The 140,303-nt window shown below is 56.3% G+C and overlaps 3 protein-coding genes and 1 long non-coding RNA gene across 4 annotated transcripts; 1 reads left to right on the top strand and 3 right to left on the bottom strand.

Annotated features, from left to right (window-relative positions):
* Window positions 1–10,432: 10,432 nt before the first annotated feature.
* Window positions 10,433–15,623, top strand: PCK1 (phosphoenolpyruvate carboxykinase 1). The gene is made up of 10 exons (XM_032878911.1): window positions 10,433–10,451; window positions 10,615–10,879; window positions 11,405–11,586; window positions 11,980–12,183; window positions 12,314–12,501; window positions 12,864–13,026; window positions 13,477–13,701; window positions 13,795–13,926; window positions 14,303–14,398; window positions 14,601–15,623. The coding sequence occupies exons 2-10, from the start codon at window positions 10,656–10,658 to the stop codon at window positions 15,053–15,055; spliced, it is 1,869 nt and encodes a 622-aa protein (XP_032734802.1). The 5' UTR covers window positions 10,433–10,451; window positions 10,615–10,655; the 3' UTR covers window positions 15,056–15,623.
* A 34,018-nt stretch (window positions 15,624–49,641) lies between these two features.
* Window positions 49,642–60,939, bottom strand: ZBP1 (Z-DNA binding protein 1). The gene is made up of 9 exons (XM_032878909.1): window positions 60,672–60,939; window positions 59,781–59,877; window positions 57,907–58,128; window positions 57,295–57,360; window positions 56,750–56,923; window positions 55,343–55,507; window positions 53,963–54,169; window positions 52,778–53,011; window positions 49,642–49,875 (listed from the first exon to the last, which is right to left on the bottom strand). The coding sequence occupies exons 1-9, from the start codon at window positions 60,678–60,680 to the stop codon at window positions 49,643–49,645; spliced, it is 1,407 nt and encodes a 468-aa protein (XP_032734800.1). The 5' UTR covers window positions 60,681–60,939; the 3' UTR covers window position 49,642.
* Window positions 60,940–71,630: 10,691 nt separating this feature from the next.
* On the bottom strand, window positions 71,631–122,296 carry PMEPA1 (prostate transmembrane protein, androgen induced 1). The gene is given in 5 exon segments (XM_032878908.1): window positions 71,631–72,063; window positions 72,065–72,364; window positions 72,828–72,881; window positions 77,853–78,007; window positions 121,700–122,296. Coding segments are annotated over 5 exon segments (867 nt in total). The 5' UTR covers window positions 121,809–122,296; the 3' UTR covers window positions 71,631–71,814.
* LOC116880100 lies at window positions 92,315–93,169 on the bottom strand. The gene is made up of 3 exons (XR_004385161.1): window positions 93,119–93,169; window positions 92,652–92,751; window positions 92,315–92,390 (listed from the first exon to the last, which is right to left on the bottom strand). It is a non-coding gene; the product is annotated as an uncharacterized LOC116880100 (long non-coding RNA).
* Window positions 122,297–140,303: the final 18,007 nt, after the last annotated feature.

Raw genomic sequence — 140,303 nt, 5'->3', positions numbered from 1 at the left:
TGAAGGGATTACCCTTGGAGCTTCCAAGGACTGATACGGACCCTGGGATTAGCCACTGGAACAGGCCGCTGGGACAATGGACTGAGATAGTCAGGATTCTTCTGGTTGTTCTACTGCCTTCCCACGCCCCTCTCTCCCCTCAAATCAGTTAGCACGGCGGCTGGCCTCGCGGATTGCACTCAGATACGTAGCGATAAGCGTCCCAGGCAGGCCAGAGCTACAACGGGAACGGTGGTAGGCAAGCCCGCCCCAAGTAAGTGGGCTTTTTGTGAAAATGCCTGCTGCTAGAGGTCATGACGTCTCTGTGCTCTCAGGAAGGACGTCCAGGCCTCCCTCGCCCCGGTAGGTTTCACCTCTGGCCTTGGACTTTCTTTTTTGGAGGAACAACATATGTCACAGGCAACTTTTTTTTTTGACATGACAATACCTGGAATAATGAGATATGTAAAGAACAATGAGGAGCGAAGCGTTTCTAAGTTTATTTTGAGCAGCCGTTACCTTCCACCAGTGCCTTTCAAATGTCACTTAATGAGTGTTCTCCTGTTTGTAGCGAAGCACAAAACTTCTTGGCTGTTCTTCAAAGTATCTGAGAATCTTTTAACTGTGCTGAACTATGTGGCAAGTCGCTCCACAATTAAAGCACTCAAAACCTTTATTTTGAAAAGCCTACGGGGTGCCCATCAAAGCAGAGAGCCCCTTCCCTTTTCGGTATGTACTGAACTCGCTCCTCTGGAAATGTCAGCCGTGTCCTCATTTAAATAATGTGACAGCTCGCGAGAAGACATCTGATGGGCGTCTCAGTCAATTGTTAAAAGTACATCAAAGAAAGTCCAAGAAGTTTCTTTTCTTCCCCCCCAAAGAATTTATCATTAATAATTCACATGAGCTACCTCATAGGTGGTTGCCTACTGAATGCAACGACCTCATTGCTGTCTTCCCGCAAATGGGAACTGGGAAGACTCATTTGAACATGAAGGACATCTGGGATTTTTCACCTGAAAGAAAAAAACAAAGCCTCAGGACTGCTCGAATAGGTTTCACACATTCCAAAACGTATGCAGGAATGTCTAAACGCAGAAGGACTTGATATAAATCACCAAACACGCATATTTTAAAAATGCATTTTGACCGAAAGCGCCTGAATTTTTCATTTACAACCACGGGGCAGCTCACTGAAAATCTAATCTCGTTGGCGCCTGGCACATCACAGTTTTTTTCTGAAAAATGCTCAATGCTCCGAATGCTTCTGGAGCTCTTGGAACTTTTATCCTGAGGTTGTAGTTCGTTGCATAGAAATAAACATCGTTGTAGAAAAGACGTTAGGGTTCGAAGCCGACGGCCAAGAAAGAATTCTTGAGATGTCTTTGGTGCAAAAAGGTGGTTTTGTGCGGGGTGTTTTAAAGTGCGGGGACAGGACCTGTGGGCCGAAAGAGCTGCACCAGGGTCGTGAGGAGGGGCCCATTACATACTTACGAGTGGGGAGGGGGGTTAGGGATAGTGTAAGCCTCCCAGGTATTTTGGAAACAAGGTTTCCAGCATCCTGAAGGGGCTGGCTATTGTTAGGAAAGGTCATTTATTATTGTTTGGTAAAAACTCAGTCCTGAGACCCTTCAGATGTCTATCTGTGGGCCACATGCTGGGGGGTGGTGATTGCCAGTGTGATCGCCAGCTTAGGGGGATAGAGATCAAGGAAGTTTCCAAAGGAATTTTTATATGTTAAAGTAGACTTACAGGATCCTGGTGGTTGGGTTAAGATTGCCTTTTGCCCTTAGCGAAGTGTCCACAGAGAGGCAGTTGAGTCCCTGGGGAAGGTCACTGCCTCTTTCAAGGACTTGTCAATGGGCTGTAGATAGTAAAGAAAGGGAATCTTTTTCTTCCGCCTTTGTTGCCCACATCAAACAGAATCCTCTACGGGGCTGCTGCGGAGGCTCTTGTTCCCACGATGCTACGGTCTGGGGAGACAAAACCTTGGCTTTCCAGTGGGCTGTGTTCAGGTTGGGTGGGAGAAGCGGGTTTCTGGGCAGGGTACCCGGGGACACGTGGGACAGAAGAGCGTGCTGGGGGTCCTGGAGGGTAGCCTTTCCTGCATCCCCAGCTTCTGTTCCTCGGCTCTCTACCCTTGGGCCAGAATGTAGAGGCCAAGTCGCAAAAGGCCCACCTCCCTTTCCGTCAAGTGAATTCCTGAGACCCCGCACCCGAGCCCCGCCCATAGACCCCACCCCCGCCCCGCCCCCGCCCAACCCCCACCTTCTTGGCAACTAGTCCCCAGGGGCTTCCGCCTCAGCCGGGCTTCTAGGGGCGGGGTTGGGATCTGGAGAAACCGGTATTAGCAGGTTGATTAAGGTTCAGCCTTAATTAAGCAGTTTCTCCGCACCGGCGGAGGCCGCGGCTCTCGGAAGGAGACAGTGTCCTCTGTGGGCGGAAGTCAGGGCGGCCCGCCTGAGTCACCGCGCGCGCTGGCGGCCGCGGCCGGGGCGGCACCATCCGCCGGGGAGGGGCCCCGTAATGAGCTGCCATGCTTCCTCTCGCCAGGCTTAAATTAATTTCTTCAAATGTTCCCAGTAGTTAACAGTGATTGATAGAGCGAAGATATTATTAATAAAAATGAGGTACCCAGCTCGGGAATGGACTTTTGTTCGTGCCTCGGCACTCAGCAAAGGGCGATGAGAAAGGGTATTTTCAGCAGCTTGCGGGCGGGGCAGTCGGGCGGGCGGAAACGATGCCCGCGGGTCGCCGAGGCCGTCAGGCCCGTCTCCCGCCCCGAGTGCTTACGGCGCTTCACCGCGAGCTCCCGCGCTCCGCTAACCGGAGCCCGTGGGGCCTCACTCAGGACTCCTGCCCCGCGCAGGCCCGGCCGGTGCACCTGTCTCGGGGGAGGCGCGCCCGGCCCGAGGCTCCGGGCCGCAATTACGAGAAAGCGCCGGGGGGTGGGGGGGACTTCGGAAAAGTCAACAACGAGGCTCAGAAAACCACCTGCTGGGGGGACCTCGGATGAGTCCGAGCCCTGTGCGCTGCGGGAAGCTGATGGGGGTGGGGGAGCGGCAGCCTCAGGAGTGAAAAATGGGCCGGCGCTTCCGCACACAGAGTGACATAAATCTGATTCAGGGAAACGAGAGAGAAGACGAGCAGACAGCACAGCGTATGGAAAAAGTTAAATAGCGACCCAAGGAGAAACTGCCGGACTCCGTGGTTAGGGACTTATCAGGGAGCGGGTACACTCTTGGGGTGCATTTCCTGCCGGCACGGTGCACTGGGGACTTCGTCATCCGGGCCTCCCAGGAGTGCAGAATGTGTCCCCCCACGGGGACTGGGGGAGTTATCTAGCAGACGTTAGCTGAGCACCTACTACATGCGGGGCGTGGCTCGAGGTGTGGAGGGTGCTCAAAGAAAGGAGAACCCAGACTCCTAGGAGTCGGGGACTCTGCCTTTGTTTTTCTGTCCCCTCCCTCCCACACCCGGCACCACACAGGATTCAATTGTTAAGCAAATAAGAGAATTTGCGCCCATAAAATATGGCGCTTTGTTCCTTCCAGCATTTATGAGCCTTGGCTTAATGGTGCCAACCCCGTGGTTGAGTTACCAGATCCGATCCTCGTAATTACCCTAGGAAGCGAGTCCGGTGTTGTTCTCGGCTAACAAGAGAGGGACCAGCGGAAGCAGACAGGGTACAAGTTAACTAGGGTCACGTGGTCAAGAAACGAATTCAAGTATTTGCCATAGCGCTCCATTTCACTACCTCCTGCAGGACACCGGGACCCTATCTGCAGATCCAAGTGTAGAGCCGGTCCCATTTTCTGGTGACCTTAATGGCCAGGTCACCAGAAACCGAGTATCAATTGCTCGGTGAGGTTGATCCTCATCTGTCTGGAAGTGGCTGTCTGGAAGCCCCGCCCTGCCACCCCTCTCCAGCCCCGGACAGTGGGCCGTGTTGCCTGCAGAGTGAGCCCAGGGGGCTGGGCAGCTGAGGCCAGGCCCCACACATGACCAGGCCCTAGACCCTGCCAGTCCTGGCCCACGCCAGCTCCAGACGAGGCAGAGAAGGGTTCTGAAAGAGGCTCTTACCTCACAGCTTCCTTGCTCAAGCCAGGGAAAGAAAATGGGCATAATCTTGCCCAATTTCAGCAGAACTGTGGGAAAGAAGTCAACCTGATTGGAAATGAAAGAATCAGAGTCTACTGGGTACGGAGGGTCCCCTACCCACAGCTTCCCAGGCTCCTGCCTCAGACACCGACTTCCTAATGGGATGAATTGTCCCCACCCCTGTGGGCTCGTGACTCCACGTACCCCTCTCAGATTTCTCATCCCTCCAACAATTACACTTTTTCTTTAAATATCCAAAACACAAAAACGAATGTTGCTTTTCCCCCTTTAGCACGTAGTTTACTTGGCTATCTCTTCAAAGCAATGCAGGCCAGTTTGGGGAAGGGGGCTGGGACAGGCGTCTTTTCCCACCAGACTCTGGTCCTTGTTCAGACAAACATGGAGTTTTCCGCACGTGAGATGGGCTTTGCTTCTGTACCAGGATATGAGGACAACAGTCCTGAGGGGCCTCAATTTCTATATAATTCAATTTGGAAAGATTTTAAGGTTCCACATCTAAGTTAGGAGACCCCCCCCAGCCCCTGACGAGACGGGTCGGTTGGACCCCCCCCACCCTGGGGACTGTGTCATCGAGTCTCCGTGGTATGAATCCTCCCCCCTTGGGAGCTGAGACTGTGTTAAGATTTACCGAGTTTCAGGAATTATTCCCAGCACGGACCAGAAAAGGCATTTTCGTCCTGAGCCGCCACGTTCCAGGCAAGTGGAAGAATTTGCATGGTTATCAGCGAGCACCAGGGGAGGGTGGCGTTCAGTCCCAGAGGGACTATCATTATTTCCAATAGAGTTAACTGCCACGCACAGTGGTATCCGTTTTCTTGCGGCAAAATAAGTGCGTTGGATCGTTTTTGTGGTAACTGTGCAATTAGTTCTTCTCGCCCCCACGCTTTGCCGGGCGCCGCTCTCTTTCCTCGGTGAGTGTGCAGGGAGCCGTATGTCACCGCGAACCTGTTCTCAGTCTGCGTGCTGCGGACTCGGGACAGGGGCTGGCTTCCTCCGTACTGCCCCAAATCCGGGGCCCTGGGAGGCAGAAGGGCCATCTCCATTTAGAAATGGGGAAATGGAGATCATCAAGGAGAAGCGACCCATCCAGGGACATCTGTCCCTTTGGTCATCTAGAATGAGCTCTTACGTGGGTCATTCTGGAGAATGGACTAGAGTACACAGACCCACGGGGGCCCTGCCACACGGCTGGGATCCTCCACCCTAAAAGTCCTACGCAAACAAAACTCTGGAACAAAGGGGATGGTGGGACGTTGGTGGTTTGGACCAAAACCTGGGTCTGCGCTGTCTACTGCGTACAGCCTGATGGGGAGAGCTAAGGCAGGGCTGTAGACACTTAGGGCCAATGTGAATTTTTAATTTTGTTTTGTCTTATCCAGATTAGCTGTGTTTTCCCACCCAATGTAGCTGGGTACCTATACCACCTGGCCTCTGACCGTCGACTTCCCATTTTAGCGAAACAAAGACTCTGACAAGAAGAGAGGCTTAGGAAACCCAGGGTGACCAGTCCTCCCAAAGTAGGTGAGAGGGAAATAAGGCGAGACCAAAGCCACCATGGGCCTCAGAATCCGTGGCGGCCAGTGTGAGCGGTGACAACCCGACAGGACTTCATGGCCAGAAATGGCCTTGGTGCGTGTCTTACCCACCTGCATGCTGGGCAGGCGAGGAGAGTGGCCCGATTCTGGGGGAGCCGGCATTGGAGTCCACCCAGGGCTCCCGAGTCTGGGTTTTGGGCTGCTCGGGAGTGGGATCCTTGTCTCACTGAGGACATGCTGGGCTACAAACTGCAGGACACCCGACCCCAATGACATAGGCAAAATGGTGTCTTTGTCTCATATGACCCTGGGTAGAAGCAAAGGGAGGCATGGCACACGGGTAGTTCTAGAATCTGTCTGTCCTGACTTTGAGGGGGACTCTCCTGTCATGGTGTGGTGCCGCAGCCTCCGTCCCAGCTGTCAGGGTCCCGCAGAGGTGACGCAGCTCTCTGAAGGGCAAAATCATTCATGGGATGGATGTGTCCTCTCACGCTGGAGTCCACCCCGTGCCTCCTTTCTGCATGGCCGGAGCGCCTTTATGCCTCTCCATAAACCCGACAGAGACAGCTCCAAATAAAATAAACAAGATTTTATGGAGTCACTATTTCCATGGGTCACTAATGATTGAAGCAGGAGATAACCAGCCCTCTAAAAGGGTTCTAACACCTGGTTATTAACATTCATTGAACACATCTTTGCCGCAAAAATCATGCTTTATTAACATGCACCCAGCACTGTGGTTTACCTCTAGATTCATTTTTATCTCCTCGCCGTGGAAAGAATATGCAAACAACACCGTGACCCTCCCGAGGGAAGATTCCTGGATGATATAAATTGTCATCTCTGCTGGGTGAGGGCGCACGCATCCCACAATCAAGGTGTTAAGACATGGCGAGGCCATTGGGAGAAGGGGAAAGGATTAGGTCAAGGAACGATGGCTGGGTGGAGGGTGTTGGATACCTGCCTGCCTCCTTGAGAGGGCTTCTGATGAGCCTCCCCCGACACCTGCTCCCTACACCTGTTCGTTGTTCCCACATCTTCAAAATAGAAAAGATGGGGCTACAGAATCTTCTTTGTTTCTTAATTGAGGTAAAATGCACACAACAGAAACCCAACCATCTTAAAGTGTACAACTCGGTGGTATTTTGGACACTTACCGTCTGCCACCTCTGTCTAGTTCCAAAACACTCTCATCACCCCCAGAAAAGACCCCCTAACCATGACGCTGGATTAACATGACATTTTAAGGACCCTTTCAGTTACATGATTCTGTGGCTCCAAACTAGAAACTCAACTCATTCAACTGTAAAAACACCCTTCAGACTGCAAAGACATTAGGATTACCCCATAGGTGGAGAACGTGTAAATATTTGTCCCTAACAAACACACCTGGGATTGCCCTGGCAAACGGTTCCGTGGCAGATCGTTGCACAGCTGAACATGTTTTCTTGCTTTTTGGAAACTCCCACGGCTGGGCCATTCCATGCCCATGGAGTAGCATCCTGGCATCGGAGACCAGCATTGACTTGCGCATGTAACTTTGGCTCTAGCGCAAGACACGTGAGTGACACTGCTAGTTTATCACCTTCTGGAAAACTGTCCCTTTCCCTCTTTACCAAGAAAGGGTCATGCTTTCCTGTGAGTTCAGATTCCTGAACCGAGGGGCATTTCTGTGGTGTGCATGGAGACCGGAGGCCATGGTCTTGCAGTTCAGAGCCTCAGCTTGGGAAAATGCTCTGTTTGCATCATCTGGGTCTCAGCTGTCTCACTTCCCCATGGAAGGAATGGGTTGTGATTGGTGGATTCCCAGTGTGTTTTGGCTGTGGAATTCCTTGTTCAAAGAAAGATTCAATATGGAAGCCTGATGCACACCACAGATGATGTCAGGAATGCTGTGCGTGAGAAGACTCTGACCATGTCTCACGGGGCCTCCCACACCGTGCTCTGGGGTGGCTCAGTGGAATCCCCCCAGATCTCTCAGTGCACACTGTGGAAGCCATCTCTTAGCTCTGCAGGCCGTCCACACACGGTGTTGATGGTCTTGAGTATTTCTGGGTTTTTTGTTGTTGTTGTTGTTGCCTTTTATTTTTGGCTCTCAGTTAATGAAAAAACCACCAATCTGTGTCTCAGTCAAACTGTCATCAGCATCCTTTGTGAGATCCCACCTGAGTTCATGGCTTCCTTTCCACAGTTTACCTGGAAGGCAGCCGTTCCCCACCCCCACCTTCACCTGCTTACACCATGAGTCTTGGCAGCTGTCCTGGCCGCCCCACTCTGCACAGGCTTTCCAGAGTCCTGTTCGCTCTCTCCTGGGACCCTGAGGGCAGCCAGCCTGCAGCTTCAGCAGTGACAAGGGTGTGCGGAACCTCACAAGCAGAAGTGAAGACGTTAACTCTGGGGTTTGAAACTCTTTTTTTTTTTTTTTTTTCCAGTGTCTACTGCTTCCTTCTCCTTCTTCCAACAAAAGCAGTTGTGTCTGGGTTCCACTTTTTGCACGTTGCTCAAAAGAGGAGCAGTCTTGCACTTTCAGCCACTGTTGAAAAAATGAGGGGGTCCCCATGGCATTTGCTCCAGAAATGACAAATGCAGCTCACAGCCGGAGACCATCACAATTTGCATCGTTCCCTCTGGGGCCGGGACCCTTCCCTGCAGCCCCATCAACAGAGGACTGAGTGAACTTTGTCCAGGCTTCTGCCCTGTGTCCCCAACGCCCTCCGCTCTGTCTGCATCACTCTTGTCTAACAAATTCCGTACGGTTCGGTGGAATCTGCAACCCAGTGTTTGCCTTTTCACATTATGTTGATGAGGGACAGTTGCAAGGGAATCCTGCCAGCCTTCCCCGAGGTCAGGGTGGTAATTAAGCAACTGGCCGAGGGGCGGTGGTGGTCTACTTCTCCTACATTTTAACGGAGCTGGCTGGTTCTCTGCAGGAAGACGCCGAACATGAACACCTAAAATTTATGGGTAGCATTTAGAACGGCAAATAAGTTCGGGTTCCTCATTTTTGTTTTCAATCTATGTGCTCTTCGAGGGAACGAAACCTATCACAGTTTTATCAGCAAAATAGGAATCTCTACCCATTTGGTGAGATGGACGGCGCCGGCATAAATGCGTGTGTTGCATGTTTATGGCCGTGCATTTGAATGGCTAATTTCACTGGTGTCAGACGCCGAGAACGTATCCCTCGGCGACGGGGCATTACGTCGTGGTTGAATTTAGACATGACACAAATTTATATGGTTGACAGCACCACTAAGAATGAATTCCAGTGACCTAAATGGGAAATAATTTTAAACTAAATGAAAACCTCTCATATGCTGTTTACACTGAGAGATTCGTTTGGTTGAATGAGAATCTGAGTAAATGAGACATGGCAATGGGTTGATAATTCTGGTGGGAAATGGGGACATGTGTACAGACACTGTTGCAGTGGGAGCCAAGGCTTACTAGGTAGTCCCTTAGATACTCCTGGTCTGAGATTGCCATTCCCAGAAGCTTGTATTTCTACAGCTCCTTAAAACAGTCACAGAATTATCTCTGCAGCCCCATGGTGGAGGCAGGCAAGTCCTTCCCCACCCCCTCCAAGGGATAGGGTGCCCACTGACTGCACTGTTGGGTTGCCTGCAGAGACTGGGGGCTTGGCCCTGTGCTCCTGACTTCTTACAGTGCTCTCAAAATGCCAGCGAGCAGCTCCAGAGTTCATTAAATTGGACTGGAGTTCTTATGGCTTGCAATGAGAATTCTTTACAGCCGGCATAAAGGTCTCATTGCTCAAGTGTAATTCCTCGGAACCACCAAGCCCCCTTCGCTCCCCAGACAGTCAGACTTGCAGAGGCAATGAGAAGTCATCTCAGTGGGTACCTGCATCCAGCCCAGAAACTGCTTAGAGGATATGTAGAAAATTCCAGAAAAGGAAATGGTACCTCACAAGGAGCAGTATGGTAGGGTGATCCAGAGCCCCTCGGGCTTATGTTCCAGTCTTCCTTCTGTTGCCCTACGACCAGGAGCTGGGAGTAGCCACTTGGCCTTTCTGTGCCTCAGTTTCCTTGTCTGTTCATAGGTTCCGGCTCAGAACGATGCTTGGCATTGACTCATTCTATGCCTACTCTATGCTGGGAACTGTACATACAAGAATTACAAAATAGGCAGAGATTCCTGTCCTCACAGAGTTTATTTTGGGGGTGGGGGGCCCACGGGGGACACTCAGTAAGGTTATTAGCCCCCAGCGAAGTCTGGCTTTTGCCAATGAGCCATGTAGTCACCTACACTTGGGGACTTCCTTTCCATACGGTTTGCATGGTGACACCTCGCCACAGTGGTGTTCTGCCACCCAGCAGCCAGCGGGACACAAAATGTGCTGCCAACAGCCCCTGGAGTCCAGGAGGGGCACCCGCCAGCCTTGTGGGATCCAGCCCGCCTGTCAGTGGGAGGACGGAGCGCTTTACATCAGCAGTGAACTGGGTCAAAGTTTAGTCAATTGCAAGTTGTGTAAGAACTTGCTGTGGCTGGTCTGGGGACAAAGGCCTCCCAGCACTCATTAACAACTATCTGTTCAATGATTATCTCCCTGGGGCTTATTGTGGTGAGATGGTCCAGAAGCTTGACCCACTGTGGCCTGGATCCAAAGTCCGGCCCCTGACGTCAGAGACGAGCCTCCCTGGGTGTAGCCGAGGGGTGGGGCCTTTCTCCTCGAGGGGATATAAGGCCAGGAGCTTCTACCCCCAACCAGCAAACGCGGCCTTCCCCTTTTCACTAGCGGGAAGAACCTCGAAAGACCTTCCGATCTCTGATCGGGATCATCCGAGAAGAAAAAAGGTAGGTCGAGACTTTTAATTGCCGTTTCTAGAGATAACGTAGACTCATTTTCTTCCGTCCTCAGAGCTCTGGCTGGCTGGTGAGATGCCGCCCAAAGAACTACGTTGAATTTCCTTGAGGGTATGTGTTCTTTTGGTCATGAAGTCTGTGTTTTCTCTCTCAGGGAAACTTGGTGCCCGTGGCCCTTACCACAACCCTGCGGAGATGCCTCCTCAGCTCCAAAACGGCCTCAACTTCTCAGCCAAAGTCATCCAGGGCACCCTTGACAGCCTGCCCCAGGCGGTGAGAGCTTTCGTGGAGAGCAGCGTCAGGCTGTGTCAGCCTGACCACATCCACATCTGCGATGGCTCCGAGGGGGAGAACCAGCAGCTGCTGGACCAGATGGAAGGAGAGGGCATGATCCGGAAGCTGCGGAAACTCAGCAACTGGTAAGCTGGCCCCCAGCCCCCAGCCCCCAGCCCCCAGCCCCCACTCCACACCCTGCGTGCTGTTGCGGGTCTGCACTTGCCAGAGGTGGGCCCACACCCAGCAGGGGGTGGGTGGGGTGGGTTGTCAACTTTTGAAAAACTTAATGAAGGGTGGAACCATACAGCCTTTGATACAGCCTTTGATGGCAAGACAGGCGTCAAGTGGCTCAAGTCTGCAGTGAGATAGTACAGACACACAGTCCTTGCAAACGGAATCCCTGATAGAAGTGACAGACCTGCTTTGTCCTAGAAGACAAGCACCTAGTCCAGTAAATGTCTCCTTGACGGCGCCCCAGCTGGTGCGGTTGTCCACTGTTATGGGACATTGTCAGTGTGCCCGGCCTCTGCTACGTGTGGGAAGAGCTCAGTAAGGAAGGGGACTGGCCCATTCCAACAGGATGCTTGGCTGAATCCTGGGCACAGATCCAATGCAAGATGGCGGCACTTCCTCTCCATTCCTAACCTGTGTGTGTTTTCTATCTGCAGCTGGTTGGCTCTCACTGACCCCAGGGATGTGGCCAGAATTGAAAGCAAGACAGTCATCATTACTCAAGAGCAAAGAGATACCGTGCCCATCCCCAAAACTGGCCTCAGCCAACTAGGTCGCTGGATGTCAGAGGAGGACTTTGAGAAAGCTTTCAAAGCCCGATTTCCAGGGTGCATGAAAGGTGAGTGAGATGTTTGTTTGACTGGGAAAAATCCAGTAAAAGCAAAGGCAAACCTCTTATTATGTCTTCCTCATGATAATTAGGACAGCCCTGAACACTCCTGTGGCCTCAGATAGCTTTAAATTCATGTATGAAACTTGCAGCGTATTGAAAATATCTGGCTCCTTTCTGGGATTCAGGAGAGCTTGGCAGAACCCGGTTGCATGTTTATGAAAATGCTTTCATTTTGGCATTCCGTTCGATTTCCAGTGGAGTTTTCAAAATCAGTGGGGTGGGGGGGCGGGTTGCTGGTAGCAAGAGTGTGATGCGACAGTGGGGACCCTGAGACTAGGCTCCCCTGCTGGGTGGCTGCGGGATCATTTCTCACTGGTTGCCACGGACCGGCCCCCACAGGTCGCACCATGTACGTCATCCCATTCAGCATGGGGCCTCTGGGCTCACCGCTGTCGAAGATCGGCGTCGAGCTGACAGATTCACCCTATGTGGTGACCAGCATGCGTATCATGACACGGATGGGCACGGCCGTCCTGGAAGCACTGGGGGACGGCGAATTCGTCAAGTGCCTCCATTCGGTGGGATGCCCTTTGCCTTTAAAAAGTAAGCGTATTATTTCAGAATCAGAAGTGCAAACAACAAATAAGCTGAGCCTTCAACCCTGGGCCTTTGCCCTGGGGGATCCCTGGGTGGGGGCGTGATGCGCTCACCTGGGATGTGTCCTCCTGTGCAGAGCCGTTGGTGAACAACTGGCCGTGTAACCCAGAGCTGACACTCATCGCGCACCTGCCTGACCGCAGGGAAATCATCTCCTTCGGGAGCGGGTACGGCGGGAACTCGCTCCTTGGGAAGAAGTGCTTTGCCCTCAGGATGGCTAGCCGGCTGGCGAAGGAAGAGGGTTGGCTGGCGGAGCACATGCTGGTAAGACGTAGCAAGTTTTGCAGGTGCACGGTGGGGTCTTGGGCATGGGGTTGGGGGGGTGGCACGGAGGCCCGAGTGTATACAGAAGTGCATCTCCCACGGGCGAGACCTGACCCGCGCCAAGGAGGACAGCCTTAAAAATTCCACCGATGATGGGTCATGCCTCTCGAAGACTTCCACTGCAGTGGGACCAGTAGCACTCCTTTAGGCTTTGTTATGTAAAGTGTTCATTTTGATACCTGAAGACATAGATCTTGGGAATCTCTTTTTTGGGGGGCTTCAGAGCACTCTCCTAGACTGAGCCACTGACTACCAGGGGGGACACGAAGGAACAGATTAAGGAGGAATCTTGTCGCCAACAGATCCTGGGCATCACCAACCCCAAGGGCCAGAAGAAGTACTTTGCAGCAGCCTTTCCCAGTGCCTGCGGGAAGACCAACCTGGCCATGATGAACCCCAGCCTCCCCGGGTGGAAAATAGAGTGTGTGGGTGATGACATCGCCTGGATGAAATTTGACCAACAAGGTGACTCTTTCAGGCCCAACGGCTGACAGTAATCATTGGAGCTAAGTGAACTTTCGGCTTTTAAAGCATGCCAGATCCTCCCAAATCGTGTTTGGATCTTTTAAGTTATTTCTACGTCTTGCAAAGCCTTAGGAATATGTATTCTGTAAGCATTCTTTAATTTAATACAGAATCTGGATTGAAATCGAACCATATGTTGTTGCTTGTTGACACAATAAATTTGTTAAAATAGTATTGGTGGAAAAGGGACGAGGAAGAAAGGGTTGTAAAAGTTTCAAAGTGGAAAATAATGCTTAGAAGAGAAAAGAGAAATCTCTTCCAGGAATGAGGCAGGGGAAAGAAGCAAAGACTTGAGAATTTGGTGCAAAAATGAGCCTGGCCAGAGCTGAGAATGTATGCTGGGCTTTCTTTGGCACGCACTTCCTACTTCTCTGGTTTAAAACTTTGCAGGTAACTTAAGGGCTATCAACCCAGAAAACGGCTTTTTTGGTGTGGCTCCCGGAACCTCTGTGAAGACCAACCCCAATGCCATCAAGACCATCCAGAAGAACACCATCTTCACCAATGTGGCTGAGACCAGCGATGGGGACATTTACTGGGAAGGTATCGACCAGCCGCTGGCCCCAGGCATCAAGGTCACTTCGTGGAAAAACAAGGAGTGGACCCCCCAGGATGGTGAGCCCTGCCTTGAGGCCCTGGGGCTCTAGCCTACAAACACCATTTGTTTGGACCAGTTGCTAAGGGGTCTCTCCTCTCTTGCTGTTGTAGGAGAACCTTGTGCCCATCCCAACTCGCGCTTCTGCACCCCAGCCAGCCAGTGCCCCATCATCGACCCTGCCTGGGAGTCTCCAGAAGGGGTGCCCATCGAGGGCATCATCTTTGGGGGCCGCCGACCTGCCGGTGAGGCTCTCCTTCATTCAGCCTGGGAATGTGGGTGTGTTGGCTCCCAGGGGACATCCGTGGAATCTCTCCTTTCTCATGACCTTGTCAGAGGGTGCCAGAGATCTCCAGCTTCCAAAAAGCCAGGATAATTGGCAAGGCACCGAGAGCCTTTCTGGATCCTTGCACTAAGGGAGCTCCATCCAGTTTAACTTTCTGTTGCGTGGCCTCAGTGGCGTGAGGCTGACGGCGGTTTTGCACCCTTTCACTTTGAGGGGGCCAAAGTTAGCTCAGTTAGACATCATTCGGCCCTGTCTTTCCATTCGGAGAGATGCCACCGCCAGCCAAAGGGTCTGTGTCAGAGCCTTTAAGGGACATTTATTTTCTTCCGCTGCAGGTGTCCCCCTGGTGTATGAAGCTGTCAGCTGGCAACACGGAGTTTTCGTGGGGGCGGCCATGCGATCAGAGGCCACAGCGGCTGCGGAACACCAAGGTAAAGCAGAGGGGAAATCACAACCACAGAGAGTGACCGGTGGGCTCTGTCTCTTGTCTCTGCCTGTCTGTAGCTTAGTGTGAGACAGAACCGCACGAGCTTACGTCAACAATAATGTCAACAATATTATGTCACCGGTAAATGGTGCGGACATTGTCCTGTGAGAACGTTGACCAGCATCACCCCCGCTTTCTGTTAATAGGCAAGGTCATTATGCACGACCCCTTTGCCATGCGGCCCTTCTTCGGCTACAACTTCGGCAGATACCTGGCCCACTGGCTCAGCATGGCCCAGCACCCGGGAGCCAAGCTGCCCAAGATCTTCCACGTCAACTGGTTCCGGAAAGACAAGGACGGCAGATTCCTCTGGCCGGGCTTTGGAGAGAACTCCAGGGTGCTGGAGTGGATGTTCAACCGCATCAGCGGGGAAGCCGGCGCCAAGCTCACGCCCATCGGCCTCATCCCTGAGGAGGGGGCCCTGAACCTGACAGGCCTGGGGGACATCGACACGGAGGAGCTCTTCCACATCTCCAAGGAGTTCTGGGAGAAGGAGGCGGAAGACATCCAGCAGTACCTCGAGGAGCAGGTTAATGCCGACCTCCCTGCTGGGATCGAGAGAGAGGTCCTTGCCCTGAAGCAGAGGGTCAGCCAGATGTAATCAGACCCAAGGGCTTCACCTGTGAAATCACCCCCTTTCCAGCCCATGAGGAGGTTTCGGGAGCAAGAACAAGCGGGGTGTCCCAAACCCACACCACCTGCCCTACTGTAATGAGCAGATTCGTTTTCCAGTAAGACTAGAGTACGGGCTAGTAACTGTGAGATCAGGGAGGGAAATCTTAGCAGGTCTCTAAATCCACTCTCCAATGCATGTTTCTTCAATCCTGAGGATGCTAGGCAGTTAGGCTTTGCTGTTTTTACCACTGCAGCTCTCAGTTAGCTGGAATGCACCGGGAACGTACTTGAGTTGTATATACGGGTGTGTGAGTGTGTGTGTGTCTGTGTCCGTGTGTGTCTGTATTTCTTGTTATCTGAGATGTATATAATACCTTTGGAAAAATCTTGGGCAAGATTCTCTACTAGTTGTTGCTAGAAGGAAAGGTTGCTTTATTACTGATACGTATGTTTAAATTATTTTTATATACCCCTGTTACTTACCTTGATATGATTCCAATGTTTCCCCCTAACTCTTCTTGGAAAAATTAAAAAAATAAATTTTGTAGAAAAGATGGATTTGTTTGCTTGGTTTTTCTTACCTGAGCCACCAAGAAACAAGGAACGCTGATGAAACATTGTGTGGTTGGAACCCTGTCCAGAGGAGGTGGAGACACCAGGATCACCCCCAAGAAGGGAGTGGGGGGTGGGGATGGAGGAACAGAAAGGAGCCCGATGGGAAGTGGGAGCAGAGAGAATGTCACCAGGGGGTACCATGGCACCACAGTTGGGTTTTCTGAATTAACCACAGGTTAGAGTCTAGAAACCACTAGGTAGTGTCATTAAATGGTAGGTCTTGCATCACTGAGTGGGAGACTTTAAAATGTGCTTTTGGACAAAAGTGTGGGCCTGGGGGGCTCTGCACCCCACATGGAGGAAATGGAGGCCAATTTCATGGGCTTTTGTCCATAAACTCTTTTCGACCAATGCTTTTCTCAACTGTCATCCACAAGGGAGGAGAAGAGAGAAAGACAAGTGGAGTTCCAGGTTACAAGCATTCATTGAGTGCCGTCTGTATACCCAGCAGCATGCCAACAGTGGGCTACCCTGAGAGGAGCAGGTGGCGTGGTTTGGCCTCAAGCCCTCACCTGGTCCCTGGGCTCACAGTGTTTATTGGGTGATCAGTGCAAACGAGCCCGAAGCTGGTTTGGCACATTCTGCAGATAAACGCAGTGTCCTCCACTTGCTGTCTCCCCGTCTGGGCACGGGCGGTGAGAGCCGCATGACCCCCCATGCCTGCAGCGAGCTCCGTGTTCTCCCCTTCATTGCCACGCCCCAGCATCTCGGCTTTCCTCGCTTCCACCGCCTGCAAACTTGCTCATTCCCCTGGGCTCCTTGGTGCCTTGCTCTGCGTGGAAGGTGAAGCCGAGGTCACATCAATCTTAGAGATGGGGAAACTGAGGCCTGGAGCATTCGTTGGAGCTGGGAAACAGCAATCAGAGCTTTCTTTCCCTTTAAAGGGCTGAGCGCTGATCCAGCTCTCCCAAGAAAGCCTCATGTTCTGATGCTAAAACCACTGATGGGGAAAACCCATTTAATGGAATTAAACATTATCTGCTGTATTAATTTAAATTGAGGGCTTTCAAACCTGTTTTTTTCTTTCCCCACAGAACACCTGCTTGGCGTGTGCTCTGACTCAGAAACTGAACGTCTGGGGTGGGGGGTGGGCAAAGCAGGGGAACATCCACCCCAGGCTGGGGAGGGCTGGCACCCCGGGCACTGGGCTTCTGTTTCTCTGCCCCTGCTGGCCTCCGAGGCAGTTTCCAGGACCCCCCTTAGAGGTTTCCCGGTAGAGTTTGGGCTCCATGCTTAAGATGTCTGTCCGAGGCCCCTGAGTCCTGTTCTAGGCCTTCAGCAGGCTTCTCATCCCCGTAGCAAAGCTGGCCATTCGGGAAGCTGTCCCTCTCCTGTGCAGTGTCACCCACCTGCCCAGCGCCCTGGCCCGTGACCCTGTTGCCACCAGGCCCTGGGAGTCTGGGAAGCAGCCCAGAGGAAGTGCCTTACACAGAACAGAAGTGTCCAGGGGGCCACAAGGGCTCCATCCCTGCCTTTGGCTCCTGACTCACTTTCCCAAACGGTGCCAACTGTGTTCCATCCACCGGCAGCTCCCGGTTTCTGTGCTGGGACCTCGGACTGCAATAATCATGACGTGATGACCCTGTTTGCCCATGTCTCTGTGTTGTGCCCCAGACCCTGTGAGGCAGAAAGGTAGACAAGGCCAAGTTGGTTTTGGGGCTGTGGGTGCCCAGTCTGCCCGCCCCCAGCACGCACAAGCCCAGACCAACTGGGGCTGATAGCTTCTGCTGGAACCCAGTGTGGGTGCCGCCCCCCAGGCCCCATGGGTTCCCGGAGCTGGAGTCCGGGTTAAAGCCCAGAACACAGCAGGAACACAGCAAATACTGAACAACTCCCCTCGAAGCTCACTAGGGGCCGAGGGGCAGATGAGCGGGGCTGGGCCAGCCAGGGGCATCTTCGGGGCTTACGGGTTCATACTCTTCATGCGCTCTCTCCTCAGCCCACCCTCATCCAGAGTCCCCGGCTGCCCACGTGCCCCTCTGAGTGCCTTCCAGAGCTTTAAGACCACCAGGCATGGGCCCTGGGGGCTCCCTTGACCGGCTCCCCTGCAGAGGACACCCAATCGTGACCTTTGCTGTCACGATTAACAATCACAGTAAATAGACACCGGGTTCCGTCATCTATGGGAAAGGGCCTGCCTCCCCCGACCTGCCCCCGCCCTCCTGCCTTTCCTGGGGGGCAGTAAACACCGGTGACCTTGGACACATCCCAGCTCAACCTCTGGCCAGCAGTGTCACCCAAAGTGACACTTACCTGTGTCATAGGGCACTAACATCCCTGTTGGGGTCTGATGAGGATAAAACAAAACAGCCCAGCTCAGCATGGACTCTGGGGTCCAGAGGGTCTGGGCGTGACTCACCACCCTTCCCCGTCCTAGCTGCATACTCAGTGACTGCACGAAACCCCAAGCCTCATTTTCCCAACTGTAAAATGGGCACCGTAACCGTGGGGTCATGTGAGCAAGGGGCCTGGCACTCTGCTCTTGGTTTTTACTGTGGGCTGAGCTCATGCAACACCGGGAACGGGGGGCTCGCGGTCCCTCACAGCCCCTCGTGGCCCACTGCTGACCCGCCCTGGGCTCCTGGATGGCTCTGGAGGGCTGTCCCCAGGAGGAACACAGGGTATCTAGGGGCAGGCTGGGGGTGGGGCACACATGCACCCAAGCAGCAGCCACCCAGGCCAAAGTGGGCACAGGGCTGACATTCAACTTGGTTGTGCTGGAGGGGAGAAGCTGAAATCACCCCAAAGTCTCCCTAGCTGCCCCCTGCTCATCTATCCTGGGATGATGGGACCCCCCAGAATTTCTCAAATAGCTGAGGGGCTCCCAAACCTGGATCTGGATTATCTCTGGCAGTCATGGTCCTCACCTGTGGCATCTGTCCTCTCCCAGCGCCGACCCCTTCACACTGCACGAGCTCCCACCCAGACCTTTGCCTCAGACCGGGGAGCTGGGCAGGGGGAGGGTCCCCCCAAGCCGAGAAGACCTTGAGTCAGTTGATATCACCCCAGTGAACTATAATGAAGTTTCCTACTTGGGGGCAAATGGCAGTTCGAGATGGAGAAAAGTCCAGAGTGAGTAAAATAAAGTGACATTTTTTTTGCTTTTTTGAAGTTTCACCTTAAGTTTTCCTGCCCCCGCTTGGACAGGAAACTGAATGGGGCAGGGGGTGCCCTTGGGAGAGGTTCCGCACACGGGTTCTTGTCAAGGACCACCTCCCGGGACCACGGCGCGATGGATGTGTTTCTGATTTTTACAGAGCTGTTCCACGCACGATGTTTTCTCTGCTCTCTGCACCCCTGCACCCCCCAGCAGTGGGACAGAGCCCAGAGGTTTCTCTGATGTCGCAGAGCTGGGATTTAGGGCTACCGCAGAGGAACAATGGACGTCATTGGTCCACTGTAGCACCGTGGCGGGGCCAAGAACACATTCGCTTTGCTGACACCTGTCACCGTTTCAGCACTGACGCTTGCTCCGGGGGCTTGCCTGTCTACCACCTGCTCGGCGCCGTGCGGCCCCCTGGGTAATGGGCTCTGTAAATGTGTGAATGCGCGCCAGCCGTGCCAGCCCGCTCGGCAGAACCTTTCTCCAGGCGAAGCAATTTGCAGCAAAATATGCTGTAAATATTTGTTCAGCCCAGGAAAATGACTTTAATTGCATAATTAAACTCGTTGTAGATGCTGCTTCTGGACAAAACGACTAGAGAGAAGCTGAGACCACAGCTGTCCCTCTGAGTTTGTTGAATAGACGGGACTAAACATTTGTTTGCAAAGACTTTGCTCTGCAACATCCCCCCCCCACCCTGCCCCAACTTCCTTCGTGCAGTGGGGGTTTTGAGAACAGTCAGGGAGAATGGAGGAAGGGGCTTGGGGGCTCTGGGAGAGGGGAGGGGGAGAAAAAATTCCCCAAATCAGAGAACCAATAGCCAAAGTACCCCCCAGGCCCTTGGACAGGATCTGAGAGTTCTAGTGAACAGCCCACCTCCCACGGATAACTGATGTCTTGAGCAAACGATCCATTCCCTTAATCGGAAAAAAAATGAGTAGATTGAAAGAAGTTTGTTTTAGAAGAAACCATTGCATCCCAGCCATTAATAAAAAAACAGGCATTCCTTCCTAAAGTAACCACATCAACATGACAGCAAGGGAAAGAAACATGCCACGAAAGACAGGTCCACTCTGTAATTCCCTTCGTAGTAAATGTCCAGAATGGGCAAATCCACAGGGACAGAAATCAGATTTGTAGTTTCCAGGGGTCGGGTGGGGAGAAGCATTGAGGAGGGAGGAGTGCTAGCTAACGGGGACAGGGTTTCATTTTGGGGTGCTGAAAAGCATTCTCAAATTAGATTGGGGTGAAGCTTGCACAATCCTGTGAATATATTAAAAACCATTGAATGGCATTTTAAGCAGATGAATTTTATGGTACATGGATTATATAGCTCATAACGTGGCTTGAAAAGAGAATAAATTCAACAAAAACAAAAGCATGTCTTTTTTTTTTTTTTCCCCAAAAGTGTGTCTTAAGTGGCATTCGAAACCTGTTGTCTGCCAAAGGCTCTAATCGGAGGCCTGCTCTTACCTGGACAGAAAGGCAATGGGAACGGGAAGAGGGAGGTGGTGGGGCAGGTGCAGCCCACGGAGGTTCATGCCGAGGGATGACCAGAAGGATTCACAGACAATGGGAAAAGGACAGACTTTCTTATTGCGGAGTTCAATGTCATCTAATGCCAGGCCTGTGAACCTCTCCCAGTTATTATGAACACCGTGAAAATCATCTCACCGACTTCTAGAAGAAACAGGGCCGGAGAGGGCAGAGACCTGCAAAAGTCATGAGCCCAGCAGCGGCAGCACTGGGCCTGCCAGGAGCCTGGGATTCCAGGCTGGCTTGCACTGGCATTAAACACAATTTTATAATCCCAGCCTCATCCTCAGCAAAGAGAAGAACGCCAGAGTCAGGAGACCAGAGAGCCTTCCAGCTCTGACAGTGGGTCAGGAAGCTCTTGCCGACTGGCTTGGCGATGGAAGGGAGGATGCGGCTCATGTCTGCACACAAGAGAGGGTCTAGACGCTCCAAAGCCCACGGGCTCCAGCCACACGGGAGGGTCCACTTTCCTTCCTCCTCCCCCTGCCGCAGTAGTATCCCCTCCAACTGCTAGAATGCTGGCACAGTCCAGGGACAGGAGCTTCCTCTCTGAGCCTCAGTTTCCCCAGCTTTGCTGGAGTGTCCCACCTTGTTCCACCTCCAACCTGCCGTGAAGTCGGCGCTCTGTGGCTCTTCAGTGGACCCTTAGGACTGGGGTTTAGCGAGACCAGGTGTAGGTGCGGGCGGAAGGCAAAGGTGGAGAAGGCAAGCTTCCTTCAGGAACAAGAAGACCACATCCTGCCCCCAAACAGGTCACCTGCTGCTCCTCTGCCTGTCTGTGATCCCGCCCCAGGAACGCCCCCCACTCCCTGTTTGTCACACTTGAGAACACCCCCGCCCCTCACCTACAGCTCAATCCTGCCAACACCACGCCCCAGGGAAGGGCAGTGCAGAATGGGAAGCTCAGAGTTGCCGGCACATCCCCAGCGCCCTCCATCTAGGCCCAAAGCCTCTCCCTGCAGCCCACAGAGGGGAGGGAGAGAGAGAGAGAGAGAGAGACCCCCAACCTGAAGCTGGTTTGGCCTTCAAGGACACGGGCCAACTCAGACAGTGGGGTACTCAGCTGGCTTCAAGAGAAGCCCTCACATCTCCTGGGAAGATGGAAGGGAACTTCTCCATGGCCCAGGGGCAGGCCCAGCCCCAGGCCCACATCAGCCTGACGGAAGTCAGCATCTGAAGGTCTTGGCTGCCATTCTAGCACTAGCCCTTGCAGGGTTCAAGGCTACTTCTCGAGTCCCTGACCCCAGTGGAGACCGCTGGCTCACCATCACGTTCTCTGTCAAGGGCTGAGGCTCCCGAATCTGGGGAAAGGGGCACAGGGGCATCAGCTGCCCAAGACAGCCCTGGGGGACTGACCCGTCTGGGCTGGCTGGAGCCTCCCCTGGGGTTGGCGTAGACCTCCCAGCCCACAGTTCCCTCAGTTAGCAGCACGGACTGTCTGCAGAGGTAATCTCCGGTCTGGCCTCAGTGGGCACAGAGGCCACGGCTGTCTGAAGCCTCGGTGAGGGTTTCATCACCATTAAGAGCAGAGATCAGGGAGCCAGAGGCCTTGGTGACGCATGTGGCAGCTGCTCCCCTGTTCCATCAAGCGGAGCTCAGAGCCATTAGCCGATAGGAGATGAAATTTACATTTTGAATTAACTTGGATCATCAGAATGCTTCCTCCCGACCCAGGGAAATTAAACATAAAGTCGGAGGGGCTATGGGCTGGGGCGGTAGAGGCTCGGCCAAGCACGCCAGATTGGCTTTTTCTTTTTCTTTTTTTCAACAGGCTGCAGGCAAAAGGGGATGAGAGGACACAGCCACAAAGTCAGCCTCAGAGACAGAGGAAGATGGAAAGTTGAGATACATGTTCTCTCTTTTTCCCCGGGCAGAAGCACAATAGATCTGCGTGGCAGAATTAAATTCTGATCTGTCTGATCTCCTCCATTTCTTCCGCCCCTAATAATGGTTATTTATCGAGCACTTATTATGTGCCCAGCACTTAGCTAAACACTTTAGAGATAAGGCAGAGTGAATTTGTCTTCCCCCTGCACCCCTTTCCTTATTTCCCCGCCGCCTGCATCCCTCGTGGGGAGGGAGTCTGAGGGAAGAAGTGCAGAGATGGTTTTATTAACAACTCAAGGTTCCCTGAGATGCATGACAAGTCTTTCGGAGACATTGCTCAGGACTGCGAGACCGGAATCTGGCCACGAAGTCTGCCGAGCCCCGCTGCCCTCACCCTGGACCTGGGTCCATCCCTTGGGCTCCTCCTGTGTAACTGTCCAAGTCAGAGTAGACCTTGCAGGCCGGAAAGAAGACTCAGCAGACAAGCTGATGTTTGCACCTTCCTGTGGCCTCTGAGTGTGTCTGTGACCAACATCAAGTGAGATTTGTCCTTCCTGGAAGGGGACAGTGTTCAGATGTCCTTCTAGCTTTGTGCTGATCCTCCGTCCCCCCACCGCTCTAGGGACTTGGTTGTTTATCTACAGGGTCTTCCTGGATTCATGGGCTAATCGACTCCCAGAACACTTACAAGTCAAGTTGCTTGGGGTTTGACTAGCTCCGGTCTGATGTCCTTCCCATCTTGAACCCAGATGGCTCAGAGGAAGGGCCACCTCCCTGGTACCCTGGGGGCTGGTTCTCACAGGGAGGCATGGGCTACGGGCCGCTCTGCTGGGTGGGTTCTGGCGCTGTGCAGACATGACAGCAAGGCCAAAGCCTGGAGGCTGGGCTGCTCACAGCAGTGTCAGTCTTTCTTGCGGCAGAATATGAGAGAGCGTTCTCCTCAGAAACAAAATGCCCAACGCTTCCCAGCTGGCTGTGCCTCCCTGCAATGGCAGGTCTCCAAGATCAACCCATCACTTTTCAATGAATAGTTATTAAATGCTCTCTGCCCGCCTGGCCCTTAGAGTCGGCCCAAGTGCTTAGGTGAGCTGATCAGGACTGTCCTTCCTAATGAATTGGTCCCGTAGGAGCCTCTGTCCTTTTCCCAGGGTCACTGAAAAACTCCAAGCCTCAAGCTATCAGGAGCAATAGTTCTTGCAGACAAGAATCCAGAAGCTCACTTTCTGCCCCTTCCGGAATTTCCGGGTGGTCGGCCTCCTGGTCTACCTCCCAGACTTTGGAATTCTGCCTGGGCAGCGACTTGCATATGCAATTTATCTTCCCCTCCTCTCCCTCGCCCCTCGCCCCCACTTCTTTCCATCCATCAGTCCAACCCCTTCCCCTTCTACTCAATCATCCAACTCTTTATATTCCAAATATCTACGCCTCCACAAGGCCTCCATCCATCCGCACATCTACCCAGTGCACCATCCAGCCTCCACTTAGGGGCTCATCTGACCACTGTGGAGTCCATTTAATCTAAACGCTTCCCCTCCACTCCCTCCATCCTCCCATCTTCTCACCAGGGCAGTGCAGCTCCCAGGCTGTGAGAACCAGAATCTGAATCAGCTGCCTGATTTCTTGACTATACCGTGTGCCTTCAGGACAAAGAAGCCCTTAAGCGGGACAGAGCAGGAAAACTGGGTGTTCTCCGAGGTGTAGACAGATGGCTGCGAAGTTGCAGAGGAAGCAGCATGCGAGCAGCCCTCATAAAATGATGTCAAATTTGGAAAGCCAGGGTCGAAAGGGCAGAGTAGAGGAATTGCGGGTAGATTAAGGGGCGCGAGCAAGGATCAAGGCGGGCTGGGGGTGGAAAGTGTGAGGGTCGACGCACAGGTGCCGTCTAGACGGTTGGAGGCTGAGGAGGCTGAGGGGCAGAAGCATGGCTTGGCCCGAGTAGAGTGCGTGGACTGTGGGAAGAGGAGAGAGTTGGAGTGGCCGCCCTAGTCTGGAGCAGATGATGAAAAGCCAAGCCATGTACCTGAGCTGGGATTCATTTTGTTGGCACAGGGAGGACATAGGGAGCTTGCCGAGGACGGGAAAGTTTTTAGTGAGGGAAGCCTTGACCGAGAGCAGACCCTGAAATGGTATGCTTTCTGCTTTGGGGTGCTGGTTGGTGCCATCCTTCTCAACCTGGGGAGCTGGGCCCAGACCACTCGGCTCTCCTGGGGGTCTTTCCATCCAGACCACACAGCAGAACTCAGCTGACTAGGATCTTGAACAGCCCGAGTCCAGGAAACAGGTTGGCGTGGCGAGCGTGACCCACCGCAGGTCCGAGAATGTCGCTCTCCTCGGTTACTCCATAACGGCCGTGGCAGCTCCTGCTTGCCCACCACGAACAAAGTGGCACCGGAAATTGAACAACTTCCCGGGCTCTTGCCTCTGGCAGGGGAGAAATCTAGGTCTTTTATGGTTTCAGACATAAGTGCTAGCCTGCTGTTATGCTAAAAATTTCAGCATCTGAAAAGTTCCAAGCTAATTTTCAGGGGGAAATTAGATGAGAAGTGGCTTTAAAACTCGGAGAATTCTTGTGTTTAAAAACTTGGTTGCCAAGGAAACTCTTTCTCCAATACTTCCTCACCACTATGTTATAAATGAAACCCCCTAACTGAAGGGTAATTAGGGTAATTGGTAGCACTTCTGCAGAGAGAGAATGTGGCAAAGCAGTTGGGGGCAGGGTCCCCTAACATTTTTGGGCACACACCCCCCCGAGCCCCTGGGAAGCTGGGCCCATTACTGCACACGGGGGGCTCGCGGGCACCTTTAGAGGAGCACATACGCCAGCAAACAGCTGCACACTGTGTTCTGTGAAAGGCCAAGCAATTGATTGCTGAAAGGAAATCTGAAATGTCATGCTGCTACCCCGTTGGTTTCGAATAGGTGAAAAGCTCCGTGAGTCAGTTAATGACCAGACTGTGGGGGCTGCGGCGTTCCGGCCCCCTGTGACCGCGTTAATGTATGTGGTACCAGGCAGGAGCTGAAGCAACTGTCGTTGCCACCTTCGGGAGGGAGGCATTTAGCATTTAGTTTCCGGTCCCAGCCATCCAGCAACCCATCTGTCCATCATCTGTCTCTCCATCTGCTCATTCATTCAGTTTTCCATTGGAACATCGACCCACCCACCAGCCAGCCACTCTTTTATTCACTCATCTACCCATCTGTCTGTGTGTCTGTCTTCCTATCTGTCCTTCTCTCTGTCTACCTCGCCATGTGCGTATGCACTGATCGTACAGAGATGGTAGGAAGGATGGATAGATGGAGGGATGGGTGGATGATTGGAGGTACAGATGGGCAGATGGATAAATCAGTGGACGGATAATGACTGCACATCCACTCTTTGTTTATCTGCCCACCTCTGTTTACCTATCTAGGGGTCCGTCCACTTACACGTTCCTCGGTCTGTCCTCCATCCATCCTTCCACTTATCCTCTCCTCCCTCCATCCATCTGGTTAGTGGACATCAACTCCACCCATAGGGCTGGAGACAACACCTGCCACTGCTGAGTGCTTGGTCCCCCATTCTATAGATGAGTAGGGAGTTCTTAGAGCTAGCAAGGGTGAAGGGCGGGCGTTTGGATTTTTAGCCCTTGTCTCCACCCTGGGTGCCAATTCCCAGAGAGGAGGCCCTGGGTTTGGCATCTTCCACCCACCGGCGTTTCAGCCCTAAGAGCAAGAGTTGAAGGAGGATGGGGACAGAGAGCAAGGATGAAAGACCAGGAGGGGAGCCCACATCTGAGGCTCCAGGAGCCAGGGGCTCTCGAGGGCCTGGGTCCAGCTGCCCTGGCTCTCCTTTCCGCCCCAGGGCGTGTGTGCACACACGCACTCCGCCCAGCCGGCCCCTCCTCCGCCCACAGGGTAAATACTGCCAACGTGTTCGGGGAGCCGGTGCCAAGGTAAAAAGTCCATAGATCAGAAACCCTAGCGGTGAAGGCTGAGCCCCCAGGAAACGCTGTCCCCAGAAGCTGAGAGCTTCCCCCAGGGAGCCTCTGGCTCTTCCACCCCTCCGCCCTCCACTCTTTGCAGGGAATGCCAAGCGGGCAGCGCTGCCCCAGGCTTTAGCCTCCGCCTCGCCGTTCGCTGCCTTCCAAGGTACCCTTCTCCCAGAATTGGGCTGGTTGGCGGCGAAGCCCCGACACCCAGGGGGTGCGGGTGCTGAGCCGCGTGGCGGGAAGTGGAGGGCACTCCCCGTGGCCTGGCACCATGCTGGGGCTCTAGGTGCCTCTTCACAGTGGATCCGAGTCACATTCCAGTCGCGGGTGGGCTCACTGTTCTCTGTTTGCAGAAGAAGAGACGGAGGTTCAGAGTGGTGAGGTGACGCCCCAGGTCGGACCGTTGGTTTTCAAGGAGCAGAGTCTCACTGAAACTTGACGGTGCCATGCCCCCTCCACAGGGCAAGGAGCAGCCGCAGCTGAGCGGGGGTGGGCATGGCCGGGGGTGACAGGGCAGGCTCTGGTGTCAGCCTCCTCAGAGCTGTGTGACCCTGAGGGGGTCACCTCACCTCTCCATGCTCCACCTCCCTGTTCTGAACCAGAGAGACAATAACAAGACCTTCCTCTTGGTGAGGGTTTAAACAAGGGGTGCATGTCAGGTGCTCCAAACGTGCTTGACGCACAGTACGTGCCGAACACGCGTCGGCTCTTCCCGACGATCGCCTCCCTTGGGCACCGGAGCTCCGCAGGGGAGTGGGAGCCAGACGAAGGAGCCGTGCTGTGGGCAGGGCACCCAGGCGTCGGCGGAACCACGGCACCTCGCGAAGGGAGGATTGGTCTGCTGTCATGTTGGTCTGGGAAGGCCGCCCCAGAGGCTGGCAGGGACTCTCGCCGTGGCGAGCCCAAGTCCCCGGGGATGTTGCCACCCTGCAGAGATGGGGGGAGCGGGACTTGGAAAGGGGATGCTCCTTGGCGAGTCTTTGGGGACAGGTCTCACGAGCTTTTTGTGGTCTGAAGGGACTGGTGAGCACCTGTGCAGCAAGCCACTGAAGGGCAGGGCTGACCTGCACTCACCGCCCCCCGCCCCGTGCCCGGCGCGGTGCCTGGTATCAGCCAGACGTTCAGGGACACGCCCTGGAGCCGATACTCCTGTGGGCTCCCGTGTGGCAGAGAAGGCACTCAGAGCTGGCCCTCTCTCTGAGCCCCCAACCTCCCCTCCGAGGCAGCCATGACACCAAGATCCGGCTTATGGGGCTCCCAGGGTGAGTGACTTGCCAAGGTCCCCGGATGCTAACCTGACGTGTCTGAGCCCAGAGGGGCTGCCTCTACCTACCGCTCTCTGCCTGCCGGCTGTCCGCTGACCCAGGCAGAGCCAGGCACGGGTTCCCCCAACGCTCTGCAGATGTTACCAGGGGCTGGGTGAAGTGTGAGCCACCGGGGGCCATTTGCTGAGAGTGGTCCCCATGGCAGACTCAAGGGGCTCCTGTGCCAGCCAGTCGCGCGCGGCCCTGGGCTTTGGGCAGCAGTGTGGTCAGACGTCCCTGCAGGGGGCGGGCTCTGCCCACTCTTTGGAGGGGCTTCCTGAGCCCAGAGCGAAAGCAGTGACCTGTGTCCCTTCCTAGATCAACAGTCCCCATATCCACCCCCCACTGAGGGCTTGCCAGGGGCAGAGCACTGTGCCGAGTGCCTTCTCTGTGCCTCTCGGGGTCCCCCAAAGGTCCTCAAGGGAGGAACGCTGCCTTCATTCCCATGCTGCGTACGGGAGACACTGGGGGGTTTGCTGTGAGCCCCCCCATCTCCCTCGTTCCTGCAGATGTGTCCAAATGCTCTGTCCCCCAACGGCTCCCATGCCCCCTGCCCCCCACCCAGGGACGCAGGCAGAGCTGCCGCTGCACCCCGTCTCTCCAGGTGGGGAAACTGAGCCTCGCAGCCGGGAACAGGCGGATTGAAGGCTCCCAAGTCTCTCCAGCTCCCTGCAGACAGTCTGAGCGAGTCATCCAAGGTCACCCAGAGCCGCCACCGCCGCAAGACAACAACAGTGTTTTGACTTCTGGTCAGGCCACGCCGCGGAGGGAGGGAGGCGTGGGGGCCGCCGGGGGCCTCTTTAATTCATGAGTTACTGGCAGAAGCACAATCTCGGGGGAAGACTGATGGCCCGCTGCAGGTACCGGTGGGCGGATTCATAAAGCTGTCGGCAGCGGGCCGTAAATCAGATGAATATTCAAGATTCGGCCCCGGGAGCAATTCTCCAGCTCGGCAGTAACAAGACGGATGCGGCAGGAAGGCGGACGCGGTGGCCTCAGGAGCCCCCGTGTGAGGTTTTTTCCACTCGCACAGAACTTCTGCTTTGCCCGGGGAACTTGGGTGGCTCGAGAGAGAGGGGGCGAGAGGAGACTGTGGAGCCTGTACCCCAAAGCAGACCCTCCTCCAAAGATATTTTTTATCAGGGTATCTTTCCATGCCGTGAAATACACAGGTCTTCAGGGGCAAGTGGGATGAGTTTGGACACCTGTGTGTCATCATTGCCCAAACCAAGATATAGAACATTCCGTCATCACCCCCCAAAAGTTCCCTGGGGCCCTGCCTTATTAATGTCACGTCCCTGAGCCCCAGGAAACCACGGATCTTTTTTCCATCACCAGAGGAGGGTTGTGACTTATCAAGACAGACAGACTCCTGTGATAGACATGGGTTCATTCTCCCTGCTGTGCCCCCAGGACCCTCTTCTGCATGGCCACGTGGCCCCCTGGGAGCCTTGACCACGGGGCCAGCTCTGCGGCCAGCGGGCCTCTTTGTGGCTCTGCCTCTTGGGATAAGGAGACTGTGAATGCCTGCCCTGGTCTTTCTGGGTTCTTCCTCTTGGGTAAACACCAGTGTGCGGAGCTGCTGGACCGAAGGCCGATGTCTGCCGAACTTTGCAAAGAGCTGCCCACAGGTTTCCAAGCGCGTGTGCTGTTAGCGCCCACCAGCCCCGGCCTGCCTCCCCCCACACCCTGCCTCCCAGCCTCGCCTGGCATGCGACGGTCTGCGGTTTCTATCCACCCCGTTCGAGCAGGTGTGTGGTGGCACCGGCACGGGACAGCCCTCTGGGTCGTTTGGAGTCCCCGCCAGTCCTGCAAGAGCACAGGCTTTCTCCTGCCCTCCGAGCTGCCGGGGAAGGTGGCCCAGCTCTGGCTGAGCTCAGGAGCTGTGTGCCTAGGCTCTCCCTTCCTGATGAGGCTGAAGCTTCTTCCTGGGGCTGCTGGGGCTCAGCTCAGCTAATGTCCTTCACACAGCTCTCCCGTGGCTGCCCACTGCGGCCAGGCCACCACCCGGTTCCTCCTGGCGTGGCCACAAGGTCCCATGGGACTGGACCCCGGCCACCACCCTGCCCTCCTCTCAGGTCACTGTCCCTCCTGCCCGCCTGGCTCTGGCCTACCGGCTGGGGTCAACCACACTGTCTGCTCCTCCGGCCTACAGAGTAGTAGAGGGGAGGTCTGTGTTTCCTCCTCCCTCACCCCTGCATCCTCTGTAGTTGTCCCATGTTGGGGTCCCACAGGCTCTTTTGGGGGAGCCTCTAAGGGTGCAAAGGCTTTAGAGGGCCCCACTGCCCTTCCCTCGCCCAGTCCTATCTGACCCAGTGGGAGGGGATCCCCTCTGCCTTCTGCGGCAGTGAACTCGCTGGCGGTGGGTCTAGTCCTGGGCCCTGCCACTGCAGGGGCCACCGTGAGCCTCATCACACAGACCCAGAGGCTGAGGTCACTGTAATCCCTAAGGCCCTCTCCATTTCCAGCTTGTGGGATCAGCCTTTCTGGGAGAGGGGGTCTGGCATCCTGCCTGGGAAAGGAGCCCTGGGCTGGCTTCGGGCAGAGGCCAGACTCCACGAAATACCTCCCTCTTGGGATCACAGCCCTTGCCTTTTCCTCTTCTGGAGAACGTTTCTCTACTCCCCGGCTCCTGAGATGGACTTCTCTGCTAATTCTGGGCTCTGTGGCTTCACTGGTAGGAGCTGGCACCAAGGCCAATGGCCCATGGAGTGGGGAACCTTTAGAAGTAAATACAGAGGGACCCCTCCGGCACCCCTGGGTCTCCCCACGTGTCCATTCCCCCCTCTAGCCTGGTGCAAAGTCAACCCCAAGGACCCACCAACATCCCAGAGATCAGAGCCCACCCCCAGGGTAAGGAAAGCCACAGGACCTACACCCCTTTTTGCTATTTCATCCTGGGGCAGGGATGTAGATGAGGACACACCCCTCCCCACCTCCCCTGCCCCAGGGAGCTCAGCCTCCTGGATCAAGAGCACAGAGCACTACCAGCCTAGTCCTTGGCGAAGGGAATTGTCCTGCCTTATCCCTCTGGGGTCCTACCAGCGACCCCGACTTCTAGCCCCGGACCCTGGTGCTGTCCACCAACCCCTCAAATCAACCCCCCCCCAAAGACAGTCACCCCAGGTTTTTCCCCATTGAGTTAAAAGTTTCCTGTTCTAGACTTTCAAAGTCTGAGAAAGAACCTTAGCAACACAGGCACGTCCGCTGGCAGACATGTGCGTCATGGAAAGCCTGGAGCCCAGTGATTGGACCGTCTCTGCTGCAGCGAGGCCGGCCCCGAGCGCTTGAGAAACAACGTAATGTATTCCTGTCTGCAGCTCTGAGCCGAAGCTCATTTCATGTCTTGTGTTTCCATTTCCTGAGGGTTAGTAAGTGCGGAGGGGACTCGGGCTTCGTGCCGAATATTTATTTAGTCAATATACACATCAATTTAGCTAATTAGAGATTGCAAGCCATTTCTAAGCAATGCTGTAAAGTAACAGCTGTACTCTACCCTGGTAATGGGTTCTGGTGCGGGGGGAGACGGCTACAAGCCTGGCACTTTCCAAGTACAAAGTTTAGCTCCCCTTAAACTTCAGCAAATGTCTGAGTCATCGTGGCTGTTTGTTAAAGCAGACGTCAAAACCCCACTGTCTGGGGTACATGGAAGGGCTCTGGGGTGGGGGTTCTGGAACACATTTGGAGAAGACAGAGTGGGCTTTGGGTGGAGGGACCCCAAGTTTAGACCCTGACTCCGTTCCTTGTAGCTGGGGGACTGCAGAGGGCAGGTTTGGGGCCAGATGATCTGCTGTTCGGGGCTCTGTGGGATGTTTCTGGCATTTCTGGCTTCACCCTCTAGAGGCCAGCAGCAGCAGCCCCCTCCCCAGTTGTGAGGGTCACAAAGGTCTCTGGAAATGGAGATGTGTTCCCTGGGCAGGGGCTGGGGGGCGGGCACAGTCTCCCCCAGCTGAGAGCTACTGATGCATAGCAAGGTTGTCAGACCCTCTGGGGCTCCATTTTTCCACGAAGACTCCATTCTGCAGCCCAGTGAGCGAGTTGCGGCTGCCCCCATGTTGTAGGTGAGCAAAGTGGCTCAGGGGGGCTCAGGAACCCGCCCCGGGCCCTCGGCCAGAGCCCGGCTGAGCTGGGATGTGCAAGTCTCTTCCTGCTTCTTGGAACAGTCCATGGCTCCTTCTCATCCCTCCAGCCTCAGTCCAGATGCCGCCTCCCCAGAAAGGCCTGCTCTGCCTCCGGCGGCTAGGGTAGCTTTCCACCTCTCTGGCCCCCATGGCTTTCTCAGCGCTGCTGCTCTCTTCCCAGGGCTTCGCCAGCGGGCAGCTCCTGGTCTCGGTGGTCTCCCTAGGAGTCGTTCCTCTGGGCTCTCTCCCTCCTGGTCCCTACTGTTTCATCAGCACCTGGCACAGAGGACAGGAATCAGAATGATAGAATGGCTCCCCTGAAAGTTTGCCAAGGCAGAGCTGCTGCAGACTGCCCCACATCATTTGTTCTCCCTGTCTTCTCCAGGAATGAGGACCTTCATTTTTAGTGACGGGGCACATGGATGTGTGATGAGATATAAGTGTAAGTCCTGTGTGTGGCCTTCTAGGGGTGTCCTTAGAGAGAGTGAACAAGCTCTTCCTCACTCCTTTCCCCTTCCCGATGGTTGGAACAGGGATGTGATGGCTAGAGCATAGGCAGCCACCTTGGTCTCTGAAGTAGAAGCTCTGTGTTGAGGATGGAGGGGCAATAAGGTAGAAGAGACCTGGGCTTTGGTGACTTACGGTTTGGTTCTCTGTTCCATGTACCACACTAAATCTTAACCAAGGCTCTAGGCTTTTGGGAGGGCCCAGGATGGACGGAGGAGCAAACACTGTTCATTCTGTTGAAGCTGTTCCCAGGTCAGTGGGTTGCACGGGGCTTTGCCCTCAGAAAGATTTCCCAGCACCATGGTCAAGTCAGTTTCCCCAGCTCCCAAGGTCAGAAGGGTGTCTGTGGTCTCAGGAGAGAGGCATAGCACTGAGAAGCAGAGGGAGGACACAGGAGTGAGAAATGGTCTGGGCTTCCAGACTTACTTCCACTCAAGCCCTTCATTCATTCAGTGAATGCTTTTGTTCTACATGTGCTAGAGGCTGGAGCCCCGATGACCAAGGCCACTGCTTCTGGAATCCTGGAGCGAAGCCAGCTGTTGGGGGAGACAGACCAGGACCCAGTGAGCAGGGATGCGAGGACCGGATGAGCTAGTCAGCTTGGCTGGGAATGAAGGGGAGTGCAGCCGAGAGCCCCTGAACAGGGCAGCTGCCGGCCTGGGAGAGGCTGGAAAACACACCCCGAGGGCTGAGCAGGTGGGGATGAGGCCTGCAGAGACCGAACAGCGTCAGCGGAGGGGGCCAGTCTGCAAAGGCTGCTGGGACGGACGGGAAGATCGGTGGCCAGGAGGCTAGGATGGGTCAGCCTGGAGGCGCTTGGGATAGCGGCTCAGGCGAAGGGGGCCCGTGTTGGGGGATTAGACGGAGTGGGGGGAGGGGCGCGGCTGGAGCCACAGACGCTGGTACCCGGTGCTTGGTTCGCTGTGGTTTCTCCTGCGCCTGGGCAGTTGCCGGTGACTCCTGGGGTGGGGCGCTTCGTGGGACCCCTCGAGCAGGCTGTCCACAGCCCGCTCACCCCCGCCCCCCCGGGGCCGCAGTCCCCAACCCAGGACTTCGGCTGGCGGATGAATACCTCCGTCCCTCTCCTCCAGCAGCAGCAAGGTGGTTGTCAAGGTGATGGATGGTGTGTCTGGCGCTGGCTCCCGGGCTCCCGCTCTGGCCGCGGGGGCGCGCTTGCCTGATTCGGGCCCCTCATCTGTGTCCCTGGTCTGCTCCGGGGGAGACCCCAAACTCAGGCATGGCATTACCTTGTTTCACCCTTGCAACAACCACTCTGGAAGGGAGACGCTATCGTGGCTCCCATTTCACCTCGAGGAAAATCGATCGGAAGCACAGGGAGGCTAAGTCACTGGCTCAAGGACACACAGGAAGTGGCAGAGCCAGGACTTGAACCCAGACTGTCTAGGGGTTAACACCTGCCTGTGGCGTGGTTTATAGTTGGTTCTGATCAGTGTAGACCCGCATCCTAACGCCGTGGCCCATACCAGCAGCAGCCCTTGGGAAATTGTGACAAAGGCTGAGTTTGGGGCCCTACCCCGGACTAGCTGAATCAGACTCTAGCGACGTCCCTTCGGAGATTCCGCTGTGCACTCAGATATGAGAACTGCTAGTGTAGACCCCTGGTGTAGACATGACCCGACCTATAGTTTTAAAAGGCTCTTTCTGGTTGCCATGCAGGGAATGGATTGGGAGGGGGGGATCCTTCTCAGGAAAGAGGGACTTCAGGGGAAAGATGAGTGTCATGGGGGCGGAAGGAAGGTGTCAGATTCCGGTGCCCTTGTGGGTGGAGCCGACAGACCTAGAGATGGATGGTATGTTGGTGAGGCAGAGGAGAAGCAAAGAGCCCCCCAGGTTTTCAACTTTGAGCTGCAGGGGGGAACTGGTATCAGAGTGGGGGCCTGGGGTGGGAAGTGAGGTGGGTGGGGTGGGAGTGGGGTCCACGTGAAGAGGAGGGGCTGGGCCATGTCTGAGGGGACCCCACCTTGCAGCTGCTCCCCCCTCCCAACCTTGCATTTTCCAGAAGCCAGGCTTTCTCTGGGGATCAGACCACCTGGGAGGACAGAGCTAGACGGAGCAGCCTTTGGGAGGGTGACCGGGAGCCAGAGGCTGTGTTGCTGGGGAGGGTGGATGGATGGCGCCCTCCCTCCCAAGTCCAACCCGTGGCCAATGACAGGCAGAAATTAGGGTGCCGACAGCTCTGCCCAGAGAGCCTCGGTTCCCAGCACATCAGGATGAGATCCAGCAGGAAGGGTCACCACCCTGGGAGGGTCTTGGTTCTGATATTCTAACTGTGAAACAAACACGCAGTACTTGGTGTTGGGGTGGGGGGATCACTAGTTGTGTTCCACAGTTGCCTTCAAAGCTTTAAGACAGTGGTTGCTCCCCCAGATGTGGATGTCTCCAAGGACGCCGCATCCTAGCATCACCCAGGGGGCCTGGCTGCGACTCCAGCGGGCTCACCGTGAGTGTCTGCATCAGGGAACAGAGCTATCCTGACACCAGACACTGGCTTTTAAATGAATATCCACTTTTAAAAAGCATTTTAAAATCATTCCGTTGTGTGCATGCAGGATTTGGATGCTCAGGGAAGCAGTCTTCAACACAGCCCAAAGATGCTCATGCAAGAGGGGAGGTGGGGAGAAAGGAGGATGTTTGGGACTTTTGGAAATTGGGAACGAAGCAGGAACTGCAAGAAGGGAAAGGGTTTGGAGAGACAGCGCGCCAGGCAGGGGACCAACATAGACAAAACAGTGGAGGTGGAAAACGACCATGGCTGGTTACCAGCAGGTGAAGTAGCCCTCTGAGCTTCTCCTAGAAGATGCCTGGAGGTGCCGGGGTAGGAGCCGATAGGGCTGGGAGAGGAAATATAGGTTCACTAAATGCAGGGGTGTGATTCCTCAGGAATGACAGGGAGGGAATAAAAACCCATGCTTATCTCTCAAAAGAGCTTTGATTTTATTTAATCTGCTTCAACACATAGTAATCGAGGATCCACTGTGTACAAGAGCTTTGCACACTTTGCACATGTGTCCTGAAGGCAGACGGCAGGGAACCAGACACCCCACGGAGCACACGCTCTGGGGGCGGGGCGCTAAGATCTGTCATGCGAGGTCATCCTTGAGCAGACATTTCTGGGGAGCAGACTGAGGGTACTCCAGGGGTGTATCTCAAGCAAAGGGGGAGGGCAGTACTCCTCCTCCCACTCTGTGGATTCTTCTGGAAGGAAGACAGACACAATCTTGCTGCCATAAAGAACCTGCTTGTCTCCCATCTTCTTCCATCCAGAAAGGGGTTCCTCAGTTTGGGGCTGACTCCAAGACAGAAGACAGAGGGTCCCCAGGCAGCCTCCCCCTTGGGTGTCCCTCTGCGTGCGTCCTGTGTGCACAAGGCAGCTGCCAGGACTTGACCTCCTTCGTCTTGAGCAATGAATTCCACTCCAGCCCAGCTTGCTCCGCAAACTCAGAGCCCTTTGGGGCTGGCTGTACCTCCTTAGAAAGCACATAGGGGGCGCCATACCGGGCAAGGACGTCTTTGGGGGAAGAGTTCTCATCCCCAGAGCAGGTGGCTTGTCCTGAGATTTCTTGCAATTACAGACACACTCTCGCCAAGAGGAGCTCTAATAAATATGAATTTCTCCAATTTGTCACATTTCCACGGATATTCTAGCACGGGGGCTCAGGGAGGCGTCTAGACTCACTCCTTAATTGGTCTCTAACTTAATTCTTAACCCTTCAGCAATTTCTTGCCTGGTGTTCTTCCGTCATGCTGTGCACGTGGGCATATAGACAAAGCCATAGATTCCTCCGACTTCGGACCGGAAGGGACCCTTAAAGGGTAACCAGCACGTGTTGGGTTCTGTGAGCCGAGCACTGTTCTAAAATGTTTGCCCTGGGCTCGTTTACTCCCCACCCTCTTGTCAAGCTGTCCACCTTCCTGCCCCCTGTAAGCCTCCCCAGGTCTGCAGATTAGGGACACCCATGCCTGCTTGATTTCTTCTTGGGATGTAGAGCTCACTTCCTGTTCCTCATGCAGCTGCAGAATACCTCTGCCCAACGTTGCCAACAGCAATGAGTCTGTCTCTGAGTCTTCAAGGGCTTCAGGTTCGTCTCAGAAAACACTAGAAGGCACCCTCCCTGTGATCAGAACAGCTCTTGGTGAGCCCCAGCCATTCTCCCTGGATCCTGCTGTCCTAGTGGTTCCATGCTTGCTTACCTAACCCGGTGGCTGAAACACACCTGGTCTTCCAAGGCAGGTTCTGGGGTTTAATGGCCAGAATTCCTGACATCGCTCAATATTAAGCAGGAAGAGAGAAGAAGCAGGAAGGGGAGAAGTTTGCTTACCCCAGTGGGCTTGGACACTTGGGCTGGCTCTGTGGACACTGGTGTGTTCTGGGGAGGCTGGGGGGTGTGTCTCCTCCAGGCATAGTGACCCCACTTAGGAGTGATCACCAAGCTGCCCATGCATGGCCGTCCCCATGGGTCAAATGCACCCAGATCTTCTTAGAAAGGGTGACGCTCTGTTCTTCCCGGCAGCCCAGGGAAGAGAAGAGAGCTGCCCCACCCCTGCACCTGCTGCGTGGGGTTTTGGTGAGGAATAACCAGCTAACACACACAAAGAGCTTACTTAGAAAAATGCGTGGCACCTTGTGAACACCTGAGACATGAAGCCCGTTACCAGTCCCATTTAATAGACGGGGACATCAAGGCTGGGGACGATCAATGATCAATCTGGGATTTATGATGGGCCCTCCTGAGCCCTGGTCCAAACCCTGGATATTAACCTTGGGCACTCACCCAGACCCTCTGGGGAATCAGGTGAATGACATGGACGATAAAGATGAGTTGCTTCCAGAGGCTGGGCCCAAAGAGATGCTTTCTGAGGAGCGTCTACTAATGACTGGCTCTTACTCTTGTCATTTTGGATGGGAGCTCTATGACCAGAGAGACTAGACCTGGCCTGAGGCCACCCAGGGAAGCAGGACTTGAACTGAGATCTCTTAAACAGTAACGCATGAGTGTTAACAACCACACAGTACCATCCTTCCTGCTTCTTCCTTGTGGGCAGGAAAGGCAGGCTCCAGCCTAAGGTGGCACCCTTTGCCCTCACACTGTGTGACATGCCCAGAGGTGGCTGTAGCTCAGGCAGCATCACCAGAAAGGACAGGGCCACAGCTGGTGGCCACAGGGAGTCACAGGGAAGCACAAGGACCCCTGAATCCTACAGAGCCACTTTGTGACCTGTGACCAGATGCCTACCTGCTCTAGCTCAGCTCCTGGGATTGGATTATTGCGCCTATGCTGCAGGGACCCCCTGGCACAGGTGGGACTGACCTGCCAGGGAGGATCCCAGTCCGTCCTGTCTCCTCCCCACTGCCCCGCCCCTCCCCTGCGGCTGCTGGGAAGTTGAGTTGGGGTCAACTGTGCCCAGCTCCTCACCCAGCTGGGTATACACCGGGCAGGGCCCCGTTCATGACCGTGCATGGCCAGCACTCTCAGATCGGCGGGGTTCTAACTGCGGCCTGGACCCAGGGTGAGAGCTTCAGCTCTGAGGAGGTCTGTCCAGGGCAGAGGACCAAGCTGGGGCAGTTGGCCTCAGTGAGTTTCTAGCCCGGTGGGCTCCCAGCCCTCAAGCAAGCGGCTCCTTCCCCAGGAAATGCCTCCACATTACAAAACTAGCCAAGAAGCCAAGCCAGGACAGAGATAAATCGGATGCCTGAGAAGTTCACCACCCTGCCCTTGGCCTTGGGGAGTTCTGCTGTCCTGGCAAGTGGCGGGGGAGGTCCACCCAGTTTCCCCTTTGCTGCCCTCCTCCCTGCTTGGACAGGGCTTTGCAAAGCCTTGCTTTTCTTTACAAAGTCCTGACGGTGGGGGCAGAGCTCCCCGTTAACCCAAAGCCTGCATCTCTGACAGCTTAGAAGTTTCTCGAAAGAGCCTGAGCTGGCTCTGTTAATCATTCCCTGTGGATTTGACGCTCTGCTTGGGTGAGTTTTCCAGGCCACAGGAGAGCCCAGGACTTAGCGGTGAACAGTACAAAGGGGTATTTTGGTGATCTGCCCAAGGGAGGAGGAGGAGGTTCAAGGTCAGTGGGAACGGAGTGAGCTCCCCTGCTCATAAAGCAGGCCGGGGTGTCCCGGAGCCCTGGGTGCCGCTGTTTATTAACCAAACATTTACTGAACGCCTGGTGGTATGGGATAGGCTGGCTGCCGACATGATAAAAAATAAAGAAATGAGACCGCGGTACAGGATAGTAAGATAAAGAGGCACCTGTGTTCCCTGAGCGCTCAGCACACCCCAGGCCCCTCCTGAGCGCTCAGCACACCCCAGGCGCCCTCCTGAGTGCTCAGAACACCCCAGGCACCATCCCGAGCGCTCAGCAGCTGCGGATGCAGGGCTGGGCCCTCTAAGCACTAGACACAGTCGGCACCTCCACTTCAGTGCAGAGGGGTGGACACTGAGGCTCAGCGAGGCGGGCTCCATGCCCAGGGGCCCCCACTGACAATGGCAGAGCAGGCTGGAACCAGAGCCTGAACTTGAGCCCGGCAGCCACCTCTGAGCCAAGTGTGGGACAGGCCTGGGATGCAGATGGGGAAGGGCACATGCCCCTCAGCAACACCAGTCCAGTGACCAGTCCCCCCATGATGTGGTACACAGGGTGGGTGGGGACTCGTGGGGATGTACAGATCCCGGAGGCCACCCGGAGGCCAGGACCCAGCTGGAGTGGAGGGGAGGGGGCTTCCCTGGGAGGAGACAGGGCAGCAATGCGGGGTGGGGTTTGCACCTAGGAAAGCCGGGTGGGGGGCTGGACCCACCCCCTGCCTCAGCCTCTGTCCCTCCAGGTCCATGCTGGCCCGACACAGCTGTCTCCAGCGGGGACCAACCAGCAGGTGGGTGCCAATTCCGAAGCCACACACAACACAAGAGGGGTTTGGGGCCCCCTGTGGGGGTCAGGGCCGCTGTCAGAGGGCCAGAGGCAGCAGCCTCCTGCCTGGAAGGGGGACTCCTGAGCTGCAGCCTGGACCTCCCTGAAGAAGCAGGAAGGACACCCTGTGGGGGGAAACATTTAGAAGCCGGGGTGAGTGCAAGCCCAAAGCCTGTCCAGCCCCCCGAGGTAGCAGCCCAGTCTGGTGACCAGAGCTGAGAGGGGGAGCAGGGAGACGGCGGGGAAGATTGGGGGCCAGGTCTGGCCTGTCCTAGGGCCAATGGTGAGCCAGTGAGCGTTGCGGCAGGGGCTGCATTTTCCCCAGGGCCCCGGAGGCTGGACAGAGAATGGTTGAGGGTCAGTGGGGAGGCTGCTGCTGTGTCCAGAGAAAGATGGTCGTGGCCAGACCGGGGATAGCTTTGGAAATGGGTGAACAGGCAGGTGTGAAAGCTCTAACGAGTGACATTGCCAGGACCCTCCCTGGGAGGCTTCTCTAGGGAGATCTGCTGAGTCCTGGGGAGGACTGGGGTGAGCAGGGGTTGGGGACACACAGAGTCACCTGGCCGGGCCCTCCCCTGCTCCTGGATTAAGACCCAGACCTGGTTCTCGCTTCTGAGGATGTCCCACTCTCGCACAGGATGGGTGGGACCACCTCAGGACAGCCAGGAGCGAGGGGCGTGCTTGGCATGTGCAGGCAGCGAGGCTGAGTCTGGGTTCTGGGGGTCGAGAGCAGACAGGACGTTTGGTCTGGGCCTCAAGTGTCAGCAAAGGGAGAGGGCAGGGCAGGGTCAGGAGGGCAGCCCCCAGCTCAGTCAGGACAAGTCTTTGGACTTGGCTGTTCCTGTAGATGTCCCCTGCCCAGAAGCCAGAATCAGCTGGAAAAATCAATGCTTAACCTGGTGACTCCTGCAGTCACCAGGCTCCCACGTCAGCATGTGGACTGAGACCCGGGTCTTTGTAAATACCCCAGGCCCGAGTGAGGGCCCTGCCCAAAGCTGCCTGGCTGTCCACATGCAAGCCCGTGGGCTGACCCCATGCAAGGGCGCCTGGCAGTGGGCCCAAGGGAAGTAGATGAGGACAGTGAGGGGTTTGCCATGAACCCTCATCTTTTGCAGGCCCGACTGTGGCCCTGGGGGAGTCTGAGATGCAGCTTGGCTATGGCGGCCACAGCAGGGGTCACAGTCTGCTCTCACACAGGGAAGGGGACAGGACCATGGGACCAGACACAGGGACCGGGAGATGAGGGGCAGGGACCACGGCCTGGAGTCCCAGCATGAGTGTGCAAAGGTGAGAGCATGGCCACTACCTTTAGGAGCTCACTGGTGAGTGGCAGGAATGAGGCCTGAGCTAAGTCCCTCCCTTCTGCCCAGGTGTGAGGTCAAGGATGGACAAGGATCGCCAGCTACAGACCGGAAGCCCGAGGCTCGGAGGGTCACCTGCCCGCCCACCGGCTCTTCGGGTGCCTGATCGAGGCTGGGGGGAAACAGTGTCTCACTCTGCGCCTGCTCTGGGCTCCAAGACTGACTTTTCCTCTGTCAGGCCTAGCCCAGAACGTCAGGTGTCAGGCTCCCTGAGCCCCCCGGCAGCCTGCGAGCTCAGTGGAGGGGCAGCCAGGCTCAGAGAAGGTGGCCTACTTGCCCACAGCTGCACAGCCTGCGGAGGGTTTGAACAACCAAGGCAGCTCTGGGGCCAAGCCTCTGCCCTCAGGACAAGGTGGACCGGGAAGTCTTGATTTCCCCCGCAGCACTGGGTGGGGAGCTGCCAACTCCCGGGTTCTGGGCCCTTCCCGCATCGGCCCTGGCTCAGTGTGATGGGAGTCACAGGGCCCAGCCCGCGACAACCTGCAACAGTTCTGGGGGAAGGCGCTGGGGAATGCTGATTCCCGGGCCACACCCGCGCTACAGGGGCAGCCCCTCTGCGCCGTGGGGGGACGCCAGCCGCCATCTCCGGAAGTCCGCTCTGGCGTCCGAGGGTGGTCAGGGTCCATGAGGGCTGGGTCCCTGCATGGCAAGGCCCCTTGAGAGGGCAGCAGCTGCCTTGGGCTGAACCCCGAGGGACCCATAGAGGGTGGGGTGGAATTTAGAGGACAGAGAGGCACATGCTGATTTGGGGAAGGGACCAGAAAGGCTTCAGGGTGAAGATGGAGGTTGGGTGGGGCGTTAACAGTGAGAGTTATGTGGAGTTGGGAGGGGAGGGCGGCCAAGTGAAGGGCACTGGCCAAGCTAAGGCCCAGGGGCTAGAAGGGGTTTTCCTGGACTGGGGTCATCAGGTTTGGGAGCAGCCAGGGAGGCAAGGTATAAGGGAATGAAGGCCCGTGGTGGGGCCAGTCCTTGAAAGGGTCTGAATGATAGGCTGCTTGTCCAGGTCTCCAGCTCCCACAGGACATCTGTCACCACGAATGGGAGCTCATTCATTCATTTATTCATGAAACCTACATTGTATCTCTGTGTGCTGGCCAGACGTTGTTCTAGTCACTGAGGAGACAGCAAAGGGACTGACAGAGGACACATGCCTCTGGAGTTGAGGGTCATCCAGGAACAGAGACTAATTAAAGGAAGAAGGAAATAAAATGACAGCAGGTTGCTCTGGGTGCTCATGACATAGCTCAGGGGCTGTGACAGAGAGCCCCGCGCAAGAGGGAGGGCTTCTCTGATGAGGAAACGTTTGAAATGAGACCCTGAAAATGAGCCAGCCAGAAAAGGTGGAGAAAGGAAGCCAGAGGGAGTGCATGTGCAAAGGTCCTGGGGCAGGAAGATGTCAGTCAGTTCAAGACTGGTGAGGCTGGGGCTAGGGAGGGGGGCAGAAAGGTCAGGAGATGAAGAGGGTCCGCAGGTTTAGGTCAGGCCTCCGTAGCAGCTTAGGAGCTAACCACAGAGGGTTTTCATCGGGGGAGAGTCTGAGGATATTTACATGAAATGCAGATTCCTGGGTCCTAGCCTGGCCCAATGGATTGAATTCTGCAGGGGTGGGGCCCGAGAATCTGCCTACACAGATACATGGGTATTTGCGACTTTGCTGGAATGAATATGTCATCTTTTAGAAGGCAATGGTGTGAGGGAGACAGAGACACAGAGACAGAAAATCAGAAAGATAGAAAGAGACAAGCAACAAGAGACAAGAGCTGTCAGGGCTCCAGCTGAAGAGGCAGGAGCCCCACAGGATCAAGGGTCTCCCCAGGATAGAAGAGGGTAGGACAGATAGACCCCACTGACCCCTGCAGGGACTGGACAAAGACTCCCAAAGGTGACTTTGAGGACACACACCTCTGGGCCGTTGGTGACAGGTGTTGAGTCGTCACCCTTGCTCACAGTAGGATAGGACAGGGACAGGGGTCTGTAAATGCAAAGTTCCAGTCCTGGAAAGGACCTCAAGAACTAGCCCCTGCCCCAGGGGTCCTGGGCTGAGCTGAGGCAGAGAAGTGGATCCTGGACCCCCTGTCCCACTGCCCAGTTAGTGGCAAGCCTGGGCTCAGTTTGCAAAAATAGATCGGGAGCGCCACCTGGTGGCAAGAGCCATGGCTCCGGCCCGGGTCCGCACCCACGGGATCCAGGGCACAGGTGGGCTGTATGCACAGGCACCTCCATTCTTGGAGATGTGTGGAGCACCCAGTCAGCTCCAGTGCCCTGCAGACGAAGTCGGAGACCCGGATAAAGCCGAAAGAAACTGGCCGCCTGGAATTTCACACCCAGAGTGAGCCTCCCGTGTGCACTGACTCCCTTCAGCACGTCCTCCAACCGTCCAGTTAGTCTCTCATCCAAAACATGCCCCGTGCCCCACGGAGAGCCCTGTGGCCCGCTGGGCCTGTCCCCACGCTCACTGGGTGGCACGCCTCCTGTCAGTGACGCCTCCTGTCATCTTCTTGTACAACATAAGCCGAGCGGCAGTGCACACCCTGGGGGAGCAGCCCGGGGCTGACTCGGGGTGGCTGAGAAGTTGCCTTTAGAAGAGCAAAGTGAGTTTTCCAGAATTTTTTTGTTTTGTTTTCGCTACACTCAAGGAAGGCTGAAACTTCAAAGCCTTTGGTGCTGTGATGCGAAGGGGGTTTTGATAAACCCACATTTGGAAGCAAGCCTCATGGCGCCCACCCCAGCCTCCCAATGTCCCAAAGTCTGCTCGAAGTTGCTTACGCCCCTGAGCCTCAGTCTTCTTGTCTGTGAAATGGGCAAAATCCAGTGTGTCCATTTCATAGGGCCAACTGTGAGGTTAAATAGGTGAGCTCTGCAAAACACTGCCTGCAGGCCCAGGGGGAGGCCGCTGCTCGCCAGGCCTGGACGGGCCTCACTAGGGGCAAGTGGCTCCGGATTCTGTCCTGTTCTGTCCAGCTGATGGTCAGGTAAAATTGGCGGAGGATGGAGGGGGAGTTCCACGGCGTGGGTGACTCAGAACGTGGTGTGGCAAGCCAGCCATTCGGGGTCTCCTCTGAGCCAGATGCTGATTTCATCCCAAGGTCACATGGCTGGAGAGCAGGGGGCTGAAGTTTGACTCCAGAGTGGCCATGGGCTTGTTCCCTTCGGCTCTACCCTGTACATAGACCTGTGGGTGTCCGTCTGCGTGGTGGGTCAGCGTGAGGACACGTGGGCTGCGTGTTCGCAGAGGCTGTCACCCCCACCCCCAGCTCCCCACCCCTCAGACGGGAGGCGTCTCCCAAGCGTGATGTGGCCTTCTGTGTACGGAGGATTCCTTCCAGCCCCTTCAGGGCTGTCTTCCCTCGCTCTGTCCCCAGGGTGTAACCCCGCAGGCTCTTCCCTGGCTGTGTGACTTCGGGGCAGTATCTCCACCTCTTCTGTGCCCCAGTATTTCATCCACGTGAAAGGGCTAAGAATCCTTTCTTCACGGGCAGCACTGAAGGACTCAGTGAGTTTATACGTCGGGAGTCTAAAGAAGGCAGCTGCGGTAGGGGTCGCAAGCAAGGGCTTGGCGGTCCCAGGGGCCCCAGCTTACAGAGGCGCTCCCTGTGGAAGAGATCAGCTCTTGCAGGGCTCTGGGGTTTTGCCTGTGGGGCGCTGGCATTCGCGGGGAGGGAGACCCAGATGAGAAGGCAGAGCAGGAATTTAACCTGGGATCTGTGCACGGGTTTAGGGCACCACCCAAAACCACAGGCAAAACGTTGTGTGTGCGGCCACTCTTGGGGGAGGGAATGGGTCGGCATCCCCACCCGGGCCTGGTCAGGGCAGGGTGGGACCCTGGAAGTTCCAAGCTCAGTGCGAGCCACCACCAGCCCGCGACCAGCAGAGGGCGCTCGGCCCAAGGCTGTGAAAACTGAGCGCGGGCTTCGCGGCTGCCCATGGCTGGGCGAGCTGAGGACCGCTGGGCTCCGGCTTCTCTCCTCCCAGATGCCCTCCTGCCACAGAGGCCAGCCAGAGCTTGGCGCTGGGTGAGGGGGCTGCTGGGGTTACAACTACGGCTGTGGTCCACTGGTGTCCTGGTGCCCTGCTGGGGGCAGCTCTGGACATCCCAGCGAGAAGGGGGCTCCTTAGACCCACGGAAGGAGCTTTTAAAAACCCACGTGCCCAGACCGTACCCCTAGAGACTGTCCTCAGTGGGTATGGGGTGGGTCCGGACATCAGCATTTGTTAGATGCTTCCTAGACCAAGAGTCACAATGTAAGACCTCTCAAGGAACTCCGGGCATGAAGGGCTGTCCTTATTTCTGCCCATTTTACAGAGGAGGAAACTGAGGCTCAGAGTTGTGGGGACTCGCCTGAGGTTACACTCAGGTTACACCTGGGGCTATGATGCCACAGCCCACTTGTTCTTTTATCTCCATGATGCTAAGAGTGGAAAATGTATCACCTATGATGGGCTCACTCAGCCTGGCTCTGCAGACGTTCTGGGCTTCGTGACTTTGTTGTGGGGGGCTGTCCTGCTTCAGTGTGGTGGCAGCATGCTGTCCCCCGGTGATGTCCATGCCCCAATCCCCAGAGGCTGGGACCCTGTCACCTTACTCAGTGACAGGGACTTTGCAGACATACCTGAGATCTTGAGGAGGGGGTGGTCCCCGGTGGTCGGGTGGACCCCACAGCATCCCAGGGGGCCTTAGAAGAGGAAGGAGAGTGAGAAGGAGATGGGGACGGCAAGATGCAGCGATGCCGGCTGGAGGGTGAAAGGCGGGCCGCGAGCAGGGAACGCAAGTGGCCTCCAGAAGCTGGAAAGGCTGAGAGACGGATTGTCTTCTGGAGCCCCCAGAAGGAGCCAGTCCTGCCAGCCGCCCCCCGAGCTTCAGCCAGCGAGGCCCGTGGGGGACATCTCACTTCCGGTGCTATGAGATAAGCTGGTTTTAAACCACCTGATGGCAATTTGTTCCAAGAGTAGCGGGAAACATCTTCCACCCTCTGCCCCTGTGACAACCAGAAATGTCTCCAGACTTGGCCCAAGGCCCCGGCAGCGGGAGGATGTGGGTAAAGTGGGCCGCGGTGCGGAAGCACCTGGCCAGACCCTGCACTGAGTGTTCCGCCCGAGTGGCCCAGCCAGCTGCGCGCGCCCCCGCCCACCCCTTTTCCTCTGAGCCTCCAGCCAACCTGCCGTGATTGCCTCCCTGGCCCATTCTGCAGATGAGAAGGCCGAGGCTCAGCACAGTGACATGGGCACCTGCAGGTGAGGTTACACAGTTAGAGAGGGCCTCTGTCTCAGACGCTGCGTCCCTGAACCCAACATGTCCCCCCGGGAGGCAGAGCTGGCTGTGCCGCCTCAAGGCGGCCTCTTGGGGATTCAAAGCCCCAGCGGGGGGTAGCCAGGCCTCCATCTGCTACCTACATCCCTGCCCTCTGGGCTTGGTGGCCTTTTCAAGGCTTGGCTGCTTCTCCAGCAGCTGGTAGAGACCCCGCTGATGTCAGCAAAAACCATAGGGTCCCAGGTGGGGCTGTGGAAGGGCACGAGCGAATGTGGCACAGAGAAGTGAAGCCAGGAGGTGAGAGCCTGGCCAGGTTTTGAGTCCCAAATTTCTCTTCAGCAGCAGGGGTCAGAGCACTGGCTTAGGAGCCCAGTGGCCTGGGTTCCAATCCTGTCTCTACCCCTTGGGCAATTGTCTAACCTTTCTGGGCCTTTCCCTCTCTGGCGATGGGCTCCTGAGGATCGCCCAGGGCTGGCTACCATTTTCCTCCAGTTTATTTGCCCAGGAAACTCGTAATTCACAGAACACTTTGCAGGAGGAACTTTCCACGGAACACAAAATGTTTGTTCTGTCCTTCTCAGCTGCGGCAGCGCAGCTGCCCGTGGGTTGGGTGGCATTCTGGTCTCACCCATCAGAGCGGAGAGGCTGGTGGCGCTGAATGTGCCTCTAGACCATGGGTGTATCATTAGGGCTGGAGAAATCGGACTCAGAATAGGGAAGGCTTGGCCCCAGAGATGGGTTCCACTTACAAGTTTGGGCAAGCATGTGACCCATGCTCAAGCAATGAGAACCCTCCCCGAGACATTCTACCAGCATTACTTGGCATGAAGAATTCCTTTTCTGCTGGGGTTGCTAAATTGGCAGGCCCTAAGCCTGCAGCAAGAGAAGAGAGTTTCTCAGAGAGATGGAGAGACAGAGGCCTGAAAGATAATGCTTGAGCCCTTGGAGCCAGCCATTCCTGAAGCCATCTCTTGATTTCCCAGTTGCATGAGCAAATAGATTATTTCTTTAAGCCTAGGTGAGCTGAGTTTCTATCACTTGCAGCCCAAACGCTCCTGAATTATTCTCTAGACCCTTTCTTGCTCAAAGCCTCTAATCTTGGCTGCCTGATATAGCCCCACAGGGGAAGAGTCCCACCTGGGCTCACTCACCCTGAGATTAGCAGAGAGGCTGGGAGGAGAAAACAGAACTGCATTTGTAAGCAGGTCCTGGTGGCTTGGGAAAATCACCTCTAACGGTCATGCAGCAAACTATCCCCATTCAACTCCGGGGGGCGGCAGGCTCTGTTTGCACGTAATCATGGCAGAAGGAAGGGTGGGTGGCTGGGGAGTGAGGGAGAACAAAGGGCTGGGGGGTGGACGGACTTCATCATCCCCTGCCGGCTAATGGTAGCTAGTTAATTTCCTTCCTGAAGAGACCAGCGCTGACCTTCACCTCTAGCCCCCATTAACTGCTGGCAATGCTTTGTCAGCGTGTTTATGACAAAGTAATTATACAGAGAGGGGAAATCTCGCAGAAAGATGAGAATTCTGGCTGGGACAGGAGATGTGGGCTGAGTCTGAGTTCGGAGCTGCATTTCAGTTCTCCACGGACATGGCCTGGTTAACCACAGACCTCGGGCAAACTTCCAAACCCCATCTCAAGCCCCTCATACCTGCTGGCGGGTTGCAAACTGGATACCCCTGAGGGAATGATTTGGGGCCCCAAGTCGACATGCTGGCAGAAATAGCTTTGCCCCCAGTAGAAGGCAATTCCAGCCCAGGGGACAAGACGCTTCCTCCTAATGAGTCCAGCGTCCTTGGCCGGCACACCCGCCCCGTCCTCCCTGGAAGACGTGTGCATGTGGGGCTCCTACAGAGCAGTGTCAAGTCCCAGCTCCCGGGCATGTGGGCTGGCACCTGCTTCCCTCCAGCCGGCCTCGCCCTGGTTTTCTTTGCGTGGGCTCTCCGCCGGCACCCAAGCGTTCGGCTCTGGTGCTCTGAATCCGTCCTCTTGCTCTGACCATTATGCGTTTGCCTGGGCTGCGCCCCTGCCTACAACACCGTCCCCATCCCCTCCCCCCCCACTTCCCTCTGCCCGATGGGGGAAAATGAGATCTGAGTTTTCTCCTCCCCCAGGAGCCTCCCGGACCCTCCAGGCAGCATGTAGGCCCCTGTTCCATCCTCCCTTAATTCCCTGTGACTAGAGATGCTCGGGACCGTGGCGATGCCCACCTCCCCCACTGACTCTGGGCAGCACACCGAGGGCCAGGGCTTTGTCTCCCTTCGTCGGGAGCCCCAGAGTCTTGTCCGGGAAGGGGCCTGTCGGGCACACACTGGGGGTACAAGCAGGATGAAGAGACAAGGCTCCTGTGCCTGGCGACTTCGCTGGTTGATGCTGGGGGAAACGCAGTGAACTTCTGGGCTTCTTGCCGGTCGGGCAGCATCCCTTTTCTGTAACGTTTGAGAACTGCCCATCCCTTGTCCTTCAGCCAGGTGACGGGGTGGCAGACCCCCATCCTGGAGCCAGGGATAGATCACGTGATGGCAGTCGGCCCGTCACCACCTGAGAGAGAGTCATGTGACCAAAGCCATCCAACCTGGCTTTTGCCTTTGGAAAGAAGTACTGTCCTTCCACTGGGCAACTAAGTGGGTGGCTGGGGGCCCTGGAGGCTCCCCCATGTTTGCCAACAGAGGAGAGCAGAGCAAAGAGATGGAAAGAGGGAGGCTGAGTCCTAAGACACTGACTTCCCGGATGGAGATGTTCCTGAAGCAAGGTTTGTGCTTGGACCTGTGTCTATTAGAAGAGCCAGCACATCCCTTTTGTATGAAGTGGGTCCCAGCTTTCTGTCATCTACAACCAAATGAGCCTTGGTGAATACGGAGAGGCGGGCAAGTAACAAGGCAATGGCAGGGCAGGAAGACACGGGTTTATGGGGGGAACACAGGAGCCTCAAAAGAGGAGAAGAGAAAGGCTGGAAGGAGAGCCTGGGAAGCTATCCTGGATGAAGTCATAGGTCAGCAGAAACCTGCTGGCTGAGTAGCATCGAGCTAAGGAAAGGGGGTGGCAGAGGTGAGAGGGACAGGCCACGCTAGAAAAGGGAAATCAACTGGAGCTGACTTCCTCTCTAAGGGGACAGACACATCAGCTCATCTAATGGACAAGTGCAAAGATAGATCCTGCTTCAGGAATCACTGGATCCAGGGCTCCAACGAGCCTTAGGACTCCCCTTTAAGGGACATACCATAAATGCTGTGTGTTGGCCCAGGCACTGATCAGTGTGTCAAGGATCTCAACACCCTCCCAGTCACATTGAAAAGAGAAAAAGGGTTGTTCGATGACATTCTTTACTGAGGCTCTGTGATGAGCCAGCCCTTCCCTCCACCAAGGGCCATGGCTCCTGGGCGTTGGAAATCCATGGTCCAGAGGAGGAAACACAGAAGAGAGTGAAGTACAGGTGTGGCATTGGGAAGGGCGGTGGACATATAGCTGTGTGTGATGTGGACGTAACGAGTGGAGATGTAAGTCCCCTTCCACAGTGGTCCTGCCTGGCTGACCACCACCTCCCTCTATCCTTCTCTATCTTCCTTCCCAAGTGTCCCCCAGATGCCATCCCGCTTCTTTGTTCTAGAAATGCCACTGTGACCACAAGCCTTTCAAGGGAACTCAGCACACCCATAAGCGCCATGTTGGTGTGTGACAAACAGTCCCTAACAGTTGGCCAGCAGAGGTTACCTGACCCACGGGCTAGCCAGCGATTTCCACTGGGGCCTCAAGGGGAGGGATTTGTTCTCTGGAAGTTCAGCTAAGAAATCCTGAGAGATAAAAGTGGAGGTAGGAAGGTTCTAGAAAGGTCAGGTGGGAAGAGATCAGGCAGCCATAATGGGCCTTGAGGAAGTCAGGTCTTGAGCGAGGGAAGAATGGACAGCCATGATAGAAGGGGGCCAGGGAGGCAGTGGACAGATGCGCCTTTGCCCAGCCCCAGGCCAGGCCCAGCCCAAGTGCTGACTCTCGCTAGCCACATGTCAGGAGGCAAGAAGGTGGACAAGAGCGTTTATGAAACTCAGAAGGCACAGGACCAAGGGTTCACTGGTGTCTCCCTGCTCTTCCTGAGAGAGTCTGGCTGTTTGTTCTGGTCTCCACCTGCCCCTGGGAGTCCATGTCTGGGGTTCTGTCCACCTGGCTGCTGTCTTCTGTAGTTTGGGGATCCCTGCTTTCAAGAGTCACAGCTTCAAGGTGGGAGATGAAGGTCAAGACGTCGCTGTTGCCGGGGGGAGCCTGGTCACGGTCATGAGGAAACTGGCTTCTAGGCTCTGCACCTTCGGAGAGAAGATCCCAGGAAGAGAAGCTGTTGCCAAAGGGACACAGGGGCCCCCTTGTCTCAAATAACTGAAGCCATCTGGCTCACCGGGGACCCATCTCTGAGACCCCGCCCGCTCTCACCTGGACGGTGTAGTAGCTCCCGTCTTCCCCCAGGTCCCCCTTGGTTCTGTCCCCTCACTGTCTTCGGTGAGACTTTAACACTTGCTCCTGCTCAAAACCCGCCAGGGGCTCCCCAGTACACTTAAAAGAAGATGCAGACCCTTCTTCTGGGCTTCCCAGCTCGGAGAGACCCAGCCCTGGCTGGTAGAACGCCCTACCTCTTGCTCCCTAGGTTCCTGCAGGACTCTGAACAGGACCCTTGCACGTGCTGTCCCCTCCACCCGTAGTGCCTTCCCCGATCTTTGCTTGGCTGGCTCCTTCTCCTTCAGATGCCACCTCCTCCTGGAACCTTCTCTGATTGCCTTGTCAAGGCAGCTCCTCGCCCATCATGGCATTGCCCACCCCTCCCAGGTTTTTTGTTTGTTTGTTTGTTTGTTTGTTTGTTTTATGGTGCCCGGCTTTCTTCAAAAGGCTTTTGATTGCTTAGTGAGCTGCCTGTCTTTGTCCCCGGAATGTTTCTCTGAAAGTTTCACTGCTGTGTGTCCAGGTGAAGGAGGGTTTAGGGCAAGGGCAGGGCCAGAACTGGGAAACGAATGAACTTCTTCTTCCCAATACAGGAAAGACAGAAGAAGGCCTAAGGAGGCTACAGCATTATTTCTGGGAAGACTCAAGGGTCTGAGTGACTGGGGGGTGGGTATGGACTAGAGGAGGGGTCCTGTTCCAGAAGGCTCCAAGGAGGGCCAGCTTCAGGGACACGTGGCCTGGGCCCATGTTCAGAGGGAGCCTGGGCTCAGTTCAAAGCTCGGCTCTGTCTTGAAATTCTGATGAAGCTGAATCAGGGGCCCCAATTTTCTGTATTGCGCTGGGCCCCCAAAGTCATGTTCCCGATCCCATCAGGGTGTCACAGCAGCGAGCCGAGCAGGTGGGGGCTGGGAGCTGCCAGCACCCCTACTGGCAGTCTGTCTAGGAGCCTCAGCTCACAGAGACCCCAAAGAGGGTGCTGCCCTCCACAGCACTGACAGACCCTGATCATCCATTTCCCCCAAGAGGAAAACCTGCCGGGCCTTCCACGTCCTAGGATGGGATCCTGCCCGTCACGTGAGTAAGAAGTTAGGTGTTCCTCAGGCCAGTGAGGAGGGTGGGTAGGGGTGCAGAGTGAAAAGGGCCTTGTCAGTGCCACTGCTGATTCCTTGGGGAGTCACAAAGTGGGGGGCATTAGCTATCTTTCAGAATCAGAGGGCTGTGTTTCTTTCCCACAAAGACGAGTCTTGGCTGGTCCCACCTAAGACCAGGCGGGGGCCCACCACCCCCAGCGTCCCTGTGGGCCTCCGTAGAGGTTTCTGGGAAGTGGGGAAGAGGGCACCTTCTCTCTACTGACTCCTCTCGCTGTTGGAAGTTTAAGGACATGGTCATCAGGATGGGAAGACACTCTTGGCGTCCAGCACAAATGCCCATGGGCCTGTGGTGCCGGCTAGTGGATGCTGGCAAGGTCTAGTCTAGGTTTTCTAACCATGGGGGACTCCTTCATCCAAATCCCAGAGTCAGGAGCTGCGATCCTCCTCCTGATCCTTCCTTCGCTCTGAAGGCAGAAGTCCTGTCATACCCTCTCCTGCTCAAATCCCTCTGTGGCTCCTGACAGCCTTGGGATAGAGGTGAAAGTCCCCGCCATGGTGGGGCACCATGCTCTGGCCTCTGCCATCCCTGACGTGTGCACAGGTCACAGTTACACTTCTGTTCACCCACTATCCTGTTCTCACCTGCTACCCACACTTCTCCACCCACTGGGTGCACCTTCCCTTGGCCACCGCCACCTTGTTCCCGCCTGTGTCACCTGCCAGGAGTTGCCTGGCTCTACAACCAGGGGTTAGGAGCTGTGCCGGGAGACCAGCTGCACCAGCGACGTCCTGTTGGCCATGGAGCCCCCTCCCCTGAGTCTCAGCTGGGCTCAGGTGCCATTTTCCAGCCCCTCTTGAGGCCAAGAGCAAGCCCATGGACTGAGGCCGGGAGTGTGCATGTGCTCGGTGGAAGGCGGATGGCTGGGCCTCTGTAGCGTCTATGTCCCCAGATGTGTCCAGACCTCCCTGGATAGCCCGGGTTCTGTGCCTCCCGCCAGCCTGGACGGCCTCCCCTCGCTTGTGTGCTGAACCTCCCGCAGGTGGGAGCCACTCTGGTTAGAGGGTCTCTTTGTTGCAACAAAGTATCCTCTCTCTGAGACTGACCGTCACTTGCTGTGGTACCCCAGCGCCTGCCACGACGCCTAAAACAACACCAGTGGTAAAAATATTTCTCGATGCCTGGAGGCATGTGTGGGTTGGGCACAGGGCCAAGCTTTGCCTGTAGAGCTCCCCCAGTCCTCACTACAACCAGGAGCCACAGGCAATTATCATCCTTCTGTCATGATAGGTAAACAGAGGCCCAGAGCTAAATGCTGGGCTAGGCCACTTGGCTAAAAATATTTGACCCCACACACTAACTCCAGGGCTGTTCTCTGCTATGACACTCTGTTGCTTTCCAGACTCTTGGAAATGGGAGATTCGAGAATGACTGATGATGAGTGGATGGATGGATGGGTAGGTGGGTGGATGGGTGGGTGGATGGATGGATGGATGGATGGACGGATGCAAGGATGGATGGATGGATACAAGGATGGATGGATGGATGGATGGACGGACGGACGGACGGACGGATGGATGGATGGATGGATGCAAGGATGGATGGATGGATGGGTGGATGAGTAGATGGATGGGTGGATGGATGAGAGAGAGAGAGAACACAGGGCCCACTTTGCCCCAGGCTCACCTGCATCCTTGCCTGGCTCCCCAGGGTACCTCCTGCTGTCCTCAGGCCTTACAACTCCTTCTGGACCAGCTGTCTCTGAGCTGACAGTCATTCTGTTGCTGTTGCCGATGGCGGTGTCCTCAAGGAAGCATGAACTGATACAGACTCTCTGGGCCACCTCCTCCTCAGCAGAAGGTCCTGGTTTGGGCATTCGAATTTTGAACAAAGCTTCTGGGCCATCCGTGGTGGCAGAGACTATGGGTCAGCCAAAGACAGAGATGTCAGGAGGGCTACATGAGCAGCAGGATGGTGGCCCTGAGCCCTGACGGCCCCCCAGCCTGGCTTTCAAGTTCTCCCCGGCCGGTTCTCCTCCCTGAAGCCAGGCCAGGCTCGGTCCACAGCCGAGAGCCTGCCTCCCTCAGCACCTCTGCACACAGCCGGGCTGCCGGCTCTCTCTGCCACCCAGGTCCGCCGGCATGGATGCCACCTCCTTTTGTGCCCTTCCCCGGGATTCGAGCACCTCCGCCCTCCCCGCCCCCGCCCGCTCCCTTCTCTGCTGCTGGCTTCCCCGTAGCTCCAGAACACCATCTCCAACCTGTGCTTAAAGTCTTCTCATGGTCACAGCCAGCCCCCAACCCCTGCCACCTGGCTCCTTTCCCATCCAAACTTCGGACAAGAGTTGCACACAGTCCCCCCTCCTCCTGACGCTCCTCTGTCACCTCAGGTCACCACAGACCCCTGTGGCTGGACCCCATGGAACTCCCTGAACTCATTCCCTTTTTTCCTTCCTGGAAACTCTCCTCCGGGCGTCCCTGCCTCGCTGCTGTTTTGCCCCAGCCTGTCTCTGGGTTACCAGAGGACTTAGCCTGGGCTTTCTGGTCCCTGTGGACAGCACTCGGTAGGACACCAGGTACTCAGATGGCTCCTGCCCCCTCCTTAGAAGCCATTCCAGGCTGGCCGTCTCCTCTGACCCTGCTTCATCTGGTCCATGCCTGTCGTACAGAGGATACAGTTTTCCCACGGAGGGTGGGTGGCAGGGAGCGGGACCCCAAGTGCCGGCTCTGGAGCCCCACCTGCTCCACTGTGTAGACAGCCTCCCGGTGGAAGGAAAGGAATTTCCCATCTTGCCTCTCTCCTGGCAAAAAATGGCTCAAGTTCTGTCCAGTGGGGAGATGGATGGGGTGGGGTGGGGGCAGGCTGGGTTACCTGGGGGGCTGATTGGGGGGCTGCAGGCTGCAGGGCCCTTGGCCGGGGCACCGTTGAGATTCATCTTGTTGCCGTGTCCCACCTGTACCCGCCTGAGCACAGACTTCTCCAAGCGGATGTCCTGGGGTCCCCAGGCTGCAGCCGGAGAGGTCTGAGATGAGGGGTCAGCTGGTGCCACTGGGGGGAGGTGGAGGGGAGCCATGGAGCCTAGCAGGGGACACAGCAACATGACCTCAGACCCTCAGCCTCTGAAGCCCCCTCCCCCCCTACACATGCAAAGTCCTGGCTGGACAGAGGAGACTGGCCTCTGAATTCTTGGTGGGTTCTATCGGATGGGAATGAGTGTTTCAGGCTATTGATGGAGAGCAGGCAGACCCAGTAGCACGGTTAGTGTGGGGGTCCCCTGGGGTGTCCTGAGGCACTGGAAAACCCAGTCAGTGAGCACAGCCCTCTGCTCCCTAATGCTCTCAGTCCTCTGAACCCACCAGGGCGAGTCTCCTTGGGTGTTGGCGTATCTTTAACACCCCAGAGCTGGGGCATTCAGAGCCTTGACGTTTTCTCTTTTTGGTATTTATCTTTATGGTAAACTTCCTGGTTTTAAACTTAACGTTAGGCTATAAAAGCTAACTTTAAAATAAATTTGAGTAGAATAGAAAGATAAGCAATTTAACTATATTAAGTAAATAATCAGACATGGGCCTGGCCCAAATTGGGGAGGGCAGAGGCCAGAGGACTAAGGTTGGGGAGACATTGACCTAGATTCTAAAACAAAGTTCCTCATTTCACTGCTGAGGAAACTGAAACCCAGAGTCGGGGGTGGGTGGGGGAGGAGTAGGCTCTCTCCGGGTCACAGGGAGGATGGCAACTTTTGGGCGGATGCTGCCACTTATGTTCCGTGGCTGCTCTGATAGGGGCCCTGTGCCCTCTTGCCCCAGTGTCTGGCAGAGAGGAGGCACTCCTTTGCAAGACTGTATTTTAACAAAAGTAGGATGTTGCTGGTAAGATGCATCCCAGTTTCTAAGATGTTAAAATGTGTGTGGGGGGCCCATGGGGGGAGTGTGTCTCAGAACAAAAGAAGTACTACAGTGACGCCTTGGGACATTCTACTGAGGGAGCGTGAACACTGAGCTGTTTCTCATGGCAAAGTAACAGGTCCCATTGAAACCAAGGCAGAAGGTATCAGAATGAAGGGAAAGCAGGAGGGGTTTGATCCAGGTACAAAGGAAGACTTCCTCCCTCTCAGGAAGGCCACAAAGGAGGACCTTGGAGATCTGAGAGCTGCCCTTTTTCCTCAGAGCTTGAACGTCCCCCTCTCTGCTCCCACTCTGATGGAGCAGGGACCCCTACCTACAGGGAGCAGGTGTCTCTCCGAGGACTCACCATTCTCCCCAGAGGCCGTCGGTCTCACGATGACATTCCCATGTCCAATCTGGATGTTTTCAGAGTTGCCAATGGAAATGTGGTTATTGGGTCCATTCTGACAGATCATGTTGATTGGATTTTTCTGGTAAATTATTGCAGGGGCCGGATTCCTTCCTCCCAAGTCTGCAAAGTCATACTCCACTCAAGCCCTCTGCCCTTCCTGGGGGTCGGGGGTTTCAAATACCAGGGAGCAGCAACCAAATCTCCAGCAGAGCGTGTTAAAACCCAGACGCCCCCGTGTCCACCCTGAGCGTCCTTGGTCAGGAGGTCCAAGGCGGGACCCAGGAGCCGGCGTGTGTCACAAGCCCCCCCCCCACCAGGTGTCCCAGGTGAGCCTTGCTTAGATGTCCCAGGGGTGGTCACCCTACCTGTGTGTCCTCTGCCACCCCTGGGAGGATCGTGGTAACCTCACCACCCACCCCATCCTCTGTCCCTGTCACGGTGAGGCATCCCCTGACCACTTGGCTCCAGGACTCCTCTCCCCTTCACGAAGACTGCGAGCGGGCTGACCATGGGCTGTTTCTGGCCACGGGATAATCTCTCTTTGGCTCACATGGCACTTTGAAGAATGGGGACTTTCCACCAGTGTTTAAAACCTGGCGGCTGCTGTGTCATCCCGCCTGCGATGCGGAGCCCCTCCCCGCCTCGAGAGCCGTGAACTTGTACATCATCCCGCAGGCCACGTGAGCACCTGCCTGCGGCTCCACCGGCTCCACCGCAGGGCCACGCCCCACCTTTGTGGGACCTCAGCTCTTGTGCCTTGTTGGGGGCCTTCCTCCATAAAAAAAATACTCAAAATAACCGTGTTTGACAGGGTTGGATAAAGGCAAATGTCATTGACACCGGAGTCATGATTAACTCGTCTTTTTTTTTCTGATTTTAAGAGGAATTAGAACAGGGTCGTGGACCCTAATGCTAGGGCCTATGCCTGCTGCACCTGAGGGAGACGTCACCCAGGCCTCCACCCTTTGGGTGTCTGGGCCCAGCCTTCTCTTTCGGCAGCTTCAAAATTCCAAGTTGGGCAAAGTGCTGACCAAACTGTTAGCAAACTCGGGCTGAGCCCCGCATCCCAGGGCTGCTATAGTTAGGAGCAGGACACCTCTGCTCCCGGCCCCTTGCCTTCGGCAACTACAGCCTCAAGTCACTCCTCCAGGAAGCCCTCCCTGGATACTCCCACCAGCACATCCACCTTCCTGGTACCTCCTTCTAGGGACCCATCAGCAAGTTCACCGCAAACTTCGGTGAGGGTCTGACAAGGAACCTGGGGCTGGCAAAGCGCCGGGCAGGGCGCCCACAAGCATTGGATGCTATGGTTTCTCTTCCCACCCTGCCCCATCCAGGCACGGGTGGCAGATGAGGACCTACCTGGCCGATAAACTGCCCATGTACTTGACTTCTCATCCAAGTCCAGAAGGTGCTTCCTCCTCATGGCGTACAAGTCTGGGTTGACTTCTTTCGCTGTCTTCTTTCCCAGCATCTGGGAGATGGTCAGGGCCTTACAGGGCCCCTGGGTTTCCAGAATCCTGTAGATGTCTTCCTCTGGGAGGCAGGGCAGTGGGTGGAGAAGGAGGAGCCCGGGTTTGAATCTCCTCCGCTGCTCACTAGCGCTGTGAACTTGGGCGACCCAGACCCCCTATGCCCTATGGCCCCATGGGAAACATGTGGCTGTAAGAACAGCGCCGCTCAGTGGCTGTTCTTGGGAGCAGAAAAGACATTCGCTTGCCAGACGGTGCCGGGCACAGGGCAGGCACCCGTGGCAGGTGCAACCATGGATCAGGGAGCCTGCCCAGCCATCTAGCTGCTTCCACTGTGCTGACTGAGTCCTGCCTCTTTGTGGGCACCTCTGGGGGGACGGGACAAGAATAACATCGCAAGTGGCCAAGGAGGGTTGGGGCGAGTGGGCTGCTTACGCTGTTTAGTGAGCTGACGGCCAGGTTCCTCTGGAACTGCAGCCACGTCCTGCTGGAGCCACTCTGCTGGAGGAGGAGAGAGCAGTGGGGGGCATGAGGGACGGCAGAGGGGACAGGGACCCCATGGGGCAGAGGTGGGCCGCTCCATGGTGGCCCCGGTGCACCAGCGATCGGGACTCAGAGTCTAGAGTTAAACAAACCTGCCTTCCGGCCTGCCCTGCTGCTCTCCATGCCCCCGGCTTCGCTGCTAACTCACGCCTCTGGGCCGAGACGGTCATCCCCCCATGCGCAGGCCAGGGAGCACCTGCTGAGCGCCAGCTCTGGGACCCCCACCCGAAGCCAGGTCTGTTCTACTCCCATCCCCACGTGGCCGTCGTCTGTGGCACTCCTGCTCATGCTCTGCTGAGCGCCTGCTGGGTGCGGCCGTGAGGCCCTCCCCTCCTCGTCACCCCAGATCTACAAGGCGTGGCCACGGGGTGCCTCGCACCCTTGAGAGGCAGAGCCAGTATTCGGGGAGCCCATGTTCAAACGCAGGCCCGGAGCCCATGTGTCCGCTGCCAGGACTGCCCGTGCTGGGCCCCCCGCCCCGTTCCCTCCTGGTGGGCAGGTTACCCTGGCTGGGCCAGACCGGCTCTGCGGGCTCCACTTCTCTGGTCCCACCCTGGCCCAGGCCCCACGTCGCCAGGCCTTCCAGGAAGACTTTGGACTCCTTCCTCATCCGGTAGAGGACTTGGTTGAGTTTCTTCTTGGGCACTTGGCATTCCTTTGCCAACTGGACAGACCTCACGGGGGAGCCAGCATCCCTCAGCACCTGCAGGATCCTCTGCTCGAGGTCTGGGAGGAGGAGAGAGGGACAGAGAGGGAACTGACTCCTTCCCGAATGGAGCCTGGGCTGGAAGCACCGGGGCAGGGGAGGCACCCCCGGGTGAGGGGTCCAGGGCAGAGGGAGGGGCGGGGGTCCAAGCAATGATACCACTGCTCGGGGATGGAGCCAGGCAGCCAAATGACCTTGGCTGCACAGCCCAGGGACCAGAGGAGGTACCCCAGCCTTCTGAGTATCCCTTGCCTGATGTGAGCCCCTGAGGGCGAGCGGGGGAGGCTCAGCCGTCAGACCTCCCCAGAGCAGAGGGATGTAGAGGGTGGCAGGGTGGGCTAGATTGAGGGCAGAGAGCAAGAAATAGGGGGAGGCAAAGTGCCTGCCTGGGAGGCCTGCTGTCTCCGCCTCCCCCCGGTGCCTTCCCCTCCTCGCGGGCTCTCCATCCACATCAGGGGCGCATCAGCTCATCCAAGCCAGGAAGCTAAGGACACGCAGAAACGGATCTTCCTCCCTGATGCCCAGTTACAAGAGAGCCTTGGAAACCTCATTCCTGGCTCTCTCGAAACTTTTCTTCTCCCTTCCATGCTTCCACCTTCCGATTCTTCATCACCGATTCCCAGACGACTGCGGTCGGGATCCCTCCGGCCCACCCTCCCCTCAGCAGCCAGAGCTTGCTCCCGAGGGCCAGCCTGCCATGCTCCTTCCAGCCCGTTCACCCCTGGGCCTTTGCACACACTGCTGCCTCTGTCAGGAATACTCTTCCCACTCTCCACCTGCCCAACATCTACTCAACCTCCAGGTCTCACTCAAACACCATCTCTCTTGGGGAGCCGTCCTGGGTGCCCCTGAGTGTTTGTGTGTGTCGGTGGGGGTCCCTGCAGAAGGTCTCCAAGGACCCCCCTCTGTGATTGCCAGGTTCCTTGTATTATCTTTGGTGTCTAGCACAGTGCTGCGCACACAGTAAATGCTCAGGAAATAGCATTTGAATGAACAAGTGTCTGAGTGGGTCTGCCCAGCACAGGGACAGGTGTCTGTCCAGATGACCCAGGGCGGGGCCTGGGCAGCTCCTTCTGGGTCATTATATCCCCACCTGAGGTTAATGACCCTAAGTAGAATCCCAGAGGCTGGAGAAAGAGCTCTCTGAACGACCCCTGTTCCTCTCAGACAGGCTCCCACAAACCCAAGCCAGTGGCTCTTTGGGATGCCGAGAACAGGGCACACCCAGTGCCTGGGGAGCTGGAGGGAGCCCCGCGGGAGCAGCGCAGCCTCTTGACAGGAAACATCTGCTCCCAAGAACACGAGGGAAATGTAAAGCAGGATCCTTCTGGGGAAGACCCGGGGCTGGGGCCCCTTGGCAGGGCAGCAGCCCGACCTCTCACCTTCTGGGCTTTCCCTAGTGGGGGGAGGGGTTCTCCACTGTCTGGCCCTGCAGCTGGGCTCTGAGGCTCGCCCTGTGACCGGGACGTGTTGGTCCTTGCTGGGTGCAGATGAGGCTCGGTTAGACCGCCTGGGGCCTCTACCCCTTCACCCACCGAGGTCAGCCTCCAGGGGCCGGGGATCCCCCTCCCATCAACAGCGAGCCTGACTTTGCCTTGTCTTGAAAAGAGTTTCAATTCTTGAAAAGCCTGCCCCTGGGTGAGCGCCTTCCCCTCCCTCCTCCACCACCCACCTGACCCCAAAGGAACCCCAAAGGGGTCGTGGGGTCGGAGATCAGAGTGAGGGCCGAGCCCATAGGGCTGGCGGGCTGAGTCTTCAGGCTGGTGCGTCTGTAAACGGGAATTTGTAAAACGGACGAGGTGTAAGTGACAGGTTGGCAAGGCACACCTGGGAGGGAGAAGTTAAATTCACCCGCTGAGTGACAAGTACTTTCGTGTCCCCCTCATGGAAGTACAAGAGAAACCGGGGATGATCCCGGGCCCTGGGGGCACCCTGAAGGCACCCTTCCCCAACCCCCCACCTGACCTCTTTTCTTTTCTCTGACTGTGGTTTGAGCGCCTACTCTGCCATCCACGGTATCTCTCTGTGCCTCACTTTTCCCACCTGTGAACTGGGGATGAGAGCAGCTACCTCCATGATTATAGTGAGGAATAAACCAGCTAATGATGACAAAACAAGAAGAAAAAACCAAAGCCACCCTCAACCCACAGCCCCCAGGCTCTCTAGAATACACAGCTCGCTTTTCTTGGGTTTTCTTCCAGGAGCCAAGTGTTATCTGTGGTACGGGGGAAACGCAGTCTCGCATATCTTCCTCTCCTGTTGTTCCTTAAAATGAGTGTGAGGTCAGGTCTTCAGACCCCAGTGTCAGCGGTGCCGCCCAGGGTCCCCCTTGTAGGGCCTCAGCGCTGTGCTTGCCCCCCGAGGGCTCCTGAAAGGTGTTCGAGGTGCTCAGGGCAGAGGCGGCCTCCCCGACCAGACCCTGGGTTCCCCTCGGCTCCCGCAGCCACTGTGCTTGGGGACACTGTCAGCTATCATTGCTGTCGTCTAACTGAGGAAAGGAGCTGGAAAGAAAAGTGCAAATCCCACAGGGAGCGTCTACTGTCCCTTAGAAGGAAAAAAGTACCTGTTTCATCAGGGTCCCCAGGGGCCTGGGACATCCTGGCTGTAGAGGCTGGGGGCCTGGAGACGTGGGAACCGTGGCAGGCGTCGGCAAGGTGGCTTGGAGAGGACAGGCTGGGAGGAGGCTGGGTGTCCTTGCTTGGCTGGATGTGGTGCTCCCACAGCTGTGAGGGGACGCGTCAGCTGGGTGGGTGTTTGCTGTTCACACTCCAGAAACAAGCCTAGTCAGCCTGACCTGACCAGCTTTCTGGGGAAAAAGAAAACGAAACTCCTGTGTGTGGCCTCAGAAAAAAAACTGAAAGCAGAAGTGATAAGCAAGGGCCTCTGAGTACGTGTAGGTAGAAAGAGGCTGAGCTTGGCAAGACAAGAGCATTCTCTGGAAGCGCGAGGCTTCCCTGACTTTCTGGGCGCTCGCCACTGCCCACCCTGATCCCCACATGTAGGCTGAGGCCCCTGGTTGGGGGTGGCTGGGCTGCTGCAATCGTCTGCGCGTGTCAAAATCAGAGGTCTTTTTAGTGAGCACCTGCTATGTGCTTTCCAATCGTGCATGCCCCTCCGACCCCCCTTCAGTGCAGGGGCTGGTACTGATATCTTTTCTCAGAGGGGAAACTGAGGCTTAAGTCATGAGGTCACTTGGCCAAGGCTGGGTTCTAACTCAGCCCACAATTTACTGGCTGCCTGACTTTGGGCAAGTTTGTAAGCATATTTGTGCCTCAGTTTCCTCATCTGTAAAATGGGGCTAATAAAAGTAGCTACTCAGGAGGTCGGGAAGAGGACTGAAGGGGGTCATCCAGTTGAACAGTCTGACCAGACCACACCTGCAGTGCCATCTCCAGCCATGAGCACGGCGGGCACTCACATACCTGGAAAAAGGACCTATCCCTTCCATGTAGTTTCAAGGGGCTCCTGACCCCCAAGTAGGTCAGAGCCACCGTTCTTTACCAGGTAACAGAAAGGGGAACCGAAGTCTACGGTGGTGAAGGGCTTGGGGCCAAGCAGCCAGGAGGGCCACCAACTAGCCCTGGAAGTCCCTGGGCTCAAGGTTCCAGCCTCAGATGCCTGGGGAGGATCTCCACCTTGGAGGACTTTGCCTCAGCACTTCTGCAAAGGGAGGGGCTCGCCCATCTGGAGCAGTGTTTGCAGAACGGGCAGTCCTGATGCCCCGTCCCCACCCAGGCCACTTTCAGCCCGGAGTCTGGGGGCGGGGCGCGCATCGCAGGTGCGCTGACGCGCATGCGCCCCCCCTACGCCCGCGACCACATCCGACAGCTCAGAAGCAACAGGAAACCTCAAGGGTGTTTTGTTTCTGTTTAATGTAAAAATGAGAAAACGTGCTTCTCCCTGTGCATTGTCAATATCCATTTCAAACGTGCCGGGGCTGTTGAGGGAGACAGTGGAGGGGCACCCAGGGAGGGGTCTCGTGCTGAGCCCCCAGTGGGAGGCTGGCGGGGGGCGGCGTCCTGGGACTGGCCACCAGGTGGCGCTCGCTCATCAACCTGGACCCCTGGGCGGCTCCCGGGTCTCTCTGATGCGGAGGGACCCCCTACCCATCACCACCCTCCTTGGGAAACCCCTGACTCCATCTGGCCCCATTCCCTGGCTGCTCCCCATCCTCCCTGGCCTCTCGAACTCAGCACGCTGCCGACCTCTTCTTGTGGAGGCCGGAGGCTCTGGCTTTGACCCAGGTGTCACCTAGGCTTACAGGTTAGGCTGAGACTCGGGCTTAATCCTGAGGGTCAAATTCATTTCTGGAAGGGCCGCTCGTGCTTCCGTGGTGGTGGCCGGCACCCTCGTGGCCTGTGTTTGGACAGTTTTGGATGGTCCCTTTCTGCCCCTTCATGCCCCTGTCCCGCAGCGTCCCCATCCCCACTTCCCCGCCCCCATCCTGAAGCCACGCGGGGCTCGCACACTGGCTTCGGAGCCTGCGGCAGGAACCACTAGGTTGGGAAGGCCAAGTGCCCCCGGGACCTGGACAAGGTTCTGCCTCGCCTTCTTCTTAGGCAGGTCCCAGCTGCAGACCTGCCCCTCCCTAGCTGTGTGTCACCGTCTCTCTGGGCCCTGGTTTCTTTAATAATAAAACAGAGATAATAAACAAGAAAAAGCCTGCCTTAATCAGAGCTCATGAAAGTGGCAAAAGTTGGAAAATGTGACACAGTGCATCTGTACAAAATAAGTTTAGACGCTAGAGACAAACAAACAAACAAAACCCTGAAGCGTTCCATAGCATTCTGTCCCAGGTCTGGAGTTTATGGAAGCCACACACCTGCTGGGAGGGTCTCACCATGCCGAGTGGGATTCCCACTTTTATTTTTTTTTTTTAAGATTTTTATTTACTTATTTGACAGGCAGATCACAAGTAGGCAGAGAGGCAAGCAGAGAGAGAGAGAGAGAGGAGGAAGCAGGCTCCCCGTTGAGCAGAGAGCCCGACTCGGGGCTCAATCCCAGGACCCTGAGATCATGACCTGAGCCAAAGGCAGAGGCTTTAACCTACTGAGCCACCCAGGCACTCCAGGATTCCCACTTTTAAAGATTTGGATTCTCTTACATTTCATTTCTTAATTTAAGAGATTTTGAAGGTAATTTTGACTATAACGATTAACTTTGACCCAAATATCAGTGGCTTAAACAATGCAGATGCCTTTTTCTTTCTCCCGTAACAGTGGGGTAGGCTGTCTAGGTTTGGTGTGGCCCAGTGTGGTGTTGAGACCCTGGCCCCTTCTATCTTGTTGCTCTGTCATTTGTGGCCTTCATTTCCAGGTTGGCCTTATGTTGTAGGATGACTGCTCAACTCCAGCCATCAATCTGTATTCCTTCCAGCAGGAAGGAGGAAAGAGAAGGGCAGGTAGCTCCCCTTTAAGAACACTTGTCAGTTGCACACACATTTTACTGACATCCTAGTAGTACCATGGCTAGTAGTACCATGGCCAGCAAGGAGGGTGGGGAAAGATGGTACTTATCCTGGGCCACAATCCACTGAGCTAAAATGGGGGTTTTATTACTTTGAAATAGGAGATAATAGGTATCGGGGGATACCAAGCTGTAGAGAATTTCGAGATTCTGTTTCGAGGTTCTCGAGAATCTGTTTTCTCCGTTTCGAGAATCTGTTGCTCCCCCAAGGAAGGAGCATGCCAGTATGTCAATTCACGGGAGCCTGTTGATTGAGCAGTTTTGAGGCTGAGTGCAAACCAGTGTCCACATTCTCAGAGCCTCCTGTCCAGTGTGGAAGGCAAAACAGGAGAGGAAGGGAGTAAGTGGCTCCCTACTCTGCCAGGGAAAGACCCCAAAGGCCACAGTAGTTCCAAGTTGGGGCCACTGCCTGCTCAAGCCCAGATCTCTTTTTGCCTTGGAAAGCACATTCCTTTTTCATGGTTTGTGTTTTTCTGGAAACTATTAGAACTCGCCACCCAAACCAGATGATAATTACATGTTACTGATCTCCAGTCTTTACAGCTCTCTCTCCCTTTTAAATAAGAGATATTTTTACTACGCATTGTGTTGGCAAAACCCAGTCTCCTTCCTACCAAGCAGCCTGGATATTATTTTCACATTTTCTCTGTGAATTCACCTCGGGGAGGGAGTAGAAAGGTCTGAAGGTACCAAATGTGGGTAATAATGTGTCTTCGGTCAGGGGCAAAGATCAGAGAATGAGAGGTGGCCCGAGGAGAAGGAGTGCACGCTGTCTCGAGAGCTATGAACAGTGGGCGAGGAACAAAGACCAGGGAAAGCTGCTTTGTCAAAGGCAGCAGGACCAGCTGTGGCAGCCCCCCCCCCAACCCCCGCAGGGACCTGCCTTGGCTCTGTTCGATGCCCTTTAAGGCAGAGCTCAGAGGGCTTCCCTTAGTCATCTGTGTCCACTGCAGCTGGATGGACCTGGGGTTCTGGTCTAGCACCCCTACTTTTTAGCTGCAGGCCTGGGAGCAAGTCGTTAGTCTTTTTGAGCCTCAGTTTCTCCCTTTGGAAAAGGAGATCAAAGCATCACCTACTTCTGGGATGACTGCAAAAGTTAAATGAGATCATGCACCTAGGTCCCACCAGAGCACTGAGCACGTAGTATGTGCTCAGTAAGCAGGAGCTAGTCATCGTCACTGCATCCTCCGCAGCTGTCCCCCTCTGACATGACAAAGCAGTCCCATTTCATCTGGTCTTTCACCAAATAATGATTCATGCTTTCTTTATGGGCAAGAAGTGGGCAAGGGGTGGGGAGGTTGGCCAGCACCAGGCTCTTTCTCTTCCTTTCCCACCACTGACACCCTGTAGAAAGCCCTTCCCCACATCCCAATGGATGGCTTGAAATGACTTTCCATCGAAGTTTTATTTTTATGATCAAAAGATCTTTTTGATCAAAAGATCAAAAGACGGGTGAGGCCTGGATGACATTTGCTACAGCTCTCTGCACACCTTACTCCTCCTGGGAACAAGGCAGAGTGGGGGCGGTGCGGGGTGGTGAGGGGGGTGAACTGGCTGGAAAGGTGACTGGGGAGGATTTGAATCCAGATCAAACGACCACAGAGCCCTGACCCCACGCTTTGCCCCTTTCCCGGCACCTGCCCAAGTCTGTAAAGAGCAGGCAGAAGTCTAACGATGAATTTAAAAAAATTCATTTCAAAACCTGTTCGCTCAATTAAGTTGGATGCTTTTAAAGACAAATTTAATTATTTTGAATTCAATAAAAGCCTTTTAATAAGATGAACATCATGATTTCAGGCCTCCACTTTCAGGCTTACCAGTCCCGGCGAGGTGGGGACCGAAAGGGAGGGAGGGAAGCGGGGGCGAGGGCAGGGAGGGAGAGGCGGTGCGAGCGGGCGCACGCAGACACGCGCACCCGTACCCGGGAGGGATATTTATTTTAAAAATCTATTCGCACATTTAAATCCATCATTTGTTCCAAATTATTTGCGGAGCTTATAATGTTTTGTTTTATTTTTAGAAGCCGTTCTTTTACTTCGGTACAACTGCACCAAGTGTTAGAGGAAACGCGACGCCGAGCTGGCACGGCTCGCTGTGTGTTCTGTCTCCCCTGTTGGCGCTAGTCTTCCTCGCGGCGAACGCTCCGTCTAAGCCTGCGGCGGAGACAGGAAGCCAGACACCCATGCTGAAGTAATTTCAACAAATATCAACTCAAAGCCGACTTGAAGTAGCCAAAAATGTCAGGGCTGCCTTCCCAGCCCGGTGCAAAGGGAGCCTGCAGGGTGTGCACGCCCCAGACGCCGGGCTGGGCTCCGCGGGGGGGCGCCTTCTTTCAGTTTCCACGCCTTCACGGGGCCGGGGTAATGGCAGCTGCTGCTTCCAGCTGCCGGGCCCCGAACCCCTTCTTCTGGTGAGTCCCCCTCACTTTCCTTTAGCGAATCGCTGCTCTCCCTTCTCGGTGCAGGTGGATGGCAGGGAGCTGGCCCCGCCTCCAGGTGCGGGTGGGGCAAGTGACTGAAACCTGGCCAATCAGAGCCCGGCTTTCCCCGCGGCTGCAGGGATTGGCTCAGTGATGGGCACGTGACCCAGGCCAGGCCAATGGAATTCAATTCTGGGACTTTTGCTGGAAGGACAGGAAGCTAATTTCTTCCCACTTGGTTTACGGCAGAGAGAAGGAAGCCGGAGAGACAGTGGGCGTCAGGGGAGGAGAATCTGTTTGAAAGGGAGGTCGGTGAGGGGCAGAGCAGCTTGGTGGTGGAGACAGGCATCTTTGTGATGTCATGGTGGGCCCATCCGGACCTGGCAGCAAGTGGTCCAGCCCTGCTCTACCTGTTGCTTAGCAGCTGCAAGAGTCAACAAGTCCCTCTTCTGCTAAGGCCAGCCTCAGTTGGGCTTGGCTCACTTATTAGAGGAAGAAATAGCAGATTCCAGGGCATGGCTCTGCGGGGCTGTGCGGCGGTGCTGCTGAGTCTCCTGCTGGCTTCTGCTCACGCAGGCACCTGGTTTGCTCTCTCCCTTCCTTTTCTCCCTAACATCTCTGGACTTGAAATCCTGCCTCCCCTCACCCTAACAGCACAGTTTCCAACCCTTGCAGTATTGTGTTGTGATGCCAGTCTGTGAGTCTCTCTTGAAAACCAAAAGGTGGGCTCCTTGGGGTCAGAGGTTAGGCTCTGTGCACTGACAGCCTTGAGCAGTGCCCAGCGTAATGCTGTGCTTAAAAAAAATTAAAAAATTAAAATTAAAAATAAAAAATCAGATGAATGAGAGACGGGACCTCCCCAAACACAAGGGCAACTTCAGTCAAGAACTTGACACGGTGCTGGGCACCTAGTAGGTGCTCAACAAATATTAGACATTCTGAGTTCCGCCTTTATTCTGGACTCATTCAGTTTTATTGGCTTGAGCTGAAGTCGAAAGTGTGGGGAGGGTCTCCTTTTCAACCCAAGACATCCTTCACAGCTACCTCACAGGCACTGCCATCAACCCTTTCTACAGATGAGGTGACTGAGGGCCAGCAAGGACAGTGACCGCTAAGGAGAGGCACTTGGGCTGTGAAGCCGGGCTGTGGAACAGCACCACGGTGTCCCATTGCCAATACCGAAGAGTAGTGAGTTCTCTGGGTTTTTCTTCAATTTTCCTTTTTTCTTTCCTTTCCTTTTCTTTCTATCTCTTCCTCTCTCTCTCTCTCTCCGAGATTTTCCCCCACCAGAGAGAGGAAACAAGTAAGATAGATGTGTGCCTCAAGTCCCTGATTGTAGGACTCTGTACTCCAGAAGCTTGCAGAACTGTGGGGATGAGGCCAAACACTGGGCATCCCTTGGGAATTAACAGTTTGGGCTGATTTTTTTGAAAAACCTTAACCAGGTGTCAGATGGTTCTAAATATGAGTTACTGTTCGGGGCACTGTGGGTAGCCCACTCAGATCCCCAGGGACCCTTTTAGGTTCCTTTTCCCCCTGCCCCGGCATCCACGGGCATTACCAAGGGCCGGTACCTGGGAACATCCTCTGGGAACCCCTGGGGCTTGTGACGCTCCCCCGCCGCTACACTCTGACACACACGAGCCAGGAACATGAGTCTACTTCTCACCCAGAAGCACCTTACACGCTAGAGGTCTCCACAGGTCCCTTTGGGATCTTTGGGAGCTGGCTGAGGTGGGGACTTTGCCTAAAGTCGGCCCTATCCTGCTTCGTTTTTCCTCTTCCCAATTCCCGTTTCCCCTGGGAGCACACCCTTGATGTATCCTTTATACAAATTCACGCTTCAATGTTTACTTCTGGAAGCGACCCACCTTGGGCAGTTTCTTTCTTGCAGACCTTATCAGAGCTTTTGGCATGCTATAGAGAATGATTTTTCCAAGAGGGAGGAAAAATAGGTAATGTCTTGCAAGCTCTCTTAACCCTAATTAATAAAAGGGGTGGGTTGATTTTAACCCTGTTTATTAGAACCACCTGCCTGAGCTAGTGTTTTCACTGACCTCCCCGGATGCTGCCTGAACTGAGACAGAGGTTTAGGGAATTGGTCAAGGCCCCCAGCAACTCATCAGGTTTCTTCCATCCCGCTAAATGGGCCCCAGGAGCGTTGCTGAGAGCGGTGGGGGACAGGGGAAGTCAAGATGGCCAAAGAAGTAAGAAAGCCTCATTCCAAAGAATTGTAAAATTTATTGTATAAGTATTGCAGCTTTTCAGAATGTCATCATTGCCACTAATGATTATTGATACACAACAAGCGATTTCATCAGGCCTGTGGATTGGCATCCAAGTACAGAGTCTTATGCGCAGCAACGTGGGCGCAGCACCCAGCGTGCCACGGAGAATTTACATGAGTTGAACTTGAACAGAACTTGGGGAACAGGGCTGCAAAGGAGAGCGGCTCCAACGCCAAGAACGCAACGTAAAGCGTGCCGTCAGCACACCACCATGGAATCAGGCAGGCAAACGAGAACATGTCCTTCTGGGCTCTATAGATACAGCAAGATTTGAAGCAGTTTCCAGAAAAAAAAACAAAGACATAACAAAACAAAAAACAGTTTTATTTTTCCTTATCACTGGGATGTTTTGTGGATCTGGAAGCTTTGTGTGCATGTAGAAAGCAATTTGTGAAACATACAATGCACGGAGACGAGGACAGGGCATGGACTCTGTTCTCGCCCTGCCCTTGTGTTCGCTAGACATTGGGGGTGGGGGTGGGGGGAGTTTAGCTCTTTGCAAAGAACTCTGGGCTTCGGGGCAGGGGTGGGACAGGGATGGCTCTCAGGGTCTGTGGAGACCTGGCCTTTGTCGGGGGAAATGCTCTTCCTTGGGAGGAAACATGATTGAGAAGCAGGGACGAGGACTAGAGGAAGCCCAACTTGGTCCCCCTCCAACCAGCTACTGCCGAGGACCCCAAACTTTTTACTGGAAAAAGGTCTCCTCAGGGGTGCTCAAAGCCTTTTTAAAGATAATGGCATGACAGTCAACATCTAGAGGAATAAGTGCAGCCACAGCTCTGGGGTCCAGCAGAGAAACCGAGAGCTTAGCTCCAACAGTTGTTTCCAGAAACACACCCCACCGGTTTTCTTGGGATGCGCCCTGACTTTGACTAGCTGCTCTGCCATGAACCCCTGCAACTGGCATCGGCATGGCCCGGAGCCCAGGGGCGCCACAGCATTGAGCCCTGATTCCTGGGGTACGATCGGAGGGGCGGGTTCTGCCCTCAAGCCAGCTGAGGTCAGGAAGCCACTCCCCCGCCTCCTTCCGAACGCACCTCTAAGTGACAGGATTCAGAGTTTGGCTCAAGAGGACCTCGGGAACGCTTGGAGCTGCCGCTACCCACACAACCGAGAGCCACTTCTGGGCTGACAACTTCCCACGGGAGTCAAACACAGTATTGGACGAGAGGGTGGAGGGCAGCAACAGGATCGCCCGACGGAGCCAGGCACATCCCCCATGGAGGGCAGGCGGGGCAGGACACAAGAGGGCAACGGGGACATTTGAGAAGCAGCAGCAACCCTTTGTTGACCTCAAGTAGGAAGGCCAGTCCCTGGGTGATCGTGTCACTGCCCGGGGATGCCCCCAACTGGTGGCAAGAGAGCCCTGCTTCCTCATTAAGGCACTAGGCAGACTCTTCACATAAAGGAAAGATACAGTTTTTAAAAATTTTTTCTATAAATGTGTCCCTGTACCTTTTAGGACAAATTATACCGATTTCTCTGCACGACTTCTGCAAACAATCCTCTTTGAGAAGCCAAGTTTAGGCTGAAGACCCCCCCCACGGAGAGGCAGGTTTCATTGTCAAAGTCTAAGAACTTTCTGCCAAGCTGGTCAACAGACGCTCAGACTCTCCGTGTTTATCTGCTGGTCACCATGTTTCTGAAAATGTATATATAAATAGAGTTCAAAGGGTCAGAACTTCAAAAACGGTTCTCAGGGTTTTTAAGTCATAAAAAAGTTGCTTAAAAACAAGAGTTATTGCCCTTAAGCCTCCTCTGATGTTAGTCCGCTAGTTAGCAGTCTGCCAAAACGAAAAGACAGCTAGCTCTGTGCTGTCTTTCGAAAGGGGTTGGATGGGGTGCTGCTCTTCCATTGGGGGGGGGGTCACCCCATGGAATGTGAACAAGTCCTCAGTGGGAGGAAGGGGCTGCAGCTCCAGCCACTGTCCCTGGTAGATCCCAAGGGACTCCCCCCACTCCCCCATCCCGCCTGTCACCACCGCGCACACACGTGTGCCGACTCATGCATCCTCGCCAGCACACCGTCACCAAGGGGTCCTGCCACACTGAAATCTACTCAGTAAAATCCTGGTATCTGCTAGAGAGGCTATGAAAACACAGATAGATAAACACAGCAAACATGATTGTTTCCACAGGGAGAGGGGATGAAAATGCAGGAGAGCAGAAGGTCAGGAATTCTGCTTTGAAAACATAAAGCACAGGTTTGACTGTTTCTTTTGTGTTAACCCTTTTTCATATCCCGGGAGAAATCCAGGCATGTCGCTTTCTCACCTCTGGTGTTCCGTTTGGTGGCCCGTTGAGTGAGAATGGCTACTTAAAGAGAAAGACAGGGATGAGGTCAAGTTCCTAATACTTTGGGCCTTTCTGATCTGCTGGGGGGGGGGCGCTCCACCGACCTCAGCGGAAAAATCCTGGAGCCAACCCGATCACCCCAAAGCACTCCACACAAAGCAGCCACCGGAGCCCCTCTTAGAGCTGGAGAGGGGCACCTCAGCCCCTTCCCGGGGTGGGGTGGGGGTGGGGCTTCATGCTTAAAGAAACAGGAAGAAAAACTAAATTCTTCAGTAAGTTTATTTTCATCTCAGGAAATGCAAAGCCACCACCTGGAATTTGGTGCCGAAGAGTAACTTCCCTATCTCATCTGCCATCCGAAGGCTGTTCTGGACCGGAGGGGTACAACAGGTCTCCTCCGATGGGGGAATGTATAACGAGGTAATAACCTATCGCTAGCCAGAAGCTTCCACGTCACAGGAAAGTGGCCCCCTCTGGAAGCTTCTCCAAACTCCGTGTAGAGCCCGCCCTCTGCCTGACATAGACTGTGAAATTTTGACATTTCTCCCTTAAAAGTCTCGACAGACATGATAGAAGTTTCCATCAAACAAGCACTGACATATTTATATTAAAAAATAGTGCAAAAGCTCAACATTTATATAAATAACTCTAAACCCCTGCTTTGTACTTTTTTTTTCTTTACAAGGTAATACACGCTTTCTGAGTTGGCACTCCAAAATTGCCATTTTTTTTCTCTTCTAGTTCAGAAAACAACTTTTTTTTTTTAATAGGCCTCTTCTAATACAAAAATACTCCTGCCCTCACAATACAGTTTCTTTTATTTTATATATATTTATATATATAATATTGCAGATCTTTAAACAAAGGTTTTGTGCAAATATGTCTTTAAAGTTAAGTGAAATCATCATAAACAAAAGAAAAGAAGCATTCACGCACGCAGCTCAACTAGAAACATAAAAGACTAGGGTAGATTTTGTGGGGGTTTTTTTCTCTTTTGCCTTCAAGACACAGCACAAAGAAAAAACGTTTTTTTGTGTGTTTTTTTTTTTTTTTTTGCAAGCTTTCTTAGCTTGTGCATTCAGACCAGACAGAACATGTAAATATTTATACACAGAGAGAGGGGGAGAGGATGGTGACGCGCCGAACGTTGTGGGTGCCGCCCAGTCCTCCTCTGTCTTCTCGTTTAAGAGGTGCGGAGTGTTTCACCTTTTACCTCCTGCTGCCCCAGCCCGGGATTCCTAGAGAGGGTGCCCTTTCTGTTTCTCCTTCTCTTTGCTCCAGGCAGCTGTGCTCTCCAGGGGGGCGATGTGCGCGTGGTGGAGCCGGGTCCCCTCTAGCAAGGAGGGCGGCCCACTGCTCTGCTGGTGCTGGAAGGCGGGGGACCCAGGGTAGTGCCCGATGACCTCGCTGTAGGTGGGGGGCGGCCCCTCCATGCGCCCGCCGCCCCCATAGCATGTGGCGCTGATGCCCGAGTTACTGCTGGGGGGGGCAGGGGCCGCCCAACATGGCATTGTCCATCAGGTCGCTGTCGAAGATGGTTCTGTTCGGGGGCGCGCGCACCGACTCCCGGTTCAGCTCCAGCTGCTGCTCGGGGTCCCGCAGCTGGAGGGTGCAGGGGCCCTGGTACGGCGGGGGCTCCTCCCCGTCCGACAGCGAGATGGTGGGCGGCAGGTCAATCTCGTGCTGCAGGTAGGGGTACGTGGGCTGGAAGCGGTGGAAGCGGTCCCGCTGCGTGAAGGGGGGCACGGCCAGACGGTCGGTGGGCCTCGGAGGGGCATAGACCTGCGGCTGGAGGGGGCAGAGCAGAGTGAGGGCCCCACAGAAGCAGGACCCGAGGCGGGGGTGGGGTGGGGTGGGGGTGGAGGTGGGGTTTCCGGCTGCCCGACTCTCTGCTCTCTGCGGAGGGAGAACCTGCAGCAGTGGGCACCGCTGAGCGGGGAGTCCAGCCCTGGCCCGCCGCTGGAGAGCCCCGGCTAGGAACTTCATGACGGAGCTGAAATAGAGGCAACTTTTGTCCTCCACGTTGCAGACACCAGGGTCCGCTCCCCGCGGGCAGGGCGCAGGTAACATCCTCCTGCAGAGGATCCGGGCAGCCAAGGACAGTTCTTCAGAGAAGGGCACAGGTGTGAGCCCAGCAGCCACCGGAGGCACCTCTGGCTTGGAAAGGGGACCCCGTGGGCAGATGGCCTCAGGCATCCACCTCAGCACCTTGGGGGACAGGGAGGGGACCGGAGGCGGCGCAGGGTCTCACCTCTGGGATTCCGTTGCCTGACACTGTGCTCTCTGAGGGCCAGAGGCATCCTTCCTGTGTGGGGAGGAGAGGAGCAGGGTCAGTGGGAGGAACAGAGGAGGACGCCAAAGAGTTAACTGGCTTTGACCCTGGGGTCTTCTATTCGCAAACAGAGCTGGCAGCCAACCACTCCTTTCCATCCCCACCCGTCCACCCGTGCACCCGTCCACCCTGGCCTGGGCCCCCACCATGTCTCAGTCAGGACCACAACGGCCTTGTCACTGATCTCTCAGTTCTCTGCACTGTCCCCTGAAAATTCAACCCCCCACCCACACTTTCCAGAACCAGACATTTGATTTGTGGGCCCCTCCTCAAAACCCTCCAGGAGCTTCCCCTGCACCTTCGAATGGGTCCACATGAGCTCGTTAAGTGGCTGATGAGGAAGCCTGGCGTGATCTAGCCCTCCTGTAAGCTGGCCCACGTGCTCGCAGTGCGACCTTGGCAAGTTACTTAACTCCCAGAACTTTCACAAGGTAGAATATGCCTGGAGTGCTTGCAGCACTCTGTGACTTCATGGAAGTGCTGGGGGCCATGTGGACATGCTCTCCAGCTCCGTGCTATGCACGGCCCCGAGGGCCTTTGCACCGGCCACCCTGCTGCCCGGCCAGCCCCGAAGACTTCCCCTGACAACACTGTTTAAAGAGCTCTCCCCCAGTAACAACCCTGCCGTGGGCTAACTTCCTTCCCAGCAGCTCTCCTATCTGTAATCAACTTGTCTCTGTATTTATTTATCTCTTTTCAGTCCCCACCTGTGTATCAGGAGTCCCGTTCACAGGTGAAGAAATATGGACAAAGCTGGTTAATGAGATAAGCCAAGTGCCCTCACGTGCCTGCTCTGCCCCCAAATAAATGATCCCATCGGTCAGCAAAGGTGGAATGCGCCAGGAGTGCTGCGCCAGGCCTGAAGCTTGCTACATGGGCTCGGGGTGGGGGACATGCCGGCACACCACGTGGATTTCAGGCCCTGGGGAGAGCCCCAAGGGTCAGGGAAGGGGGACCCCCAAGCCAGGATCAGTTTGTCTGAGAGGGAAGCCCAGACAGTTATGTGGTGATAGGTCGCCCTGGTCCCAAGGGGGTGTGTGTGGGGGGGGGGAGGGATGTCTTCTTTGAATTTCACAGCTTTCCACAGATTTTAACAGATACAATAAACTGTACATCCTCTAAGTACGCAATTTGGTTAAGTTTTGGCATGGGTCTACACCAGAGATCCATCGCTCCAATCAAAATAACGTATCTATCACCCTAAAAGTTTCCTTGGGTTTCTTGAGAGTTCGCGGGTAAGACATTCTCACCTACAGTGTGGGGCCCAAAGGTGAATGGGGGGTGTGGGGCGCACGGGTTGCCCAGAGAACGGCAGTTACCTAAACGGCCACTAGGGGGCTCTGGGGCTCTCAATGCTGTCCCACCAGGAAAGCACGCTCTTAACCCCATAAAGACTCACAGGAGTCTAGTCGGTTCCAGTGCTAGGACGTAGCAAGCAGACATGCAACCTCGCTGCTCAGGTGCTCATTGAAGGCCGTTCATTACTGGTATTAGTAATGTTTCGATCGCTGCCCTGGTGCCGGACACTGCACTAAGCACTCTTTTAAGCACCATCTCATTTCTCCCAAGAAACCCCCAAGGCAGGCTGAGGTTGGTTAGCTGAGAGCTGAGTGGGCCCAGCCGGTAAGAGGCAGTGCTGGGATTCAAACTCTCACCTGCCTGCCTCCTGACCCACTCGGGCTCAGGCGACTCCTGGCAGGCTCCGTAGCCCCCAGTCAGGCCACTGGCACAGTCCATGTGTGGGCCAGGAAGCAGATGGGGCCATCCGCCTGCTCCTCAGCAGGGTCAGGAGCCCTGGGGTGGGATGCACGCAGCCAAGGCCAGCTTGGACGGACTGTGACCCAGATACACTCCTGCCTACGAGTCCCTCTGTCCCAGGGTCTGCGTGACGGGGCCAACAACCCCTTCCCACCACAGCCCCCACTCCCAGCCCTAACAGAGCGGTTATCGACCTGGCACCACACAGAAAGCTTAAGAAAACACCAATGGATGCCCCAGGAGCCCCACTGTAGAGCCCCGAACCATCCACCAGCCTCGTCACACTTCCTCCTCCAGGGGGCCCTCCAGGAACCACCCACTGCCACCCTGCCTCCCAGACTCTCATGGTGTCTCTCAGCTCCTGCATGGGCCTGGCCCACTGTATAGTAATCCAATGTCCAGCTGGCTGCCCGGGACCCGATTTAGAAGACTTGCGTGCACAGAAGCCATGTGGGAAGCGGGAGACCCATGCCAGGGCTATTTGGGGACAAAGAGAACAGAGGGTTACCCCATCCAAGGCCCTGACTCAGCCTCCAGTCTGAATCCATCCCTGACCCACGCTGAGCAGGCCTCACACACGAACGGTCTTCCGAGAGCGCTACTGGTGAAGCGGTCATTGCTGCTCAAGATGCATAAGCTTTGGGGGAATAATTAAAGCTGCAAAGGTGAGGAAATCACCTTTCATGTTTGAAAGCAAAACTCAGGGACCCCGGAGCAGCTCAGAAACGAGCAGGAGGCTTCCTGGGTGGCCAGGTGGAACGGGACATTCCCCTCCCCCGCCAACCCCAGGACAAGCCCCTTCGGGCCCAGCTTCTGCGCAACCGTGGTGGCAAGATCACCATTACGCAGTAGAGTGTGGCTTCCCCCGGCACAGCATCGGGCGGGGGAGTGACATTCTAGGCCCGGTGGCATACCTGCACCCGAGCCTCATCCTCTGACAGATGAAAAAATGGGGACACCCTGAAAAGGAAACGAAGCAGGACAGTCATGCCGGGGCAGGAGGGCCCCAGGCTGACAGTGGCCAGGTCTGGGTCTCTGTAGGAGGTCACAGGGCCCTGAGGCTCCTCTGATGCACCCTGTCTGGCAGGGCATCCCCAAGGGAGCTGCCACACTTACTTCAGGCCTAATGAGGCTCCGTGTTTACCCAGCCGGGCATCCCCATGGGCCCCTGCAGGTGGCTGGGTAGATGGGGGTGGGGACTCTCCTTTGGCTCCAGGTGTCCGGGAACCAGGGCTGGAACCGGAAACCCCGTCTGGGCACCAGGTGCCGCCCACAGGACTGTCTCCCCGGCCCCAGCGGCAGCCAGGATCCCTCGCGCTGGAACTTGTGCCATCTCCCCAGCCCCCCGGGCAAGCATCGCCTCCCCGTAACCACACACCTGGGGGAGGCAGCAGAAAGTCTAAGTCCACCCGTCTGATGGGCTGAGGCTCGGGGGGGCAAGAGGCCCACCCTGGGTGTGAGCCACCCAGCGAGATCTCCTTGGCTCCCAACATCCCCCTTGCCCTGGCATCTCAGGCAGAATGGAGAGGCCCAGGCTGTGCACCTTGCTGCCCACAAGCTGCCGGGCTTTGGGCAGATGCGCCCACCTGTCTGGGCCCCGGTCTCCCCGCCGCAGGGTGGGGTTTCCGGGCGGCTGGGAGCCGGGAGGCCCCGGGTGCGTGCGGGAACAGCAGGTGGTGCCGTCACTCGGGCAACAGCCACCACCAACAAACACAGGTGAGCCCTGGCCTTGGAAGCGACAGACTCCTTCAGAGAAGCGGCACCAAGTGCCCTCCGGACCCATGCTGAGCCTCAGGTTCGGGGCCCGCCGTGTCCCCATCGGGGAGGGGTGACAAGCAGAAGCTCTGGGCCTGATGCACCACAGCCGCAGCCTGCTGCAGGCAGAGACTCCCGAGCCTGCTGAGGACCCGGCTCAAGCCCAGACTCTGGGCCCAGCCACCCAGCCCAGGTGTCCCCCAGACCCTGGAAGCCACACCCAGCGCCACCTCCCTGCTCTGTCACTGTCCTCACAGGCTGGGAGATGGGGTCGAGCCCACAGCCCCAGGGCCACCCATGTGCCACCTTCTCCTCCCTGCAAATCCCAGCCTGCCCTTCAGACAGCCCACTGCTGCAGGCTGGTGAAATCACGCATCGCCCATGTCGGGGCAGAAACCCCCGTGGGGGTGAACTCTGCACCTGCATCAGTCCACCTGCTGAATGATGGGGGGCGGTGGGGCACAGGTCAGCCCCAAGGGCACAGGGAGTGAGGGGCCCCGGCACTCCCAGCGGCAGAAAGCCAAGTTCCCACTCGGCCGGGCCTCCACTTTGTGGTCTCGAGGTAGTAACTCTGGGGCTTCCAGGAAGCCCAATGAAGCTCACAATTCTAGTAACACGTGAAAACGCAGTCTTACGCTGAGAGGACCCCTTTCCAGCACAGCGTCCGTCCTCCCCTGCCTGGACCCAACCACTGTCACTTCCTCCTTCAGAGCTCGGCCTGAGAGACTCATCCTGGCCAAACACGGTGCTCTGGCATTCTTGGGGACAGTCACTTCGGTTCCCTTCAGAACCCTCGATATTGTCTGCTTCTGTCTGTCTGGATCTGGCCCCCAGGCGGCCACCCCATGGAGCTTGGTCACAGCCCTTCCTGCCAGCGTCTGCGAGACTTCTAGGCCGTCTGCTCCGTAAGCATCTGTCCGGTGATACACGAATGGACGGGCAGGTGCTGGACGGACAGCCAAGCGACTGAGTGAAGGGAAGTGCCTGCCCGTGGCCAGCAGTGCCCAGTCGCTGACTCCGTGCTAAGCCCCGAGTCCCCCAGCGAGTGACAGAGTCGTCCGTCTCTCTCACAGTGAATGGCCACGGATGCCCCACTTCACGGACTGGGGACTGGTCCGAGGGCGCACGGCCAGGCCCAGTGGAGCTGGGAAGGAAGAAGGTTGCGTCGAAACACTGTGAGCCCCCCGCCCAGATGCCTGCAGGGTGTGGACGGGAAGGGCCGAGGCTGCAGGGCTGTGGGCTGAGGTCCCACCGGGCCTGGACCCCGAACGGCCTCATCCATCATCTGCCCGGCAGCTTCCCAGGCAGCCGCCGACGGCCGTTCTCCTGTTCCTGCGAGCACCCCGACCCAGGACCCCGGGGCGCTGCCCTGAAGGGCATCCCGCTGGCCCTGGGAGCTCGGGCTGCGAACCGGAGGGGCTGGGCACTTACCGACGAGAGGGCATCTTCTCTTCTCCGGCCCTGGCTGTGGCGGCCGATGAAGGAGCGCGCGGACAGCTTGTAGTGGCTCAGCAAGCATGTGATCACCACGACCATCACCATCACCACCACCACGATGATGGTGATCTCCACGAACTCCAGCTCTGCTGCAAGACGGGGGCACACATGAGCCTTGGGGGACCCCAACGCGGCCACCGGCGCAGGGTCCAGCCCTTCAGAACGTTCAATCACCCCCCAACACGCACACCCCAACACTCCCAACACCCACACGGACACACGCACACCCCAACACTCCCAACACCCACACGGACACACACACACCCCAACACTCACACATGGACACACACACATCGAATCACATACACCCCCCAACACACCCCCCAACACCCACACATGGACACAAGCACACCCCAACACACAGGGCACTGAACCACAAACACACACCAACACACACCCCCAATACACACACAGACACACACACACCCAACACTCAACACACCTGAACACTATCTCACACACACCTTCAAACATACACACACCAAATCACATACACACACTCCAACACATGCACACCCCAACACTCACAGACACACACACACCCCAACACACACACACCTTCCCCAAAATACATATAAACAGATAACCCAGCCCCCCACACACCGCACACACCCACACACAAACATTTATCACACCCACCGCACACCCACAACAGGACAGGACTGTGTGCAGACGCCCCCTGCCCCCGCCCCGCCTCCCCGCTCTCCAGAGAGATGCTTCAGAAAAACTACGTCCTGGGGGCTGCATATGCTGCCATTCTCCTTTCTTTTTCTCTTTTCTTTCTTTTCCTTTTTTTTTGGTGTCGTGTTGTTTTTCCCCTCGAAGGCGGAAAAACCCTCAAGTGCTGGAAAAGGAAGAAGGTTGTTTTGGTCCTGCCAGAGCCGGGGCGGTTTCTGCTGACTCGTGCGGGTCCGTGTCAAGGCGGCTCAGCAGCTGGTCACGGTCGGTGCCAGCAGAGCCCCCAGCAGCGGGCGCGACGCCAATCACCCGGTCCCGCCACGGATCTGGGTGGGGACACGACACACAGGGCAGCAGCCAGCAGTGCCCGGACCAAGCCCCGCCAGCCTCCCCCAGCCCACGGCTGCCCACCGGGGCACAATCCCCCCAACACCCGCTGCTAACAAGCAATTAGCTGAGGGCTCCCCAGGGCATAGGTTCAAGCTCAGGGCCACTGACTCAGCTCTTCCTCCTCCAAGACAGACAAACTGCAGCTGGGGGGTTGGGGCGTGTGCGGGAGGGGGGAGCGGGGCCAGGTGGTGGAGGGAGGAGTCGGGGCAGGCAGCAGGGGTGGGGGAGTCGGGCTAGTGGCGGGTGCAGGAGAGGAAAGCAACAGGCAGCATGAGGTATGGCTGTGTCAAGGGCTCTGGCCGCTCCGCTGGACCCACCCAAACTCCAGCCCTGCGAGGGCCAGACCCTCCTGCTTCAGTTTCCCTGCGGCTCCCGGCAGGAGAAGCAACGCGTCCTATGTGGGAACGTTACTGTTCTCAAAACAGTGGAAGCTTCTCCACACAGAACCCCCCACCCCAACATCCTTTCCAAAGCCCTGGCCACCCCCTTCCTCCCACGAAGGTCCCCAGGGCACCACCTTCTCAAGCCACATTCTACGTTGGCCCAACTGCACCGGTGTTTGCCTTTCAACTGCTCACACCCACTGCTATCATCAAGCTGCGTGAGTCTGCCCACCAGGGGACATGGGGCAGTTTCTGGGCACACTGGCGACTGTCACACCGGGCACTCCGGGCATCTGGTGGGACCTCCTACAGTGCCCAGGGCACCTCATGACAAAGAACGATGGGTCAACGCCACAGCGTTGAAGAATCCCTGTCCAGGGCTGCGTGTGCGTCTGGGACACTTCCATCATCCTATCTCACAGGCAAGGACAGCAAGGTCCAGAGGTCCAGTGACAGACTCTCAGCCCAAGGGTCCTAAGCTGCTGGCTCCTCTCACGCAACCGTCCACTGGACGACCTCCTGTGCACCCAGGAATTCAACCTGGAGCCTGGGCCTTGTCTCTGGTTCCCAGGTGAGACCTCGTCCCATCTTGCTCTGGAGAGCCCCGGAGGGAGGGCGACCTGGCCAGGGACTCTGGGGAGACGGATCCTGGGAGCTGAGAAGGCTGGGGCCCTGCCCAGCAGCAGATCGGGCAGGCCTGGGTGGAACCACTGGAGGGACACCCTCACTTTCCTGTAGGAGGGCAGGCAGGCCCTCGGACCCAGCAACAGCGGCCACACCCCCTGCCTCCCCAGACAGGCTGGTCCGGCGCCTGGGCAGTCTGGTCTGGCTCCCTAGGGCAGGGCCCTGTCTGTTAGGGCCCTGGATAAAGCTGTCCATTCAGGGGACACACAGGCCTGCTTTGTGCAACCCCCACGCCCTCCCTCCTCAGAGGGGCCGACGAGGCCCCTCCCTCAGCCCCATGCACTCTTCACCCCAACCAGGATCAGGGTGGTGGGTTCCCCTCGGCCCCCTCCCCCTGCTGTCTCCAAGGACCTGCCCGCACCAGCCTGGACAAGGGAGGTGTGCGGCCGGCTGTCTTTGTCCTAGCCCCAGGCCCCGGCCCTCCCCCTGGTGTTTTCCAGGACCCAGAAGGAAGCGGAGAGACAGCAGCTGAGGCAGCCGGATGGCAAAGGGGCAGCGGGTGAGGCTCGGGCATGCCCGTGGGGGTGGACAAGCCCTCCACAGCTCTCCTGACCCCACCGGCCCAGGCCAAAAGGGCAGAACACATTCCTGGGAGAGAATCACCCCCAGAAAGGAGCGCAACGCTCCTAAAAACACGAATGTGACTACCCCGGGCCCTGGGCCACAAACCCCAGGAAACCCACAAGGCTGAAGGGCAGGAAAACTCAGAAAAAGAGAAGCCATGACTGATTTCTAGGCTACATTCTGGAAGCCAAAAGCTTGGGTGTAGGCCCAGAAGAGGAGGGGGACCCCGAGGGCCCCTAAGCCCTGCCCCAGCTGCATCAGGGGTCCTGGGCTCACTGGGTGTCAGCCTGGACCTCACCTCCCGGTCCATCCCAGCTTCCCCAGGTCAAAGGAGGCTATGGGCCCCGGGTGGTGGTGTGTAGATGAGACGCTTGGCACTCAGCACTCCCTCCGTGACTGTGATTAATGGGGGGCTCCCATCATCCCTGGACAGCAAAACAAGGGAAGCCCAAACCTATAAGCCCACACAGAGAGTGCTAAGCGGGGCTGGGCCGGATCTTTCAGGCCCAGCCCAGCCCCAGGCCCAGCGGCATGGGGGGGGCACGGAGGGGTCCAGAAGAGGACCCCAGCCAGCAGCTGGTTGACACAACCCGTAAGGCAGGGCACACCTCTGGGCTGGCTGTGTTGGCCTTGGCCGTGGGGTGAGGGGATCTGGTCCCGCTGACAGCACCTCCATGCACTTTCCCTCAGGGGGCTTCTTCCAGGAGACACCACCTTTGGGGGGCAGAACCCGCTTCTCCAGCAAAGGCGCCAGGAAAGCACCTGTTGGGAGAGGTGGCCAACTGTGGGCCATATGTGCCCCCCACCCAGCCATCATCCCCCCACCAAGGAACAGAGCTGCGGGCGGCGGCTGCCTCCTTTCTACCAGCTTGTGCTGTCTGCGGGGCCCTGCTGGGCAGCTCAGGCTTCGGCACCTCTCCCGCATCCAGGCAGGCACCACAGACCAAGCCTCAGCCTCCTCTCCCCAGGCAGGCGCGACTCGTGGAAACCCCAGCCACCGAACGGGTCGGTGCCGCAGGCAAGCCGGCTGCGTGCGGTCACACCTCCCGATCTCTCCAGAACCAGGAACCGTCTAGGAAGCTCCCTGGCCTTTAACTGGCAACACATTCAGGAGTTTTGTTTTGTTTTGTCTTAGAAGAGTTTGAAAGCCCTGGGTAGGCTGAAGCCTGCAGGGCAGTGGCCTGGGGATTTCCAGCCACTCGAGGAGCCCGAGGGACTCGGTTGCTAAGGGCAGACAGAGGGCCACACTGACGCCGCCTCAGCTCCTTCAGTCTGACAGATGTCCCCTCTACCTGCACAAAGACCAGAGGCCCAGCGCCGAGCTCAGAGGAGTGGCTCCTACCACTGCCCGCCCCCGTCCCTGGCTTTCAAGTCTCTTGTAACCGCAGGAGTCACGCCCAAAGCCAGGTCACAGACAGAGGAGGACGGAGCAAGAGGGGGCGAACGGGCTGGTCAAGAGCCCGACCTCAGCACAGTCACTAGAACCTTACTATGATACCAATGGCGACGACGGCCGCACGGACCCGCCTCCCCACACGGACGAGCATATGGAGACGCAGGGCAGTGGGATGCCCAGACTAGGAGAGCCGAGATGGGCCTTCAACCCCGAGCCTCCGTGGCCGTCTCATTCTACTAAATTCCTGCAGCTCTCCCAAAGCATTTCTCAGTTTCCCCTCCGCACACCCGGAGCACCTGCCAGCTCCCTGAGTGATGCTGGATGTGCGGACCTCCGAGAGCCCCAGGGACAACCCGCCTTCGGGGAGGTGCAGTCAACATAAGAGCTCCGAAGGGACAGGACACAGAGGGCTCCCCTGTCCCCACGTCACAACTGCCGACACCCCTCAATCAGGCCGATGTGCTATAGATGCTGAGAGGTTTGCCCAGCCGACTGCCCGGCCGGGTGCGCCCGACTGGCCTCTGCCCCAGGGTGGGGGTTGGAAGTGAGGTCAGTCCAATATGGTCACCCCAGGGGACAGCCAGACACTAGGCCACGAGGGACTCAGGAGCACCTGCCCTGCTCCTGCTCCAAGAGCCTGGCCACCAACAGGAGCCGTCGGGAAAGAAACACATTTCCCTCATTGTGTTCTGGGAGTCAGGCCTGCTTGCTATGGGGAGGGCAGGGAGAGCGGCTCTGCCATTTTTCTTCCTAATTTCCCCCTTGGGGTGGGTGATAGACACGGCAGGCTCTCGGGGGTGGCCAAGCCCATCTTCTGCATGCAAAGTAAGGTCACTCTAATTTAATTTAGCGTCTTCTTTCCTGGTGAATAATTTCAAATTAACAGGCTCGTCTGCCTCCTCTGAGTAGCCTGACCCTCTCTTTTGTCTTCTCCTCCACAGACAGACACAGTCACTTTGAGATGTCCGCGTGCCCATCTCAGGTCTTCTTCCAGCCCGCCTGACCCCAGACGGAGGCGGCGTGCGACCAGTGCCCCCTTGATGCGCCCACGGGCGTCGCCTTGGTGAAACCTCACCGTCCTTCTGTGAAGCAGATATGAACACGCTCACACTCCACACCTGCTCTACGGGCCACGAGAAGGAGGCTGACACAGGAGATGGCTGGCCAGAGGCCACACAACCCACAACCCCAGGACCGCACTCCCAGGCCGTGCCTTCACGGCTCGGTTCAGCCAGCGGCCCCACACCCCACAGGGCCGAGCATGACCTTCAGCTCAGAAACACCCTGGATCCGGCAAAGGGCTCATGTGGAATGGATCCGGTTGCCAGGCAGGGGCGGGACAGCCCAGAGCATCACCCACCAAGCGGTCCACGCGGCCAGTATCTGCGGCAGGTGGTACCCACCTCACCCACCGCCCCCCTTTCCCTCCCTAAAGTGGAGGAAAATCACAGAACAGTCAGGAAGGTCACACCAGGCACTCAGGGGAGCTCCGGGCACCTCTCATGGCACCGAGTACAGACCCTAACAGCTCCCATCTCTTCCACTGCTATACGATCGCCAAGCGCCGGCCAGGACGGGACTCCCTCTCTCAATTCCCACAACAGCCCCCCGGGGCTGCAGCACCTGCCCTGCCGAAACCGAGTGGGAGAAGAGCCCCGAATCCACGCCGCGCCCGATTCTCCTCTTCCCTGAGCTGGAGCGCCGGCCACTGGGGAAGCCAGGATGCTCTCTCAGAATATGGCCTTTAAATTAAAATCCAATTAAAATTAAATAAAACTGTGGCTTAAGAAGGAAGCCAATTATATTAAAAACAGTTATCAAACTCTCAACCAGACTGGCGATACGGCAAGAGCATACGGAATTATTTTTGTGACGCGGGGACAGTACGGCATTAAGCAGGACCTGGCAGATTTCAGTGTGATAGAACATCTGTGGTTTCCACCGGTGACCACGTGGCAGGGACCGCCGAGGCCTCTGTGGTTTGGAGCCTGTGCTCCTAACCTGGTTACTTAAGGTAAAGATGAATTCACAAGTTTATGGCCCTGTGTTCTCAGTGGACAGAGCCTTACCGGGACAAAGCCCAGGAGCCCAGGCCATTTCCCAGCGGCAGACGGGGTGCAGAACTAGGCAAAAACGTGATATTCGTACACACAGCACTGCAGGAGAACACGCTCCCCACCCCTTCCCCCACCCCCCGCATAGGTACTAGTAAGCGAGTGTGACTGTCACCAAGTTTTCGATTGATTAATCATCAGAGTAGCAGTTGGGAGCTGGACCTCAGCCCACCTGGCTCCCGACAGCCCACAGGAGGTTTCCAGACCAGACGACCCCCCACCACCCCCTCCCCACCCCCCCTCATGTCTACTCCCAGTGGAGGGGACCCAGTTTGCTTCCCGGTTAACAAGCAGCCGGTGCAGGCGGCCCTGTCTGGCCTCCCGGCCGCACACCAAGGAATCAGGAATTGGCACTGTCTGAAATTTATGAAAATCTAATCTTGTTAGACCTGCCTGGATGAGACCCACTGGGGCGGGCTTCATTGTCATTCAGCAGAGCCCCGACCTGCCTGGGGTTCCAGCCACATCATTACTGCCCCCCTCCCCCAACGACCCCCCCTGCATTTGAATAAGGACCCAGCTCCCTCCCCACCTAGAATGTCAAATAAAATTGAACCAGACGTCAAAGGAATAACTTTCTGATCACTCCTGGTGCCATTTCAAACACCCCTCAACGGCACATTTGTTTCTTAGGGTAAGACCGTTTATAGGGGGGAAAAATGAATCTTTCTTTTGAGGTTTGAGAGGTGGGCAGCAAATCTAGGCCAGTATTCTCGTATTTTTAAAAACAGACCGAACCGCTTCCTAAGTGCTTCCTCTGTGCCAAGCGTGCAGTCGGGCGTCTGGCACCCGTTAGCCCAACGCGTAGCCTTGTGATACTGTCTGGTGCTGTCTGGTGGCCTCAAGGAAAGTCACATGCTGGCTAGTGAGGGCAAACGGGTTGGGGCTCCCCGCACTCCCGGTCATGATAAAATCCCAGAAGACTGGTTACGAGCGTGTCTGACCCAATGACTCCTGGGTTTGAATCCCAGTCTTGCCATTTACCGTGATTCCAGGCAAATCACTCAATGTCCTCATCTGGGAGAAAAACAGAGGGACCACCTCCGCCCTTCTTCCCATGGCCGTGGCACGATCTGCATCTGCTAACCTGGAGCCAACGATTCCAGGAGGGAACCCCTCGAACCAAGACCTGCGGGCCCTGGGGAACGCCCGCCCCCACTCCTCGCATACCCCGGGCTAGGGCTGTCTGACTCCATTGTGGCTGGCAAAGGCTCACCAACGTGGGTCGCCCCGGCTAGCGCTATAGCTCATGGACGGCAGAAATGGGGAGCACGGATGTAGAGGGAAACCAACAAGCTCTCAGAACTTTCAAGCGTGAACACTCGACCTGGCGTATCAACTCTGAGCACTCTCCCCCACGTAAATTTTTCCTGGGACTCTCCCTCGTGCTCACAGTGCTCTAACCACATGGTCAATAAAACCAGCAAGCACGGCCCCACCTCAGGGCCTTTGCATGTGCCCTTACTGCTATCTGGGAAAGATCACTTTCCCCCATGCACATACTTGTTCCCTTCCTTACCTTCCAGCCTCTGTTGCTATGTCCTTTCCTCTGGGAGCATCCCCGGGCACCCTGTCTGGAACAGGGCTCTGCCCAAGCCCCAAGCCCCAGGATCCTATGCCCTGTGCCTGCTTTCCTTTTCATCAGAACATTACTCTGCCATGCTATTTGTGATCTAACCATTTCCTTTCAGCCTCTCCCTACTAGGTCACTGTCACCCAAGACGACAGCTTACCCCCTGTCCCCAGCACCTAGAACCTTCCTGTGATACGGTACACAAGAAATACGCTGAATAAATGCTCATATTTGTTCTTGTGGGCACAGGTGAGTGTCAAGATGGCCACTGCAGGTTTGCACAGGAGGGCAAAAATCACCAGGAACCACTTACATGTCCTCCCAAGGGGCCGACACAACCCCAGGAAGCCACAGCTTCTGTGTACACCGGCACCAAAGACGGCCAGATGAAAGAGAAGCCACCAGAGAGGATGAGTCGGTTTTTGTTTGAAAGAGAGCAAACATATATATTTTAAAATAAAAGTGAAACTTAGGACGCATATGTATGTCTGTGGGCGACAGCTGTGTCTGCCCAGACCGGGGACCAGCAGGACACCTGCCGAACAAGATGGCCAGGCATGGCTGCCCTGCAGAGGACCCACAGAGGGGGTGAGAGGGAGTCTGGAGCAGAGTCCTGGATGCCCATCCTGAGACACACTTGGCCAGAGGGCAGCCAGACAAGTGAGAATCAGTGGGAGACAGTGGTGTGCTCTGGAGCCCGGCAGTGGGGTGGGGGGCAGGGGGACATGCCCAGCAGGGAAGTGTTGTGTGCGGATGTGCGTGTGACCGGGGGAAAGGGAGAGAGTCAGCCAGTGATGGAAGGCTGAAGTGGCCTCCAGGACAAGGGAAAGGTGTGAGCCAGGTCCACCTCCGTTGTCCTTGGCAATACACATGCCAAAAGGACACCCTCATCCCTGGAGTGGCCGCCAATCCAGCCACATATCCTGCTGCGGGGAGGTCTCCTATTAACTGGTATGGGATCTTGTCCTAGTTGCAGAAGGATCACTCAGGCCAGGGGGTAAAGTGCCCCTTGCCCCAAGGGGGCAGGGGAATGCAGAGCCTCATCTGTTTCTATGTTTCTGGGGCTTCACCCCCCATGCCCCGAGGTCACTGGGCAGCTGCAGCTGCCCAATGGGGGGGTGCCCGGGGCTAAGAGCGCGCGTGAGAACCCCAGGGACAGCAAAGCCTCCTGACCCCCGGCTCCTTCACTCAGAAAAGACAAAGCCGTGCCTTTTATCTTTCTTCGCTATTATCCAAATGGAGAGAACTAATGAGATTTTTTTTCTATTGTCACTGACATCGAACATCTTTAAACACCCACTGTCAGCAAAATATCAGTCACCCCTCGAGAGTTATTGGCAGAACGGAGTGAGTTCACGGTGAGAGGACGGTTTCTGCCACTGGACATCGTGGAAGTGCCATGGAAAGTTATTCAGAATAAATCAAACGCGTTCTGTTAATTGAGGAGAACAGGGAGCAAGCGGGCAGTGGGTCGCACGGGTGACTGAGTCTGTCCGCCGGCGGCAGTGCTGATGGCCACAGTCTTCTTGGAGGACGCACGCTACCCTGCAACCCAGCAAGTTCAACTTCCAGGACTGCATCCGACGGAAACAGGCACAGAAGGCCGGAGGGAAGGATGTAGGAGGATACCTCTGTAGGGTTTTTTTTTTTTCTTTTTAAAAAGTAAACAATCAGAGACCAAACAAACCTTGGGACATCACATTACGGGACCCAATGGGGCCATTCAAAATACATATAAATCCACCATCGTGTTTCTCAACCTTGGCATGACTGACGTCTTGAGCTGGACACTGTCTGCTGTGGGGGCCGTCCTGGGCCTCAGGGGGTGTTAGCAGCACCCTCTCCCCACTGGAAGCAAGTAACACCATCACCCCTAAGTTGTGGCAACTAAAAATGCCTCCAGACATCACCCAACGTCCCCTGGGAGGTGGGGGCAGGGGCAGAAAATGGGCCGAAAACCACTGATCTAAGTTTGATGCTGGAAGGATGTTTGCAGTTCTTCTCAAGGAGAAATCCTGAAACAAGAGCAGCAAATATGATACGGACCCACTTTCACATCAAAAATGAGAATGATCATCAAATCGTTTAACATGACTACTTCTGAAAGGGGGAGAGACCGTGCTCTTTTCTCTGTGTTTCTATACCGTTAGCGTGTTTATGGCCAACGTTGATCATTTTAATTCTTAGAATCCTAACACACAAAAACAACTCAGGCACGCGCGTGCCCGTCTGTTTCCGCGTGCGGCTGACAGCGCCGCTCCCGCTCGCCCTGGCCCCTCGGGGGAGCACCGTGTGTTCCTTGAAAACCAGCAGATGTTTCTCTCAATTACCGATTTTCAAGAGCCCAGTGTTTCCCGACGGGAGCTGGGATGGCAGCCCCAGGGGAGGGGAAGGAAGCCCAGGCGCCCTTTCCAAGCCTCTCTGACAAAAAGCGCCTCTCGGGACCCGGGGCCACATTGTGACTGGTCTGTGGCCACTTGTCAACGGCTCCCTCCTTGCAAGACTAGAGGGGCCCAACTATTCTGGGTCTCACCCAGGGCAAGGGCAGGTAGGTAGGGAGGTAGCCCAATGGCCAAGATCAAGCCCAGCCCTGGCTGCCCCAGAACAACTTCTGCATCCTACTACTGTGCCACCAAGTCCAGGCCACTGTCCTGGGACCCTATGTCCCCCTGACTGATGGTGTCAGGGCCACCACGGTTCTCAGGCAGCGAAGAACTAGGACCTGAGAACCAAGGATCCTGACCTCCAGAGCCGGGCGGGGGCTCCAGGTGTAGACCCGGATGCATCACGCACTCTCTCTTTCCTCTACCTTCAGCCCTCACTGCTATCTGGGACCTCCTTCCTGGAGCTAACCTGGGAACCGAATTCCCTGGAAAAATGGCTCCTGGTAAACCCTGCCATGGGAACTGCTCCCAACACAAGAGCCCGCAGAGCCCGCGGTGTCCAGCAGCTTCCCAAATCCTTTGACTGGACCAGAAGGAGGCTTCGGGCTACGGACTGGGTATCTGTGCCCCATCCCCTCTCCCCACAATTCCTAGGTCCACGCCTTAACTCCCAGTGTGGCTGTATTTGGAGATGGTCTCGAAGGAAGGAAGGTTATAGGAAGTCGTGGGGGGAGAGGCCTGAGTTTACAGGATCAGTGTCCTCATAAGAAGGGGCACCAGAGAGCTCCTTTTTCCTCCCTGTACAGCACGCATGGACGAGGCTGTGTGAAGACACAGGATGTAGTCCCCTACCAGCCAGCAAGAAAGCTCCCCCCAGAAACTGAACTTGCTGGCAACTTGAACTTGGACTTCTTGCCTCTAGGACAGAAAGAAAATATACTTCTGTTCAAGCCCCCAGACGGTGGCTATTTTGTTAGAACAAGTCCGGCTGACTAGAGGACACCAGGTAGAGGAGCTAAGTGGGGCGAATTCTGCTACCAGCTATGGACGGCACTTGTCCGGCGGTGGGGGCTGGGGACAGACCGAGGGAGACATCGTCCCTCAGGCACCCCTTCAGGACAGGACAGCCAGCAGCAGGGCCTCGACCTCTATGCAGGACACCAGGGGCTTTTCCCATTCATTTGCTCAAGTGGCGCGTACGTCCTGTGCCCCCACCATGTGCCAGGCCCACCCTGGAGCCGAGCTGCTCCCAGGCAGGAAGCACCTGAAATCCTATCTTGCCTTGTCCCTTCCGAGGCAGAACAATTCGAATCCGTGCTCCCGGAAAACCTGGCTGGACTTCTACGCGGGATAAACGGATGATGAAGCAGAAGTCTCCTACTGTCTTCTAACCGGGAGGGGACAGCAGCACAGTGCGCACCTGCTGCGTCACCTGCCCCGTATCCATGGCTCTGGGGCCTCACCGCTGCCTCCCGCAGCTCTCCAGGACGGCCCTGGTCCCGTGTCCCCGTAAGCTAAGGACAAGGGAGCTGAGGCTGGCAGGGGCAGAACCACACGCCCAGCTCACTCAAACAACTTCACGTGGCCCTGCGGGGAGGTTCTAGGAAACAAGGCTGGACACGCTGACCGTGGTCTGCTGCATGGACCACACGGCTGGACAGGGCCTGAGCCTGGGAGGAGCTCACGTGGGGAGAGTGATGTCACCCACGCAGGGCCACCCCAGCCCCCAGCCCGCCCCAAGCAGGTGGGAGAGCAAATGTCAGCCCCTGCTTCTCTCTGAGGGTCTGGGAGGCTGGGTGTCTGAGATTATCCATGCACCTGTCTCCCATCTGTGATCACCTCTGTGCTTGTCTCGGGGTGTCTGTGTTTCTGGGTGTTTCCCGTGTGTGTGTGTGTGTGTGTGTGTGTGCGCGCACGCGCGTGCGCACGTGAGAGAGGGAGGGAGACAGTCTGGGGGTCTAAATCTGCCAGAACTCTTCCTGTGACTCTGGACGAGTTCTTCCTCTTTCTTTTTCAGGCGACAGTCAAAACACATTCCCTGGGGCAGTTACAAGCCTCCCAGACACCAGCGCCTCTTCCCATCCCCACCCCACAGGTGAGGCTGTTCCCACCTTCGGTATCATTTCCTTTTGAAACAGCACCTTCCAGAAGCGGGAAAATCCCAACAGCTGGGAAGACCAAAGTAGGACCAAGGAGCTCACGGAGGTGCCTTTTCTGCCCTCCGAGACAGGGATGTAGCAATACGGTGGGAGGCGAGCGGTCCAGCTCTGGATTCAAATCCAGACATTGCCACACCCTGGGTGGGTGCCCTCAAGCGGTCACTTGGCCCACGTGACTTAGTTTCCCCCATCAGAAAGATGGATAACGCATAACTTGGCCAAGCTTGTGCGGACTAACAGAGCTAGCAGAGGTATAAGAGTTCTACCAACACTAGCCGGTACCCAGCAAGAGCATAATAAACGGTGGCCCCCATTAGATTAAAAAGCAGGCCACTCACCTGACTGGGCAAGGCACAAGGGGTACGAAGATGTCAGTGCTCATTTATTAAATGATCTGGAGTGGCTGATACTGAGCATGTAAATTCAATTTGTATGATGACAGCTAGTGTGGAGAGAGGGGAAGAGAACAACAAGAAAAATCCACTGGCAGACAGACCTACATGGCAGCCCAAGGTCTGGCTACAAACACCCAAGGTGGGTGGCTGGTGGGGGGTTCTGTCCTCTCAGGGCACAGCTGCAGGACACCCAGGGGTCATCCCTCAAGACCAAAGGGTTCACTTCACCTACGTGTCCTCCCCATATCCCCACTTCCTCCATGGCACACGAACTCCCCTCCTCCAGTCTATTCTGCATACAGCAGCCAGAGCAATTTTTAAAAATATCGATCAAAGTACTGACTCACGCTCAGATTAGAACCCTACGGAGGCCTGCTCAACTTCCTTTCTGAACCTCCCACCTCCTTCCCTTATTCACCATACTCCAGCCACACTGGCCTCTTTCCTGTTCCCACCCCAGGACCTTTGCATGTGCAGTTTTGTCCTGGAATCTTCTCATGGCCTTCCATATTACCATGTCAAGGAGGCCTCCCAAATGCCCCAATCCAAATACATAACACCTCTGACCTCTGCATCCCCTGATGGCCTGTGCTGGCTGCAAGAGGCGATGCAGTGTACCGACAGGGCCTGGATTTTCCTAGTTCTGTCTCATTCTAGCTCTCTGTGCCTCTGCTTCTTCATCTGCACCATGAGGTGAACGACAGCCCCACCACACTGGCCTGTTCGAGGATCGCAAGGTACCCAGAAAGCCCGTGGCACGTAGAAACGCCGTGTGAGTGCTGGCTACTACGAGCGACTCCCTCCTTCAGGAACGTGCCTGCCTGCTGATCACGGACTCCAACTCACCGGCAAGCAAGCTCCCCGAGAAGGCCTTGCTGATGCTGGTCTTGTGGTCTCCCCAGTGGCAACCACCCGGCACGGCCCACAGTGACCACCTGCAGCAGGAAGGCGTTCACGTCCGAGGTCCTCCTGTGGGAGTCTCATCTCTCCGCAGAGGCCAGAGGGTATGTGGGTGTGGACGGAAAGTAGGGTCTTTCACACCTACACGTGCAACTACCGATGACACAGCTGCACACTCCTGGGCTTGGATCCCCAGAAAGGAAGGCTTGCGCCTGCTCCAAGACCCATGCGTGAGTGTTCACGGCAGTCGCCCTTGTAATGGCCCCAAGGTGCGACTCACCCAGCTGCTCTTCAACAGGTGACGCCCTCCCCTCACCGTGGCATCTCCAGCTCAAAGGACGCCACTGGCCAAGAAAAGGGGCGCACTGTGGGTCCATGAGACAACCCGGAGGGATCTTCGGAGAACTGGCCGAGCCAAGAAACGCCACACGCTGCACGGTTCCCTTTATTTAACGTTTCAGAATCACATTACAGAGACGAAAAGATGAGACGGTGCCACCATGGGTTAGGGACGGAACAGGTGGGAGGTGGGGGTGGCCACAGAGGGAGGAACGAGGAGGTCCTCATGATGGGGCGGTTTCACATCTGGACGGCGGCAGGCTCACTGGAACCGACACGTGTGATGAAACGGCACAGAGCTAAACACACCCGACACACGCACGTGTGTGCACGCGCGCACACACTCGCTCCGATGAGTGCGCGTCAACTGGGGACGGGGCAGTGAGGTCGATGGGGTGTACCGAAGGCGGCTCTGTGGGCCGCGATACTGTACCTCAGCTCCGCACACCCTTACCACTGGGGGAAGCCGTGTGCCACGTTCACGAGCGCTCTCCGGATTATTTCCTGCAAATGCTGCAAATCCACAATTGTATCAAAACAAAAAGTTTTCTTAAAAAGGGAAAAGTACAAAGGTGGGGGGAGACCCTGTCCTTTGGGGCCCTAGCATTGCCCTGGCGGAGGCCAAGGCCGGCAGGCCCAAGGGATTCCCCAGGGTGTGGCCCAGGCCTGGCACTAGGAGGGGGCTTTGCTGCACTGGGGGTGGGGTGTGGGGGGGTAAGAGCGGAAACAGAAGCCGCCTCCCCTCTCCCGGCCTCCCTCCCGTCTCCCGCTCACAGCATCTGCCATCTGGCGGCTGCAGCCAGCCAAACGAAACCATCTCTCGGCTGTCATCTCTCAACTTGCAGGTCTGGCTCCCAGGTTTGAAGATTAAATTCTAAACATGCCATTTAAAATTTAGAAACGAAGAAAAAAGAATTTAAATAACCTCTAAGCACCGGCTGCTAGTGGCTTCCCCCTAGCGAAGGGCAAAGATCCTCCAGCTTCTTGGCCAAGGCGAAGGAGAGCAGCCCGGGTTCTCCCAATGTAAAATACTATGGCACCACCAATATAATTAAATATCCCCAATACGTCTCAGTGGGTCACCGCATCCCCAAGTCAAGTGTCCGTGTATGACCAGCGACAGTGACTGCTGCCAGAGGCCCCTTCAGCACGGAGGCATCAGGAGCTGCAGGGACCTTCCAGCTATACAGGCATCTCCGAAGACACCGGAGTGTCTTCTGAAAGGCCGCTCGACCGCTCACCTGTCTTCTCAGAAACCTGGACTGAGCTGAAGTGGGCATGCCAGGAATGCTGGGGCCTGTCCCTCCACATCTAGGGCCGCATCAGGCCTGTGCCAGCTGGCCAGAAGCACATGTCTGGTCCCACAGGGCTCACGCTGCCTACAGGGCCCAAGGATGGGTGAGCAAACATGCAAATAAGCACCAACCGTTCCCAGCATTAGGCAGCGCGTACGAGGGGGTGGAGAGCAGAGTGTCTGGGAAGGACAGTCCCCTGGATGGGGTGTCGGGGTGACCTGAGACCTGACAGGTGGGGAGGGCTGGGGGAAGAACACACCTGGCTGAACGAATGACGTTCAGTGCAAATGCCCTGAGGTAGGAACATGTGTCATGTTCACGGGCAAGGCAGAAAAGGAGTGTGCAAATGATTCAGATACCACGGTCCGATGTGATGTTCTGAACAAGGCCGCGCATCAGAGCTGTCGTGGGAGCTCTGAGCGTGAGCCCCTGAGCCCTGCATCCCCCACGTCCACCAGACTGAATCAGGCTTTCAGGGGTGGGTCCCCGGCTGCAAGATTCCGTATTTCTCAGAAGCGCCTTGCTTCGGACCGACCAATCTCTGTCAGGCTTTCCCTCCTTTAGCACAGGCCGCTTGTTCTAGCAAACTCGCAGCTGAATTCCGGGATGCCAAAGCATAGGGCTGGAGCCTACTATTTAACTGAGTAAGTGCAAGAGGGAGGAAGAGGGGGGAAGCCGGGCACACCGGGTCGTGTAGAAACCCCGGAAGCCATCTCTGTGGGAGGCAGCGGCCCGGAGTCCCAATGCGGGCTGCATGAGAAAAGGACACATCAGAGAGAAGAGCAACCCTGGTGAAGCCAGGAGCGGGGGGCAGCCTCCTGGTCCCCCGGGCGTGGGCCTGGTGCACCGCTGTACCCGAGCACGGTCAGCGGGAGGCTTCCCCCCAGAGAGTGGGCGCCAGGGCCTTGCCCGTCTTCACAAGGGGGTGCTAACAGGCAGTGCGGAGCCCCCCCGACGCCCCAGGAACCTGGTCAGATGAGCGCACAGAGGGACTTCTGCCCATCAGACACACCAGCGGGCAGTTTCAGCTGCCACGGCTTTGCCAGGCGCCACGAAGAGCTTTTGATGCGTCCTATCACCCAAGTCCCCAACCAGCCACGGTGAGGTGTCCTGTCGTCACCTGGATCTGATAGACGAAGAGACACCAGGCCTGCCCACCCTCGCTCAGCGACTGCAAGGGCAGGCCCTGCGACATCTGGGGATGTCCCAACGGGGAGGCTGTGCTACCTGCATCTAGGGGGTCCGGGGCCCGGGAAGCCGCCAAACACCCAGAGTGCCCCGGACACCCGCGGGACGGGATGACCCCACCCGAATGTCAACAACGCTGAGACTACAGAGGGCGGCACGGCGCCCAGTGCCCCGGACCCGCCCGAGAAGCAACCGCAGGCACCAAGAGAGTCCAAATCTGGCCCCCGTCTAGAGACAGTGGCAAAGACTGCCACGGCACGCAGCTGCTCCAAAGAAGAAGAAAACAACCCAGCCTAAAAACTGGATTTGAAAGCACAGAATCTGGGGAAAGGCACGAACTGTACCTTTCCGCAGGCTGGAGCTGCCAAACTGCGCCCGATCTCGGCAGAAGCACCCGGCACACAGTAGGCGTCTCATGGATGCTTATGGAAGAGTACGGGTGAGCGAGGAGAACAGCAGGCCCCATGCCCACGCACACCTTGTGTACAGCTCCCCCCACCCCCGCAGAAAGGAGAAGAAAACCAACCATCTGTGGGGTTCCGATCCATGAGAAAGCGGGGGAGGGTTTCTGAGATGGGACGGTCCACCTGTAGGAAAACCGGGCTTTGTAACACCCCCAGCTGCTGCGTCTGGTGCCAAGGGCAGTCACTATCCCGGAGCTCGTTCACCCACATACACGGGAGGCTGTAAGCTCAGGGCCCTCCTGGGGACCAAGTGCCTTCAGTCTCCGGGAAAGCTGCGGTGGCACCAGTGAGCCCCTGATGGCAGCGCTCCGTCCGGCTGGGGAACTCTGCGAGGCTACCTCCACCGCCAGTCCTCTGGCTAAAAGGCTTCCCGCCAGCCCTGTGCCGGGGAGCCCTGCTCCCCTGTCCACCCCAGGTTCTACCGCAGATGGGCCCACAACGTGGGCTGCCATGGGTCAGACCTATCCGCCCAGGTGCCAGCAGGGCACAGAGGAGGCGCCTTCGCTGCCAACTTCCCAGGGTGTGCCATCCATCTCGGGTGGTGGTGAGAAACCCCCACAGGGGGTCATGAGAAACTAGCTTCCAGAGGTTTCCGCTGCCACCGGGATCCCCCATGCCCTCCAGACCAGTGGCCTGCCCTAGACCCCGAGGGACCCCGGACCCCCACCTGGGCCTCCTTCCTGCCAGGGCAATAGAGCCCTCAGACCCCACTCGTACAATCTGCAGGTGACAAGGAGAGAGAAGTGATCCGAGGTTTTCCTGCCTGGAGTGACGATGACAACAAGGTGGTCCCATCAATGAGAAGCAAAAGGGCCCTCCCGGACCTCACTTTCTTTTTAAGGAAATTTCTTCTAGATAACTGTACATTTACGTAAGTTATAAGCAATTGAATAGGAAGATTTCCAAACACCCTGCACCCAGTTCCCCGACGAACGCATCTTGCGTAACTGTATCATTTACAGCTGTCCCAGAAACTTCCACACTGTTGAATCAACCGTTGTCTTATAGATCAGGAGACTAAGTCTGCACAGCACCTCCCCCAGGATCTGCGGCCAGCCAACAGGTGCCCCTCTCAACTCCCCTCTCCAAGACCCTCCGCCCCAGGGCTTCCCACTGTCTGCATCCCACCCCCTCAAGTCCGGGTATGTGTCAGCCTCTGAGAGCCTCCAGAACCACCGACCCCCCCAGGCACGCTGATATGACCCCGTTTCTCCTCCTCCCTGGCACTACCAGCATCTGAAACCACATTTCTGTCCTCTCCCCACTGGAGTCTGAGCTCCTCGAGAGCCAGCATCTCCACTCGCCCCCAGCCCTTCCAGTCACCAAGGAGCTCCACTAGCTAATGGGTGAGCAGGTAACGGCCTCTCCTCCGCACCCGGGACTGCCCTCTGTCCCGGTGTAACCTGTACATTTACATTTACGCAGCTGCATTCAGCCAGAGGTTACAACAGCTCTACTCGGGGATGAAGGCTTGAGCAGGATCTGGACAGTCCAAGTCATTTCTGGACCTTGTCTCCAAGGCAGGGGACCCCCTCTGCCATCAATTCACTGCATGGCTTCAGGCACGCTGCTGCTCTCTGAGCCTCAGTGTTCTCATCCATAAAATGGGGGGATGACCCCCAAATTCCCTTGCAAACCAAAGCACAAGCCCCTACCGACTGGGAACCCAGGTCCTGGGTCTTCCCGAGTGTGGGAGGAGCCAGCGGCTTGCTTGAAGGACGGGGGGTGTCTCTCCAAGCTCAGCTACCATCTGCCCCCCCAACCAATGACGGGAAACAGAGCCCCTCAGCCAACAGCCCCCAGGCTTGGAAGATGAGAGGACCCACTGATGAGCTCTGACTGGCTGGGACCCCCCCCTACTCCCCCCTTCTAAAATGAAAACAAAACCAAAAACCAAATCCCTGAATTCCTGCAAGGGCACCTACTACCTACGGAGAGTCCACGGTCCCGGTCCCAGCCGCCGGCAGAAACGAGCTCATCCCGGAGGAAAGCAAGTCCAACCAACGAGCTATAAATATTTCTGCTAAATGCTGCCTGGAGTGGGGCTTTCTGCATGAGCGGGCCCCACTGAAAAGGAAGGCGGCTCACCAGATTTGTTTCGAATTATGAAAATAGATGTTGTCTCCCCGCCACATCTGTTTTGCCTGACAAATGAGCAGCAATTCTCCTCCTATAGAAGGCAGCACACCCAGGCCGCCTTGAAACCCCGGCCTCTCCAGCTCTTCAGAGAAGGGAAGAATAAGGCCTCCCAGATTTGCGCTCTGAAAAGGAGACTTTGAAATCTCATTCCCCAAGCGGCGGGCTCTTGGGGAACCCAGGCCAGGCACGCGCTTTGGGGGGCCTGGCCAGGGTCAAGACTCCCTACACACGCAGAAGCTGCTGATTAAGGGGAAGGGGGTCTTCCGCTGTCTTTAAAAAAGACCAGGAGACAAAGTCAATGATTTAAAAACAAAACAAAAAGGGCCCTCAAAAACTCAAGCCAAGAGCGCACTCCTAATGTGCGGAGAAAGGACAGGTTCTGGAGGGGAGTACCAACAAGGACCCCCTCATCTCTCCAGGCCACAGGGGCTTGGTGACTGGATTAACAGAATCATTTTCCTTTAATTACTCCAAGACAGACCCAATTCCAATTCCTAAGGCCCTTTCTCGCGGGGGCACCTTGTGGACAGAGTGGGGCCATCAGCGTGTCCCCGCACACATGCCCAACTTGGTGATGCTGTTTTGCTGTCTCTCTCTCTTCAAGAAAGGCCCCCTTTTCTTCATTTTGGATGTTTCTCCATAAAGATGGACATTATGGTACTGGGGGAGTGGAAGTGACAGCAGAACTCAAAGTATGACACGCTCAGCCGCCCGACCTCTGCCTTCCAAGGGGAAGGGAACTACAGGTTTTCAGGCCAAGATGATGAAGAGCCCACAGCTCGTTTAGCGACCCAAACAAAGCCTGTAATAGTAACAGACCCATGCAGGCACGATGGAATAGCAGCCTAAGACACTGCTCCGACCCATGGGTTCAGTCTGTTTTGGTGGAGCGGGGGGTGGAATAAAGAAATAAAAGGATTGGGCTAAGAAGCCCAGCGCGCTGAGACGTATTTTCTCCCTGTCCCCTCTCCTGCCGATGAAACTCCCCATCCCTCCCCACCGACCCCCAAGGAAGCAGATTGATACCCTGGATTTGCTTGGCCGGGCAGAAATGAGATGCAGCTTCAGGATCCCAGGAGATATCTGGTCCGCTGCCCGCCCCCAACCCTCTCCTCACCTTCTGTGCCCCTACCATGTAAAACCCTGAGGCAGATTGATGACTGCTGGGTGGAGGCTGGAAATTTATGGCTCTGAGGCCGGGTCAACAGCAGCGACAATAGTTTTCAGGGAGCTGGGGGGGTGTCTGCTGTCGGGGTGGCGGGGGGACACACACCGTCTCTCTGCCTCTCCAACCTGCAGCCCCTGCTTCAGAAGGCAGCTCTGATGTCTGCCCCCTCCCAGTGGCCCTAACACAACCGGGACGTAATTCAACTCGATTTCCTAAATCCACGGGCTTGCTGGCCGCCTCCAGGGGAAGGAGTGGAGAAGCGTCCCCCCCAATATCACAGAGGCAGGAGAAAGCCGGAGTGGCCCACTTTCCCGGTGGCGGCCAGGGCAATGCCATTTGCAGGTTCAGTTCCTGTAGGAACGGCAATGGGTGGCTGCAGGGGGAGAGGGGGTGATGGCGGCAGGCCCTGGGCCCCACTGCCTGCCCCCTTTTCACCCCACGACGATCATCCAGTCGCTATGGCAACGAAGTGAATTAATGCATCTGTTTGGTGTAACTATAACCTCGGACCCATTCAAGATACCCTGCTAGTTCCATCCTTCGAAAGCCGACCTCTGCTGTTTTGTCTATGGATGTCACCCAAAAAAGGGGGGGGGGATGCAGAAGTGGTAAGAAGTGGAGAAAGTTGTGGGAAGGGGTGCAGGGGGCTTCTGCCCACCCGCCCAGGGGAGGACGGCTGGAATGTCACTTTCTCTCTTTTCGTTGGTGACGGTATAAAATTAGCACAGTCCAGAAAATGTGTTATAAACACGAAGACGCTGCTGGGAGGCAAAGTGGCTTCATTTCAGGGAGGGAGGAGTCGCCCCCGAGAACAGTTTGGGGATGGTCTGGGGAAGGGGCCAGCGGTCAAATGGTTGGAGGGGTTGGCGGCTGCGACCTTCCCACTTCATGTCCCATAACCAGAAGGAAAAGCCACGTCCCTGCGAACGTCCATCTGCAGGGCGTCTAGACAGTCCTAAAAAGGACAATTAAAGACGGAAAAAAAAAAAAAAAGCCGCAAGCCGCCGGTCACCCCGCGTCTCTTCCTCGCCGGGGCACCGGCTGCAACCCGCGCAAACTGCCCAAACAGGCGAAAAAATGATATAAAACAAGAAGAGCCAGTGTGGGCTAGGGGGAGGCTGGGGCCGTCTGGGTCGAAAACAGTTTATGAGCAAGTGTTTTGAAATTCTGCTTTAAATAAGCCGGTAAATGAATTCAACCTTGTCAGATCTCTCTCCCTCACGCAGACCAAATACCCCGCTGGCGCGCTGTCTAGACACAGATAACAAAGGACTTTTTACAGCGCCCAGAGACGCGCTGACAAAGTGGCCAGTTAAAGATGCTGCCTTCTCCGTCTAAAACGATTTGTCAGATGGACTTAAATGAAAATGCTAAGTTATCGGTCTGGTTTGGGGTCTGCCGGGGGCGGGGGGCTGGGTGGGGGGACGTCGGGGGGCCGGCTGCACTGAGAGGCGGAAAACGGATCCTCTCTGATTGGGCCACGCTCCAGGCCGCTCCCAGGCCCTACGTGGCCGGCAAATCCGTCTCGCTCTTGTTCTGAGACGCCGACCGCTAGCACGTCCCCGACACCCCGTGTGGGCGTTTTCTCTGCGGCTCTGTTCACTTCAAAGGGGTGGTGGCAAAAGGGTTAAATGAACATGCATGGTGGGGGAGGGGGCAAGAACTTGTGCCCCCCCCCACCCCCGGCCTCTGGAGCCCCAGAGAAGAATACACGGGAGAGCAGGAATCCCATGTCACCTCCAACTTTGGGTTTTGCAGGAGACTCTGGCCCCTGCTTACAAAGAGAGGCCGCCAAATGGGGGAATGCTCGCCCCTTCCCAGGAAAGGACAAGGTCAGGGGTGGGCTGGTCTCAGGGTGCCTCCCTGGGACACACTCACTGTGACCGTAACATATCCTAAACCAGGGGCTCTGCCCCTCCCCAGCTAGGCCAGGTCAAAGGGAGGAGGACCCGCACCCCAGGGCCGGTGGTGGGCCAAGCACGGGGCCTGTGTAGACCCCCTTGGCCAGCCCACCACCAGGGGCGGCCCGATGGGGCTGGGTCCCCTAGATGTGGGTCTCTGGTCTCATCTGTTCAGGTTTGCCAGCTTCTGGAGCAAAGCCTGGTGCCCACCAGGTGCCCACCGGGGTCCTTCTTTCTGTCAGCCTCCCCTGCCTTCCCCGCCAGGGTGCTGGCCAAGCTGCCAACTGCTGCACGTGTTTGCCCGGCCGGAGGCAGCTTCTATCTCTGAGACCGGCCTGCCCTCCCTTCCTGTGTCCCTCCCTCCCACCCTCAAATGTGGTGGCGTCCAGACACCGGAACCAGACAGGCACAGACCAAACTCTACTGCGGCCCTGTCAGGCTGCGGGGCCCGAGCCTCAGTTGCCCCAGCCGGGGAACAGGGCCCCAGCCACCTGCCCGCCCTGAAGGGCCATTGTGGGCATGACGCCCTCCCCGCGACTCGCCGCTGGCCCAGGTCTTCTTGTTGGCTTCTGCCCCCGGAAGGCGGGAAGCGGGGACCGCCCGGCTCAGGCAGAGCGGAGCCCAGGGCCGCACACACGGCGAACACTCCCAACAAAGCCCTGTCGAGATGAGGTTCCTATGCAGAAAAGCTATCTGTGCCCGTCCACGGGGAGGTCACCTTGCTGGCGACTGAAACCCTGAGACCCCCCCCGAGGGTTACGGCGACGGAAGACCGCTCGCATAAAGGGGGGTCGTTACAGGCTATGTGCGCCCCCTTCCACAAGCTCATTTTTAATAAAAAGCGGCTGCTCATCTCCGCTCCTCCCACGGGGACGGCCCACGGCTCCCTGTCTGTGGGCAGAACCTCTGCTTTCACCCAGACACGTGGAGCAGAGGTGCGGGGAGACGTCGGCGCCGCAGGGGATCGGACTCGGCAAGTCAGGACGGCGTTCTCGTCGCTCAAGGGGATTCAGGCAGAGCGGCGAGAGAGGGAGGTCCTCACAGTCCCCAAGTCCGGCAGGGCCGAGACTCCCCTGGGTGACCGGTCAGGCCTAGAAAGAACCCGGTTCCTTCCCGCACGTGTGACTCCCCCGACACCTGCTGCCACTTGACCTGTAACCAGGGCAGATGGGAATCCATGACCCCACGCCCCCGGGGCCCAGCCTGGAGTTCCCTCTCCCCAGCCACCCCGATGTCGGCCAAGCCAGCGCGTGAAACGTTTTTGCCAACACTTCCCCCAATGCAGTCGTGGAGAGTCCCTGCCCTGAGTGGGGACGAGACAAGTCCTGCAGGGCCGGATCAGGGCCGTCGGGATGGCACAGGAGGGGCCAGGCGCCGGGGGTCACCGCAGCCACCAGCGTCCGGTGCCTCTCAGCACCTCTGCTCCCACAGACCCCCCACACCGCCTGCCCTTCCCGACCCCGCTCTGCCTTCCCTGAATGGCTCCTGCGAGCGGCCCTTCCTGCTTCTCTTTGCCCAAAGCTGGGCAAACAGGTACTAGGGGATGAGCGCCACATGCCACCCCAATTCTGAGGGCTTCTCCCCACCAGCACAGAGCTGTGGCGGGGGACTTCTGGTGTGAACAGACCATTCAAAGAGGCAGTGATCAGATCCATCACATAAGCCGCATCCTGCGCATGTGCCCCGGCCCTGGCCAAAGGCTTCCACGGCTGCCCCCACCATCAGCCCCCCTCCGTGGCCTCTGCCATGCTCTCTAACAGGCTCTGAATTCACCAGGGAATGGGGCGCCTGCAGGTCCCCCGTTCAGCCCACGCATGAACACTTTGCCATCGACATCAAGAGTGACAGCGCCCACTCCATACCAGGCAAAGAACGCGGATTATCCCACGACATCCCTGCGCCAGTTCACCCCGTGACGAATTCCTGTGGCCACTCATGGCCCCATTTTACAGATGAGACGCCATGAGGTCACAGACCTGACCAGTCAAGAACGGGTCTGGAAGCAGAAGATCACACTGGAGAGTCTGTGTCTCTGCTTGGCCAGCCCAGCGCTGCCCCAAACGTCCTAACACCCATGGCCACTAAGCAAGACCGCTTCGTGGGTCACATCTCGGGGAGGTTTCTGTCTGCCCTTCCCTCGATGAAGCAACCAGATGTCCCCGAAGCGGGTGGAGGTGGGGGAACGTGGCTCGGTAGCATCTCTTCCCACAGCTTCCTGGGCTCCAACCTGGCCAGGCACTGCCTCTGGCCCCCGGGTTCCCGCCAGCAGCCCGGCACACACCCGAGGGGCACGGGCTGTGGGGTTTTATTTAGACAAAGTCCACGAGGCGGCTCCGGGCGCACTGGGTTCCACAAGGCGCCTGTGGGCAGCTGCCTCCATCATTACGACGCAGTGCTCTCTGCCGGGACGGCTGGTCACCCGACGGGCAGGCAGGGACAGCAGGCCGCCTCCTCCGAAACTCACTCCCACCCCCTTCTCCGTTCGGGGAGGATTTCTTCCTGCCTCGGCCCAAATCCCACTCTGTGGGGCCACTCCCCACCCCCGACCCCACAGAACAAAAGGGAGCGTGAGCGTCTAGACCGCCTGTCTGAACGTGAGAAGGGGGCATTGTACGACCGGACCAGAGGCCTGGCCTCCCAGGCGGAAAGGTCGGGGCGCGGGGGCGAGGAGACGGTGGCTGTAGAGGGGCCCACCTCTCGGGTCCCACGCGCCGCCTGTCCCTCCTGGAAAAGCGAGGTGGCCAGAGCTCTGCCTCGGGGAAATCGGCCTGGGTTGCTGCCAAGGCTGGACACACTGTCTCCACATGGAAAGTGGGGACCCCTGGGCTCATCACGGAAAAAGCAAAGCCACGGGACCCCTCAGAACGGCGCCTGCGACCGGGCAGCAGCCGTAAACGCAAGCCACTTACCAGGACGGCCAGTTCAGAAACTTTGTGTGTATTCCGGGCTGAGGTAATGAGGGGCCCCAGGGTCTTCCCTGAGCCTGGAAGGCCCTGCTCCACGTGGGGGAGGGGATCCATTCCTGGACACTTGGGCCATGGCTGCTGGCTGGGTGAGCCCAGTCCCCTAGTCACCCTCTCTGAGTTTGTATAATATAAACAGAGGCTCGAATCAGATTTGCACTTTTTCAGGATTATCTTACCAGCAGAAGCTGTTGGTTATGAATGAAGGTCAGACCTGGGACCTGGAGGCATCAGACAGACCCGAAACAGCATGGCGGCCAGTGGGAACATGCGGCCGGGGGTGCGAGGCTGTGCACCAGTGGCTGATTGTTTCCTGAACTCGTTACTATGTGCCCAGTGCTGGCTGGGCCTCTCCTAATGCCTCGGTCTACTGCCCTTGCCTCTGAGACAGAAACTATGGGTATCAGCCCATTTGACAGACGAGGGGCTCGAGGCTCTGAGTGGTGGAAGGACAGGCTTCCTAGCTGGGCCGCCCAGCAGCAGAAAGCTGTGCTGGAGGAGGCGCAGAAGCTCCCCTCGTGGGCCTCCCACTGCACTCGTCCCAGGGTACAGATGCTGCGCAGCTGGGACACAGCACAGACCGCCTGGTGGCGACCTGTCCTTCCTCCTCCCAAAACTGCTGGGGGGAGGGCGAGCCTGCATCCATCTCCCAGCCACTGCTCCGAGCTCTTTTATCGCCTTGGGTGCAAATGCCTGGAGACAGGCCTGCAGAGTATTTTCAGCAAAATAAACCCGTCTCCACGTGACGGGATTACAGGCATCTTGACTTTTGTCTCGGTCATTTATCAAATTCTTGGAATTTTTGTTAAATAAGGAGCACCGATCACCTTTTACCATCAAAGAACCATGCTATATTCACGGCAACACAAAAGGAGACCGGCCCATTGTCCCTGGCAGGGTGGGGCACAGGGCTCGGGGCATCCTTGGGGGTCCTGGCTGGAAATACGGGGCGGGTGCTGGAGAAACAGGCACACAGGCTAGGCCCGTGATCCCCTGCTTGGCATCTGTCCTAGGAAGCACCCAGGGAGGGAATCAACGTCTCAAGGATGCCCCCATCCACCAGAATGAGCAGTCTGCTCCTGCCCCAGCTGATTGGGATCTAGGACCTGCGTTCCCGAAACCCTATCTCCTACAAGAAAATGGCCAAAAATTCAGGTTCCTGGTCCATTCCAAGTTTCTGGATTAGCACCCCAGCGGGAAAGTCGGGAAACCTCTCCTTTTGAGTTCCTTATCTAAGGGAACCATTGCACCTGATAAATTAGGAAGCGTCCACACCAGGGGACCCAGGTCCACTCCGCCTCCCCACCTCCCTCCCCCCACCAATTTAAAAGCTTGATGGAAAAGCAAGATCGTGAGAGAAAGATGGTCCCACTGCACCTCTGCCCCTTGATGCGTCGTGCGAGACTTCCGACAATCTGTGCTCTGCAAACCCTGGATTTCTGTGGGCCATACTCGAGTTCGTCTTTCTCGAGGCATTATACTTCTAGAACATTCTGCCCAAGACACAGTAGGTACTCAATAAATGAGCTGAATGAAGGAGCAGAATGAGGGAAGTTACCCACCAGAAAGGTTCCTACACAAGCACAAAATTACAGATGACACACCCGAGTCCCTACCTCGGGCACCGTCCCCCATCAGGATGCCACGAGGGGACGACCCTCCTTCCCTCGCTCTTCTTCCTCATCAGCACATCCATGAGGTGCCTTCAGCAGGGGGCTGGGGTCCCCGGGGAAGGCTCTGAAAGGGGAGGGGCTGTGAGCCAGCGCTGAGTCACAAAGGGTCCCCGAACAGGTTGCGGCGAGGGCGAAGGCACTGCCAGAGGGACGACGACTTAATAACAGAAAACCCTTCAACTCTTGAGCATTTACAAGGCCCGGAGCACTGAGCTAAGCATGTATCCCTCATTTGATCCCCACGATGATCGTAGGAAGTGACTGCCTCCTAGGATCCCCATTCTACTGATGAGGAAACAAAGGCTCAGAACAGGGAAGCAACCCCAGGGGACACTCCCCTAGCGGTGCGGGTCTACAGCGGCCCTCGCCGCCTTCCCTTCCTTGTGTCTGGGTCCTCGGTGCCTGCTCACTCCAGACACACTGCGTCTGGCCTTTTCGAGGACCTCACCAGGCTGCAGGCATCAGGGTGTACCCGTGAAATCGTGGGGCAACAGGGGTAGATAATGGGGTCAGGGGCAGGAACAACAGATGGCCAAGAAAGAGGGATGGAGCCCCCCAACCTCAGCGTCCCTGGTGCCCAGTGTCCCCGGGGCCTGGTCCTCCTCCAGAAGACCCTTCTCTGGCCAGAGGAGCCTGTACCTGGCCGACAGCCCGTGGAGGACGGGCACCCCAAGGCCGCCCTTGGCCCCAGGATGAATTCCTTGAGGGCCGACGCTGCCAGATGGGGAAGAGGCAGAGTGGCATATGGTATCTGGAGTCGACCTGGAGCCCCTGCCTCACCCGGGCACCCTCCACGGTCCAGCCCCTACCGCACGCGGGCAGTCTTCATGGTGGAGAGGAAGGCAGAAGCCCCAGGAGCCCTGAGCTACCCTCTCTCCCAGTGACTGGCAAGGCAGTTCAGGTCCGTGAGGTGCCATGACGATCCCTTGGAAGAGCCCACAGCCCACACTCAGCCCAATCCGTGGGCACGGGAGCCAGGGCTGCGGGGGTTCAGGGCCCGGCTCTGCCACTCACCAGTCATGGGACCTAAGGCAAGTGTGTGTGCCTCATCTGTGCAATGGGTCTAAGGACGGGAACTGCTGTCAGGAGGCTGGGAGGTTTCCACAGCAATGTTCTTCGGGGCGCAGCGGGGCTGCCCAGGACCTTTTTAACTCTGAAGACTACTTCCCTGGCTTTCACACCTCGTCATAATCAGCTGCTACTCCGGACCCTGCCGTGGGCCGAGGTCGCAGGGGAAGCGGTCAAATCGGACCGGGACCAACCTCAGGCAGAATGAGGGCACAAAGAGCACGAAGCCCAGACAGGCCCAGAAGCAAGAGAGGCACACCATCCACACTCAGCTTGGGAGCAGGCCAGGGGCCTCCGCCTCTGCATTCCCACCCGTGCGGCTGGGACCTCTCACATTCCAGCCAAGCTGCCGTGCCTTTGCGGGTTTGCAATAAAAATTCCTAGACAGGTAGTCAGGTAGGAGGCCGGCCCCGGGACGAGCAGCGAGAGGGCAAGGGGGCAAGGACCCTGAGCAATACCCTGTCGGCCAGTGAGGCCAGTGGGTGAGGGACAGCCTCCTTGCCTTTTCCTCTGGGTCCCCGAGGGGCGGACCCAGGCCCGGGAACTGAGGCCTGGGCTCCAGGTGCAGGAAGGTCTTGGAGTCAGCTGGGAGCTCCTTGGGGAGAAGCCTGCCTCACCCCAGGCAGACCCATCCCCTCGAGGGACTCTGATCCCTTAAAGGAGATTCGATGCTCTTGTCATTCTGGGGTCTTCAAACAGCTCCCTCCACCCCCTGCCACATGCCAACCGCTTTGAAAATACTTGAGATAAAGCACAGGTTCTGCGAAACCCCAAGGCAGACGTGGCAGAACGTCCCCCCCACGCCCCTGAGGCCGGAGCCTTTCCCAGCAGTGGCCTGGCGGCAGCAGAGACCACAACGTGGACGGCGCGTCCCTAGCCCCCCCACGAGGCCCAGAACTGGGACACACCGAAGTCCTGTGCTTCCCTTGCGACCCCCTGTGTCCCCCTAACCCCCAGAGCCAAAACTGCGCCTTAGGGAGGCTACGCAGGAAATCACAGAGCTAACCTGAAAAGCAACAAACCGTTTCAGGCGCTGCAGGGCAATTAAATTTGGGAGGTTTTTTTCCCCATGACCAAAGAAGAACTTCGAGATCTCGGTTAAAACACACACAGAGATCCAGATGACACACAGCTGTGACGGCACCCTCCTGCAAACTGCGTGGGGCGCCCCGAGAGTCCGGAGGGGCCGAGGCTTGGCTTCCCACAGCCGGCACTGTCCCGAGAAAAAGCGTGGGGCCCTGGCACCTGCCTGGTGCTGCTCCCAGCTGTGTGTGCGGACGAAGGATGGCGGAGCCCCCCTTCATCCCTAATCTCCTGCCCCTGCGGAGGGAACCTTGGGTTCCCTTCCTTCAGAGGACCCTGGGATCCTGCTCTCATTAGAATCTGACCTTCAAGACGGCTGGGTGACCTTGGCAGACCAAAGAGCGAAGTGCCCCCCTTCTGCGGGAGCTGCCATCAGTCTGCAGGTGCTACTGGGGACCCCGAGAAGTCCTTGGCAGGAAGGAGCCTCTTAGAACACAAGTCCAACTAGCCTCCCCGATGTCTGCCGTTTCCAAGTACCCATTAAAGGAATTAAGATTCCTAAAGATTTTAATTTCAAAATTTACATCCTATTCAATGGACTCCCTTTTATTACCTCCTTTTGTCTCAAACAATAACCCCCAGGAAATCGGGGACGTGCTTGTTTCATTTGTCCTAACGCGCTCTTAACGTACATCAGCCTAAGCACCTAACTGCGAAATTTAAAATGCCCATCCTCACGCCATGAAGAGCTTGTCACAGGGTACCGGCGTGCCACAGGCCTGTTGATCTCTCCACACTTACACGGTGGGACAGTCAGGACACAGGTGGCTTCAATAAAATCAGATGCAGGTCAATTAACTGAGGGCAAGCGTGCCCTTGGGCAAGTGACTTGTGTCCACCGCACCTCAGTGTGCCGGTCTGAGAAACAGGCCCAGGGACAACGGCTATGCAGGGCATCCATGTGACCTGGTGGCCCACCCCCGGCAGGCATGGGTGACAGCAGGAGGGAACTGAGTTGCCACATTACAGCCCCGGGGAGTCTGAACTCTCCCCAACATAACCATCTGACAGACAAAGCGAGGACCGGGGGCAAAAGGCACCTAAGAGCCACGCCACCACGATTCGGGAGCCACTCTGCGGCTTCTACTCCTTCGGCAGAGAAGGCTGGCCGGGGACCCGGTGTGCCAGCCCCCACGCTCCCCAGGGAGGCCTGCTCTGACCCCCGACCCACAGCTCCACTCGGAGGCCGGAGCCATCCGTCAGCCGGCAGGAACGCGGCCTCACTGCTGCCGCCTCTGAGTAACCGCCTCCCCCAGACATGATTCATACCTGTCTGGGGTCACCCACATCCTTCTTCCCTGCGAAGGAATGCGCGCCAGGGGAGGCGAGCGGGCGGGCTGGCAGCAGCGGCTGGCGGGGCCGTGCCAGGCGGCGGCAGAGGCGTGGCCCGAGGTGCTTCCAAGGACTCCACGGCCGCGCTGAGTGCCCCCCTGGCCACAGCTAGACAGACATCTGGGTCTCACGTCCCCACGTCTGAGGCCCAGATCCGGGTTACAAAAGCTTTTCCCCGGGGAGGCAGCTGGCATTCCACCCGGAGACAGTGATTCCCCTGGGTCCAGCGTGTCCCACCCCCCCGCCAAGCCTCCTCCCCACCGGGGAACACTACACACAAACAGGCCTCACCACGCGATGGGTCTCTGAGTCGGCAGACTGAGTGAGAAAAGCCAAACAAGAGGGAACACAGAGTGTGATTTCACGTATGTTGAGCCCTCCACTAGGAAGGGCCGGCCCTGCCTGCTCCAGCGGACGGGTACAAACCAAAAAGGGGCACAGGGACCTGTCCAAGGACGGAAGGTTCTACGTCTCGGTCTGGACAGGTGTCCCACATACACGTTTGCCAAAACTCCTCACAGTAGACGCTACACCCATGTGCTTTGTGTCTGTAAAGGACACCTCAATTCGACACATTGGAGCTGGGACAACACGGGTGTCAGGGGAAGGTGAACACCTCAAGGGAAGAGAAGGGACAGCGGGTGATGTATGACCGGCTCTTCCTTCTCACAAAGCCCTAGGTTTGATGATGCCCATTTGGCAGAGAAGAAAACTGACCAGAGGAGACAGCAGAGCAGAAGGAGCAGGGGCTCCTCCAGGACATCAAGGACAAGAAAACCTCCTGTCCAGAAAGAACACTCTGCCTTCAACTGGGGGCTGTCTCCACCTGTTGTCTCCCCACTCTGCCCCTTGTGCCAAAAAAACCTTTGCAAAAAAGCAAGGTGCCACTTCCGTTGAAGGAGAGCCTTGCACGGGTCGCCGAAAACCCAGAAGGCACAGGTTAGGGGCAGCTCCAGCTGCAGACATCGGGAGCAGAAAAAGCAGTCACAATGCCGAGCGCGCACCGTGATCATGGGAATCCCTCCGACTCCGAGGCTGGCTGGAGGCCTCAGGGGTCACTGAGCCGTTCCGAGCACCTGTCTGGAACACAGCACACAGAGAAGCCCCATGCTCGAAGGCAAGGCTGCCCGGCTTCCTGCCGCTGTCTCCAGGAGGGACGCCCATGAGTGGGAGCACCATCCCAGTACACCCAGAGTCCCCCTGGTGCGAGGTCTCCTGGGATTACAACGGGATCAGAAGCAGGCCTCCACCAGTAACAGAAGGGCTCTGGGCTGAAGGCTGGCCCTGATTTTCTCGTCTCGCCTCCTGCACCTCGGCTGAGCTACGGCCACACGGAATCACCCAGACGGTTCAGTGTCCCGGCGTCCTGCCCTGTCCCCAGCAATTGGCTTGGGGTGCCCCTGAGTATCGGGCTTGCGAGCCCCCAGGTGGCCTTCCCGGGGAGCTGGCACCGGGACCCGCTGAGTGCAGAGGGGCTGGAGGAATGCCTTCAGCCGTGAGATTCACTACGGCTTCTCCACCTGCTCCCAGGAGCCCAGGCCCGCCCGGCACCCCACAGGCCATGGCAAACCCTCTCTCCGTTCAGCTGCAGCTCAAGGCTGGTGCCGGACAAATTCCCGCTCTCTCAGGCTTGAGTCCCAGGCACCGCCACCAGGTGACCCTTCCAAGAAGGGGTTTGGAGAAGGCTGAACAAGGCAGCTGCAGATGCCAGAGTGACCACGCCCTTGCGGGGGAGGACAGGTGGGTCTGAAGTTTAGGGGATGGTGGGCAGAGCATAGGTGCTTTGCTCCTCGTGACCTCCCACACCATGGCATATGACCTAGCTCTGCCCCTTCGAGCTGGGCTGTGGAAAGCCACAACCTCACTGTGGGCAAACACCAAGGAAACGACCAGCTAGACGAAGTTGCCGGGTGCCAGCTGCCCACTCTCTGGACACTGCCTGCTTCCTAGCCTCTCCCCTTCCTTGTTCTTCCCAAGCCCCATGCCCCACTGGCCTGAGTCTATTCTAGGGAAAGGGTCCAGAGCTCATTCTCGCTAGAGTGTAAAGGAATGCTGCGGTGTGCTTAGGGTAGGGTTCAAGATATCCAGGGCAAAGAGGCTGCGGAGGTAAGTGGAGGCTCTGGTGACATGTAGGCTCGTGACCGTGATTTTAAAGACAAAGGAAGTGCTGTTAAGGAACAGGACGGATCTTCCTGCGGATCTCACCTTGCAGAAGCCGGGAGGTCTGGGAGGAACCCAAGCCTGAGAGCTGAAGGCCGGTGGCTGGGGCACTGCAGGGTGGCGGCACATTCCTAAAACTCCTAGAAGGGACTGCCCTGACTCGTTTCCTAGCTCGGAGGGAGACCCACAGCCCTGACGCCTCTCCCCTCTGCCCCGTGAAGACGGCGCTCTGTTTCCTTCCCGAGGATCATCTACACCCTGGGTGAGCCTCCTCGGAGCCCCGACTGGGAGTGGGCACGGGAGCACCACCTCGGGGACGGTCTGACCCCAGCAAGAATAGATGCTTGCGACAGATGAGCAGTGTCTGTCCCGGGCAGGAAGGGCAGCGCGGGACCGCCGGCCACACGCTCATCCCAGACCCCCGCCCGGGAAAGTGCAAAACCAATCAATAAACACGGGCTGGGTTCCCCTCTATGTGAGGGGTCCCAGGAGCTGGGGAGTCACACATTCGCGAACCAGCCCTCATTCAGTGATGCAAATGGCAGGATCCAGCGGAGTGAGTTAGACAGCGACTCACTGGAGAAAGTGGACTGCGGGGAGAAATACTGGTCAACTACACAGAGGCAAGTGCCGGGCTACACACTTGCAGGCAGGGCCTGGCTTTACACGGATGGCTGCAAGCTGGACTCACCACCCACCTCTGCACCGTCTGATCAGCCTCGAGATGCGAGGGTAGCGACAATTTTATTTAGGGCCACAAGTAAGTAGTAAAATGAGCCACTCCACGTGTAAGTCCCCACCCTTGGCGGAGTAATGAAAGGCTTGGCAACTGCAAACATCTAATAATGGTCATCGTTAGGAAAATCGAGGGGCTGGTGGCGAATGGCTGCTGACTCTTAAACCTGGACATTGAAACCGTTCCGTGATGGACCCCCCGTCAACGGAGTTTGTTGTTGTTGTTGTTGTTTTTAAGGATTTTATTTGACAGAAGGCAACATTCTCTGCATCCGTGCCTTTTCGACCACAAACGCTGCTCCAAGACGCCAACGGGGGCGTCCCTACATGCCAGCCTGCTCAGGAACTGGGATCCCGAAACACGGGCAAGATGCACCGGAGACAGGAGCGTATTTAGCCGTGAGCTGTCGTAACGATCACCAGCAGCAAACGGATTGGCGTTTAGACGGCCTGTTGGTGTTACTTAATCGGTGACATTCACCAACGTAATCGACACTCTCTCCATCATCTCAATATACCCACCTCTCCTTCCCATACCATAAACAGATTAGAAAAAATAGTTTCCTGCTATGGCCGTGACCCCACAGGCTGCCAAGCTCAGCCTGGTGTGAATCACTCAGGGCTCACCGCGACGGCGTTCTCCAATGACTGAATGATAACGGGCGCCACAGACACCAATAAATGAATCACGCCTTCCGCAAGACCAAACCTTTGGCTTTTACAGACACCAATTACAAAGTAGAGAGAAAAGAACAAAGAAATTACTCAGGGTGTTTGCGCAAAGTTGATTCATAGGTTTACAGAATTATTACCGACTAAATTGTTTTTAGGAAGGCAATTAGAGCTATGACCAGCTCCAGCCCAGCACCAGCCTATCGACGTGGGAATTTGCAAGATGGGGTGGGGCAGCCACCAAAGTCTTACAGGGCTCCAGGGACCTCACTTTCTACTGTCTCCTGGCGGGTTCCTTAAGACGTTTGTGAAATCCTTAAAACGTGCAGCCACAGAAGCCATGCAGAAGAAGGCACATACGCACATCGTTTCAGTGAAAATCTTGGTTTTCACTTTTATTTTTCCTTCTTGAAGTGTAGCACCCACAGGAGAACACAGAGCTGCGACCAGGGTTTTGAAACACATCGTCCACAATAACCAAATGCTCCCACGATTTCTCCACGCACAGCAACGGCAGGTGGTTCAGATCAAAGCTGTGTTACCTACTATAAAACTTAAGGTGATGAAGAAAGAGCGTTCACGGTGGTCACATGCAAATTCTGAGTTTTTCTAACGAAGTGTGATCTCTGAGATGAATCACCCCCACAGGGCCTCGGGTTGAACCTTGCTGGCCAGGCTTCCTGGACAAGCTTCTACAAAGGGGGAAGCTTCCCCATCAGGGATATCAGATCCTTGTGGGCAGACAGAGAGAATAAAGCTTACACCAGGCTTGGGCTCTCGGGCAGCAGCCCCTCTTACCAGCAGCTGCCCGGACCGTCACGGACAAGGCCAGCAAGTGCCCCGGGCAAAGCCAGCCCCTGGCAGTGACCAGGTAACGAGGGCCACTGGGACAGAATACCTCTTTTGAGAAAGGGCAGTCTGCTTTCCCCCCAAATTTCCTGGAAATCTGATTCAGCTCCCTGCTTCTCTTTCTGGAACCCTGGGCAAAGGCAGGGGAAGGCTCAGGGCTCAGTCCTGGGCACACCTGGTGGGAGATAGGTCCCCACAGTGGCCTCCAGTCAAGGGGCCTTAAAAAAGCCACCCCAGCTTGGTGGGTGGAACGCAAGCGTTTTAAAACATTCTACGTATTTTACATCATAAAGTATCTATGTGTCTTTCAAATATTCAAAGATACATGGCTTCATATTTTACTTTTACAAGACTTTACTTATTTATTTGAGAGAGAGAGAGAGAGAGAGAGAACCCACGGGGCTGGGGGGAGAAGCAGGTTCCCGCTGAGCAGGGAGCCTGATGCAGGACTCGATCTCAGAACCCTGAGATCATTACCAGAGCCAAAGGCAGACATATAACCCAGTAAGCCACCCAGGCGCCCTGGTTTTGTATTTTAAAGCACATATTTCTGTATTCCTAACCACTGACATCAAACAAATCCACGGCTGGATTTGTCACTTTTACCATCCCCCAAAGCCAGGGATGGAAACATCATCTCCTAGAGAACTAAGGACCAACAGAGACTCTCCTGGCCCGAAACCTCCGTGACTGCGATCGAGGGCTCCCCATCGGTCTCGGGGGCAGGTGAGGAACACGTCAATCCGCTCATCTGCCAACCACTTCACTGTGTACTGAGCATCTACTCTGGGCCAAGAGCACACACAAGCTGTACCAGCCCTCTCCAGGACTCAGCACGGCTGCCCCCGTCCCCATCTCCACCGAAGTCCCCCACGGGGGACAGAAGATACGAGACAACTTCTCCAAACTTAAAGGCAAGGTGAGGTCTTGAACCTGTGTGACTATTCGGAGGTATAAGTTGTGTCTGTCTGTCCAGCCCCGGGGGGGCCTACGGTCTTGGAGAACTGGAACGGGCAGGTGCTTCTAGGGGACGGAGCAGCCTTCAGAGCGCGGACAGCCAGCGCCTAGAAGCCAGAAGCAAACTTCATCCAGCATCCAGATCCCAGGGCCACTGGGACTTTATGCTTGCTACCAAATAATTAAAACTCTTCAGCTAGCAGAGCTATTTCCTAAACCCGCTGAAACGATACTCATTGATTTTAGTTACAGTACGTCTGAAGGGAAAGAAACTCAGCCTCCACGGTCCCCGAGGCTCCGGACACGCTTGCTAGGCACTGAGGGCGCTGACTCGAAGCCAAGTGACCCACCCCTTCTTCTTCCCACCCTTGAACCCACTGGAAAACACACATGTATCAGAATCTGCCGCAACGTCAGAAGATCCCATTACCCGATACCTCCCCCAGTGAGTCAAGGAAGCCACCCCAGCTCCTGTCAACACGTGGCGTCTCACCATCACCTCAGAGTGAACGCCAGCTCCACTCGGGGGTGACACCAGGTGGGGGAAGAGCCCCCAAAACACTCCAGGCCTGAAGCAGGTGTGTGCAGAAAAGAACGGCCCTACAAATTCTCCCTGTGGGGTTGGGACCTGGCGGTGGCTATCCTTTCTTGTCATTTCCATACTCTAAGCATTAAGGGAATTGGAAGGGAGACCTTGACCTCCCAGGACAAGTCCAGCTGAAGCAGGAGAGGCACGTCTGGCCTCGGACGTTTCCAGAAGCGATGGGGGCAAGAGATGAAGGCACCATTCCCCGTCCCCCAGACAGTGGAAACTTCCTTGATCCCTTGCAAATATGAGTTTATGCCAGGGGGGCCTTTCAGTGTCCAGGCCTCGGTCCAGCCCACCTACGAAGTGGCTGCTGGTCTTCCCTCCATTTTATGGGGGTGCTGCTGGAGGCTCGGGAGGGGGGCAGCCCATGTCCTCAAAAGATGGTTTTCAGAGTCTGTATCTTGACTGCGTCTCGCCTCATCTGGACTCTTCTTCCAGCCTGCCCACGCGCCCTGCCCAGGCCCCCTTCCTGCCTCATCCACGTGCAGGGTCTCTAAGGGCTCGGGGGACATACCGAGCAAAACGGGCACCTAACGCTTCCGTGTCTGGTGACCAGAAGCGACACAAGCGACAGTGAATTACGTAATACCCAACACAACCTGACAGATGTGACAGGAGAGACGCCCCCCCCCCCCCCCCCGCAGTGCTCCTGGAGCCCAAACAGGATGACGGGTCTGGGAGCCTCCCCGAGGGAGGATTTGAAAGTGGCCTCATTTCCGTTCCCCCCGCCGCCCCCTTCCTGGAATAAACTTTTTGTGTCTAGTCCCTCGAAGGGCAGTTCCCCGAGGGCAGGGTTCTGTCTGTGGGGTCCTGGCATTCTGCAGCACAGTCCCGACTGAATGGCTGGGTGCCCCCTTCTTGACCCAGATGGCCAGGGGGACATCAGTGTAAGGAGGACAGATCTGGTCCCTCCGGGAAGAACCATGGGCCGTTCAGCAATCTCCTACCCCAGCATCTGAAGGTGGGGGTACTAGGGCTGCAGAGACAGATGTCAGCTCCTCGCACCGCCTGTAAGGGACACCCATCAGGGGGACACCGTGAGAATAGAAGACAGCCGTTGTGCTGCCAGAGCGCAAAGGCTCCGACTGCGAGATCCATGAGCATTCTTCCCTTGCAAACGGCGCAACGTGGGCTTGCAGTCCTGGGGCGAAAACTAAACGACCATGGCCATGTTGAGTCTTGTAAAGATAAGGCTGGGACTTGGGGACTCGATGTGGTGTCATGGGGAAGAAATCTTGGGAGCACAAGTGTGGGGCCAGGGAGCTTAGGTTCCTGGCTGTGCCACCTGGGGCAGGTGTCTTACCCCCTCTGGACCCTTTCCTCACGCGCCCCCTCCCCCAAATCTGCAAATCGGTGATAGCAACAGCTCTCTCACAGAGCTGTTTTGGAGACTGAGAAAAATGCGTCACTATACCCCTGGCACATAATAAGTTCTCCATATCCAACTAAGAAAGGGAGTGGCAGCAAAAATCCATCAGTCACCCTGGAAACAGAAGAGAAAAGCCATGCTGGGGCTCTGGGAAGGCCTGGGGATACCCCAACGCTTTCCAGGCCCATCCCGGGGCACTGAAGCCTCCGCTCTTGTCCGAAAACTATTCTGGGACTTATCCTCCCAGGTCGGTGACAGAGGCTTCCACCAGCACCCGACAAGGCCCCAACGGAGACCCAGGGGCGTCACAGTTTGGCTCTGTCATGTCACTCGAAGGGAAAGTGAGGTTGACTGTCAATGCTCCAAGTTGTCATGGCTACAGGAAGGGGTGCAGCCCACCTCGGGGAGGGGGTTAGGCCAGCCCGTGAAGAAGAAGGTGCTCGGAGAAGCCAAGCAGAAGACATGCACCCCACCCCACCCCACCCCACCCGCAGGGAAAACAAAGATCACCGTCTTACTCTGATGGTTCACAGCCTGTCTAGACTCACTTGTTAAAAACGGAAATTAATTTTCAAAACATGGGAGCCTCAGACCATCCCTCGTTTCTGGGCTTTGTGCTCCGCGTCTTCCTCAGCAGGGAACCTAGTGGTGTGTCTGGATGTCAGGGTGCTCCTGCCTTTGTGCCTGCCAGGTTCACCCAGCCCCCCGGCCTCCGAAGCTGGCAGTGGACTGCGGGAACCCAAGGGGGTCCCTCCGGCCAGCTCTGAGGTGGGCCTGGCAGGGACAAGGGAAGGAAAATATTCAAGTCCCTCCACCTTCAAGGTCACGGTTCCCACACATGCCTGTTTATTCCAACATCCCCTCTACTGCCAGCACCCCAGCCCCAGGATGGGGAAACCTTTCTCTGGTGCAGGTCTCCTCCTCTGGCAGTGGCCGCCAGGGGACAGGACAAAGTGGACAGTTGAGACGAGTCCTCTCCCCGCTGTCACCACCAAGCCCCATGATCACAGAGCTGTGGAGACACCAGGCCACACTCCACGAGAATAACCTTGGCAGAGGCACAGCCCCCCCACCCCCAGCACCCAGGAACTGCTATTACCCCACTTTTCACTCCGACCCCAAGACAGCCAGGAAGTTCTGGAGCCAGGCTGAGCCTCCATCTCCCCACCTCCCATCACACGCTTGACCCACCGCAACCCTCGGAGAGATCACGTCTGGGGACAGGTGTCATGGGGCCCTTGAAGCAAAAGGAGAAAAGAATTGCCAGTCCTTAAACGCCAAGAGTTTTGTATCAACATCCAGACATCCGGGTCCCTGAAGTGGACAGGTCTGGCCACACAGGGCCCGCGTGGCGGCCACCCCCAGGCAGCACTCACAGCCCCGGATCTCCACAGTCCACCCACCCTGAGGCACACCTCCCCAGCCACAGCACAGTGTCATCCTCCTGGCTCCCTGGCACAGAGTGGGGTGGGCAGGCAATCACACAGGGCCTAACCGTGCGCTGGCATGCGCATGTGTGCGTACACACACGCATGCATGCACGTGGGCACATGACACCTTTTAAGAAGCACAAAGCAAGGACCTGGGCTTTGACGGCCTCCTCAGCACGTGCGCCACACAAGCACCCCGGCTGGCGGGAGCTCGGCCTCCCACCTCTCACTTGTTAAGAGTTTCTTCTCTGCGGGAAGGACCCCAGACCGTGAGTCACCCGCAGACTTGGTCTCTGGGTGGTAAGAACCTGAAGAGGAAAAGCCACGCAGCCCCTCCAGTTTGGGCCCTATCCCTCGTAAGCTCCTCCACGACACAGTTTTACGTGTTAAGCACTGCGCAAACCAGAAGGCTGACGTGTCCCGGATCCCGGATGCGGTGCAAGCAGATACCGGCGCCCAGGGGCAGGCAGGTCTGGGGCTGCTATGGGACACGTGTACCTTGTTGTCCTGTCAAAGTGGCGGCCACCCTGACCTTCCCCAATGGCCTCCACTCTGGGGCAGCTGTGCACACCACTCTGTTTCCCTCCTCCTTCCAAGGGAGAGTGAGTGCATCAATTTGCAAAACGTAAAGGGCAGGTTGTGTGTGCCCACGCAGGAGCAATTACTTACTCTCTGCCTTGACAAGCACTAAGCTTGGCCCTGACCCTGGGCCACGCTGGGTGGTGTGGCTGGCTTACCCCAGACCTCCTGGGGAGCTGTGGCCAACTGTCTGACCTGAGATCCAGTCCAGGATTTGCACCTCAACCTAAAACCCAGACAGTCAGAAAACATGTGGGTTAAAAGTCCACACTCCAAGGGCCCACAGGGGAAATAGCTCAAGCTAGACGGCCGTAGTTTCAACCAAATCCTGAAATACAAGCTTGCACAGTGCCTGAGTCTCTCCTCCGAATAAATGCAAATCCAAGATGAAAACCGGGAAGCTCCTCAAGACAGAGCCCCCATCCTTCCTGCGCGGCACACAGCAGGCGCTCAAGAAAGGCCAAGGGAGTGAATGACAGGCAGGCGCCAACTCTGAGCGCAACCACGGGCCTTCACTGGGGCTGATCTCTGGAGGAGACGGACTGCCCAACTCCCTTCCGCCCTCAGGCCCCCGGAGAAGTAACCGACTAAAACAGCAGTTCTCAGCCAGGCCAAGGGCATCAGGCGAGGTCTGGAGGCATTTTGGGGTGTTACAACTTGGCAGGGGAGCAGAAGCCTACTCTAACAGGCACCTAGTAGGCAAAGGCCAGGGATGCTCCTCAGTGTCCAGCAACCCCCACAGCCTCCTCCTCCCTCCCCACAAGGAGGTCCTTGTCCCTTGGGTGAAATGCCCGGGTTTGAGACACGGGGCACCGGGTGTCCCGGGCATTTCTGCAAGCTCAGTCTGTAGTGTTTGGGGGTATCTGTCTGGAATTGGGTGGTGAGGAGGAATCAGAGGCTCAGTGACATTAGTGGTGGTAAGAAAAAGAATAGCCACCAGAGATACTGGCCACAGGGGTCCAGGGTGGGGCCGGGCAGCGTACTGCCCGGGGTCCTCCAGATATGCAGCCTGACAGCAGAATGGCCCAAGTCAGTCTGTCCAGGCAGAGGCGGCATCCACCTGCCTGCCTCCCAAAAGCCTCAAGCCGAAGCTGGAGGAGAAGGGCAGGGGCTAATTTCTAAGAGAGAGAGACCTCTAAAGAGGTCAACAAGAATGCCAAGAAACACGCAGGCCAGCAGGAACCCTGTTCTGAAAAGCCTGGCCTACTCCCTACTGTCAGCCTGGTGAGCTGTCCCTGGAGCCGGCTGTCTTTCATCCCAGGACCCCCGGCTTGTTTAAAGAACAGCTTATTTTTCTGTGGGGGGATCCTGGGAACAGTGCACCCCCATCAGAGAGCGTCCCTCACCCCTTGACTCTCAGAGACAACTGACGTCCCCGGAGGGTGTGGAGGGTGCGGAGGGTGCGGAGGGTGCGGAGAGTGCGGAGGGTGCAGGGAGTATCTTGAACCTGGCTTCCTTGGAGAGATCCCGGTTCCCACACTTCCAAGTGTGACCCTGGGGGATGCCGCTCATTTCCAGCCCTTGGGTTCAAGGAACCTACTGCGGGGCCCAAGTTCTAAATTAAAGAGACAGAATGTGTACTTCCTGAGAAATAACTCTGGGTCTGGGTCCAGGATGCGCTGGGGACCGAGGGCAAAGCATTCCATTACCACCTTCCTTCATTTATAAAGCCTGAGCTGGCCAAGGCTCCACCCAGCTCCGAGATCTGGGGCACCTGAACGCCACACCAGGGACCCAGTGCTGCTGGGGGGAGGGGAGGAGAACCACTTCTGGTCCTGGAGCCTCCAGCCAGACTTTGGAGGGCAGAGACCCCATCTTGAAAGCTGGTAGAATTTTCGATTTCAACCGTCAGGGTCTCATCCTTCAGATGAGGAAACTAAGACAGCTTAAGGAACCAACCACCAAGGGCCACTGGGACACGACCCTGCAGCCCAGCTCCAAATCCATCTTTGATGTTCCGCATGCAGACAACCCCCAGTCTGCAGACAACCCCCAGTCTGCGTCATGTGAAATGTGGCCTTCCTTCCGCACTTCAAATTTTCTTCCCCATCTTTTTGTACAAAGAAACTCCAGGCCTTCAGGCTTCCTCACCAGAGCCTTTCGCGGAAATCTGATTAGCACTTGCAACAAACTGTTACATTATACCTGCATTTTAAAGATCGCTTCCCTTCCTGCCCTGGGCTTTCTTCCAGTAAGCAGGGGGCCGTGTGTAAAAAATACACTGTGCATGGTGAGTCACGTACCACGCCAGGGCCGGCTGGAGCAGGCCAGGGTTCCAGGTGCTAACCTCGAGGGTCCTGCTCAGACGCGCCATTGGGGGAAGCACACGGGTTGAAGGCAATGGGTTTAACACCCTGGTGTCAGCCAGAACATCATCAGGGCTGAAGGGACAGGAATAAGAATGATTTTTTTTTTTTTTAAAAACATCCTGAACACAAAGGAAGGACAAGAGCAAAATGCCCATGCCCAGTCCTCACAATGGTTAAGTTCGACACAACAGCGTGGAACCCTGGGGTGGGGGGTTCCCCTAAGGCAACTTTACAGAAGGGGGGAAATGAGGCGCCGACGGTCCTTCACCAGCAATCCACTCGCTGAGGAGGCCCTCTCCACACATGTGTGAACATATCTTAATAATATCCTCGTGCATTTCATTAGCCTCCTGAGTTCACAAAGGGCCTTTGGGAAGCAATCTGGTTTAATGCAACTCAGTTCCGCAAACGGTGACTCTGGGCAGGTTCTCCTGGCACCTCGCTGGCCTGGCATGGGGCGGTCTGGGGAGTGGGGGTTGTGGGGGGGACCAGGCTTTCAATTCCGGGACTGGAGGGAGCGGGGGCACTCATGGATGGAAAGACCCACCACCAAAGCGGGCCAGCCTGCCCCAGCAGGGCCAGTCATGGGTTATTTTTACCTCTTGTGCCTCACTGTACAAGCTCAGGGGCCACAAACTGTGGCAGCCGCCTGCGGAAACTGGCTTATGAGTCACCCAGTGACTGCCCTGCTCCATGGTGGCCGCCTCTGACTCCTGGTCCGAGATGGAAGAAGGCTGGCCCTTGCAAGAAGGGCTGTGTGCTCCCGTGCCTCAGGTGCTTAGAGGCGAGTGTAGGAAAACTGAAGCCCCGAGAGGCAAGAGGTCCCCAAAAGGATGGGCTGGGGGAAGGGATACAGGCCGAAGGCCGTCTACACAACCCAACCTCCACCTGAGTGGGCAAATGCATGACGGAAGTCAAGGCTGATTTGTCTCAAGTTCTGGATGTATAGGGCGACTTGGTGCAAGCTTCCAACACCCCCTCCCCACCCTCGATCTACCTCCTCCTTTCAGGGCAAGGCAGTCCCAAACACAGACAGCCCCAAACTTTGACTCATTTGTAACCAAGGTCCCAGCCAGGCTGAGCCAAGCTGTCCAGACAGAGGCTATTTATAGGTGCGTCGGGGACACAGACACTCACACAATGAGACACACACTCGGGATCCACCTTCAGCCAGACCCACCAGCGCTGAGCCCTGAATGCAGACACCGGACACCAATGGTCCCCAAACCTCCAAAGCAATACACACAGTGTAAAGAGGCACCAGACGCGGACACGGGCAAGACGCAGGAAGACTACATACATACTCCCGGGACAGACTGCGACCCAGACACACAGACACAGAGAGAGACACGGAGACGCGCCAGACCCAGACAGAGACACACAGACACGCACACTCCACAGACGCAAGGAGACCCACTCACACAGACCGAGACAGAAGCGCCACGCACACTCCAGACACACACCCCGGGCCCCAGACACCCCGCAGGCCAGACAGTGTCTCACACGCCCGCCACCCCCCTTCCCCCAGCCGAAGTTGATAAAGAGCCGGCCTAATTGCTCCATCGAGACTGCCCCTTAGGGAAATAAAATGGAAACTTCACGGTTTCGACCGCCCCAGCCCTCCCGCGCCGGGCGCCCCGCCGCCCTCCGCGCCGCTCGGCCCCGGGTCCGAGTCCCAGCGGGCGGGGCGCGGGCAGCGGGGGCCGTGCCAGGCTCGCCGCGCCGCGGGACAAAGCCGGGCCGGCCGCCAGCTGCCGCGAGCCAGGAGGGCGCGCCCGGGGCGCAGGGCGCACGGCCCGAGGGGGCGCGCACGGCCCGGGCCCCCGCCCGCAGCTGCGCGGGGACTCGGGGTCCGAGCCCGACGGGGCCTCAGGGGAGGGGGGTGCGGGGGTCACTCACTGATCTCCATGCTCTGGAACAAAGAGCGTTTGCAGTTGCACGTGCAGGAGACATTGGGCTGCCCGGCGGCGAGGGCGGCGGTGCTGTTGACCCCCATCAAGCGGTGCATGGACGGCGCGGCGGCTCGGCGCGGGGCGCAGGGGGCACGGGGGCGGCCGGGGGGGGTTCCGGCCGGCGCCCGGCGCTGGGGCCCCGCATGCAGGAGGCGCGCGGCGGGGAAGGCGCACCCCGGCTCGCCGGGCTCGGGGCGCCGCCAAGTTCCCGGGGCGCTGCGGGACTCAGTGCGCGGGGCCGCGCTCCCCTGCGCCCCCCGGCCGCCCCTCGGCAGCCCCGGGGGCGTCGGCAGTGCCCGCGGGTGGCGTCCGGGAAATGGGCTGGCAGCCGGGGCGCGCGCTGCCGCCGGGGCTGAGCCTCTGCTGCTGGCTTCCCGCAGCCGAGCGCCTCCGCCGCCGCCGCCTCCTCCTCATTCAAGTCCAAGGAGATCGGGTTTCGCTCCGAGACCGCGGTCGGAGGCAGGCAGACGGTCTGACGTCAGCGCTAGACGGGGCTGCCGGTTCCCACCGCGCGGGGGCCGGGGAGGGGGCGCGCGCTGCGCCAATCCCCGCCGAGGTTCCCCCGCACCCCCTTCCCGGGCCGCGGGGCGGGGTGACAGGGAAGGGGGCGGGCTCTTAAAGGGCCAGAGCGAGGCGGCCCGCGTAGACGCGGGACCAGCGGGGCGGAGGAAGGGTGCAGCGTCCCTGCCCCTACTGGGGTCCGTCTGAAACCCCTGACCTGGACACGCGGGTCGGAGGAAGCGGGACTCGTTCCCACCTTCACCTCCGCGGGTTGCGGGTGCGTCGCGGGACCCCGGAATCCTTGACCCCGGTTTAGGGGAAGCTTGTCCCTTCCCAAAGGAGAGGGAATTGGAGAAGATGAGGGAAGTCCTCCCGATCACCCACACCTGATTTCGCAGGAAACTCTCCGCCCCCAGGTCTACAGTCCCGCGAGCCTTCTACTGCCCCGCGCCCCCTGCGCCCTTTAACCCGACCCCAAGGAGGTCGACTGGGTCAGACTGGAATTCGGGTAGACACGCCCCGGACCGCTCGGAGAAACGCCCGGGAGCCCTTGTCATGTAAATACGTGTCGGGAACTTGTGTAACGTCGCAGCCGGCGGGGCCCGGGGCGAATCCACTCCCATTGTCTGCTGCCGGAGGGGCCACCGGCTGGGGGGGCGCGCCTCCGGAGTTCAAAAGGGGGGAGGACGTACGGGGGTGTACTTTCATTTCATTAAGTTTTAATTACACAAGTGCTCTAAGAGCACATTCTCCTGGTTTAAAAAGAAATGGAAATATTACGTCAGAGGATCTCTCCCTGGCACACCTCCAAACTCTGAGCGATTTGGTGTGTCCCCTCCTAGACCCTTGCCTAAAACTCCACATGTTTGCCCTGCAGTAGTGGAGCGCCTGCCTTGGGCCTGAAACTTACCAAATATTAACTCAACCTCATACCTACTCCCAGAGGCAGGAATGTTATTATCCCCATTTCACAGACGTGGGAACTGGCCTGGGGAGTTGGTTGCTTAGGGTCATTCAGTGGAGGACCCTGCTCCTCACACAAGAAAGGTCCAGGGGTTATCTGTACCCTCACATAGTTTTCTCCTTTAAATACCAACATACCCTGGAAGTTAATGGGGTTTAGTAAGGAGCAGATTCCTTTTGTATGGTTGCCGGGGCAGTGGGGGGCGGGGGGTGTGTAGAGGTGTTTAAAAATTATTTCCTTTTAAGAGAGGGTAACCACACCAGAGACTTGCAGAACCCAGAGGAAGCCAGCTCAGGAAGGGGATGTGACCTCTCTGGGCAGCTGGGCACAGCGATGCCTCTTGCTCTCTTAAGAGCGCAGGCCGAGAACTCTGTAGGAGGACTCCAGCTCTGGGGTGACTGGTTGTTCTGGGCGGGTTTATGGAGGAGCCCTAGGGGGTGCCTAACACAGAGGGAGTTTCAAAGGTACTGACCATCATTTGTTTGGGAAGAGAGGCTCACTCTCAGAGCTGTGCCCAACCCCAGGACTTGGAGGTGGGGAGCTCTCAGGGATGGCATGGCCAGGACAGTCTCAGACCCTAGCTTGAGAAGGGACTGATCTACCTGCAGGTCTGGGATGGGGGAGGTCTCCCTGCCGTTTGGCCCCCACAGCTTGGAGGGAAAGCCTGGGGGTTCCTGATTGTTGCTTGGGGGACCCTAACAATGTAGGTTGGACCTGGGGATGACCGTGCGTTCTACTCATTGCCTGGGCCAAAGAAGACCGCCATCGTAGCCCCTTCTTTCAGCGATCCCTTCTTTCACTCAATCAACAAACTCTCAGGAGCTCCAGCGCTGTGTGCCGGGAACTCAGGAGTCCAGGAACAACCCCTGCGCTTTGACTCTCGCAGAGGCTCTGGATGTCTGACAGTGAAAAACCCCGCACTTTGATTGCCTTGGAAATGAAGCAGCATTTACTCAATCGAGGTCGAACCACCAGCAGGCAAAAATAACCAGTGAATTCAATGGATAAAAAAAACAAAACAAAACAAAAAAACAAAACCAACAACAACACCTTAGCCACAATGTTGGCCTCTGGTTGATTGGCCTGGGATAACAGCGCTGGTGGCATTCACGGAGTGCCTACAGTGTGACATCACCGCTGTAATGGCGGCAGTTGCCACCGGTTCGTGGTCTGGACCCTGGTTCCAAGGTTGGCTCTGCCCAGAGGCCTGAAGTGGGGTGCTGGGCATGGTGGTCACAACTGCAGCTCTAAAGATGGGTGGGACACGTGACCTTGGCAAGTCCCTTCATCTGTCCCACAGCAGCTACCTCCTCTGCAAAATGGCACTCCTCATGGTGTCCTTGACTGGGATAACAGTCAGGAATGAAGGAGTCAGGGCTGATTAAGAGGCTATGTGCTAGTGGTTATGTTGTGTAATCCTCACGGCAACCCGGGGAGGGAGGAACTAGCATCGCTTTACAGATGAGAGGACTGGCAATTGGGAAGGTGTCACCCCATGACAGTGTCCTTGGCTAAGGCGGGTAGTAGGAAAGGACAGAATTGCTCTGGGAGAAGCATACGCTTAAGAACCCACAGTCATGGGAGGCTTTGTGTGTGCCTGGGACTGCCAGATCAATATGAATTTCAGATAAATCATAGACAAATTTTATTCTAAGTATATCCCATGCAATATTTGGGAAATACTTATACTAAAAATTTATGCTTTTCTTCTCTGAAATTCAAATTTAACTGGATGCCCTGCATTTTTATTTGCTGAATCTGAGTGTCCTCTGTGTACCAGGCGCTGTGGTGCGGGTAATTCAGGGAGGGGGAAGACAGAGCCCGTGGCCAGGCTCAGGAAGAAGAGTTCATAGCTCCCTGATTCTGTCTACGGTCATGCAACAGGGCCAAGGTGTGAATGGTGCAGTGCAGGAGCCCTCACCCGACTGGGAGTGTGGGTGCTAGAGGGTAGGTCACCTCTGCTGGACTAGATCGAGTCCATGGGAGGGAGGCCACAAGTCAGGGAAAGAAATTTCCTTCCTTCATTCAGTAAATATTGTGTACCTCAGTGCCAGGTTTTGTGCTGGGTACCGGGCACAGGGCAACAACAAAAAAAATCTCCACCCTCATGTGACATGTGGGGGAGGGTCACATGGGATAGGGGGCAGGAGAGACTGGAGACTCACGTGCAAACCCGTAGTTAAACTAGGTGACTTCAGATGTGGTCTGAGGCAAGGTTGGCGATCAGCGGAGCCCACCCTGAGAAGGTGGCATTTTGTTCCATTCTTATATGCTGGGCATCAACCTAGAGCTTCTTACAAGTCCCTTCCCTTCTGGGGCTCCTGTGTTTGCAGGGGAAACAGACAACAAATGTGCAAACATCTAAATCCAGGTGACAGTTTCAGAGAGGCGCCGAGTACAGAGCCAGAAACATTACCAAGGGACATGGTCTGGAAGCAGCTGGAGCCAAGAAGTGGCCTCTCTGGGCGGAGGGACAGACACAGCAGGTGCCCAAGGAGAGCCCTTGGAGTTGGGGTGGAGGGGAAGAAGAGCAAAGGGATTTACGGTCCCGGGAAGTCTGGGATTTGGGACGCATTTCCCAACCTGGTTATAGGGCATGGGATTGTGAAACGGGTGTATGTCCTCAGGTGACTGCCAGGACAGGCCTTTCAGGGTGTCCAGGTGGTACAGTGCTGCTGTCCGCCCCGAGCATGGGTTGGCTCTACCACAGGGGATCTTCAGAGAGAAGAGATCCTGTCCATGTCAGTAGGGAGGGCTGCCCCCCAACGGCACATCCCTGCCGCCTGGGTTTGAGTACAAGGCCAACTTCACAGGCGTGTGACCAAGCAGGTGCCAGGGATCCTCCCTCAAAAGGGCCTCAAACTTGGGTGAATCCTTCACTGTCACCATCTTGAAACTCTTAATAATGACTGATTTTGAAACGAGGGGCCCTGCATATCCCGTAGCTGCTCAGGGGCAGGGCCTGCGTTGGCAGCCGTTGGGAACCCAGGGCACCCTGTGTGGGTTTTGGCTGGGCCAAGGGAGGCTGGCCGCATCCTGACTGTGTCCGCGGGGCATTGTGGAAAGTGCCCGGCTGAGTCAACAGAGGGCCCGCCCCAGCTGGCCGCCTGCAGTGGGGATGTGGCAGAACTCGGCCTCCCCAGGTCCAGCCCTGCCCCTCACCCCACTGCCCCCCCCAGGCCTGCCGCACAGACCTGCCTCTTCAGACGCAGCTCTCAGCAACCATGGGGTGGTTTAACCACCTCTCCCCTCAACTGACCACCTTTGGAAGCTCCTTCCTGCTGGGTCCATCTGTCCCCAAATCCAACACCATGGATTCATCGGTCTGCCAACGTTCCCGGGGTAGCATCTTGGGACTTCGTGTTTTTCCATTTTGGGGGGAGGGGGATCCTGGATCCTGTTTTGCTTCCAAACACTAATAACAGCTAATGATTTTTGGTCCCTGCCTGTGTACCAGGTCCTGTTCTAGACACTTCATATTCACTCATTTAATGCATCGGGGTCTACAGTGAATTCATTGGATCGTTACAACAGCCCTATGAGGTCTGAGCTAATGTTTTTCCCTTTTGACAGATGGGGACACTGAGGCTCAGGGACCCACCAGGGAGGCAGGGCAGGATGTGAATGCAGGTGCTTGGGCCCCAGAACCCATGGGCAGACCTCAACAAAGGGTGCTTTCTGCTCCCCTCCTCCATCCTTACCACCTGAGCCCCCTTGACCTTCACAGCTGGGCTTGGGTAGCACCCTTCCCTGGGCTTCCTGAGGCTCCCTGGGCTCCATCTCACCTCAGAAGAGGAAGAGCCTCTGACTTCTGCAGGGGGGCCTGGAAGTGGGCTGGGAGGAGAGGAGGTCAAGATGAAACTCAGAGAGCACCTGCTGCCGGAATCCCATGGGGTGACCTTGGCAGGTGGTTTCACCTTGCTGAACCTGCATCTCCACCCCTAAGTGGAGAGTGGGAGCAGTATTTCACAGTGAGTGGCGGCCCGAGTGTCAAGTCCTTGGCACAGTGACCAGCGGCAGCCGACACGTATGTTGGCACGTTCCCGGTCTGTCTCCACTTGATTGGCAACCCTAGAGAGGCGGGTCAGTGGGCTTGTCACTGGATACACCCCTGGTGGGCGTACACACGGGGTCTGGCACGCAGCAGGCACTTGGCAAACCTCTGGCATACATGCCTGGCAACCACACATAATAACATACAAGTCACACTTGGGCTGACTTTGCTACATGCTGACAACTGTCTCTTCCCTGCTCACACACACCCTCCACACCCACACCTCTTGTATTCGGTCCCCTGGATGCCCGTCTAAGGACAAGCTTCTAACCAAGTATCTGGAAGCCAGAAGCCTGGGCCAGTACCTGCAAATAAGAGTAACTACTTGCCTGGTACCAGACCAGAGCCAAAAATCTTAACCATAAAGATGCACGGGTGTGTGTGTGTGTGTGTGTGTGTGTGGTCTGTGTGTTGGGGGTTTATGGGTGCACGTGTGTTGCATATATGTGTGGGGTATGCACTGGTGCACACTCATGTCACGGGAGTATGCGTATGCTGTGTGTTTTATTTGTTGTGTCATGTGTTCACTGATACAGGAGCTTAGCTCCTGGACAAATGTCACACAATTGAGCTCTCCAGCAGCAAGCCAAAGAAAGCTGGCTAAACTGGTCACAGATGCACCTTCCAGCAGGGAGGACATCTCTTCTCCTATCCAGTTTCTTATTTCCAGCCTGGAACTGGTTTCTATAGGGCTTTGGGACCAAGGCAGGGAGATGAAGGTGGGCAGAAGGAAAGGACAGAAGGAAACATTAGAGCCAAATCCCGTCTTCTGGTGGATGGGTAAACTGAGGCCCAGAGAAGGACAAGACTTGGCCAAGGTCAAGCTGCTGGTGAGAGGCACAGGGGAGCCAGGATCCTGTTCCAGACTCCAGGCTGGGGTCCACAGGGTCTTTGGTTACCGTAAATAGCTTAATATACAGACCTTTCTCAAACAGGCTGAGAGAAGAAGGTTCCACTCATTCAGACATGTTCAACTTCAGTCTGAAACACTTCCAGAAAGAACTGTGCATCGTTCAAGCTGATTTCACGGGCCAGACACACCAGAGCAGAAATGTTCTGTGTCTCTGTGCTCATGAAAGGATACAGTCTACCGTTGTCAGGAGTGATTAATAATGTAAAACTGTGATTCTCGCGGCATGAAAGGCATTGGGGCCAGGCTGGGCTGCTGAGCTCTGCTGCTGGTTTTGAGGGGGAGGTGATGCAAAGGGGCTGGATGTGAGGGAAGGCTGTCTGCCTGGCTCAGGCATGGGCCAGCAAACGGCATCACACCTGGTTCACACAGACTGTTCCTATGATAACCGAGCACCGGGCCCTGGGGCTCATGGTGACCATGACAAGCTGGGCTCTGCCTTCACAGAGTATGCCCTCTGGGGAGCTCACTTAGTCACTGACCTACTCCCCAAACACTGAACTCTGCATGCCCAAAACTGAGGTCAAATGAGTACACACCACCACTTCTTGACTGGGAAATTTCATGACTGACCCCAGGCCGCCTCAGTTTCCCCATCTTTAAAAGGGAGCTCACAAAGGTACTTACTCAGAGGGCTACAGGCAAGATTAAATGGGAGATGTGCTGGCACTCAGCATCAGGCATGGACAGGAATACGCTCTGGGAAAAAAATGGTATTATTACTGCACGCTCCGGGCTCTGGCAGCTCCCAGTCTCATATAAAATATGAACAAACCCTAGAGTCCCTTCTTCCCTTTGGAGAAGTTACCCGCAGTGATATTTCTCATGACTTTTTAGTTGCTTTGTTCTGCATCTTTCACCCCAGCTGGGCTGTGCCCTGTGTGTTCTCAATGTCTAGTTCTGGGAACAGATGCTCAGATGTCCCCAGGGCCTCTAGAACACCAGACAGGCACTGTTGGAATCCAGACGAATGGAGCACCATGGGGGCCCAATAGTTCCCACACGGGAGTGACGCTCAGAAAACACCCTGGGCCTCCCCCTGCAGCCCCCTGTCTAGCATCGGAGATAGAGCCCTTTCCCCTCTGCACAAGGAGCCCTGTGCTCATATAGGGGCTTTGGAACATGTGTCCAGGAGCTGGCTCCAAAGGGGAGGGAGGGGCACTACATTTTGAAAGGGGCATTGTCTACACCTGCCCCGTTCTTTGCTGCATCCACGGCTCCTAGCATCAGTCTACACAAGAAAGACAGATCCACGGAATGGATGAATGCGAAACAATTCTGTGATGTGTATTAGGCCCTTAAGGTACGGGTATCCTCAGTCCCTCGTTATTAAAGGACAGGAACATTGATTGTATCTTCATTTTTAATAACAAAAATGTAACTAAATTAAGAAAAAAAAAAAGGGTGGGGAGGGGATTGGTTAAATAAGGCGAAGAAGACCAAAGAAAATGCATTAGTTAAAAGTGTTTTAGATGGAATTTTTGATGGAAAAATCATTATTTTTCCATCAAAAAGGATTATTTGATGGAAATCTGAAAGTCCTTCATAAAATAAATTTAAAAATAGGCTGCAGAACTGATCTCCATTTTGCACAAATAAAATAACTGGAATGATATATGCTAAAACGTTACAGTGGTTGGCTTTGTGGAATGGATTGAATGAAATTTACTTCATCCTTACATTATTTGCTGCATTTTCTACAAAGAACGTTAATTTAAAAAAATTTTTTTTTTTTTTTCTTAAAGGGTACTTCAAATTGCCTCCGAAGCAGCTCGCACGTCTTCCGCTGCGGCTCCTTTAACTCCGAGCCCCGGACGCGGAGGAGGCGGGGCGCCGGGTCGGGCAGCCGCCGCTAGCCTACCGAAATGACACAGCAGCCGGGCCAATCCGAAGTTCGGATTCCGGGAGCAGCCATTTGATTGGACACAAGTGCGGGAGGCCTCGCCCAATGGCGGAGGAGGGGCAGGAGCCTGGTTGCCGCGTGGGTTTTAAATCCACGTGGTGAGCTGCGGGTGGGGTGGCGTCCCGGGACCTGGGTCCCGTACCGGAGAAGCGAGCGCCGGTGTCACCCTCCTCGCCTCCCCCTCCGTGGGGTACACAACCTCACCGCGCTCCTGGGGTATCAGCAGGTCCCTTCCAGGGTGATGTGCGGGTCCAGTGGCATGCGTCCCCGCGGGAGAGTTTACTGAGCATCTACTCATGCCAGGCGGGGCGCGGAGCCCACCAGGGGCACGCGGCGAATCCCACCCGTCCGTGCGTGTCGTGTGGGCAGGCGGCGTCCCCTGTGTCCCTGCTGCTCTGCTCCGTCATAGCCCCCACTCTGTCTCCTCCACAAGGACATGAGCTCCACGGGGCGAGGGGTGGTAGGGCAGGTACCCGTGGCTCCTGGAGGGTCTGCTCCGAGGCCTACGTTCAGCGCGTACTTGTTGCATGACTATTTCGAGGACAGTCACTAGCGCAGCGCTGGAATTTGAGAGACGGTAATGTTCCTGCCCCGAAGAAGGCCGCTCACGGGGATCCCGGGCAAGGCGTTCTGACGGTTTTACGTGTATGAGCTAATTTAAGATTCACAGAAAACCCAAGTTAGCTACCGCCTTTATTACCATTTCACAGGCATGGAAACTGAGGCAGAGGGAATGGCCAGGTAAGATCTGCTAAGATCTGCTAAGATCTGCTAAGATCTGGTGGCTGGGGCGTGGTAGGGCTGGAGTCGAACCAGGTCTGCTGGTTTCCGGAGGCCTTGGTCTTAACTGGAGCACTATCCCAATATCCATCCAGTACTCAGCCTTTCTTTTCTGAGAAAATCCTCATAAATCGCAGCTCTTATTGCCAAGCATGACTCAGCCTGCCTCAGTTTCCTCCTCTGTGAAATAGGGACAGTAGTAGTCCCCCCCCCCCCGCCCCCATGGAGCGGTTAGCAAGAGTCAGACGAAACATGGAAGATGCTTGCCACAAAGTAGGTGCTCATCTCATGGGCGGGTGTGTTTCTTCGGGAGGCGGCTGTCACCAGCATCAGGTTCTGCCTTGCATCAAGCAGAGGTCTGCCTGTTTGGAACGTCTGTAAATTCATGGGCCTGGCAACATAAATGTGCTCCTCTTTCCATAGCACAGTGCTTGAAAAATGGAGGACCTCACCAAAGATCCCGGCTTCCCAGACGTAGACCTGCTACATAATTTATGGAGCCTGAGCAAACCAAAAATGTAGGGTTGCTTGTTCAAAAGTTATTTATAATGTCCCGGTGACAACGGCAGAGCTCAGAGCTCCTTCTGAGGGCAGACTCCCCTGTGACTGACACATGTCCCACTCCATGAAGGGGGCCCTGCTTCTCACTGGTGGCCCCCAATGGCCTGCAGTGTCCTCCAGGAGCATACACAGCTTGTGTGTATGTTGGGGGGAGGGGGGTTTGGCCCACGGTAGAACAGATCCAGTCCAGTTTCCAGCTGGGCCCAAGGAGAGGCGCCTGCAGGCATGGTCTGTTCGTAGCTGCTCCCTCTGCTCTTGTTTTACTGTTTGTCATAGTGATAGAATATCTACCTAGAGTGCAGAGACTGGGGCACCTGGGTGGCTCAGTAGGCTAAGCTTCTGCCATTAGCTCAGGTCATGATCTCAGGGTCCTGGGATCAAGCAAGCCCCGTGTTGGGCTCTCTGCTCAGCAGGGAGCCTGCTTCCCCCTCTCTCTCTGCCCGCCTCTCTGCCTACTATTGGTCTCTGTCAAATAAATAAAATCTTTAAAAAAAAATTAAAGTACACAAACCCAGAGTACAGAGCTGGATGACTTTTTTCGTGGCATGCACCCAAGGAACCCCCACCCGCATGGAGCTAGAGAACATTTCCACCCCTCTAGAAAGTTCCCTGCCTTCCCCTGACTGCCTCCCCTACCCCGTTGCGGAGGTAACCAGCCCTGTGGGTTTGCTTTGCCTCTTCTTGAAGTTCAGAGAAACAGAATCGTAGTGGGTGCTCTTTTGTGTCTGACTTCTTCACGGGCCGTGCGGTCCGGGAGATGCGCTCCTTGGTGTGGTCTCGAGGTTCGCTTCTTTTCATTACCCTGGGGCAGTCAGGACACGCCACAGTTTCGCCACTCTCCTGCCGATTCTTGGGTTCGTGTTGTTTTATTTCCCAGCTGTTGGCTGCTTCAGCTGGGGCTGTGGTGAGCATCCTGGGGCCTGTCTCCGTGAGCTCACGCACACGTGGGCACTCATCTCTCCTGGGTTGGCTGGCCGGAGAGGGCATGCTCAGAGGTTCGGGCTCCGGCATACCTGGCCATGCAGTATCCTGAGAGGTTGTACCCCGCCCCCCGTTCCCCCTCCCCCCCCCACAGGCCCCCCCACCCCGCCCTGCAGTCATCTGAGCTGTCCTAGTCCTACCGTGTTTCACACCCTCACCAACTCTTGACATAACCACTCCTTTAATTGCAGCTGTTCTGGTGGGTGTCACCCTTGACTTTGGAAACTGACCTCAGGAAGCCAAGTGCTGAGACTCACACTTGCTCTCTTAGCCAGCACCGGAAAGATCTCCTCAGACCCTGGACCTTCTTCACCCACCGGCCTAGAGCTGCCCCTCCCTCTTGGGGGTCACTTGCAGATGTCACAAGCGTGGGTTCTCAGACTTCCTGTAAGTGCTTGGGGAAAAGCCGCAAACAGGGCAGACCCAGCACTGGCAGAGCCCGGGGGCCTCCTCTTGGAAAATCCCCTCTCAAATCGGGTGTCTGGTCTCTCATTAATCTCCTTTCCCAACATGAGTGCTGTGTACCTTATATTTCCACACCTTGAACAGGAAGCTATCTGATCTTTTTAAAGTCAAGCAATCTGTTGAAAAACAACCTTGGGGAGAGAAAAGCGGCAGAACGGTTGTTTGACCAGGTTAATTTTACATGGCGATTGCAGTTTGCATCCAAATGTCTGAGCGATTAAATTAGGAAAAAATGCATTTCAGGAACACAGCCATAATAAGGCACAATCCTTATAACACATTCCCTTTGGGAAGGCCCGTGCTCTGGGCTTCCTGCCCCGAGCACCTAAGGAAACCGGGACTTGGAGGTTTCTGCGTGCCTGAGGTCCCACAGCCGGTGAGGGGCGGATTTGAACCCAAGTCCATTATCCCCAGAGTCTCAGCTGTTGACCTTCCTCCCGTTCTGCTCCAGAGAACACCCTCCCAGATGCTGGCTGCGTTCTGATAGCCTCTGTCCACAGCAGACACTGGGGGCTGGCAGCCCATTGGCTGTGTCTTGCTTGATTTATAGAACACTGCAAATTTTTAGAAGTAGTTGCTTATTTAATAATGAGCTGTTCGTAGCTGCTTAAGTAAATATTAAATAAATATTTAAATATTTATTATTTAATAATAATTTCGCTTGGATGGACCTTCATTTCTGGCTGTTCCTGGTCAACCCAAAGATCAGATCATAACCAAGGGGGCTGAGCAGGTGCTGCCCCCACCCAGGAGAGGACTAGTTTCCCCATCGCCCACTCCCTTCATTCACTGTCTTTGCCTGTCCTGAGAGCACTGACATGGCCTGTGAGGTGGGTCTCGTGATAGGAAGTGGAAGGGACAATTATTCTTTGTGACCCTTTGCTGGCTCCTGGGACTCACCTCTTTCCTTTCTGGACCCTGAGGACAGGGTCTGTGGTGGATCTGTTCTCAAATGTCGCTGGAGAGACTCTAGGATGGTCAAGTGATTGAGGAAGCGAACCATGGACTCGTTTTGGAAATTGTGGAGCTCATTTACTCCTTGCAGGTGTCATGAAGTTGGGGTCTTGAGTTGGGCAGTTGCTGGATTATCCAGGCAGGCCTGATGCCCATGGTCGCATCAGACAGAGGGAGATGGACACAGAGAAGGCCGTGTGACCACACGGAGAGGCAGACACTGGAGTGATTCGGAAAAAGCCAGGGAGTGGCGACAGCCCCCCCGTAGCTGTTCTCCGTGAGCCTCTGGAAGGAGCGTAGCCCTGGAGACACTGTGATTTGGCCCCGGGATACCGATTTCAGGCTCCGACCTCCCGCGCTGTGAGGGAAGGTATCTGTTGTTCTAAGCCACCAAGGTGAGCGTTTGCCAAAGATCTGGGGCTCTCTCTGATGCTTGGCTAGCACGGCTGGCTCCCAGTTTCAGCAACCATGAGGCATCTGGAAAATCAAGCATCTCGTCTTCGGGGCCTCTTCAAGCAACAGAGCTTGGCAGGCCAGACATCCAGCAGCCCGATGGTAGCAGGGCTGGTTCCTTCTGGGGCTCCAAGCCTCTCTCTCATTTCTGGGGTTCTGGCCATCCTTGGCATCCCTTGGCTCAGAGATATAGTCAATCTCTGCCTCTGTCCTCACGTGACCTCTTTATAAAGACACCAGCCCGTTGGACTGAAGGCCTCCCAAAATCCTGTCCGACCTCATCTTAACTAATGGTACCGGAAAAAACTCTGTTTCCAAATACGGTCACATTCTGAGGTTACGGGTGGACCTGAATTTGGGGGGACACAATTCAACCTGGTACCTTCCTGTTCCCAGAAGTAAGCAGTCTTAGGTTTCTGAAACCGGGCCATAAGCTACAGCGGGCAGGTACATTTAATTCAGGGCTTGCTCCCTTTCCTGGAAAAGTTACTGAATCTGTGGCACTTTGATTGCTTCTTAGAATCTCGGAAGGGCTATGCAAGTTTTCTCTGAAGAAGGTACAGCCACGAGGTCTGCCAGAATTTTACCATTCACTCCCCAAGCTCATTCAGTGTTTGGGTCTCTGCTGATTTGGTCTGGGGCGGGACAGATGCGGCCCCTGACTGCTGGAAGCACGGAGTCTGGCGATCACAACAGACTCCCGAGTCCCCCCACTCCGATTCTTTGCTCATCCCTCTGAACAGAAGTTGTCAGGGAAACAGGCAAAAACACAAAACGCTCACTCTGGACTGAATTGCAAATCTCACACCTTTCTTCTTTCCTAAAGCCTGACAAAGCAACCTGAAGTCCCAAACCTGTTGACCCTGGATGGGAAGATCACCTCTCTCCCACTGACGGACAAATCAGAGGAGACAGCCCGTCCACCAAACGCCTCCAGGTGAACCAGGTGAGGAGTCACCTGGGAGAGGCAGTTGAAATCTTTACACACCTCCCCCGGCTTTGGACCAAAGTCCACAGGCCTACACCGGCTGCCCCAAACCCACCTGCCACCTGGCCAGCCCAGTTTCTTCCTGCTTCTCCTTCTCTATACCCAAAGCCGTGTGGCCTTGGACATGACCACACCACCCCAGGGCCTTTGCTCCTTCTGTCCTCTCTGCCATTCAAGGCTCAGCACAAATGTTCCCTCCCCTTGGAAGACTTCTTCCTCACCCCGCCCCTGCCTTGTCCTGCTCCTACGCCCTGTTTCTTCCCTTGGGTCACCAGCAAGAGCTGTATCTGTGTGTGTCCTTGTTGACCTGTGGCCAACTTTGCCTCCCTCGGCTGTAAGCCCCATGACGACAGGGACCTGTCTGGCTTGTCTGCTGTGGGACCCCGCAGCACAGGGACGGCCCGAGGAGCTACTGAGTGAATGCGTCCGCCAAACAGAGCCCTCCTCCCCAGGGAGGGAAATAGGCCTGCTGGCCCCCGGTTTAGAGCACCATTTCTTTGGCCCTCTTCGGCGCGGTCTCAGCCTTCAAAGCGACTGAGGCAGCCGGCGGGTGGAGACAGGAAACAGCTGTCAGAAGTCGGGAGGGCCGTGTCCGCCTCTCTGGCTGGAATCACCCTTGCCCGTTGGTCTGGTGAGGCTTCAGAGTCTCGGAGGATCCAGCCAGCAGCCAAACTGCTTTCCTGGTTTGATATTTGGGGCTTTTTTCCTTGTCCTGCAGCGCAGATGGACAGGGCTTTCTTTGTTTCCTGGAAGGTCTGGTTACTTTTGGGAAAAGTCTCAACTGGCCATTGTGGAAGCCGGTCCACACCCTTGTGTTCATGGCCGAGGACAGCCTGTCCCTCTGACATGCTGGTCCTGAAATCACTCCGTCAAAGCCTTGTGGGGAGGGGCACGGAGGAGGGTGGGGAGAGCAGAGGGGCGTCCTGGGAAGAGTGCAGGGTCTGCAGTCAGCCAGAGGCTTTCAACAATCCCAGGGATTCAGACTGGTTCCTCCTACGTGCCGGGCGCTGTTCTGAGGTCCTTCCCTGAGTTATTTCACAAGATCCTTATCAGAATCCTATGACCTCACTGGTGTCCCCATTGTAGAGACGTCGAATCTGACGCCCAGAATGGGTAGGTCATAGGCCCAGTGGGCAGAGATAGGATTCAAATCGAGGCTGTTGTTTTAAAACTGATGCTCTCACCCATGAATGGAAGGACTTGGATTTGGAATCAGAAGTCAAGACTGGGGCAAGGGGATAATGCTCGTGACAACAATAGCAAAGGCAGCAGTAATAGTAACATGGACCCTACGAATACCCCCAGCCGTGGTAACAGCCACTTGTGAGCCTGTCTCAAGAGCTGTGTGCCCGCACTCTCTCACCCACGCTCCCGCCCATGCCCTGTGGCCGGTGTCACATGGGAGGCCCTATGGTGTTAGTGACCTGCTTGTCAACTTGCTAAACTGCTCTGGACAGTGCTTATGTTTCCTTCCATTCTGCAGATGAGAAGAATGGGGTCCAGGAAGCAAGTTTGCCTGGTGACTGTCCCACTCAGGATTGGCGCTGCCTCAGGTCAGGGGTGACATTGCCATTGGGCCACCGTGAAAGGCCCACAGGGAGGGGGCGTGAACTTTTTGCGAGGATAGATACGTTTCCCATTTTGCTGGCATTAAGCAGTTCTTTCGTGTATGAAACGATGCTGGTTGCAGAGAGTAATTTGCAAGATAAGATGTTCCCGGCTGGTTGGCTGGTTGGCTGGTTGGAAGTTACTAACGGGGCCGGTGGGGTGGGGGGGTCTCCTCCCACTCCCGGAAACAAATTGTGCCAGTCCATCAACACCGAACGCTTGGGAGTCGCTTCCAAGGTCACACCTCCCGCACCCCTAGAGCAAGAGCCCAGGTCTGGGTGAGCTTCCACACACGCTCTGATGCCAGTCAGCCGGGACACAGAAGGCGGGTCACCCCACTGGTCCTCACCTCTCTCAGCCTCTCCAGCTGTGCAGGGGATCACAAGGACCCACCCTGAGGAGTTATTGAGAAGCTGGAGGAGACGAGCTTGGAAAAAGCCCTCTCCTGGTTTCACGCTCCTGCAATCCCAGGACCCGCATGTGTGAGGGGGCTTAGAAACGCCCCCAAGCTGACCCAGAGAGAAGTGGAGAGGGAGGGAGAAGAAGCAAGTGTGTTTGCCGGGAAGGAATGCCTTTGGGGTGGGAAACTGGAGACAAATGGAGAAGCAGAGGGCTTACACTTCTGGCAACAACAAAACAAAACAAAAAATACTGACGTACTTGCACGATTTGTCATTGAAAGTCCCAACGCTGAAAATAAATAAGAATACGAGGGGGCTCTGTGCTGGGCTCCGGACAAGCACCTCTGGGCTGGGTGAAGCGAGGGCTGCAGGGGTGGGGGTGGGGCAGGCCCAGCCCCAAGGTTGGGGGCGCCTTGTGGGCTTCCTGAACTGATTTTGCTTATTTGGAAACTGGATCATTTCAGCTCCTTCGGTGGGGTTGGTTTCCTGAGAGCAGGGACCCATCTAGGTGAGGCCCTTAGGCAGATGACTTCATGTCTCTGGCCTCAGTGGTCTCCTCTGTAAAGTGGGTGGAAGAAGAAAAATGACTTCTTGGGCAATGCTGAGAAGTTCAAAGCCAGGGTTCAGGGCTGATTCTCCTCCACAGGAGGGAAGGAGCTGGATCGTGTTCCCTGTGTGTCCCATCCCAGCAGCCCGCACAGGACCGGGCACACAGGGGTCAGTGGAGAGGGGAGTTTCTGAGACCAGTTCACAAAATCCGAGCTCTGTTCTCCGTTTAGTCTTGGACTGACTGCGGCGGCACCGCTCATCGCAGGAGGCTCTGACACTCCCCTCCCTGCGTTGTTCAGAGCTGAAAATGTGATCCTCTCTTACTTATATGTAAGAGACTTTGGGGGCGCCTGGGTGGCTCAGTGGGTTAAGCCTCTGTCTTCGGCTCAGGTCATGATCTCAGGGTCCTGGGACTGAGCCCCGCATTAGGCTCTCTGCTCAGCGGAAAGCCTGCTTCCTCTACTCTCAATCTCGGCCTGCCTCTCTGCCTACTTGTGATTTCTGTCTAATAAATAAACAAATAATCTTAAAAAAAAAAAAAGAGAGGAGAGAGAGAGACTACTTTGTGGTGCCTCCTGCTGCATCCCCAGGATCTGGCACAGTTTCTGGTGCATAGTGGATGCTCAATGAAAAAACTGGAGTTAAAGATTAAACCTGGTTCTTCCAGACCAGGGCGTGGCTGACGACAGCCCAACAGCCCACGGCCAAACCCAGCCCAACACCACTTAAAAAATATAAATACCCCTCCCAGCTGAGAGGGTTATTTATATTTTTTACCTGGTTGGAAAAAGACCAAAGGAATAATATCCCATGACACCTGAAAATTACATGAAATTCACATTCTGTGTCCATAAATAAAGTTTTATTGGAACCCAGACATGTTCACTTATAGTCTGCAGCGGCTTTCTGGCTACAGCAGACATGAGTAGTTGCAAGGGACCTTATGGCCCAAGCAACCGGCAATATTCCCTCCCTGGCCCTTTAAGACAAAGTTGGCTGACCAACCCCCCCACCCCACCACCCAGGACAATGGGTCCCAATCCGGACTGCACACTGGAGTCACTTGGGGAGCTTGAAAAATCCCATGCCCAGGGTCTAGTCTCAGATTCTGACTGGTCCATGAGGCCGCCCAGACCTGGAGAGCCCCCAGAAGGTTCCGATGGGCGGCCAGGGCTGAGAACACTGTTTTAGGGGCTGGCTATTAATTATGACTCCTCCTTTTTGCTGCCATTTTGGCCCGGAGCGTGTACAGAGCATCAGAGCCCTGGGGAGACCAGCACCAGCTCCCCCAGGAGAGCCTGAGGCTAAGCTTGCAGACTCAGGCTGGCGTGGGGGGCAGGAGGGGGCAGAAATGGGTAAAGTGTACAGGTGAGGCGGTCCAGGCCTGTCTACCATTCCGTACCCCTCAGCTCCAGCCAGGGTGGGCTTGGGAGGATGGGACCCTGGGGTGAGTCTCCTTTACTGGCCAACGGCCATCTTTGCGGGCCTCGGGGTGCATGCTGGCCGCCTGGGCCCCATCCCCTCTAGCAGCATTGGAGGTGGCTCTCAGGTGCCGGGTCCCGCTCTGCTTGTCGTGTGCCCAACACCTTGTACCGTCCTACAAGACCGGGAGCATTTTGCCTTTTGCTGAACTGAGATGGCAACCCCTCTGAGCCTTGGGGAAGTTCAGTAAGGTGCTCAAGACCGCCCGGTGATGACGTGGGGCAGAATTTGAACTCAGACCCAGTGCACTGTGTTGCAACAGGAGGAAAATGCAGCACTTCTCTGTCCCGGAGCCCAGGCGAGCGCTAGAGCCCGTGGCGGCAACGTCCTGTGGCTTCTTTCTCGAAAATCTTTTATTTTTGGCCTGAGACAGCTAATGCTCGGCCAACGTATCCAAGGAAACCGGGATGCTAGGAGCAAGCTGTACCCACTCTCCATGCTAAAACCATCAGACGGCTAATTCGGGCTTCTCTAGTTATTTATTTATTTTTAGACCCCCGTGGATCGTTTTACACCCTCTCCCCACAAATGCGACCGTGTGACACACGTGTCCAAGGCACACGACGATCGTCCTATTCTTTTCTGGGGGAGGTTAGCTCTCTGCTTCTCGTCTGCAAGCTTCCCAAGGGAGGCGTGATCTGGCGTTGGTCTCCACCCCACCCCCGGCCTCTTCTTGGCCCACAGGGCAGATCCGGAACTTCAAACCCCTTCCCACCCCCCCGGGGTCTGGCTCTTGATCAAGGTGGCTCAGTGTTGTCACTATGGGCATCTGGGGCCACGAAACTGTGATGGGGTCTGTCCCCATGTGTAGCAGGTGTCTGCCTACCAGATGCCAGCAGCCGTGTCCCCTTGTTGGGACACGCCCGAGTGCCTCTAGACATCGCCATGTATCTGCTTGGGATAGGATTGCCTGACAAAATACAGGACCACAGTTATGTTTGGATTTCAGGCGAATGATGAATTATTTTTAGCGTGAGTGTGTCCATTCGATGTTTAG

This window comes from Lontra canadensis, unplaced genomic scaffold (assembly GCF_010015895.1).
Source record: "Lontra canadensis isolate GAN:19392208 unplaced genomic scaffold, GSC_riverotter_1.0 scaffold65, whole genome shotgun sequence".
NCBI classification, from domain to species: Eukaryota; Metazoa; Chordata; class Mammalia; order Carnivora; family Mustelidae; genus Lontra; species Lontra canadensis.
This window is presented reverse-complemented; position numbering and strand designations above follow the sequence as displayed.

Bases quoted from the DNA above. Each gene is read 5' to 3' on its own strand.
- ZBP1 (XM_032878909.1), bottom strand. The intron at 58,129-59,780 runs GTGGGTGGTGGA...TCCTCCTCCCAG, and splicing joins TGGGGTTCCTTTGGGGTCAG to ACCTCGAGCAGAGGATCCTG. The intron at 56,924-57,294 runs GTAAGCAGCCCA...CCTGCCTCCCAG, and splicing joins CCGTCAGCTCACTAAACAGC to AGGAAGACATCTACAGGATT.
- PCK1 (XM_032878911.1), top strand. From the start codon at position 10,656: ATGCCTCCTCAGCTCCAAAACGGCCTCAACTTCTCAGCCAAAGTCATC. The intron at 10,880-11,404 runs GTAAGCTGGCCC...TTCTATCTGCAG, and splicing joins CTGCGGAAACTCAGCAACTG to CTGGTTGGCTCTCACTGACC. The intron at 13,927-14,302 runs GTGAGGCTCTCC...CTTCCGCTGCAG, and splicing joins TGGGGGCCGCCGACCTGCCG to GTGTCCCCCTGGTGTATGAA.